Here is a 118,328-nt window from a genome sequence, read left to right as displayed (position 1 = left end):
TCATCAATTAATGTGATTTGATCAAAAAATATTCTTGCTTGCTTTTGGCATTGATCCTAAAAACAAATGTTGTACAATTTTCTTATTTCTTTCATCACAATTTTATATAATTAAAACAAAAAATCTTTCTTTATTAATCAAAATCAATGTTATCAAGCCAAGCCAAGAGTATCTTTATTTCTATATAAAAAATTAGGAATATAAAATTCACGTTGGATACGTTCTTAAGTTACCCATTATTTTTACGGAAAAGGGCCAAAATTACCCCTGAACTTTGAAAAATAGTTTATTTATGCCCTTCGTTCTACTTTAGGGCCAATTATACCTCTACCGTTATACTTTGGGCCAAATATGCCCTTGAGTATAACAGAATGCCACGTGTCAGTTTCTCAGTGGTCAACTTATTTCCCCTTTTAAATGTGTTTTTTTATTTTTTTTTAAATCTATTTTTAAAACCATTTTTTAAAAATATTTTTTTTAAAAAAAATCTATTTCGTTTTTTTATCTATTTTTAAATCTGCTTTTTAATTTATTTTTTTAAAATCTGTTTTTTATGTATTTTTTACAATATGTTTATTTTATTTTATTTTAAATTTGTTTTTAAAATAAATTTGCATTCACAGATTTAAAAAGAATATATTTAAAAAGCAGATTTTTAAAAATAGATTAAAAATGGATTTAAAAAACATATAAAAACAGATTTTAAAATAAAAATTTAAAATAAAAATTTTAAATCTGTTTTTTTATGTATTTTTTACAATATGTTTATTTTATTTTATTTTAAATTTGTTTTTAAAATAAATTTGCATTCACAGATTTTTTTTAAAAATAATTTAAAAAGCAGATTTAAAAATAGATTAAAAATGGATTTAAAAAACATATAAAAAAACAGATTTTAAAAACAAATTTAAAATAAAATAAAATAAACTGATTTTAAAAAATAGATAAAAAAACAGATTTAATCTCAAGGGCATATTTGGCCCAAAGTATAACGGTAGGGGTATAATTGGCCCTAAAGTAGAACGAAGGACATAAATAAATTATTTTTCAAAGTTCAGGGGTAATTTTGACCCTTTTCCGTTATTTTTATCACATAATTTTAAAAGAAATTTTAAAATAACACTCCTCAGTAATTGAATATCGACAATATTATATGTATTATTAGTGTAATAATTTATTATTTTTTTAACCATCAATGCAATTTGCTCAATCGAGCTTACCTGAAAGAATTATTTTTTTAATGGAAATATTAGGAAAAAATTAAGGTATTTAACGACAATTTTAAGTGATATTTCGCCCCTTCCGAATAGTTATTACTTGGCGACGTCAATTTGGTCCAGTCCCTTAGGCCGTCTCAATGGCAATGTGTCGCCGCCTTTCTCGGACTTGCCATGTCTTCCGTCGGCACTCTATCGCTGCTCTGTACCCCTCCGGCGACCTAACAAACCCTAGCCCCACTGTTCTTTATTCTCTGTTAATAAAACCCTTTCAATTTTCTTCTGATGATGATGATCACACTCCCAATTCTAAAAAATCCTTCACATTTTACTCCCCACATTCTTCACGAATTGAACTTTCAGGGTTCCGGCAAGTTCTTCACTTTTCAACCTTAGCTAATTCGGAAGAGAAGAAGAAGAATGAGCAACAAAAGCCTTCTTGGGTTGATACTTATTTGCCCCCAAAAATTAGACCTTATGCCCATCTTGCCCGACTTGATAAGCCTATTGGCACTTGGTTACTCGCTTGGCCTTGCATGTGGTAACTCCTTATTATACTCTTTATCCTTGTGTTTGTGTGTTTGTTTTTTATTATTATATTTTTTTTAAGGATTTATATGTAGGTCGATTGCTTTGGCTGCTCCACCAGGGAGCCTACCTGATGTGAAGATGATGACACTATTTGGTTGCGGGGCTTTGCTTTTGCGAGGTGCTGGATGTACAGTTAACGATCTTCTTGATCGAGATATTGATACTAAGGTGATTGGGCTTTCCCTTACACTTTTTAGTAGGATTTGTATAGTTCTTTTAGTCGAGCTACATACTTCTATATCCCCAAAGATGAAATTGTTTATTGTTCTTCTTCCATTTTCTTGTTGGATAATTTATGTGGTAAACCTCAAGTGATTGCTTTAAGTATTTGTTAATGCCACAAAAATAGGGAACCACCAACTCATTATGATTTATCGATATCTAGAATTTTTTGAGCAGGCAAGTGGTTTTCCATAGATATTGCTTAAGTAGGTAAAAGTTGGGACTTCAGAATGAGGACTTTGGTTACTGAATGAAGGTGATGCCTCATGCTACTTCATCATTGTCTTGCTCACGGTTGAGAGAAATGGAATTAATGGGAGGACAAAATGCTAGTCTTTCTTTTCATATTATGGTGTTTCATTGCAAGATGGCACTGCTTTTATTTAGTTTGACTTGCTTCTTCTGGGATCTTTACTTCTCAATTGGATAGCACTGTGATTTTTTTGATGCCATTGAAACTTAAAAGTTGATATAGCTCATGTCTGTTTTATTTTGTCATGCTTGTTATCATTCATAATCTTTTCTGAATTTATAGTTAAATAGTCCTTGACTGCTGACACTGATATAGTATATTGGTTGAATTCCTGATTCCCCTTCTCATCCACGGTATAATCCTTTCTTACCAATCTTCTGAAAGCTAGTTTACCTTTGAGATTTTGCAGAACAAGTTAGTCTTTTATTCTGTTTTCTTGGTGCATTTGAGAGCTTTCATGCAGTGCAGGTGGAAAGAACAAGGTCCAGGCCAGTTGCTAGTGGTGTCTTGACACCCTTTCAGGGGCTCACTTTTCTTGGGTTCCAATTGCTATTAGGTCTTGGGATTCTTTTACAATTGAACAATTATAGGTTTGTCTTCTTTTCTTCTTGACATAATTTTTTTCCCCTCAAATTTTCCCCTTGAGAGTGTTTTGATTGATTGGTTCATTCTAGTTGATTAGCTGATATAGAGAATGGCTATATGTTCTCATTGGAGAAATTTATATGATTTTCTTTCATCTCCTAGTTTATAGCGAGCTTAGGTAGTTTCCTTCATAAGCATGAAGTCAGAAAATTGTCATAACGGCACCATTCCAAAGACCAACCTGTAAAAGTCAGTTCCTTATTAAATTCTCTTACTTCGAACTTTGATTTTTTACTTCAACCCATAATGAGTGCGATATCATAGTTTTGTTCTGGTAAAACCCAGGTATGGGAAGTGTAGTAATTTTAAGTTACAGACATATGTCACTAAAGACATGTTACTTTTGTTGGAATCCCCATTTGGATTACATATGGGACTAAAGATAGCTCATTTATGGGATCTCCATTTGAATTACATATGATTTGTCACTTTGTCTGGTACTATGCTTAAATTTTCATGGAAAGTTTGTTTTTAACTTACCAATATTTGGAGAACTAGATATTCGTGAGTAAATTTGATTTTTTTTCTTGCATTTCAATGAAGAAAAAGTTTTTTTTATGTGACATTTTTACATTATTAGTGATTCATCTCTATTCCTGCAGCCGCATTTTGGGTGCTTCGTCCCTGTTGCTAGTCTTCTCATACCCCCTCATGAAGAGGTTTACATTTTGGGTAATATATCCGAATCTTCATGCTGCATCTTTCAAATCAGTATATCTGTACTCTCTCTTGTTCTCCATGCCCTCAACTCCAAAGGGTACAACCCTTCTCAGCTTCTGTGGATCTTTTTCCAACTGTTTGGTTAGGATGGGTGATGTCTATATCTGTTGGTGCAGCCTCAAGCCTTTCTTGGTTTAACTTTCAACTGGGGAGCTTTGTTAGGTTGGGCTGCGATTAAAGGAAGTATTGATCCTTCAGTTGTGCTTCCGCTATATGTGTCCGGTGTGTTTTGGACGCTTGTATATGACACAATATATGCACATCAGGTACATATTGATCATTTGAAATTAGCTGCCATCTCTTATACTATATTGAATTTGAGAGTTCTGGCAGAATAAATACCAACATAAATATGACATATTGGGCTAATAATATATTAAATAAGTTTTACTCTAGTATAGGAGCCTGCACCTTCAAGCATGTTTTCTGGTGACATGCACACCATTTCACCGTGTTTGAATATATCATGCACATTAACTTCCTGTAACCCTATCCAAAAAGGTGGGGCCTCCTATTGCATCATCTTTTTTTCGGAGGGAATTGGCAATCCACTTGATAAAATTTAATAGTCAAATTATGATTATTTTTTTCTGCAAGTTATTAACGGACATCTGTGTGATTAAACTGTTTCAATCATGTAATTCTTTTCAACGTAGATAAAACCATAAATGCACTTATATGTATACGATACATATATTATGTATGCATGCATGACATTTGTGTGTGTATGTATGTATGTTTAAACACATATGAGAGAATTCTGACGTTTTTTTGTGTGTGTGTATGTATGTATGTATAGCTCCCATAACTCCTATATGCTTCTCTTTCAGTATTTTCATTTTTTTGGGGGGGTTCATCTCGTTTAATATTGGATCTTATAGGAGAATTCTGACTTAGAAAAATTCTTTCCGTTTTACTTTATATAGTAGCATATAATTGGATATGGAGTTTAAGATACTACTTGACTTATGGAACCCAAGTCAATGAGCGGGAGATGAACCACGAGGTCTTATGTTCAAATTCCAGGGGAGACAAAAAAATACTAGGTGATTTCTTCTCATTTTCCTATGTCTCCGGGGGTGGATAGAGTTGCCTCTAAGGTGGTACCTATGCTAGTGGGTGGTATTAGATACCCAATAAAATAATTGAGGTTCGTTCAAGCTCGTCTGGATACCACTTGTCATTAAAAGACATACCTGACTTGTATGCTATATTAGTAATAGTTCAGGGAAGTTTATAGCAACGGTTTAAATGATGTTTTTGGAGAAATATATCTACAAAGTTTGAATTATGAATAGTTAAAAGAATACTTTTAATTAAAAAAAAAAAAGAATAGTTAAAAGAATTTGAATTCTTGAAAATTGTGAAGTGGTATAGAATAATGTTACCGTTGGATTGGATGGCTTGCATAGAATCATATTCTTGTAAAAGTTCTCTACTTTTGGGTAGATTGCTTGTATATGTGAGTCTGTCCCAAATCAATAAAATTATTACCTTATCAAAATAATAAATGTTACTAATAGAGTGGCGTCAAACATTTTCTGATATTCCAAGTGCAAAGTGTATGATAAATTGGAGTAGAGGGAGTGGTTGTTTCCTTGTTTGGATTTTCTTTAAGTACCTTAATGGTGTTATTTAGGAAAATTCCTAGTGATATCAGACTATGTTTTATATTTGTTGGGAAATCCCATGCATAATTTGGTAACAGTAACCACTAACCAATGTTGTCAAAGGCGTGCTTGAGTCCCGAAGCAAGACTCAAAACATGTTGAGCGCTTCGCCTCACTTAATGTGCGCTTCAGTGTTGTCATAAGGTTCTAGGGCATAATTTTCCTTGCCAATGAGCCTCTTCTGAAAAGGCGACACTAAACAATTAATATTTCACTTTATTGTAAAAAAAATCAGTTTCCTTGGTCATATATTTGTCATTCACGCTTATAATTATTAGTCTTGGACCAAACATATATATTTATATTTTTTCTCGCTTTGTGCCTTTTTTTCATTAAAGCCCACGCTTTATATGTGTGTAAATCCCCAACGGACCTTGGAGCTTTTTTGCGCTTTTTGCTTTTGACAACACTGATGGTAACATTAATACCTGCCTTTGCCATAAAATATAGATGTCACAAAAATGTTTAAATGAAAGAAAAGACCCACGCTGATTAGACCTTTTATACTTGGGTTCTCAGTATCATAATTTGCCTTGTTCCAGAAGCCCACAATGATTGCAGCCCTCATAGCATGTTGCACATGTGTTTGAATGTTTTCTTATATATCAGATGCACCAGTCTGGATTTATGTTCCCTATTAAACAAGTATGAGGTACTTATAATTTATGTGAAAGCAGCTCTTGTCAATATTTTAGTAACTGTTCATCCAGGATAAGGAAGATGATCTTAAAGTGGGTGTCAAATCTACTGCCTTGAGATTTGGAGATTCCACAAAAGAATGGATCAGTGGGTTTGGATTAGCATGCATCAGCAGTCTTGCTCTTTCCGGAGTTAATGCTGATATTGGTAACTATTTCCCTTTTCTAATTTATTTAGCTACAATGGTCTTGTGGCAATCATTTCTCTTTTTACTTATTTGCCATAACTTCTTAGTTTGATATCTCTTCTTTGTCTGGAGCAGGATGGCCATACTACGCCTTTTTGACAGCTGCTTCTGGCCAATTGGCTTGGCAAATTTGGACTGTTGACCTATCATCTCGTGCAGATTGCAACAGAAAGTATGTATCAAATAGTAACTAGAGACATGATTACATTTCATTTGCTGAATGAATTTACACTTAAGTGGCTTACCTACTATGAGCATGGAACACCTGACATACTGACAGTTAGTCTGATTTAGTCATCAGTGGCAATATTATAGCACCCAAAGAAGTTCATATGCACCTATGAATTGATTCATGTTACTGACACTGTTTAGTCTTCTAAACTCTTACTGTTTGAATTTATTGTGCTTTGTATGTAGATTTGTTTCCAACAAATGGTTTGGTGCATTTATCTTTGGTGGGATTCTATTTGGACGACTATTGTGACGATAGTATGCGGTAACAATGTATTTTTCTTCTTTAACCTTTTGGTCATTGTGAATCTCAATGCCATTGGTTGGCTGGTATTTGGTGTTCTTTCCCAAAGTAATATTGAGAGTTATATGCTAAGTCATTTGGTTATAATTCTACTGCAGATAAAAAACAAGTCTTTACCAATTTAACTGGCAGGAGCAGGTAAGGTATGTGTATTTTCTTCTTGGTTATACTAGAGGTTTTTGCCTTTTGGTTTGCTATTAGAATAGACAAGTGGAGATGATCACAATCTCACATCTGATTGTACTACTAGTAGCACAAAGAGGATGAAATAAAAGAAAGTTGCATGAGGATGGTTTGGTCATGTACATATATGACTTCAAGCGCTTTCGGTTTGTAATTGTGATCACACTATAATGATTGGAAGTGTTAAAAGTGGACGAGGTAAACCTAAAGTAACACTGGGAAAGTTGTCTCAAAACTACAATCTCACAAAATCTGTAGCAAAAGAACGTGACACAACTAAAAGTAAAAGATACTTTAAGTGATACTCCCTCTATTCCATATTAACTGAATTTGTCGGGCAATGCACACATATTAAGAAAAACATTCAAGGAGATAATTTGAACCATACTTTTCACTATTGCCCTTTGTAAAATCATAAATATAACTTTGCAAGTAGTGTTATTTATCTCCTAGAAAATATAAAACTTCAATAAATGAAAGGGCAAATATGGAAAAAGTTTCAAACATCCATCTTGAACTTTGAACAATTCAATTATTTTGAACAATGAAAAATTCCTCAAAAATTCAATTAATATGGAATAGAGGGAGTATTAACTAATTGAGACTAAGACTTAGTCGTGTTGCTACACTTATAAGTCCATGTTTAGAAAGGGTCTTTTTAGTTTAAATGATTTGTTGGTAAGTAGAATATGCATATGACCTCTAGTGTTGGTGACCCTTAATTTTGTCTTAAAAGACAATTTTTTTTTTAGATTGGAGTGAAACGAGTTCAGTGAAAACCTGGTGAAATAGTGAAGATCCATGTAGCTTGCCCAGCCACCCATCCCAATAATAAAAGCGAGAGAAAAAGAAAATAGAACGGTATGTATATTGAAGTTCCGTGTAGCTCTCCCTACTAGTTTGGGATTCAGACATGTTGATACGATTTCATAAGATACATGGTTTGACCTTATATCCTTTGTATAATTTAGCTCTTGTATATTTTGTTTGGTTTAGTCGCTGATGTTACTTATTGAGAACTTTGTTCCAATCTCTAAAACAATGTTTGCCTGATGAAACAACATGCATTGTAATTTTACTCCTTTCTTTTTGGGATGTGTGTCTTTATTGTTTCTTATTCTGTTACTTGGGTTTGAGGCACTTGAGCCGAAGGTCTTTCGGAAACAGCCTCTCTACCTCCTCGAGGTAGTGGTAAGGTCTGCGTACACTCTACCTCTCCAAACCCCACTTAGTGGGATCCCACTGGGTATGTTGTTGTCTTTTTGGGATGTGTAGATCCAGTAATCTTTAGCTAATGCATGTCAAACTAACTGGATTCATAGTCCTTGCTTACGGATAGGATATTATTTCTCTGTTTAAACAATGAAATGCTTGTGCTTAAGAATTGATATTATGATTACCCAGGCTCGTTCCCAACCCCTACCCTCTCACACACCCACACACAGCAGTGTTTATTTACATTTGTTAATGCTCTATTGTCTTGCTAGGAATTCTGGGGACGCTGGGTTTTCTCTTCTTTTTATTTTAACTCCTTCCAGATTAAAGAATTTTCTTGGTTGTAAAGATTGACTTGTTGTACATAAGTGTGGAGGGGTGTGAAACCATGAGTTACAAAAGGCAAGAACATCTTGATAATTGTGTTTCCTCGTGAAATTGATGTCATGGTCATGTTGTACATAGGCACTACTGTGAAGATCTGTATTTTCCCCCCCAAATGCCTATCTCTAATTCAAGTATTCTTTAACTAGTGCACGATGGGAGCTCAATGTTGGAGCTTGCAGCAAATTTCAATTGGGGTGATCAAATAATTTGTTCCTTGCAGCATCCAAAGCTGTATTTGGGTTGTACGAGAAGCATATGCAGGATTTGTGACCGATCCCATCTGTTTGGAGATATGGTAAAAGTTTTCCCCTAGGGGTGCAGATGTACAACTTCTCTATCTATTTTTCCCTCCGCGCCATTGTGATAGGTGTATGTGAAAGCTTTCTCTATAGAGGAATTCACCAGAGACTTGTCCCAGAAATTCTCAAATATCAACTCGTATTTGTTGTAGTTTCCCCATTGCCCATTATTTGGGAATTTTTTTAGCTGAAATGTTCATTGAATGCTATCCCTCCCCTCTTCCCCCCCCCCCCCCCCCCCCCCGCTTCCCCACGCCCTTTTTGAAGATGTATCATTTCCTTGTAATATATTCTCTAAATAGGTGTTGTTTACTTAATTACTAATAATATATGAAATTGGGAGCAGCTGAATTTAAGAACTGGGATATATTATGAAGGCCATTGCATTTTGTTAATATGATTGGCAAAAGCATTTAGTACGTTAGTGTGGCCAAGGGTAGTGGGCTTTTCACATGTAACTGGACTCATAATTTCCACATAATGTGATGATTAAATCAGCTCTAATGTTATTCCGTGGTAGGGTAAAATTAAGGAAGAATTACATAAATACATAACTTAAGATATCATAATCTTTAAAAATAAATTACCATTAAAAAAATTACAAAAATTCACTATCGGATAAATTTCTATCCCCTCTTGAATACATCCATTCCACTAAGTAATGTATCATTTGCAATGTATCGAACAACCAAAGAATGTATTTAAGAGCAATGAAAAATTTGGATTTTTTGTTATTGAGGAAACTTCTGAAATAGGATGTAATTGCAAGATAGTCAAAACGCGTTTTGAACGCGTAGTCAAAAAAGGAACAAAACGCGTTTTGAACGCGTAGTCAAAAAGGGAGGTTCAATACGCGGATTTTATGCGTTTCTAGTTTCCTATAAATAGAAGACCTCTTGCCCTCATTTATCCCATCCCAGAAAGAGAGAGTAAGAATACAAAGAGAGTTATACACCAAGATAAATATTTTAGTCTTGAGTGTCCTCTTTAGTAGTTGTTCCTTTTACAAGAGAGAAGTGTTAATTGTTGTTTTCTCCTTGTATTTGAGAACAGTGTACTCCATATTTTATAGTGAGATCCTTCTACCCCGTGATTTTTTTCTTCTATCAGTTAGAGGGGTTTCCACGTAAAATTCTCGTGTCCAATTTATTTTCATTATTTTCATCATATCAAACTTTAGTTGTGGTGCTTTCTCCTCCTAACAGTGGTATCAGAGCCCTCGGTTATTCTGTCTATTTAATGCGAAGGTACTATCTGTGAATAGTAACTTTTCATAAATAGTAAAATTCGGTGAATAGTACTATTTACGTGAATAGTAAATTTCGGTGACGGTACAGTTTGTCACGATTGTTCACAAAAATATTCAGAAACGATCTAGAAGGGTGTGAAGCAAATAACAATGTCGAGTACAACAAAGTTTGACGTTGAGAAATTCAATGGGACTCATTTCTCATTGTGGAAAATGAAAATAAAAGCAATACTGAGAAAAGACAATTGCTTAGCTGCAATTGAAGGCAGGCCCACAGACTTTGTTGATGACAGCAAGTGGAACGACATAGACAGCAACGCAGTTGCTGATCTACACTTGGCACTAGCTGATCAAGTGTTGTCTAGTGTGGCAGAAAAGCGGACGGCGAAGGAAATATGGGATACTCTTACAGGGTTATATGAGGCCAAGTCTTTGCATAATAAAATCTTCTTAAAAAGAAGATTGTATACTCTTCGAATGGCAGAATCCATGTCAGTTACTGAACACATCAATACTTTGAATACTCTGTTTTCGCAACTTACAACAATGGGTTGCAAAATAGAGTGGACTGAACGTGCGGAGCTTCTACTTCAAAGTCTGCCTGACTCGTATGATCAACTCATCATCAACCTGACGAACAATACTGACAGTCTAGTTTTCGATGAAATTGCAGCCGCTGTCATGGAAGAAGAAAATCGGTGCAAAAATAAGGAAGACAGACAAGCAAGTTCGCAACAAGCTGAAGCTTTGATGATGGTGAGAGGAAGACCAACTGAACGTGGCCCCAGTGGGAGTCACAATCATGGTAGATCTCAATCAAGAAGTAAGAAGAATATCAAGTGCTACAATTGTGGCAAGAAAGGGCACTTCAAGAAAGATTGTCGGTTCAAGAAGAAGAGTGAACACCCTGAGCCATCAAATGCTCAAGGGAATGTTGCATGTACCTCGGATGATGGCGATATTTTATGTAGTGAGGCAATATCAAATAATGAAGGCAGAAAACGTTTTGCTGATGTCTGGATCATGGACACAGGAGCAACATGGCACATGACTTCCAGGAGAGAATGGTTCTATCAATATAATCCTATCTCAGGAAGATCTCTGTTCATGGGAAACGATCATGCTTTGGATGTTATTGGTGTTGGGTCCATCAAAATAAAGATGTATGATGGCACGGTTCGCACCATCCAGGAGGTACGACATGTAAAAGACTTGAAGAAGAATCTATTGTCTTTAGGACAACTAGATGATAATGGATGTTCGTATAAGACTCATGGTGGAGTCATGAGAATATCCAAAGGAGCGCTTGTAGTGATGAAAGCAGAAAAACTTGCTGCAAATCTATATCTGCTTAAAGGTGAAACACACCAAGAAGGAGAAGCATCAACCGCGTCAGCAAGTTCATTTGAAGAATCAACGATGATGTGGCATCATAAACTTGGTCATATGTCGGAACGAGGTTTGAAGATTCTTGCTGAGCAAAAACTTCTTCCAGGGCTCAAAAAGGTTTCACTACCCTTTTGTGAGCATTGTGTTACCAGTAAGCAAAATAGACTGAAGTTTAGCAGTTCCTCTGCTAAAAGCAAGGAAATACTAAATCTGGTTCACTCTGATGTCTGGCAAGCACCGGTGGAGTCCCTAGGAGGAGCGAAATATTTTGTGTCATTTATTGACAATTTCTCCAGGAGAAGTTGGGTGTATCCAATCAAGAGAAAGGCAGATGTTTTTCCAGTTTTTAAAGAATTCAAAGCGCGAATGGAACTTGAATCTGAGAAAAAGATCAAGTGTTTGAGGATAGATAATGGAGGAGAATACACTGGTGATGAATTTAATAACTTCTGTAAACAAGAAGGTATTAAATGACAGTTCACGGTGGCATATACTCCACAACAAAATGGAATAGCAAAGCGGATGAACAGAACTTTGTTGGAACGGACAAGAGCTATGTTGGCAACTGCAGGTTTGGAAAAACCATTCTGGGCAGAAGCAGTCAAAACCGCATGTTATGTGATCAATCGGTCACCATCAACCACAATTGATTTAAAAACGCCAATGAAGATGTGGACAGGAAAACCAGCTGATTATTCTCGCTTACATATATTCGGAAGTCCTGCTTATGTTATGTACAACACCCAAGAAAAATCGAAGTTGGATCCAAAATCCAGAAAATGCATTTTCTTAGGGTATGCTGATGGAGTCAGGGGTATCGCTTGTGGGATCCCACAGCCCGCAAGGTGGTAATCAGCAGGGATGTTGTATTTGTTGAAAACAAGATACAAGCAAAAGAAGGTAGCACTTCAAAAGAAAAATCAGAGACTACTACAGTTGAAGTTGAAGAAATAGAAGAAGTTCCAGTTTCTTCTGAAGCAGCACCAGAGCACGAAGAACAAGAGCAAGCTGAGATCGAAACTCCAGAAGTTCGACGGTCAACTAGGGAGAGAAGAGAACCAGCTTGGCACTCAGATTATTCTATGGAGAGTAATATTGCATACTGTCTATTAACAGAAGATGGAGAGCCTTCAACCTTTCAAGAAGCTATGAAAGGCCAAGAATCATCTATGTGGGTGGCAGCAATGCAAGAAGAAATTGAAGCTCTTCATAAAAATAAAAAATGGGATCTTGTTCAATTACCACAAGGAAGGAAGGCCATTGGAAATAAATGGGTCTACAAGATCAAACGCAATGGTAATGATCAAGTGGAGAAGTATCGTGCAAGATTGGTGGTGAAAGGATTCGCTCAGAAAGAAGGTATAGACTTCAATGAGATATTTTCTCCGGTGGTTCGACTCACAACAATTCGAGTGGTCCTGGCGATGTGTGCTACATTTGACTTGTACTTGGAGCAGTTAGATGTCAAAACTGCATTTCTTCATGGAGAGCTTGAAGAAGAAATTTATATGCTCCAACCAGAAGGTTTTAAAGAACAGGAAAAAGAGAACTTGGTTTGCAGGTTGAACAAATCTCTATATGGTCTCAAACAGGCGCCGAGATGTTGGTATAAGAGATTTGATTCCTTCATTATAAGCCTTGGATACAACAGACATAGTTCAGATCCTTGTGTTTATTACAAGAGATTTAGTGATGAAGATTTTGTTATTTTGCTGTTGTATGTTGACGACATGTTGGTAGCAGGCCCCAACAAAGATCGTCTCACAAATTTAAAGGCACAGTTGGCTAGGGAGTTTGAAATGAAGGTCTTGGGACCAGCAAACAAGATTCTAGGGATGCAAATTCACCGAGACAGAAATAATAGGAAGATTTGGCTTTCTCAAAAGAACTACTTGAAGAAAATCTTGAGACGCTTCAAGATGCAAGACTGTAAGTCAATTTCTACCCCACTTCCTATTAATTTCAAGTTATCCTCAAGTATGAGTCCTAGCAATGAAGCAGAGAGGATCGAGATGTCTCGAGTACCGTATGCATCAGCAGTGGGAAGTTTAATGTTTGTCATGGTATGCACAAGACCTGACATTGCACAAGCAGTGGGAGTGGTTAGTCGATACATGGCTAATCCTGGTAGAGAGCATTGGAATACTGTTAAGAGGATCCTGAGATACATCAAGGGTACCTCAGATGTTACAATGTGTTATGGAGGATCAGACTTTACTGTTAAAGGTTATGTTGATTCAGATTATGCAGGTGATCTTGATAAAAGCAAGTCCACCACAGGTTATGTGTTTACTCTTGCTGGAGGAGCTGTAAGCTGGGTTTCAAAACTGCAATCTATCGTGGCAACATCTACGACGGAAGCAGAATATGTAGCAGCTACACAAGCTAGCAAAGAAGCAATATGGATGCAGATGTTACTAGAGGATCTCGGGCACAAACAAGAGAAGATTGCTCTGTTTTGTGACAGTCAGAGCGCATTGCATCTCGCAAAGAATCCAGCATTTCATTCAAGGACAAAGCACATATGAGTTCAGTATCACTTTGTTCATGAGAAGGTGGAAGAAGGCAGTGTGGATATTCAGAAAATTCACACTAATGACAACCTAGCAGATATGTTTACAAAGCCGATCAATAGTAACAAGTTCATATGGTGTCGATCTTCTATTGGCCTAGCAGAAACGTAATATTACAGTAATTGGGTAGAAAGGATGGTGTGAAGACTTAATTGATTCTCAATTAAATCTTCAAGTGGGAGAATGCAAGATAGTCAAAACGCGTTTTGAACGCGTTAGTCAAAAAAGGAACAAAACGCGTTTTGAACGCGTAGTCAAAAAGGGAGGTTCAATACGCGGATTTTACGCGTTTCTAGTTTCCTATAAATAGAAGACCTCTTGCCCTCATTTATCCCATCCCAGAAAGAGAGAGTAAGAATACAAAGAGAGTTATACACCAAGATAAATATTTTAGTCTTGAGTGTCCTCTTTAGTAGTTGTTCCTTTTACAAGAGAGAAGTGTTAATTGTTGTTTTCTCCTTGTATTTGAGAACAGTGTACTCCATATTTTATAGTGAGATCCTTCTACCCCGTGATTTTTCCCTTCTATCAGTTAGAGGGGTTTCCATGTAAAATTCTCGTGTCCAATTTATTTTCATTATTTTCATCATATCAAACTTTTGTTATGGTGCTTCCTCCTCCTAACAGTAATTAGTCCTCAAATGTATGAGATTTCTATATTTTATACTAAAATGAAAAATCTGAATTTTTTGTTATTGAGGAAACTTCTGGACTAGGATATAATTAGTCCTCAAATGTATGAGATTTCTATACTTTATACTAAAATTAAGGTGGTACTTCATTATTGTAAGCAAGGAGGATTAAGGGTATGTTCCGGTTTATAAATAAAAAAATTACTATCGTAAATGCATTCATATATAATTTAGGCAAATAATATGAAAAATGGGATGGAAATGGGGTAGGGGTGAAGATGAAGTGTGTTTGGAAGATGGGGAGGACAAAATCAATGTGGAATGCTGCAGACTTATTTTTCTTACTTTCACTAGGTAAGTTAATTTTTCTAATTTTTTAAGCTACTTGTCTTCCTTGAAAGAAAAAAAAAATCAAAAATTTTGACCGACTAAATATGAAAAATTAAAGTCGAAAAATATTTTCCTCTCTAGCGAACACACCCTAAATAACCAAAATTTAGGATTCATTCTTCTAGTAGTTGGCTTTAGTGGGTACTACGCATACGTACATACTTACAAGTTATTAAATTGCAATTTATTTACGTATTAACTCTAAAGTCATACACAAATCATTTCATTATTGAGAAAAAAGGGCATAATTATCAGTTTATCACTCACAGATTACCAATTTTACATTTACACTTAACGGGTAACAGTGATATTCTTATATTTGTCTATAGTCTGAATTTATTACAGATCACACTAATGCATGAACAATTAGATTTATGATACATGGTGTGATAAATTACAAATGTATTATTTGTGTATTTTTCGTAGATTTAAATTTAGACGTGTCAAAATGAATTGAATCAATAATTACTGAGTGATATTGCTCAATTCCATCCAAAAATTAATAAGTTGATTGAGATGAGATAAACTAAATATCCTAACTAACTCTTTCAACTCTTATAAAATCTAATTTAATCTCAATGTTGAGGGATGAGGTTTATAAGAAGAAATTAAGAATAACCTGAAAAGGAATACAACATAATTAAGGAACTGATATTTGTAAGAACATATATACAACAAACACACATGTGATGTCCATCGTCACCCATGTTACTTCATTTATTTGAGCTATACTTGACAACAACATTAATTATTCTAGTACCTAACAACCAAGTAAATAGTGGTAATATAATTAATTAATCATCTTTTTAGCTTACTAATTTGCCAAATGTTGTTGATATTGAACCAACTTGTTAAGCCCAAACCTATGTTAAGTCACTATTGTCTACCTAATTGAGCCAATTATTTCGACTTAATTACTTTCTCAGAATATCTCCTTAATTATGATGTGTCCTTATCCATTGAATTTTAGTAAGCAAGAATAGCTTAGTGGTTTAGAATATAATACACGTTAGATGCTAATAACAGAAAACTTTGAATAATTTAGTGGATTTGCACAACAAAGATCTGAAATTTGAGGTCTATGAAACATCAATTGGGGATAAATTAATTAATACTTGAAATATTGAGGTAAAAAATAAAGAAAACTTGAAAAGCTAGAAAAAGAAAAAATATATATACTGACCAAGAATTAGGAAAAACATTATTCAACCAAACTTCCAGTTAAGCAAAAACATATTTGGACGGTTCTACTTTTTTGGTAATTTTGCAAGTATTATTGAGTGGCTCTCATGGTTTTGTGAGTATTATTGAGTGAAGGTAAACCTTAAAGCAATAGAATTATCTCCTGACCTGTAAGTTTTGAGTTTGAATCGTGAAAATAATTATTAATGCTTATAATAAAATACGATATATATATATCAGACTTTTGTAGTCTTTTTTCAAATCATGCATAAACACAAGATGTTTTATACATTGAACTAATTTTTTTTTTAATTGAGTGGCTTTCATGGTTTTGCTTCACCTATTCAAAGAGTAGTTTGGCTGTCTTTAATTAACTCCAGTGAAGTTATATAATATTGAATTTCTAACGGTTTCTGTGCATGTGATACTGTCCGATAATGTGCACGCCTGTTGGGCTATATCAGCTCAAAGTACAGTATAGTCTATAGTGTGATGCTGTCCGATTTGAATAAAATTTGTAAATTTCTTCCCAAGGCCCCGTGTCGTTAATTGAGACTATTTTTACAGTTAAAATTCTTTCGATCAAAATAATAAGATATCATTCGCACACTCAATAATATTCCATTTGAACTAGGTTTTGTGCCCCCCATCTCCTCGATTCACGAGTCGGTCTACGAGTCCAATGGTCAATTTTTTTAAAAAAAATTTAGCCCAATTACCGGACTTAATGAAGCCCAATGCTAGCTTTTCTTGCACCCTTGCTTCTCCGAAGCTATCATTGGTATGGTAAAAATAATAAATCAAGCCTAACGTCCAAGCGAAGGCCACACTATTTTCTCCCAAAGAAGCTCAGATCGATTATCTCTACACCTTATGACTATGTATATTCTTAATTAACAATCAATATAAAAATAAATCACTTATATATATGTAAAATATTAAAATACATTTATATAACAAAATCACGCTCACTAAATTAAATCACTATATAACTTTATGTCATAAATTCATCTCGATCCGTTAAAATTTAATAAGAAAAAGATGGAACGCCATACCGAGAGCACATGGCGGCTAATGCACGTGAACATTTTATCATCAAGCCATGTTGCTGCAACATTCAAAAACTTGGAACTACGTGAATTACTCCCCCATCCGTGGCCGATTTCCAAACATCGGTTCATCCAACTCAACTCAGTATTTTCGATATGAAACATAAATTTACGTATAACATTAATTAAAATACAAAAAATATTTATATATGAATTCATAATTCTAAAAATATACTGATAAATTTAAATTCATAAATTTTAAATTATGAATTCGTCTATATCCCACCACCCTACCTCAAAAGACTACCCTATTCTATTCTAGTCCCAACCATCAATATTTCATTTCTGATTCCACTCAAATGTATAATACCTATGTAATTAAATCACTTAATTACGAGATATAATCCTAATAAATCAAGATTTGCCAAAATCTTCATTAGAAAGGACAAATAAATATTCTTAGGCCCTGTGGCTGTTGCATAACCAGACAAAACCACCAGGCCGTACCTTTACCGTATTCATCTACCCACATGGCTTGTCCCAACTGTTTTTTTCTCTGCAAATTGTGTTGTGTGGGGGTTTTTTAATTAACACTTGCTTTATATTAAACCATTAATTAATTAAGCCCACTTTTGGTTAAGTGACAATTGACTCTTATCCCCATGCCCCATTAGTTTAATATCGAGAGTTCTCTACGTCATAATCATTACCATTAGGAGGATCTGGCCGTACGATTCATCTAATAAAACAGATTTATTAGTTGATTAATTATTGATTAGGCAGATAATTAATTATACGGACATGAATTAGGAAATCGGATATGACAATTGGTCCGCTTCGCTGGACAACAGATCATTGATGAAAAACTTTATATGATGTCGAACTATATATATGTAAACAATAATACTATTTTTTAATTTACAATTTAAATTGCTATACATAGAGCTATTTATTTACTTATTAATTATTCATAATGATAACTACATAAATGGTCAATCAAATCAAAGGTATCATTATTGATCATCTTAACGTGGATGTGGTATAAACCTAGAAAAAATATATATATATATATATATATATATATAATAGTTAAAATGCCCATGTTAATGAAAAAACTTGATGGCCTGCGCGCTTCTACCAGTTAACTCTCGACCTGGTCCCTTATTGCAATAAAAATAGTAAATAATAGAAAAGTAAAGACACAAGTATTTTATGCGAAAACCTCCTTTACTCAAGGGAGAAAAAATCAGAACCTGTCTCACAGGATTTCACCTTGATTCCATGATCAAACAAGGAGCAAAGAATGATTACAACCTCTTGCAATCCTAAGGATTAAACTCTTGGTCTCTTTCCCCTTACTAATACACCTGGAATCTTTAATCTCAAAGTAGCAACTCTGCTACCTACTACACTAACTAACTCTAGTTGATATAGACTTCAACAAAACCCCATCCTAGCTAACTCTAGCTACGGATCTCTGAATGAGCGAGAAAATAGATTCAAACAAATACCAGGATCCTTTATAAATTAGGACCTAGTTCACAAGAGATGAGCAAAGAAATTTAAACTTAGAAACAAAACACAAGGACCATATTGAGTTCCATTGTTATTTCTTCGTTTCTATTTCTTGAGAGTGAAAGTGTTATTGCATGTTTTGTTGTGAGAGTTCCATTTCATGAAAATCTCTTTTGTGCCAATATAAGTGAGACATAATATAGAACATTGTACTATTTGTAGGCTGTCACTTTCATTTGTACACAACAATTCAATTTTAACATGTGATCGGGTCCCATATCAGATCTCAATTTGCCAAATCATTAAAACTACAGTCTAACAAAACTATACATGTGTAATTAAATTAAGTGAAAAAACACAATATTGTGTTAAACGTAATTAATTTCACCAATTATCAACATTAAAAAAAGTCAATACTTACAAGTTTCAGTGTGTACTGATTAATTAAGCGTGCAAAATAAAATCACAAAACTAATTAATCGCGAATTTGATCATAACATTAGGGACTAATTAATAGTAATACATCAAATTCCTTAGGTAAGTCCAAAACTATCACAACAAATCAATCATTCAGTGCTTGACAACTTCTTTAATCTTCTACTTTCTACAAAGCTAATAATCTTAATCAAGAATGTCTTAGGCATTAAATCACTTTAATTTTCTTAGTGCCTTTTTACTATAGTAGATAAGTTTCACAAGCAAATTATTCAAAGGGGAAAAAAAGAAATATTCACTCACCAATATCCATATATATGGAGATTTAAGTGGCTATTAAGAATCAAACATTTTTTAATCTTTCTTTTTGATAATGCTAACTAATGTTCAAGTGAAAATTGGTCTACTTACTAATTACAGTGCCGGTGGCGGTGGCATATTATTAAATTATGTATAGATGGTTAGTTATATACTAATATTGATTATTTTGTGTGGCGGTATGTTTTTGTGTTTGGCTTGGAATTACTTATGACGTCTTATGCACAAATTTGAAATAATTCCGCAAGTTATTGTACTCAATTAGTATTTGTTGTCATGATCAAAATGAAATTATTAGTAATGCTATAAATTCTTTCTAGTCGAATTCAAAGTTCTTTTTTAAAAAATAAATAATAAAAAGTAATAAGTTAAGCTAAAATAACTTTAAAGTTTAATATGATGAAATATTATTCGTTTTAAATTAAATTCATAAAAAAAATAAAAATTAAAGACCAGATGCACATCATTATGGTGGATACTTACCTGCATTAATCTTTAAATGACCTAATTTTGTAGATGAGGCCAAAAGATAACAATACCAGAGAATTTAAACAATTCTAAAAGAAATAATAATAACTTCACAAAATTTATGGATAATTTAGTTGGTGGTCAGAGTTATGTAGATGATTAATAAAATAAAACATGCTCAATTTATTTAAGTTTGAACAAAATATTAATCTCTTCATTTATTAGTTAAGTCCATAAAAAAAGAGGCTAATATATAATTTAAATTACACATAAACCAAATTTGAATTGAAATAAAATTTTTATGATAAATCAATGCAATTTAGAGGGAATCAATAAAAGGACATCAATTCAAATTCTGAATTTTCAAATTGAAAGAGATCGACAATTCTCACCATTTCTTAAATTTATGGATTCGATTCAATTTAGTGAGGTTCTTCATTCCCTTCTTTTCCCACTAAAAACATTTTCAGTTGAGTTGATTCGAATCTTAACTCATTTATTTACTTAAGACTCATTTTAATTCGCTCAATTACACTCTAATTTAGGGTGAGTTTCGTTTGGCGTTTATTTATGTAATCCTAAAAAGGCGTGTTTGTACTGTGAAGAGAGTTGGGCCGTATACGGAAGAAGCATACGGCACTCTCCCAACCCCATAACAGTGCTTCTGTCGGTCCCACTTCCTTTAATAGATCACCTTCCCTCCTCTTCTCTCTGCTTCAATTAATTATTTCTTCGGCCAACAATACGACTTTACACAATTCTTTTCATTTTTTTTTACTTATTAAATTTTAATTTATCACGTTCAACTGAAAAAATAATAATTGATATAATGAATTTATCATTTTATCACTATTAATTAATAGATTTTTAAATATATTTACTCATTATATTTTTTAAAAATATTAACTCAATATTAATAAATTGAGAGTATAATAAGAAGAAATATTGTCTTTTCTTGATTTGTCAAAATTGACAACGAAAAATAAAAATCAAATTAGGAAATATTTGACAAGTAAATAAGAACAGAGGGATTAATAAATACAATGTTTTGAAAAATGTAATAGAAAAATGACTACTAATTAATTATAAGGGTAAATTAAGAATTAAGTTAAAATTATCTCTTGATTTTATAAATTAAATAAGTATTGTTAGATAATATCTATTTTTAGTATAATGAACAAGTAAAGATAGTAGGAAGTACTACTCTTTTCTCCTTGTCTTTTTATTTAATTTAATTCATATTGAGCTGGTGTTAATTAGAAATTTTAAATCGGATTTTCAAATTTTATTTTTTAAATATTTTTTTGATCATAAATTTAGATTTTGAAAATACAATAACAATAATAATATTTTCAGTAAAATTTTACTAAATAAATTCTTGAGAAGATAAAGTATACACGTATCTTAAGAAATTATTTTTGAAAGACCATCGACTCAAGTACATCAAACCCTAGTAAATGAAGAAGAAATTATAGTTTAATAAGAAAATCAGTGTAAAGTCTATAAAAAAGAAATAATAATAATAACAAAATAGTGTGATAATCGAAACACAATACACAACATATGATAAATTTTAAAAATTTGATCTTTAAATATTTTCAAAATTTTAAAATTTGGGTTCCACTATTTTTTTTTTGAGAAATTTCATTTCTTTCTCACAAAATTTTATAAATTTTATAAAGTAAAACAGATATTCAAATACAACTTCAAAACTTAAATGTTGAAAGTTTCAATTTTAAACTCTCTTACTCACTGGAGTTGAAAGCGTTCTTTCATTTTAAAAGCGGGTGTTTGGATATAATTGGATGAAACTTTAAAAGAGAAGAGTTTTCGTAATTGTATTTGTAAACAATAAATCTTCGAGTCGAGAAAAATAAATAATCAAGATCAAAAAATTAAAGTAATAAAGAGTAATATTTGATTTCAAAATGTATTGTGTGTTACAATCTCTATGATAATCCTCTGATTCTTCAAATAATATAGAATATGTTGAACTTGAATTTGATTTAGAGTTAAAGGCTTAAATAACTTGATCTTGAATCTTTGTCGTCAATTTTGGATTTGAATTATTCGTCACGAACACTTGTATGGTTATGACGAATAATAAATATGAACAAGTAACTTGATCTTGAACATCTTGATATTTTTCTTCGTTCTTGATCTTGAACTCGAGCTTGAATTTGATTACTTGAACTTTGTAGTTTTATAGAAAATTTGTGGCCTTTGATCCACGAGCTCTCTTCTTGCTTCTTGTTCTTTCAAAAACCTCCCCCCAAAAAAAAATAATGAGGACCCCTATTTATAGTTGTAGATTGCCATATAACTTTAACACTTGGTGTGATTTTAGTGGCTCATTTAATTTGACTTGGATTGCCACATAACTTTGACACGTAGCGTGCTTTTAGTGGCTCATTTAATTTGACTTGAATTGCCACATCATTTAGATTATTTTCTTGAATTTATTATAGTCCAAATTAATTTACAAATTTAAATTCAATATAATTTTAATGTTTACAGTATTGTTATTGAAATTATTATTTTGATCTAGTTTACTAATAGTGTTATATATTTAAAATAGTTATTTTTTATAAAATTTACTATTCAGTGTATTTGATATATTTAATATTATTATTTTTTATAAAATAAATTTAAAATTCAATATATTTGATATGAAGTTTGTTAGTAAAAAAAAGATGTATCTGCTCACATTTAACTAAAAATTCAGAAATTTTTGTGCTAAAAAGCAATTCGATTGTTTAATTACTCTATTTTTAATTGTTTAAGAAACATCTATTTTACTTAACAATTTATAAAGATATTTATGTTCCAAAAAAGTGAGTTGAAATTATGATTATTATATCTTTAATTAATAATTTAAAACCATATATGACCTTGTAGTTACCTTCAAAATTTTCATGTCAAAAATATATAAAAGACATAATTACTTTATTTTTAATAATTTAAAAGCATTGTTTTGTTTTTTTACATCAAAAAATTACCATTTTAAAAAAAACATATTATAATGATAATATTGTCACGCAACGGAGAGGTAATAACGACAAAGAGCGTAATATAGAGTTACATACATTCAATGAGTTTATTTTGTCATTTGAGAGGGAGACTAATGGTATAAATGAGAAAAGCAAAGGGTAAAATAGTGAAGAAGAATATTAGCGGTCACAATCAGAAAAACCCGAAATGTCTCCTCAGAAGTGGATCTTCCACGTTATGAATGTTGCTACTCTTGTATTGTAATACTACCCACTGCTTTTCCTTTCTGAATAGAGAGAGATTTTAGCGAGAGAGAGAGAGAAATCGCCACCCACTTCCTCCGCCATCTCCACCGCCGCTCTCTTCATCAACCCTCAACTCTTTCTCATTACTCATTATCACTCTTTTGCAGCTCATTTTGCACGCTTCAAACTGTTGTACTTTTCGCTAATAGCTCTACTTTCAAGCTTACTGTTCCTCTCAATTTCAATCCCAATAAATGCACCGTTGATTTTTGAAAGAGAAAAAAAATAACCAGCTGGTTAATTCCTAATTCAAAAATTCTGACATATACTAAAAATGTAACTCTATTCTTTGGAATGTAGCTTAATTTATTTATAAATTTTAGGAGAATCTGTAACGGCAGTTGAGTATTTTAAGAGTTTTTTTCTGGTTTGAGGCGGAGAACTTGATGGTTTACTATGAAGTATTTCAATTGGTTTAATCAAATAGCGAATAATGGGAAATTAGAGAGGCGACTTTCATTGGGAGAGTACAAGCGAGCAGAGTCATGGTCCAAGTATATAGTATCATCAGGGGCGGCGATAAAGGGAGAAGAGGAGGAGGAATGGAGCGCCGATATGTCGCAGCTGTATATTGGGAACAAATTTGCTTCAGGAAGGCATAGTAGGATTTATAGGGGAATTTACAAGCACAGGGAAGTGGCTATTAAGCTTATTAGCCAACCTGAAGAAGATGGAGATTTGGCTACTTTTCTGGAGAAGCAGTTTACTTCTGAGGTTGCTTTGTTGCTTCGGTTAAAGCATCCAAATATCATCACTGTAAGCATGGTTTCTTATTTTCTGTTGTTTTTTCATTGATCTATGTTTTCGTGATTTGAATTTGAACAACGATGATTATGTTAAAGAGGAAACTCTGCTCCAAAGTAGTAATAGCAGATATTTTATTAGCATTTCGTACAAAGGGACTTTAGTACTGCAACTTCATATATCTATGTCGTTCCTAAGAGGGCTGTCTTCAGCTTCCTGATTTTAATGACATCTCAAGACGTTATAAAACCGTTCATTGCATAACTGCATTTGAGTAGTAGTCCCAACTCCGATGGAGTTATTCACCCTATTGCTCCCTGACGAGCCGTGGCATGAAAGGGGTCGGAGATGAAGAAGTTGGTTCCGACCATCAACCATGGCAAAATCTTACCCGAATGGCCCAGTGTTTTGGGCTTCAAACTTCCATGTTGGAGGGTTCAAGTTCGAAACGCTTTGCCAGTAAAAGTAAGGAGTTTGACTTCTGGGTCAAAGCCCATTGCGGGTTAACTCTCCTGTGTGGTTTATGAGCTATTGCTAGAAGCGGGGTTATTACCTTGTGCGCACCAAGGGTAGATGCTGCAGGTTTTCCTTGTCATCGGAAAAAAAGAAACATGGCAAAATCTTGGAGATGAATGGGGAATGGAAACTAGAACTAATATGAAAATTCAATCAAAGGTGGCATCGGAAAGGCTGTATTATGTTACTCCCTCCCTTTCAAAAAGAATAGTCTAGTTTGACTTGGAACGGAGTTCAGGAAAATAAAGAAAAAATTTCAATCTTGTGGTCTTAAATTAAAGTTACGTCAAATGTACCAAAATGCCCTTTAATCTTGTGGCCTTAAACATGCCACATGAAAAACTGAAATTAAATTGTTGCAAAAAAAAAGGTCATTCTTTTTGAAACAGACTAAAAAGTAAATAGGTCATTCTTTAGAGGGAGTATTTCATTTGCCAAGAAATGGTCGTGCTATGTTCTTTGGCAGGTCCATATGCCTACCAACATAGATATAGTCTTGTTTTATGTAGTATCGATTGCTTCTCCTCTTAATTTAGGAAATCTATTTCTAGCAGAACCATACAGGAAAATAAGAAAAGAAAAGAACAGATATTTCCTTATGGTATATCTTTTATTAGAAGGCAAGCGATTCCATGTTTGCTACTTCATACATGTTTTCTCGCAATATCATAGTTGGCAATTTGGCATAAAAAGATGCAAACATTTATCACTTTTTTTTGTTTACTAAAAGCACCAAGTACATGACTATCCAGTATCCATAGACTGATCAAATTGTTGTCATTTTGAAACATATGCTCTTAATTGAAATGCTTCCACACCTGTGTCAGATCGTCCAAAAATAATTAACTTTTGGAGGATCCGACACACAATTGACGGTTTTTTGAAGAATCCAAGTGGCATAGAACCCTACACATTTCCCTTTTGCATTTTGTCAAATTTGAAATCTACAGATCAGCTCCCTTTTGATTTATCATAACAACTCATTGGTAAATAGTTATAACCTGAAAACATTTCTTTCGGTAATGCATGAAATTGCCACTTGTTTTGACTTGTTCCCTTTCTTCTGGCTCTAAAATGCAGTTTATTGCAGCATGTAAGAAACCACCAGTGTCTTGCATTATCACAGAGTATTTCATTTGCCAAGAAATGGTTGTTTTATGTTCTTCAGCAGGTCCATATGTTTACTGACATAGATGTAGTCTTATTTTATGTCGGTGACGACTGCTTGTCGTCTTAATTTAGGAAATTTATTTCTAGCAGAACCATACAGGAAAATAAGAAAAGAAAAGAACAGATCTTTCCTTTGGTATATCTTTTATTAGTAGGCAAACGATTCCATATTTGCTACTACTTCATACATGTTTTCTTAAGTAGTCGTAATACCATAGTTGGCAATTTTGCATTAAAAGATGCAAGCATTTATCACTTTTTTTGTTTAACAAAAGCACCAAGATTGTGACTATCCATAAACTGATCAGGTTGCTATCATTTTGAAATGTACGTTCTTAATTGCCTCATATCCACAACCTAACTTATGTTGCTCGGATCCTCCAAAATGCTGCCACACCCGTGTCAGATCCTCCAAAAATTAATAACTTTTGGAGGATCCGACAAACAACTCGTTTTTTTGAAGAATCCAAGTGACATAGAACCTAACACATTTGCTTTCTGGATAATGGCAAACTTGAAATCTACAGATCAGCTCCATCATCCTTGATTTGTAAAGAGATGTGATCGTGTTGAGAGTATCATCTTTGAAATACATCTCTCAGAATTTCTTAACATACTGTTGATTGGGGATTTTGTCGACTATTTTGATTTATCATAACTACTTATTGGTAAATAGTTGTCTTCTGAAAACATGCCTTCAGTAATGTATGAACTTACCGCTTGTTTTGACTTGTTTCATTTCTTCTGGCTCTCAAATGTAGTTTATTGCAGCATGTAAGAAACCACCAGTGTTTTGCATTATCACCGAGTACTTACCCGGAGGCTCCCTAAGAAAGTACCTCCATCAGCAGGAGCCGTACTCGGTCCCTCTCAATCTAGTTCTGAAATTGGCCCTTGACATTGCACATGGGATGCAATATCTTCATGCTGAAGGGATACTTCACAGAGATCTGAAGTCAGAAAATCTACTCCTTGATGAGGATATGTGTGTGAAAGTTGCAGATTTCGGGATATCATGTTTAGAATCTCAATGTGGTAGTGCAAAGGGGTTCACAGGTACATACCGGTGGATGGCGCCAGAAATGATCAAGGAAAAGAACCACACAAAGAAAGTTGATGTCTATAGTTTCGGTATTGTCCTATGGGAACTTTTGACTGCATTGACACCATTTGATGACATGACCCCCGAGCAAGCGGCATTTGCAGTCTGCCAGAAGGTATATTCTCTGTCAATCCTGGCATATCAAGATAAAGTGCCTACCATTTCATACATCTATGGGTCTGAATTTGTTCCACTAACTCCACTGAATCTCTGTGTGTTTGATGTTCTCATTCCAAAGTTTCGCTCTATGTGTACTTTGTTTTTCCTCTCTGTTTCGGTGATTACGGTTTTCGTTAGTGGTAAATGGGATGAGGAAGCTACAGCTATAGCCGAGTTGCTTATATTCCCTTTAGATTTATGCTGAGGTTTCCATGAGACTCACATCAGTAAGTCAATGTTCTCTTCTCTGGATTGCTTAAATGAATCGAGAAAGACAGCTACGATACAAAAACAAGAGATATTGCTGAGTCGCAGTTATCATTGCATATTGAAAGATCGAGAAAATCTATGTCTATGCTATGAAATAACCCTTGAAACACTTATAAAAAATATTGCAACGTGAAATATTTGAGCATGCAAATTTGTTTCACCTTGTGATTATATTTTGAAGTTATCTCTCGTATCTGGGCAGACTGGGCTGTCTATGTCTAGTCAAAACTTGTGTCAATCTCTAAATTTGTTTCTCTTCAATAGGTAATGGGATCACCCCATCTATTTTCTTTCATTTCTTTCCTTCTTATATTAGGATCATCTTGTGTTTTTTTCCAGAAATGTTTGGCTCTAAAACTTGAATAGTGTTTCCAACAAGTGAATAGCTATTAGAATTGATGAGCCTCTTGATTCCTCTCTTCGTCAAAACTGAGCTATTTAATATGTTGGCATTGTGTTAATCTTGTTCTATTCTTCTCTTCTTCTTTTTTTCTTTTTCTTTTCACCTTCTTGATAATCGACATTTCTATCCTCTCCCTGAGGTAATGTGAGCAAATCAACATAGTCTGCTTTAACATCACACCTTTAGGAAACTTGTTGCAAAATCTACTATGTTTTACCATTGGAAACTCTTCTAACTAGCAGAAGTTTCTATTAGCTATTATAAGAACAATGAGGCCCATGATTGAGTTGTTTCCTGGAAAGAGATTTAGAGAGGCATACTTGAGGATCCGGAAGAAGTATTAATTTGTAAGACAAATGTAGAAGTAAAAGTCATTGTAGCCTACTGTGGAGCATAAGATAAAGTTTGTTCTGCCTGTATTCTGTATAGCCTGCCAATCCATCAGATTCCTGGGTATTGGGCTCCAAAGTAAACTCTGAGGTATGATGCTTCGTGTTGGAGTAGAATTGTCTTCGGAACATTAATTGCTTCTGCTGCTTAATGCACTTTACTAACCAAGCTGCAACCCCATTAAGTTACTATATCGGTCGGTTGGTCTCTGGGTATTTCTTTTATTTTTCAGCTCAAACATGTCGCGTTATTTTCAGTGTTAATTTGAAGTGCTGTGGGGCTATATCTCTCCTTTCTTTAAGATCTGCTGTGTCCCTTTTTGTAATTAATCTTTTCGTTTTAAGATATTTGTTCACTTCAATTTTGTTGCAATTTTGGTTTGATGATGTAAAAAAATTATTCAAGGATATGGACACGGAGTGAACGTGACTCCATATTTTACATGCAGTCTGTGATCTTTTGACTGTCCAATTCATAGACATCTGCTCTTCTTGTCCTTGGGGGTTTCTCATGCACGTTGGAAATTGATGATGCTGTGATTTTTGCTATGCTGGTTGATGGTGATTCAGTTTTATGCCTTTGTTTGACTTCCAGATTATTGTTATAGTTTCAACTAAGCTAAGCCCAATAATAGCTTCACTACATACATATTGTATTATTGTGTAGAAAGTTGCTTCTCTCGCATAAAATTACATTAGAACAATTATCTTTTGCGTAAATATTTTTTGCAGTATCATGAATCACTCTCTGTAAGAGAGAAACTTGGCATTTTCTCATATTAATTGGAATTTTGCAGAAAGCAAGACCACCAATACCTGCTGCATGTCCAGCAGCAATTAGGAAACTCATTAAACAGTGCTGGGCAAACAATCCTCGCAAGAGGCCACATTTCGAGGAGATTGTAACTGTTCTTGAAAGTTATGCGGAGGCGCTTGAGCAGGATCCTGATTTTTTCCAATCCTACCAGCCCCCTCGGAATTTTACCTTGTCGCAGTGCTTACCTAAGTGCAACAGATCAGCTTCTGCTGAGGCATAGGAAATTCCATAATATGTATCTTATTATGTTAGCCTGGGTGACCAAAATTATCCCCAGGACCCCAATGTGAAGTGTATTATATATTTTTTTAAGTTTTCACTTCTCAGTAGCTATGTTATTGTTGTAAACTAAGTTACTAAGCCACTGTTTGAATATTTTGTCATTTGTTTTTGCTTGAAATTTGAATCAGGATTTGACAAGGAGAATACTGTTTGTATTGTGAAAGCTGGTGTTTGCAATTCATGCTTTTGTTCTTTTTCTAATGCCGTGATGGTGATGCTACTACGACAACATGCTCAGTGTAATTTCACAAGTGAGGTATGTGGATGGTGGTGTGTAGCAACTTAACCCCTAGAGTTTGTTTCTGTTAGACTCTCGGCTTAATGAAATATAGGAGCGAATGTGGTGAAGGTGCACTCAATCATCTTTTCTCAGTCTCCAAGTTATTTCAGTTCACAGGGTATTGTTTGTTTGGATCCTCAAATATCAGATTATTTATTTATTTTCGAAATGTTTTTCTAATACTCCTTAGTTAATTGGGTATAGTAAATGGAAAATCGATGTTATAAATTAACATTCTGTTGTTCCCTTGTGCCAAATAGAATTGGGTCATTATTATTTCTCGAGAATCTTATCGAACATTTTCGTTATAACTTTAAATATAAATAATTGTGCTTATAATTTATTTCTAAGTAGCTTTTGAATGTGTATATCTTAGTTACTTTAATAAATCTGCTTCTCCAAATACTACCAATCTCTGGGACTTCTTGTTTTCCACCAATTTTGGGACTTGGGTTTGTTATAATTGTTTTTTAGTAATTGTATATTTATATTATAATAAATTGTAAAACATTTATGCACAATGACAGTTTGGTCGAGTGGTCTAAAGCGACAGATTTAATCTCTGGGCCGAAAGGGCGTGGGTTCAATTCCCACAGTTAACACAATTCTATTTTTAATTTTTTGGAGGGGTTTCTAAAAAAGGCACATTATAGGATTTGTTACTTCTTTTACGAAATTTATTTCTCAAATTTTATGGAGTAGTTAGTAAGAGATACTAACTCCTTTTGCCGTTAACCAAATCATATTAATTTATCGTATTAAGTGATAAAGTAATGTGATAATACATAGACTAATTAATTCATAGCTAGTGATATAATTTAATATTATAATACATATTACACATTTATTGATTTGGTGCGAATATAGTTAGATGTAGGATTATTTTTTTTCTTTTGCTATTATGTCCCCAAATTATCAAACTAGTAATTCTTTTAGTGTAGGTAAATATTGCCTAGTAGGACCGATCATAATACATTGTATAAATAAATCACAGTCAAATGCGTAAAGAAAACATATAGTAATAAATTTGAAGTTTAGAAAAAGAAAGATCGATCATCTATCAGAAATTTAAATAGAAATCAGAATGCACTTCTAATATTTTAATTCGTTTATGTACTTTCTTCTCATTTTATTACAAGAAGAGAAAATCCCAACGTTTAATTGGTTTCTCACAATCGAGAAAAAGAAAACAAAAGAAAAAAATAATATCTATATATATATAATTATTATTTTTAAGGTCAATAAATCATTGTCTAATAAAATACTTATTTTGATTGTTATTTAAATATAATTTATTGTACTGTATTATTAATTCATCGTTATGTAGCGATAAAAAATCTTATTTGTTGTGCTCTTGTCCTTAAATTATTTTATATTTCTCTTTTTTTCTTCTTATTATTTAATAATTCTTATCTTTTACTCTATCTTTTTGTGATAATTTCATCTTGTATTCTATTTTTCTTTAATTTTTTCTTTAGATTATTACTAATATGTGACAACATTATACAACAATGAGAAACAATACAATATATCACAAACACCTTATTCATCAAAATAATACAATAAAATATAATACATTAATATAATATAATACATTATGAAATAATACTTTAACGATTAACGACCATCCATACAAGTCGTTGATTAGAATGTAGGATATATAGCTTAATAGCGTGGTAGATGAGGGCCGGTGAGGTGTCACTCACAATGTGCAAAGTTGGATGGAGACTAGAGGGGTCCGGCCTTATTCTTACAGCCCAACTCGATTGCAGTTTACAGTGGCGGGGCCTAATAATGGATTATAATCTAACTAATCCAGCTTAATTAAACTGATTTTGTTATAAATATACTACAGATTTAGTAAAATGATTGAAAGAAAGATAGTGAGGGAAACGGAACACAAGAGAGAAAGAGAGCAGAGAGCAATATATGAATTTATGTTTTTCTGTTTTCGTTTCTATATATCTCATAATGCCAAATATGGCACATATATATATTAGATAGAATAGGTATGTAAGTGCTCCACTTTTCCAAGTGCAGCATTATGTAAGTGCACCAATTTAAAATTGTCCATGCATTTTCCATGTGGGTGGGTCCCACATAGAATTAGACATCCAATTTGTAATACTCCCCCTTGGATGTCAATGTAAAAAAAAAAAAATTACAAAACATAATATACATATTTATCATGAATATCCATAAAGCTTGTGTCTACATATCTGGTAATACGCCTTGATTGCTGCCTCATTAAAAACCTTACCAGGAAAACCCGGTGGGACAAAACCTTGGTTAAGGAAAAAAGAGTGCAGCGCGTATTTACTCCCCCTGATGAAAGCTTCATTTGATATTTTGGAGACGGCGCATTCCAACCTTATGCCTTAGCTTCTCAAAAGTTGATGTTGGTAATGCCTTTGTGAATAAATCTGCAAGATTATCACTTGAACGAACTTGTTGTACATCAATTTCACCATTCTTCTGAAGATCATGTGTGAAGAATAATTTTGGTGAAATGTGTTTCGTTCTGTCTCCTTTTATGAAGCCACCTTTCAATTGAGTTATGCACGCGGCATTGTCTTCGAATATAATTGTGGGTATTTTAACATTATTTTCTAGACCACATCTTTCTTTGATGAACTGTATCATCGATCTCAACCACACACATTCTCTACTTGCTTTATGAATTGCTATTATTTCAGCATGATTTGAAGAAGTAGCAACAATGGATTGTTTTGTAGATCGCCATGATATAGCAGTCCCTCCGTGTGTAAACAGATAACCTGTCTGAGATCGAGCTTTATGTGGGTCTGATAAATAACCTGCATCTGCATAACCAATAAGGTCTGCGCAACCTCTGTTAGTATAAAACAAACCCATATCAATAGTACCCTTCAGGTATCGCAAAATATGTTTGATACCGTTCCAATGCCTTCGCGTTGGGGATGAACTATACCTTGCTAGCAAATTAACAGAAAATGTTATGTCAGGTCTAGTTGCGTTAGCAAGATACATAAGTGCACCAATAGCACTGAGATATGGTACTTCAGGACCAAGAATTTCTTCATCCTCTTCTGGAGGTCGAAATTGATCTTTTCTACTTCAAGTGATCGAACAATCATTGGAGTACTTAATGAATGTGCTTTGTCCATGTAGAATCTTTTTAAGATCTTTTCAGTGTAGGCAGATTGATGGACAAAAACTCCGTTTGCTAAATGTTCAATTTGCAGGCCTAAACAAAGTTTTGTCTTTCCGAGATCTTTCATTTCAAATTCTTTCTTTAGATATTCAATCGCCTTTTGGACCTCTTCAGGGGTTCCAATGAGATTTATGTCATCAACATAAACGGCTAGTATCACAAACTCTGATTCCGTTTTCTTAATAAAAAGACATGGACAAATGACATCATTTATATAGCCTTCATTTATCAAGTACTCACTGAGACGATTATACCACATGCGCCCTGATTGTTTCAGATCATATAATGATCTTTGGAGTTTTATTGAGTATACTTCCCTAGACTTTTTACATGCTTCAGGCAATTTTAATCCTTCTGGGATTTTTATGTAAATTTCATTATCAAGTGAACCATAAAGGTAAGCTGTAACCACATCCATTAGGTGTATTTCAAGATTTTTATGTACAGCTAAACTGATGAGATATCGAAATGTTATTCCATCCATAACCGGTGAATATGTTTCTTCATAGTTGACTCCGGGTCTTTGAGAGAATCCTTGTGCAACAAGGCGTGCCTTATATCTTACAATTTCATTTCTCTCATTTCGTTTTCTAACAAAAACCCATTTATAGCCAACTGGTTTTACACCTTCAGGGGTTTGGACTACAGGTCCAAAAACCTCACGTTTAGCAAGTGAGTCTAATTCTGATTGAATTGCCTTTTGCCATTCTGGCCAATCACATCTACGTCGACATTCTTCGACGGCTTTAGGCTCAAGACTTTCACTATCTTGCATGAGGTTAAGTGCAACATTATATGCAAAAATATTATCAACCGTGATTTTAGATCGATCTAATTTTATCTCATCACCGAAAGAACTTATTGAAAGTTCTTCATTCACTTGAGTCTCGGGTTCACTGATTTCTTTAGGAATATCAAGATTACTCAAATCTTGACCTTCTTCAGGAGGTTCTTTTGTAGTATCATCTTTATTATTTCTCACGCTTCTCTTTCTAGGATTTTTATCCTTTGAACCCAACGGCCTACCACGCTTCTGGCGTGTTTGAGATTCAGAAGCTATGATACTTGTAGATGGTCCTTTTGGGACATCAATCCGGATAGGTACATTCACTGCAGGGATATGTGACTTAGTTATCCGTTTCAAATCAATAAATGCATCTAGCATTTGATTTGCTATTTTTTGCAAGTGGATGATCTTCTGGACCTCCTGCTCACATGTGCGAGTGCGTGGATCAAAATGAGATAGTGATGAAACTTTCCACGCAATTTCTTTTTCTTTTTCGGGTTCCTTTTTCTCTCCCCTTAATGGCGGGAAAATTGTTTTATCAAACCGACAATCTGCAAATCAAGCAGTGAATAAGTCTCCAGTCAACGGTTCAAGGTATCTAATTATGGAGGGTGAGTCAAACCCCACATATATGCCCAACCTTCGTTGATGACCCATTTTTGTACGTTGTGGTGGTGCTACAGGCACGTATACCGCACAACCAAAAATTCTTAAATGGACTATATTTGGTTCATGACCAAATACTAATTGTGACGGAGAGTATTTATTATATTGAGTCGGTCTGAGACGTACAAGTGCTGCTGCATGTAAGATAGCATGACCCCAAACAGTAATTGACAATTTTGTTTTCATTAGTAGAGGTCTTGCTATTAATTGTAGGCGCTTAATAAATGACTCTGCAAGGCCATTTTGAGTATGAACATGAGCAACATGATGTTCAATTTTTATTCCAATTGATAAGCAATAATCATTAAATGCTTGGGATGTAAATTCTCCAGCATTATCAAGGCGAATGGCCTTAATTGGATAATCTGGGAATTGCGCTCTCAATCTTATTATTTGTGCTAACAACTTCGCAAACGCCAGGTTGCGAGATGATAATAAGCACACATGAGACCATCTAGATGATGCATCTATTAGGACCATAAAATATCTAAACAATCCACTAGGTGGATGAATAGGTCCACATATATCTCCATGTATACGCTCTAAAAATCCAGGAGATTCGATGCCAACCTTCAGGGTCGATGGTCTGGCAATTAATTTGTCTTGATAACAAGCAGCACATGAAAATTCATCATTCGTAAGAATCTTCTGGTTCTTTAACGGATGTCCAGTTGAATTTTCAAGAATTCGTCTCATCATTATTGATACAGGATGACCTATTCGATCATGCCATAGCACAAAAGTATTTGGATCAGTAAACTTCTGGTTTACGATCATATTTGCTTCAATTGCACTAATTTTTGCATAATATAGGCCAGATGACAGAGTTGGTAATTTTTCTAAAATATATTTCTGGCCTGAGACACTCTTGGTTATACCAAGATATTCAGTATTTATTTCAGTTAGTGTCTCAACATGATATCCATTTCTGCGGATATCTTTAAAACTTAACAAGTTTCTTGGGGATTTAGAAGAGAATATGGCATCTTCTATAATAATTTTTGTCCCCTTAGGCAGAATTATAGTAGCTCTTCCGGAGCCTTCAATCATTTTGGAATTACCAGATATCGTAGTAACATTAGCTTTTCTTCTAAGCAAGTTGGAAAAATATTTCTCGTCTTTAAAAATAGCATGAGTTGTTCCACTATCAATTACACAAATATCTTCTTGATTGATCATTGATCCAAATAAAATTTGAGGCATTTCCATATTTTTCTTCAAAAAGAAAGAAAGTAAATATTAAAATTAATACCTGATTTATTATACAAAGTTTTATTTCATTACATAGAGCTAGAAAAATACAAACATAATATTTAATACATACAACAACAAAGAGAATTATTTAAATATTATCGGGCTTATCAACATTCATATTTACTTCTGGAAAATTAAAGAAATCAGCTACATCCAGATGCATGGGCTCAATATTGTTTTCAGAGATAAAATTTGTCTCTGGATTATTTTCTACCCTCTTTAACGATGCCTGATATAGCTGAACTAAGCGTTTTCATGACCGGCAAATCCGCGACCAGTGCCCCACACCTCCACATCTATGACATATAGTTTCTGAATTATTCTTCAGTAAAGCTTCTGGCCTTTTACCCTGCCTTTTATATTGCTGGTTATTTCTCGGTGCCAGCCGAGCATCATGATTAAAATTTCTTCTTTGACTACGATCACGACCACGACCACGACTGGGGCCATAACCTCTTTCTCGTTGGTTAGAATTTGCCTGATTCACTTCAGGGAGTGGCAAAGAACCAACTGGCCGACTATCATGATTTTTCATTAATAGTTCATTATGTCTTTCAGCAATAAGAAGGTGAGAAAGTAATTCAGAATATTTTTTATAGCCTTTTTCGCGATATTGCTGCTGCAGGAGCATATTCGCGGGTGGAAATGTGGAGTATGTTTTTTCAAGTTTATCTTGTTCCGTGATTTCATTTCCGCATAAAGTTAACTGAGCTATAATTCTAAATAAAGCAGAATTATATTCAGTTATATTTTTAAAGTCCATCAGTCTCAGATTTAACCAGTCATAATGTGCTTGTGGAAGCATGACCAACTTCAGGTGGTCATACCTTTCTGTTAAATTTTTCCACAATTTCAAGGGATCTTTTAATGTAAGATATTGTAATTTAAGACCCTCGTCAAGATGGTGGATGAGGAAAATCATAACTTTTGCACGGTCTTGACTAGATTCCGTGTTATCATCTTTGATGGTGTCTGCCAGACCCATCGATTCAAGATGAATTTCGGCATCTAGTGCCCATGAGGAGTAATCTTTTCCAGAGATATCCAAAGCAACAAATTCAATTTTTGAAATATTTGCCATTTTATGAAAAGAAAATTAAATAAAATTCTTACCGCTTTTTGTTACCTTCAAAAACAAATAGCCGGAACCTCGTGCTGATAACGTGTTATAAATATACTACAGATTTAGTAAAATGATTGAAAGAAAGATAGTGAGGGAAACGGAACACAAGAGAGAAAGAGAGCAGAGAGCAATATATGAATTTATGTTTTTCTGTTTTCGTTTCTATATATCTCATAATGCCAAATATGGCACATATATATATTAGATAGAATAGGTATGTAAGTGCTCCACTTTTCCAAGTGCAGCATTATGTAAGTGCACCAATTTAAAATTGTCCATGCATTTTTCATGTGGGTGGGTCCCACATAGAATTAGACATCCAATTTGTAATAGATTTATCATTTATTCGTTTTGTTTTTTCTTAAAATTTTTACTTAATTAATATAATTTACTTAATTAATTATGCTTATTAATATTATTTTTGTTAAGAAATATACTAGTTTAACAATTAAAAGGAGAAACAATAACAAAAAGATTAATAAATAGAGAGAGAGAGAATTTAGAGGAAGTATGTATTTTTTGTTTTCTGCTGCGTGTATATCTTCATTTCCATGCCAATAGATGGCAATATATAGGCTAGAAAAAGAGAGAAAACTAGTGGGTTGCCCACTTTCAGTGGGCCCCCACGTGAATAAAAGAATTCATTAGAGGACAACCAAATTCTACTAACTTTCTAACACTCCCCTTGGATGTCCACGTATAATGTGCCTCCATAAAAACACTTTACAATAAATAATATACATAGTTATTCTGAGCATTCATAGATATTGTGTCTCGTTAAAATTTTACTAGGAAAAAAAATCAGTGGAAAAAAAACTTAGTGAAGGAAAAAGAGTACACATATCAGATAATATGCCTTGGGTGCTGTCTCATTAAAATCCTTACCAGAAAAATCCAGTGGGACAAAACGTTGGTTAAGAAAAAAAGAGTGCAGCGCGTATTTTACTCCCCCTGATGAAAGCTTCATTTGATATTTTGGAGACGACGCATTACAACCTTATATCTTAATTTTTCAAAAGTTGATGTTGGTAATGCCTTTGTGAATAAATCTGCAAGATTATCACATGAACGAACTTGTTGTACATCAATATCACCATTCTTCTGAAGATCATGTGTGAAGAATAATTTTGGTGAAATATGTTTCGTTCCGTCTCCTTTTATGAAACCACCATTCAATTGAGTTATGCACGCGGCATTGTCTTCGAATATAATTGTGGGTACTTTAACATCATTTTTCAAACCGCATCTTTTTTTGATGAACTATATCATCGATCTTAACCACACACATTCTCTACTTGCTTTATGAATTGCTATTATTTCAGCATGATTTGAAGAAGTAGCAATAATAGACTACTTTGTAGATTGCCATAATGTAGCAGTTCCTCCGTATGTAAACAGATAGCCTGTCTGAGATCGAGCTTTATGTGAGTCTGATAAATAACCTGCATCTGCATAACCAATAAGGTCTGCACAACCTTTGTTAGTATAAAATAAACCCATATCAATAGTACTCTTGAGGTATCGTAAAATATGTTTGATACCGTTCCAATGCCTTCGCGTTGGGGATGAACTATACCTTGCCAGCAAATTAACAGAAAATATTATATCAGATCTGGTTGCGTTAGCAAGATACATAAGTGCACCAATTACACTGAGATATGGTACTTCAGGATCAAGAAGTTCTTCATCCTCTTTTGGAGGTCGAAATTGATCTTTTTCCACTTCAAGTGATCGAACAATCATTGGAGTACTTAGTGGATGTGCTTTGTCTATGTAAAATTATTTAAAGATTTTCTCAGTGTAGGCAGATTGGTGGATAAAGACCCAATCTGCTAAATGTTCAATTTGCAGACCTAGACAAAGTTTTGTCTTTCTAAGGTCTTTCATCTCAAATTTTTTCTTTAGATACGCAATTGCCTTTTGGACCTCTTTAGGGGTTTTAATGAAATTTATGTCATCAACATAAACGGCGAGTATAACAAACTCTGATTTCGTTTTCTTAATAAAAACACATGGAGAAATGACATCATTTATATAGCCTTCATTTATTAAGTACTCACTAAGGCGATTATACCACATGTGCCCTGATTGTTTCAGACCATATAATGATCTTTGCAGTTTTATTGAGTACATCTCCCGAGACGTATTACATGCTTCAGGCAATTTTAATCCTTTTGGGATTTTCATGTAAATTTCATTATCAAGTGAACTATAAAGGTAGGCTGTAACTATATCCATTAGATGTATTTCAAGATTTTTATGTACAGCTAGACTAATGAGATATCAAAATATTATTCCATCCATAACAGGTGAATATGTTTCTTCATAGTTGATCCCGGGTCTTTGAGAGAATCCTTGTGCAACAAGGCGTGCCTTGTATCTTACAATTTCATTTCTCTTATTTTGTTTTCGCACAAAAACTCATTTACAGCCAATTGGTTTCACACCTCCAGGAGTTTTGACTACAGGTCCAAAAACCTCACGTTTAGCAAGTGAGTGTAATTCTGATTGAATTGTCTTTTGCTATTCTGGCCAATCACATCTACGTCGATATTCTTCGACGGATTTAGGCTCAAAACTTTCACAATCTTGCATGAGGTTAAGTGCAACATTAAATGCAAAAGCATTATCAACCGTGATTTTAGATCGATCTAAATTTATCTCATCACCGGAAGAACTTATTGAAAGTTCTTCATTCACTTGAATCTCGGGTTCAATGATTTCTTCAGGAATATCAGGATTACTCAAATCTTGACCTTCTTCAGAAGGTTCTTGTGTATTATCATCTTTATTCTTTGTAGTATCTCTTTCGCAAATGGGCTTGTTATTTTGACATGTGACATGATCCTATTGACTTATTTGTTTGACTTAGCATGCCACGTCATTTGACAGTGACACTAAATTGAGCCTCTAGGATGAAATGACATTGGACTTTACAGATTGGGCTCATCTGTTATAGCACAAAACAATTAATTTGGACTTTAATTAAATTCATATTTTTTGAATTTAAATAATTAATCCAATTATATTAATACATAGTATTTATTTGGACTAACATATCTTGAATTTAATATAACCCAAATCATTTCATAAATTTATATTTAATAAATTTTAAATGATTACACTAACATTTACCCTTCGTTTATTTTTTGGATCAAAGATACCCTCGTCGTTATCAAAGGAGATCAATAATACCCCTCCACTTAACAGTTGGCCATTTAAGTTGAAGTGACAGTTCCATATGGAACACAATATCCACCTGGACGACCATGTCAGCCTGTCTCCCTCTTCTTCTTTAGTTCAAGGGTGTTTTTGACCTTTTTTTATAGTTTTTAATTTTGTTTCTAAATTTCCTACACCACCACATATTTCGTCCCTCCACATGGTGACTTTCGCGGTCGCCCTCACTAAACCAACTTGAATCTGTACTACTATTTGCGCTCACATCACTGGAACCTAAATTTTATTCACCTCTGCTACATCACCCGACATTGCAAGCAAATAGAAAGTCCCCCTCCCATTTGAGCCGGAAAGTATATCGGCTGTTTGAGTCGCGTGAGCTTGACTAGTACTCTAAGACGAACGCGGTTCGATCTGGCAAAGCTGGCTCAACGTATGCTCTAGCTCCGAAAATCAAAATTGGAACTAGAACTTGATAACGAACCTGCAAGCGCAAAAGAAGAGGAGCACGAAGCTACCACTTCCCTCGATCGAACAAGGCCTTTTTCGAATAAGCTAATTCATTTTGGACCCTGCAGATCCACTCTTTTTCCTATTCGAAAATCACCCCCTGTAACATTTATCCATCCCGCAATTTCAATCAATCGATTCATTACCACACCCACTTTTTTTAAATTATTAATTATTATTTTTTTGAATTTTCTACAACACCCCCACCTACCCCCCCCCCCCCCAAAAAAAAAACTGTTTTAAAAGTTTTAATTTTTTTTTTCTAGAAGTGGGTATAGAGAATCAAAAAAAATCTTTTCAACACTTTTTTTTTGGAGGAGTGTTGCAGTGTCGGTCATGGAGGAGGTGGGGTTTTGGGGTAAAAAATAAAAAATTCAAGCTACTTCATATTTAATTTATCTTTTATAAAAAAATTATAAAAATTAAAAGTTTGAGTGATTAAAAATTTAAATTTTTGGAGGGGATGGTGGGGTGTGGGAGGGCGAGGGGGGAGGTCATGGAGATGGGTGGTGTAAAAATCCCAAAAAATAACTTTTAAAACTTTTTTTAAGAATTTTTTTTTAGAGTAGGGGGTGGAGGGTTAGGTATGTAGTGGGGTAGGAAATTCAAAAAAAATTAAAAACTTTAATTTTTTGGGGAGGGGTGGGAGGTGGGGGTTGTTAGGGGTATGTGGTGTTGTAGAAAATTTCAAAAAATAATAATTAATAATTAAAAAAAAGTGGGTGGGGTTGTGGAGGGAGGGGTATGTAGTTGTGTAAGAAATTTAGAAAAAAAATTAAAAATTATAAAAAAAAGGGTAAAAAATACTCTTGAACTAAAGAGGAAAAGGAAGAGAGGCTGACATGGCTCTCCATGTGAATATTTTTTCTATGTGACACTGTCACGTCAGCTTAAATGTCAATCGAAGTTGATTTAGTAGCAACTCTACCAAAAAGGATAAACATTGCTGAAGAAGATGAATCAGGAATAGTAAAATCAAAATGGGTAAGGATAAATTATGATTACTTACCAAAATATTGCAAACACTGCAAACTCCAAGGACATGAGGAAAAGGAATGTAGAATCCTTAATCCTGAATTGGCAAAACAGTCTAGAGAAGCTGCCACAGAAACACAAAACAAAGAAGTCAATCAAGAGAAAAGGGGATGGCAAAATACTGGTAAGCAAGAATGGATGCAAAGGAGGAGCAAATACAAAAAGGATAAATCAGGGATTATAATTGGGGAAGTGAGTCCAGTACAAAAGAGCAAGTAGGTAGCAAATACCAATGCATTTGCAGTACTGGAAGATACTGCAGACAACCATGATAATACAAATAAAGAACAAATGACACAAGAAGAGACTAGAACATGGATAGAAAAGAGCTTCTATACTAATAAAAGCCCAACAAAGGACATAGAAAATAACACAAATGTCACAGAACAACCACAAGAAGACAACAGCAAATCTGGAGAAGAGATCTACAGCAGTCACACAAGAACAAGGATGGAGGATAGCTTACCTGAGGAAATACACAGTCAGTCACCAAACAAGAAAATCCACACAGCATCTACAGCTTCAAAGCTCCAACAACAGGAGGATGAACAAAAGAGTCAAAGCAGAAACCAATATAGTGCAAACAGCAGCAAGACAACAGCCACAAGCAGAGGGGAACAAATAATATCAGATGCACAAGATAACATGGTGAAATTTCAAACTCCAGATTTAAACCAAATAGAGCAAGGAAGGGAACACAATAGCCATAACAAAGAAGTGACTTCACAAGAAAATCACAGCTGGTGGGAAATGGAGAGACATATAGAAGAGCAGCAAGAAGAAAATGATAAAGCAAACAGGGAAAATGAAGAAACAACAACAAAAAAAAGAACAGAACAGGAGAGGGAAAATCAAGAGCTCAGTAAGGGGCAACATGAGCAGGGCATATTAACAATATCAAAAATGATTATGAAAAGAGGTAGCAGAGACCTAGATGAACATACCTTAGAGCACAATTTTGAAGCAGCTGTTAGAGCAGGAGATATCTCACCAAAGTATCTCCAAAAAGGAGGAGGAAAAGAAAAAAGAAAGATATCAAGAGAGACAAGTATACCACCTGGAGGTGGAGTTCATACTAGAAGGCAGATTAATAAACTTAATAAACCATGATGAATGCTCTTATATGGAATATTAGGTCAGTCAATACCAAGAAAGCTTTTACAAGGTTGATAAAAATGAATCAAAAACATCATTTTGGATTTATTGGTTTAATGGAACCTTTTCAAGAATCAGACAGGATAGAGGAATATAAAAGAAGGCTGGATATGGAGCATGCAGTGGCTAATATATCAGGTAAGATTTGGGCTTTTGTGGATAATATTTTTGACTATCATGTAATGATGGACCATCAACAACATTTAACCATCAAATTGAGAATTAGAGGAAGTCAAGAGGAGATGCTAATATCACTAGTGTATGCAAAGTGTACTCAAAATGAAAGACTGCAGCTATGGGACTCAATGGAAGATTTATCTTCCTCAGTAAATATTCCATGGATGATTGGGGGTGATTTCAATACAATAACCTCAGAAGATGAGAAACTGGGAGGTCTTCCAGTAACCATCAATGAAATTCTGGATTTCAGAGGGTGCATTCAGAGCTGTGGAATAGCAGACTTGGGGTTTAGTGGCAGCAAATGTACCTGGTGGAATGGTCAAAATGGTGAGGATTGCATCTTCAAGAGATTGGATAGATGCTTGGGTAATCAAATGTTACAAACAAAATATGCTAGTATTGATATCAACCATCTGACCAGGAGTGGGTCAGACCATGCTCCTATGTTAATTTCTTATACAGGAGACAATAGAAGAATCAAAAAACCATTTAAGTTTTTGAACTGGTGGGTAAAGCAGGAAGGTTTTATGGAAATAATTAGATAAAACTGGACAGCTGAGTTTATGGCAAACCCTTTCATTCTTTTTCACCATAAATTGAAAAAAGTGAAAGTAGCTTTGACACAATGGAGTAAAACAACTTTCGGGAACATATTTCAGGAAATTGAAACTCTTGAAGAGATTATTAAAGTAAAGGAAAATCAATTTCAAAATTGTCCAACAGCTACTAATAGACAAGAATTGCATAAAGTCCAAGCTGATTTAAACAAATATCTACACTTAGAGGAAGAATTTTGGAAACAAAAAGCTGGAATGCAGTGGTTCCATGATGGGGATAGAAATACAAAATTTTTCCATGCACATGTACAGGGAAGAAGAAAAAAAATGCAAATCAGAAGAATTCAAGGAGAAGATGGGATTTGGATAGAAGAAGAAGGAGGAATAAGTGCTGAAGCCATCAAATACTACACTGCTCAGTTCACAAAAGAAGAAGATCCGAAGGACTATGAAATTCTGAATCACTTACCCAGAATGATCTTTGAGGAGGACAATGTGATGTTTGAAGCAGAGCCAACTGATGAAGAAGTGAAGGCAGTGGTTTTCCAACTAAATAGTGACAGTGCAGGAGGACCAGATGGTTTTACTGGGGTGTTTTATCAAACCTGTTGGGATATCATTAGACAGGATGTCACCAATATGATAAAGGCTTTCTTCAGTGGTGCAGAATTACCCAGGTTTGTCACTCATACTAATTTGGTCTTAATACCAAAGAAAGATATGGTTAATACCTTCTCTGATATGAGACCAATCAGTTTGAGCAATTTTGTGAATAAAATTTTTTCGAGGCTGTTACATGAGAGATTGGCTGCCAAAGTACCTAATATTATATCTCCCAATCAAGCTGGTTTTGTCAAAAATAGAAGTATTGTGGAGAACATACTATTGACTCAAGAAATAGTATCTGATATAAGGCTAAGAACAAAAGAAGCAAATGTTATTATAAAGCTGGATATGGAAAAAGCATATGACAGGGTATCTTGGTTGTTCTTAACTAAGGTACTCAGACACATGGGTTTCTCAGAAAAGAGCATAGACTTGGTCTATAGAATTGTCAGCAATAACTGGTACTCTGTCTTGGTTAATGGGCAACAACAAGGATTCTTCCAATCTACTAGAGGAGTAAAGCAAGGGGACCCTCTATCCCCTACTTTATTCATACTAGCAGCAGAGGTCTTAACAAGGAGCTTAAATGCACTTCATCATGATATGCAGGTTAAAGGTTTTGGCATGCCTAAATGGAGTCCAAAAATAAATCATCTTGCATATGCTGATGACATGATCATCTTTACTTCAGCAGATATGGTCTCTTTGCAAAGAATAATGAGGATTTTGAGAAAATATGAGCAGACTTCTGGCCAAAAGATTAATATGAACAAAAGTGCTGTTTATATGCATAATAAAGTGGCAGGAGACATCAGTATAATAGTGGAGATTGTCACTGGCATGAATAGAAAAGAATTTCCTTTTATGTATTTGGGATGCCCTATCTATCATTGTAGGAGAAAGAAGGAATTCTTTAATACTTTGACTCTTAAGATCATGAATAGATTACAAGGATGGAAGGGTAAAATGTTATCTTTTGGAGGAAGGGCAATACTTATTAAGCATGTACTTCAAAGCATGCCAATGCACATGCTATCAGCTGTTAATCCCCCTATTGGAATCATCAGACAAATTCACAAAATGTTTGCTCAGTTCTTCTGGAGCAACACAATTGGGGGCAGAAGTAGAAACTGGGTAGCTTGGAATAAGATGTGTGTTCCTACTACAGAAGGAGGCCTAGGTGTTAGATCATTACATGATGTGGCAGTAGCACTGTTTTGTAAGCTATGGTGGAACTTTAGGACAAAACCTTCCCTGTGGAGAGACTTTATGACCAACAAATATTGTAAGAAAGAGCATGCTATAGTGGTGCAATGGAAACAAGGGTCACAGACTTGGAAAAGAATGCTAGAAGCCAGGGACCTAATAGAACACCAAATCTGGTGGCAAGTGAGGAAAGGAGATTCACTTTTCTGGCTTGACAATTGGACTGGATTGGGAGCTTTATACTATGTAAATCCAGGAAATACTTATGATGCAAGTATTCAAAATGTTAAAGAAATAATAGTGCAGGGGAGGTGGAATAGAGAAAAACTTAGGGAAGTACTTGCTAAAGATATTGTTGATCATATAATAGACAATATAACCATACCCAAGGAAGAAAGAGACTTTGATAGACCATGGTGGATTCTAGACACAAGTGGAGAATTTACAATTAAATCAACTTGGGAGTTTATTAGGCAAAGGGGACCAAAACTGGACATTTACAGGTTCATGTGGATAAAGGGTTTACCTTTTAAAATTTCCTTCTTCATGTGGAGATGCTGGAAATACAAAATTCCTACAGATGATGTTTTAAAGAAGATGAACACTAGTCTGGTTTCAAAGTGTTGGTGTTGTATAAATCCTAGAGAAGAGACTATACATCATATTTTCTTAACTTCTGAGACAGCTAAAAGGACTTGGTCCTTTTTCTGTAAGGCTGCAGGAATAAGGATGGAGGGGGTACAACTGCAACAGCTAATTGTGAAATGGTGGATGGCACCAGTTACTAACAGACTAAAACAGGTTTATGCTGCAGTGCCATCAATTATAATGTGGGAACTTTGGAAGAGAAGGAATGGTATCAAGCATGGACATAGAAAGATTAATAGTTCAGTTATATATCTAGTCACAGTTTCTATCCAAAGACTAGTGCAATATAGAAATCCCTCAATTAGAACTATCCCCCCTGGATGGAAAAATCTGATCCAAATGCTAGAGGGAGGCAAGGCAAGAGTGAAGGTAACAAAAGTTAGATGGAATCTACCTCCACATGGGTGGTATGCTTGCAACACAGATGGTGCATCCAGAGGCAACCCAGGGAGGAGTGCATATGGCTACTGTGTGAGAGATGCAGAAGGGAACTTAATATATGCTAAGAGTGAGGAAATTGGCTATGCCACCAGTATAGAAGCAGAAATTGTGGCTCTTTTGGAAGCATTGAAGTACTGTAAAGAGCAGGGACTAAATAAAATCATTTTCCAGACAGATTCCCAAGCTATTCAAAAAATTTTGAATGGAGAATGGAAACCTCCATGGAATATTGCAGGTTGGGTAGATGAAGTGGAGGAATACAAGAGAAATTTGGATGTCATTTTCAAACATACCCTAAGGGAAGCAAATAAACTGGCAGATGCTTTAGCAAATTATGCCATAGATGAGGGTCCCCTGCGGGCTTATTTGTTTGAGGAGTTGAATGCACAGATGAGAAGAATCCTAAATAGTGACAAGAGTCAAATTCCGTATCTAAGAATTAAGAAATGTTGAAGGAAAGGGAGGAAAAAGGAAATGGGAAAGTGGAGACACAGAAAAGGAGAATGAGTTGATGTCTTTACTAATCGTTTGTTCATTTTGCAGGTCTACAAACTACACGTAGTTGAATCAAAGGCAAAGAAGGCATCTCACAACTTTCAGAAAACACACAAAAGCAACAAGATCAACAGAGGAGTACAATACACACCAAAAACAAACAACAACAAATGAGAATCAGAGAAAACCACACTGAGTTTCTTCATCATCTTCAACAATAAGGGGAGAAGAGCACAAAGACGGAATAAGAAGGAAGACAAGGAAAGGTCCACCTTTAAAATAAAAATCGAGGCAACAAACACACATGCAGAGCAATCGGATGTGAATCAGAAAGAATCCATCAAATCTAATGGTCTCCTCATCATCGTCAACACTAAGAGGAGAAGAGCACAAATTATTCAAGGCAACAAACACACATACAGAGCAAACAAGCGGGTGTGAATCAGAAGGAAACCATCATAGCAAATTTTGGCCTCTTCATCATCTTCACAAGAACAGCAGAAATGGCAAGGAACGTCGAAGAAGAAGACGAAAATGGCCATCTCCTGACTATTCAAGGCAACAAACACACATACAGAGCAAACAAGATGGTGTGAATCAGAAGGAAACCATCATAGCAACATATTTTGGCCTCTTCATCATCTTCACAAGAACAGCAAGAATGGCAAAAAGGAGCGAAGAAGCAGATGAAAATGTTCATCTACTGACTATTCAAGGCAACAAACACACATACAGAGCAAACAAACGGGTGAGAATCAGAAGGAAACCAATTTTGGCCTCTTCATCATCTTCAATGGCAAAGAAGATCGAAGAAGAAGAGTAATTAGGGCTCAAAAGGGAAAGTGTGTGTAGGGTAAATGGTACCCAAAATTATCTTTTACCTCTTTTACAAATGAATAAAAGAAAACAATATTTACCAAAAAAAAAAAAAGACATGACATAATTAAAATGAACTTAAATGAAAAAGTAAAAATTCATATAATCATTTCTGACTAGTTTGGAACGGAAAGATACTTATTAATTAGTGATTTTCAAAATGAAAGTAGCTTGGTCAGACGAATTAATAAGCAGGAAATAATGATAAGAATACATGAAGAGCATTTTTTTTTAATATCTTTTTTCCATTATTTCTTACTTTTCCTCAAGAAGGAAAATAAGATGTACTAATTAATCAACTTTTGAGCACCATTAATGGAATATAGCAAAACAAAGTAACCCTTTCTTATTATTGAACTTTACAATCATATAACATCATATCATTATTAATCTATTCCCACTAGATAGGGAATCATGGTTTTTGATTAATTATAGACTATTAGAGGGAAAGTACAAATTATCATAGGATGCCTATCAGTCCAACTCGTGCACAGCTAATTAAACTCACTAACCACCATTATCATGACATTTTTAATTAACTCGGTTTTAGCAATAATTATATATTACAGCGAGGCTTAACCTTTAATATATAATGTAATTACATAAATTATACCTCACTTTAATGTAATAATTATTGGTCCCCGTGGGGTGTTAATTAATTTCACCAACTCTAGAGGAATAATATACTATATAGTAATATGCTTTTCTTTAATATATTCACGAGACATGATTCTGTACTTTACTGCACAATGTTAATTAGATGTTGGCTTTCATGTGAGATATTATATTGTACGTTTCATTAAATGCCCATGGTAATTAATTAAGAACAAAAAGTCACAAGTAGAAAGTGAAAAATAAGCCAAAGTCTAGTACTTTATATTATTAGTTGTTGTGTGGTGCTGAGATGTGGAACAAAGAATTATATTGTTTGTAACAAAGCAACATTATATCATTACATTTAATGTAAAGTTTGTAATGATCACTCTTTTTTTGTTTTAAGTCTTGTTTATGTTATCGTTAGAAATACAACTATATATCGAACATCTATTTTAAGATTTTTGTGCTTTCTTTAATCTTAATACTTTTTTTAATAGTGACAGAGTTAGAATTTTTATTAAGGACCAAAATATGAAGATATGAATACAATAAGAAGTAACATTTATTATATATATATAAAAGAATTTTAATCATGACAATTTTTCATCAAAGAAGATTCGAATGAACCCCTTGACCCTATCTGATTCCGCGCCTTTAATTCTTTTTAAGAGTTTAAAAGAAGAAGTTAAATTGGATGGGAAGCTTGGGGAAATGGAGTTGCTTCACAACTACCGAAGGTTAAGAGGTCAAGCTGGACATGCAAATGTAAGACAAACTTAGAAGCTACTTCAAACCACACACACTCTATTTTATCATGACATGTAACCTTTTAACTCAAAAATGAAAAAAAAAAAGAAAAGAAACTGACAAGTTGTTCTTCAGTCAAGGAAATTACTTTGCTACCCCTTTAAAGTGTGTCATTTTATTAGTATTAATTTTGGACACTAATTCCAACGCAAAACACTATCCATCAACTGTATAATCGTATTTGTCTTAAATTAGATCTTAAACCTAACTCACACTCTAAAAGCTTAACTGACGCCCCAAAAGCTAGCTCAAAGGGACAAGAATTGTCCAAATCTTACAAGAAGTCCACTCATCTCATTAACCACCAATGTAAGACTTTTGTCATTTTTCAACACTCAACCTCGCGCCTAGTGCTTAGCATTTGGTGTGTGTACAATTTTAATTTCGGAGACCCAACATTGAGTGAGATGGATCCTGCTTTGATACTATGTTAAATTAGATTTTAGGCCTAATTCACACCCAAAACCTAGCTCAAAAGAAGGAGATTTGCCCAAGTCTTTTAAGGAGTCCACCCATCTCATTAACCATGAGACTTTTGTCATTCTTCAACAACTTGTCGATAAACTCTTCTAGGTCTAGGCAAGTTAATTTTTTATCAAGTTAATTCTAAAGTATTTATGTAAATCTACCACCCATTTATATTGTCATTTTTTTTTAAAAAAAAGTTATTTGCAGAATACAAATAAAAATATCAATACCTTAACATAAATATATTTTTAAAATTGTTTATCTAAATTATCTTTCATTTTGTATGTTCCATTAAAATAACATAGCACTAAAAATGAATTCGAAAAAAAAAAGTTTTAAGATATTACATCTAATCAAATATATTATTAATTTGTTAAAAGTGAGAGCAACAGGAACAATTTTCGTAGTTCTTAAAAAAAATTAGGTGGTAGATCGTCCAATTTATTTTTGGATGGACACGTGGCAAAGACCCAGATAAACCAGAGACTAATAAGTTGGAAACAGAGCGGCGGTAGCAGGCCAAAATTTGGGGAGAAGTCGCCTTCTCTTTTTCCTCTGACATTCCACCTCTGCAACTTAAATTAATACATCGTTCATCTTAATTTTTGCCATATTTTTTATTGAATATAAAACATTATTATATAAATATTAAGTGGGATGCAATAAAGAATAGTGCTACTATTAAGTAGTTGTAAAATGTGACATTTTATTTATAATGATCTAGAAAAAAAAGTATGTCACTTAAATGAATTGAGACAAACACATTTTTTTCCTACTTATATTATATTAATTCCATCAATGTCCTTGCTCTTTTCCTTAATGTCCAAAATTCCGTCTTTTTCTATCCTCTTCATCAAACACTGTGATCCCAGAGTCCAGACCCAGACAGACCCACCAATAGGATTTAGATTTTTTAATATTTCCTTTTACACTTTGTATTTTATGTCTATATAACTTTCTGAGAACCATTTCATCTTTACTGCTAATGGCTTCTTTCTAAAATAAGGTATGACTCTTTCTCTTATTCTTCTACCAGTCACTTCAACTCTCCGTTGTTAATTTTTTTTTTCATTACTGTTACTAGTCAACCTGTGTTCTGTTCTATTTATATGTGATTACTATTGGGTCTTTGCTTTTAGATGGTTTGTTTTATTACATACTTGATTCTTGCTGTAGCAGTATGCTAAGATCTGTTAAAAAGATTCAATTTTTTTTTTGTCTATTTATGTCTTGTGTGTGGAAAAGGTTGAAAAAAAGGTCAACTTGTTTGTGGCATATCATAGAACATGATGTGTATTGATGGATCTGCTTTGCAATTGACCTAAAAAGAGTTTGTATTTGCAGGTAATTTTATTTAATTTATTGGTGGTTCTTGTTTACTTCTGTGTGTTTTTTCTGGAAGATGCCTGGAGTTGTTATGGATGAAATTCATGAAGTCGGAGAGGTTAAAGAATTGAAGGAAAATGGAAATTCTATACCATCTAAAGAGAATGGGGAGGGGGATTTAGCTCCTCGAAATGGGGGCGTGCAGCATGTAGGTGATGGGGTGATTGAGCCTTCCATTGAGGAACTTTATGAGAATGTGTGTGAGATGCAAAGCTCTGATCAATCTCCATCCAGGGCTAGTTATGGATCAGATGGGGATGAATCTAGGATTGACTCCGAGCTACGCCATCTTGTGGGAGGAGAAATGAGGGAAGTGGAGATAATTGAGGAGGATGATGAGGTGCAGAAGCCAGAGACTGAAGACTCTCGTAGTGATTCTGGCTCTAAGAAGGAAACTTCTGATGAGGTGAAGTTGGATAATTCTCCATCGTCTAGTACAAAGGACCCTTCTTCAGGACAACCTAAGACACCCTCTCAGTTGGAGTTGGAATCAGAAACTTCAGCAAAATCAAATACAAAGGGTAGGAGAGCTTCCCTTGATAAGAAAAATGGAAATAATACTAAGAAGGTAGTTGTGGGAGGTATCTCGAGGAGTAGGCAGAAGAGTTCGCCTGCTTCAGGATCAAAATTGAAGAATGGAACTGAGGACTCGTCTGATTCAGGTTTAGACAATCCTGACCTTGGTCCCTTCCTGCTTAAGCAAGCAAGAGATTTGATATCTTCTGGGGATAATTCCCATAAAGCTCTTGAATTGGCTCATCGAGCAGCGAAATCATTTGAGAAATGTGCCAATGGAAAGCCTAGTTTGGATGTGGTCATGTGTCTGCATGTAACTGCAGCAATATACTGTAATTTGGGACAGTATGATGATGCCATTCCGCTGATAGAGCACTCGTTAGAAATTCCGGTGCTTGAAGAAGGAAAAGAACATGCCCTTGCCAAATTTGCTGGTTATATGCAATTGGGTGATACTTATGCAATGTTGGGCCAACTTGAGAACTCGATTGTTTCTTATACCACCGGTATGGAAATCCAAAGACAAGTGTTGGGAGATAGTGATCCCAGAGTTGGTGAGACTTGTCGATATCTTGCTGAGGCTAATGTTCAGGCTTTGCAGTTTGATGAAGCGGAGAAGCTTTGTCGGATGGCTCTTGACATACATAAAGAGAATGGTTCACCACCTTCACTGGAGGAAACAGCAGACAGGAGGCTGATGGGACTAATTTGTGAGTCAAAGGGAGACCATGAGGCTGCTCTCGAGCATCTTGTTCTGGCCAGTATGGCCATGGTAGCCAATGGGCAGGAATCTGAGGTGGCATCTGTTGATTGTAGCATTGGAGACACATATTTGTCTCTGAATAGGTATGATGAAGCCATTTTCGCTTACCAAAAGGCACTCACAGCTCTCAAGTCTAGCAAAGGAGAAAACCATCCTGCAGTTGCTTCTGTTTTTGTCCGTTTGGCTGACTTGTACAACAGGACGGGAAAGCTAAGGGACTCAAAGTCATACTGTGAGAATGCCCTCAGAATATATGGGAAGCCCATACCTGGGATTGCTCCAGAGGAGATTGCTAGTGGTCTTACTGATGTTTCTGCTATTTATGAGTCGATGAATGAGCTTGATCAGGCACTCAAATTGCTACAGAAAGCAATGAAGATTTATAACAATGCCCCTGGGCAGCAGAATACCATAGCGGGTATTGAAGCTCAAATGGGGGTGATCTATTATATGTTAGGAAAGTATTCTGAATCGTATAACTCCTTTAAAAGTGCCATTTCAAAGCTCAGAGCAAGTGGAGAGAAGAAATCAGCATTCTTCGGGGTCGCCCTTAACCAAATGGGGCTTGCTTGTGTACAGCGGTATGCAATAAATGAGGCGGTCGAATTGTTTGAAGAATCAAAGGGCATTCTGGAGCAAGAATATGGACCTTATCACCCTGAGACGTTGGGAGTGTACAGCAACCTTGCTGGCACATATGATGCTGTTGGCAGGTATGCTAATCGCTACATCTACTAACTTTGCAATTCCTTTAGAGAAGCACCATATTTACTTTGTCATTTACCTGGTGTAATTTGTTATGTTCTTGAGAGCTTAAACATTTGACTTATTTTGTTTTATTATCTGAAATTCATATGATTTTTTCTTCTGTTTTACGATTTTGCATGCTAAACTCGGTAGGGGCAGTTTTCTTCTTCTACTCTCTGCTTTGTAATGAAATCCCATCTTTGAGGCGTTGATCTAGTTTGAGACTTGCTATTTGCATAGATGAAAACTGGACATTTATAAGACAGTTCCCTCCCCAAGAAAGTAATAAAATTTATCGAAGTTTTCCAATCAAGTCAAACGGGTTTAGTTTAACTAGGAGCAAGTATCTGCTAAGAAGTATTTATTGGCAGTCAACACAAAAAGTGTGTTCGTCGTTATGAATCATGATTCTGTAATGCATGTCTGTTTTTCCAACTACATGGTGATCTCGATATGCTTTGCAGGTTGGATGAGGCTATTGAAATATTGGAATACATTGTTGGAGTGAGAGAGGAAAAGCTAGGGACAGCAAATCCAGACGTTGATGACGAAAAGAAAAGGTTGGCTGAGCTGCTAAAGGAAGCTGGTAGGGTTCGAAATAGAAAAGCCAGATCACTAGAGAATCTACTCAATGCTAATCACCGTCCTAATACTATAAATAATGATTTGATTATAGTATGATTATGAACACAATGTACATGAAATTAAATATTTTGATATATTTATCAGTGTCAACAAAAAGGTATAGGTTGAAGGCTTTATTATTGAATCTTATTCTGGCATGGATTGGCATAATGCTAAATGGAGGCATCTTGATGACAAAGTTGTTGTATTGGTCAAAATTGGTTTTGTTTGTTTTCAGATTCATTGATAAATTAATTGTGCCCAGTTGTTGTAACTCTGTAATCATTTGTATATCATTATAGAATGAAAGAATAATACTTTTTATACACCATTACAGTTTTTGAGCATTTTAAAGAGCTGTCCTTGAGAGAAATACTATACAATTATTTACAGTTCAATTAGATAAGAGTATCCTTGAAACTAAAGTTGTTTTTCTGTTTCTCCCACCCCACCCCTGAACAAAAGCCAAATACAACAAAAACTGACATTAACTCCAATAAGTTGGAGTATGCTAATATGAATGCTCACTGTTCATGTCGCTCCAGCTAAGTCCATCTCAGTCTAGTAAACAGTAACAGATAAATGCCAAATATATGAGTATTATCTGGTTGGCACCATGCCAACCCCATGATTCAGCAATCACCAAAGTTTGGTTGGTGGAATTGGAATGTAGACAGTTGTAAATTACTTGTCTTTTCATTGTCACTTCAAAGTCTAAAACAAATAGCTGTACTGTCTGGATGATGATTCTTGATCTTCTCTTGAGTGAAGTTCTCTGTTACTTAGAAAAATAGAAATTCCAACTAATAGTACTTCCAGAGAATTCTTTTATGCAGATAGTAACATACAACATAGACCTTAGTCAAAAATAACATAAATAGATTCTTATCACCTACTTAAATTACAGGAATTCTGCCAGCCTGGTTATATCTAATGTTACTAAGGGTGTGTTAAGTAGACTAGGAGCCCGTTTGGATTGGCTTTAAGTTGGTCAAAACCAACTTAAAGCCCCTTTTTAGCTTTTGGACGTGTTTGACTAATGCTGACTTTAAGCCATAAAGTTCTTAAAGTCAGTCAAAAATGAAAAGTTAGGATTCCTAACTTTTTTTTCCAAAGTGCTTAAAGTCATTTTCTTTGACCATGGAAATTACTTTTATATCCTTTATATTTTAACTAAATTCTCAAACTATCTTTTTTTATTATTTTAACCCTAAAATTCACATCATAAGCACTTTTATCCAAACGCTCAACTGCTTATTTATAAAAATAACTTTCAGCACTTCAAAGTTCTAAAAGCACTTTATACATAAAAGTTATTTTTTTTAAGCCCATCCAAACGGGCTCTAGAATGTTTTTCAATTTTTTCATGTTTAGTTGGTCAAAATATTTTGAAAAACATTTTTATGGGAAAAAAATGACAAATCTTGTTTGGAAATTAAAAAAACAAATTTCATAAGTGACTTACCATGCTAATTGTCTCTTCCCACCTAGCATCCCTATCCCACCACCAACTCACCCCCACCCATTCCACCTTTGCCCTTATAGTAAGAAAAACCATTTATTTTTTCAGGAAAAACATTTTTCTTTCGTACCAAACACATCCTAAAACAATGGTTCCTAGCTGGAAAATGGAGGTATGGTCATAATTATAAGATGTTGAGGTTAGATGAAAATAAAAATAAAAATAGGAGCTAAGAAGTCCCCATCTGTTCCAGCTAGAAATGGTATATAGTGGCTCCATGTTATTTTAGATCTAATGTGTATATACTTGATGTTCATGAATTTGGTCCCCCATACCCTTTGCTTTTACTTCAACAAAAACAATATTAGATGGTGGGTCTTTTAGATTTGTTGGGACCTGGTTTTCATGGTAAAACTTTTCTATGGGAATTAACTTCTCTAGCCAAATTCACAATAATTGAACCATAGATACTTTGAACATACGCAGCAACTTTTGATCGAAAAAAAACTCGTAGATACCGTCCACCTTTTGACAGGAAAAAGAATGCGTAAAATTTTTAAGCGTTTTCTTTCTCCTATAAATAAAGGGCCTCGTGCCCTCATTTAATTCAATTCAAAAAAAGAGAGTAAGAAAAAAAAAGAGTTATACACCAAGATAAATATTGTATTTTTGAGTGTCCTCTTTAGTAGTTGTTCATTTTATAAGAGAGAAGTATTAATTATTGTTTTCTCCTTGTATTTGAGAGCAGTGTACTCCCATATTATCATAGCAAAATTTTTCTACCCCGTGTTTTTTCCCCTCTATCTGTTTGAGGGATTTCCACATAAAATTCTCGTGTCCAACTTATTTTCACTATTTATTATCATATCAAACTTTAGTTGTAGTGCTTCCTCCCCCAACAGTGGTATCAAAGCTCTCGGTTATTCTGTCTATTTTATACGAAGGTACTATATGTGAATAGTAATTTTCGTGAATAGTAAAATTCGGTAAAAAGTACTATTCACATGAATAACAAATTTCGGTGACGGTATATTTTGTCACGATTGTTCGCAAAAATATTCAGAAATGATCTAGAAGGGTGTGAAGCAAATAACAATGTCGAATACAATAAAGTTTGACGTTGAAAAATTCAATGGGACTAATTTCTCATTGTGAAAAATGAAAATAAAAGCGATATTGAGAAAGGACAATTGCTTAGCTACAATTGAAGGCAGGCCCACACACTTTACTGATGATAGCAAGTGGAACGACATAGACAACAACGCAGTTGCTGATCTACACTTGGCACTAGCTGATCAAGTGTTGTCTAGTGTGGCTGAAAAACAGACGGCGAAGGAAATATGAGATACTCTTACAGGATTGTATGAGGCCAAGTCTTTTCATATAAAAATCGTCTTAAAAAGAAGATTGTATATTCTTCGAATGGCAGAGTCCATGTCAGTTATTGAACACATTAATACTTTGAATACTCTATTTTCGCAACCTACAACAATGGGTTGTAAAATAGAGGGGACTGAATGTGCGGAGCTTCTACTTCAAAGTCTGTCTGACTCGTATGATCAACTCATCATCAACCTGACGAACAATACAGACAGTCTAGTTTTCAATGAAATTGCAGTCGCTGTCTTAGAAGAAGAAAATCGGCGCAAAAATAAGAAAGACAGACAAGCAAGTTCGCAGCAAGCTGAAGCTTTGATGATGGTTAGAGGAAGACCAATGGAACGTGGCCCCAGTGGGAGTCACAATCATGGTAGATCTCAATCAAGAAGTAAGAAGAATATCAAGTGTTACAACTGTGGCAAGAAAGGGCACTTCAAGAAAAATTATCGGTTCAAGAAGAAGAGTGATCACCCTGAGCCATCAAATGCTCAAGGAAATATTGCAAGTACCTTGGATGATGGAGATATTTTATGTAGTGAAGCAATATCAAATATTGAAGGCAGAAAACATTTCACTGGTGTCTGGATCATGGACATAGGAGCAACATGGCACGTGACTTCCTGAATAGAATGATTCCACCAATATAATCCTATCTTAGGAGGGTCTGTGTTCATGGGAGTCATGCTTTGGATGTTATTGGTATTGATTTCATCAAAATAAAGATGTATGATGGCACGATACGCACCATCCATGAGGTACGATATGTAAAAGACTTGAGAAAGAATCTATTGTCTTTGGGACAATTAGATGATAATGGATGTTCATATAAGACTCATGGTGGAGTCATGAAAATATCCAAATGAGCGCTTGTAGTGATGAAAGCAGAAAAACGTGCTGCAAATCTATATGTGTTTAAAGGTGAAACACACCAAGAAGAAGAAACGTCAACCGCATCAGCAAGTTCATTTGAAGAATCAACGATGATATGGCATCGTAAATTTGATCATATATCAGAACAAGGTTTGAGGATTCTTGCTGAGCAAAAGCTTCTTCCAGGGCTCAAAAAGATTTCACTACCCTTTTGTGAGCATTGTATTACCAGCAAGCAAAATAGACTGAAGTTTAGCAGTTCCTCTGCTAGAAGCAAGGAAATATTAGATTTGGTCCACTTTGATGTCTGGAAAGCACCAGTGGAGTCCCTAGGAGAAGCGAAATATTTCGTGTCATTTATCGACAATTACTCCAGAAGAAGTTGGGTGTATCCAATCAAGAGAAAGATAGATGTTTTTTCGGTTTTCAAAGAATTCAAAGCGCGAGTGGAACTTGAATCTGAGAAAAAGATCAAGTGTTTAAGGACAAATAATAAAGGAGAATACACTAGTGATGAATTTGATAACTTTTGTAATCAAGAAGGTATTAAACGACAGTTCACGGTGGCATATACTCCACAATAAAATGAAGTAGCAAATGGGATGAACAGAACCTTGTTGGAACGGACAAGATCTATGTTGACAATTGCAGGATTGGAAAAATCATTCTGGGCAGAAGCAGTTAAAATCGCCTGTTTTGTGATCAATCGGTCACTATCAACCGCAATTGATCTGAAAACGCTAATAAAGAAGTGGACAGGAAAACCAACTGATTATTCTCGCTTACATATATTCAGAAGTCCTGCTTATATTATGTACAACACCCAAGAAAAATTAAAGTTGGATCCAAAATCTAGGAAATGCATTTTCTTAGGGTATGCTGATGGAGTCAAGGGGTATCGCTTGTGGGATCTCATTGCCTGCAAGGTGGTAATCAGCAGGGATATTGTATTTGTTGAAAACAAGATACAAACAAAAGAAGGTAGCACTTCAAAAGAAAAATCAGAGACTACTACAGTTGAAGTTGAAGAAATAAAAGAAGTTTCAGTTTCTTCTGAAGCAGCACCAGAGCACGAAGAACAAGAGCAAACTGAGATCGAAACTCCACAAGTTCGACGGTCAACTAGGGAGAGAAGAGAACCAGCTTGACACTTAGATTATTCTATGGAGGGCAATGTGTGCTATATTTGACTTTTACTTGGAGCAGTTAGATGTCAAAACTGCATTTCTTCATGGAGAACTTGAAGAAGAAATTTACATGCTCCACCCAGAAGGTTTTGAATTACAGGGAAAAGAGAACTTGATTTGCAGATTGAACAACTCTCTATATGGTTTCAAACAGGCGTCGAGGTGTTGGTATAAGAGATTTGATTCCTTCATTATAGGCCTTGGATACAATAGACATAGTTCAGATCCTTGTGCTTATTACAAGAGATTTGGTGATGACGTTTTTGTTAATTTGCTGTTGTATGTTGATGACATGTTGGTAGCAGGCCCCAACAAAGATCGTCTTACAAATTTAAAGGCACAGTTGGCTAGAGAGTTTGAAATGAAGGACTTGGACCAACAAACAAGATTCTAGGGATGCAAATTCACCGAGACAGAAATAATAGGAATATTTGGCTTTCTCAAAAGAACTACTTGAGGAAAATTTTGAGACGCTTCAAGATACAAGACTGTAAGTCAATTTCTACCCCACTTCCTATTAATTTCAAGTTATTCTCAAGTATGAGTCCTAGCAATGAAGCAGAGAGAATGGAGATGTCTCGAGTACCGTATGCATCAGCAGTGGGAAGTTTAATATTCGTCATGGTATGTACAAGACCTGACATTGCACAAGCAGTGAGAGTGGTTAGTCGATACATTGCTAATCCTGGTAGAGAGCATTGGAATACTGTTAAGAGAATCCTGAGATATATCAAGGATACCTCAGATGTTGCAATGTGTTATGGAGGATTAGACTTTACTGTTAAAGGTTATGTTGATTCAGATTATACAGGTGATCTTGATAAAAGCAAGTCCACCACAGGTTATGTGTTTACTCTTGCTGGAGGAGCTGTAAGCTGGGTTTCAAAACTTCAATCTATCGTGGCTACATCTACGACGGAAGTAGAATATGTAGCAGCTACACAAGCTAGCAAAGAGGCAATATGGATGCAGATGTTACTGAAGGAGCTCGGGCACAAACAAGAGAAGGTTGCTCTGTTTTGTGACAGTCAGAACGCTTTGCATCTTGCAAAGAATCCGATATTTCATTCAAGGACAAAGCACATACGAGTTCAGTATCACTTTGTTCGTGAGAAGGTGGAAGAAGACAGTGTGGATATTCAGAAAATTCACACTAATGACAACCTTGCAGATATGTTTACGAAGCCAATCAACAATAATAAGTTTAAATGGTGTCAATCTTCTATTGGCCTAGCAGAAACGCAACATTGCAGTAATTGGGTAGAAAGGATGGTATGAAGACTTAATTGATTCTTAATTAAATCTTCAAGTGGGAGAATGCAACAAAAGTCAAAAAAGTAGGGAAAAGAAAAGTCAAAAAGGAAGAAACATACGCAACAACTTTTGACAGAAAAAAAAATGCGTAGAAACCGTCCAACTTTTGACAGGAAAAAGAACTCGTAAAATTTTTACGCGTTTTATTCCTCCTTTAAATAGAGGGCCTCATGCTCTCATTTAATTCAATTCAAAAAAAGGAGAGTAAGAATACACAAGAAGTTATACACCAAGATAAATATTGTATTCTTGAGTGTCCTCTTTAGTAGTTGTTCCTTTTACAAGAGAGAAATATTATTTGTTGTTTTCTCCTTGTATTTGAGAGCAGTGTACTCCATATTATCGTAGTAAAATCCTTCTACCCCGTGGTTTTTCTCCTCTATCTGTTTGAAGGGTTTCCGCGTAAAATTCTCGCGTCTAATTTATTTTTACTATTTATTATAATATCAAACTTTAGTTGTTGTGATTTCTCCCCTATATCCTTTTCCTTTCTTCTATGTAGATCCAAATGTGATACTGTATTAAAAGTGACAAAATGACAAAAATTGTCCCTTATTCTTGGGATATGATATTTCAACACAATCCCTTAAATATATTCTGAGCAGTTTTGGTCCTTAAATTTTGTCCGAAGTGAGTATTTTTTTTTTATCTTTGTCAAATATTAACAAACTTTAATTTAATTATGGGAAACTAACATTTGAAAGTGATATTTTGTTCAATTTTCTGATATTTGGTTTATTTCTAGTGTCCGGTATAGTTTTTTTGAAATAGAGTAAGAGTTATTGCATCTAAACTTAAAGATAATTTTAATATTAAATTACTATTCGCCAAATACATAGCCTAGAGACGAAAAGGGATAGAAGAAAAGAAGTTTTGAATTCGAGCATTAAAAATAAAAAAATTCTTATTAGGATCACTCTCAAAATAACATTTCAATACGCATTCGAATTTAATCAGTTAGTCAAACTTTAATACAAATATTAAATATCGAATGAAAAAATGATGTATTTTACATAAATCAGAATTAAGAAGCTTCACAAAGTGAAAAGTTGGCTCACTTGGTGAACTCGTTGCTTCCCCTCGCGAGCAAGAGAGACCAAGCCCTCTAACGGGGGCCAAACCTTAATAATCTAATATTGAAAAATTCTAAATAGCCTTGATAGTTCAATCGGGGATTCGATTCTCTTTGTAATTCCCTCTATCTCCCCCTTCTCCTACTTCGTACAATAATAATAATAAAATCATTATTTTAATATAATTCTCCCAAAATAAAATGCAGGCTTGCAATCGGGGGGAAAACAAGTAAAAGATTTTGATCTTTATTCTTATGGATGATTAAAATTCAAACAGGAGAGATTAGTATTAGGAGTTTTGGTCCGGAGATGAGCGAAATCGCGGGAGAATTCTGACATCATCCTCGACGTCTTAGGTAATCTCATTACCAGTGTGTTGTGTATAAACTTATTCCATGTCTATGCCGTTTCTTTCAATTTTGACAAAAACTGCGAATTGATAATTTGTCTCCTTGAAAATTCAGTTCAGTTCACTGGAGTTGACGAGCATGGCCACTCCATCCGATAATCCTCCCAACGTTAATACCCAAAATCCGGGTATGTTGCCTTTTTGATTCAATGTTTGGGTGAACTTGAGCCATCTATCTGATTGCTGCCTTTTCATTTATTTGTCCTATGAATCTGTTCTTCTTCAATTTTTGTATCATTTAGGCTTTTGCTGCACTTTTTCATTTGGGTAATTGGGGCACAGGTTGATCCACGATTTGAATTTGATGGGTTCAAGCTTTTAAGACTTTTTTTTTTTGCACTAAACACAGTTTACTCTTGAAATTATGGGTTCATAACTAAATGGGATATGTTCCATGTTGAAAATATTGGAATCGGCGTGGCTTAGTGGTCAATAAAGTGGTCTATAATCATGAGACTCAGGTTCAAAAATCTACACAAGGTGATTTCTTCCCATTTCTTCTACCTTGGTGGATAGAGTTACCTGGTACCTACTGCTGGTGTGAGATGACAGGTATTTCGTGGAAATAGTCGAGATGCGCGCAAGCTAACCCGGACACCACGATTATCAAAATAAAATAAAATATTGGGTTCTGTTGAACAGTAGAATATTAGCTACATCCACCTCTGATTAGGGACTTCTGTTAAACTCTTTATTTCATTAAGTTGAGCTTTAGTGGATTATATTTTCTGCACACACATTTATCGATATATGGAGTTTCTTTGGCAGAATTATTTTTCCCCTTTCGTTATGCAAAGAGGGTGAGACTATCTTTTTTCGGGAAAGGAAGAATGACAAAAGTTGCAGCACGTGTAAACTCCTAATATGCCCTTAAAGCTCTTGCAAGAAAAAAATGAGTTTTTTCATCTGTGGAAGGAGATCTAATCATTGTGCTCCACCTCAGCCAATGCATTAAAAATTCACCTTCTAAGAATGCACTCATTTGCTCTTTGATGTGTATAATTGAATTGTATTCGGCGTTTGTGTTCTTTAGATTTTTTGAGTTGAATGGATTACTCAGTTAACAAATCTCAATCTACGACAACAACAACAACCCAGTGAAATCCCACAACATGGGGTCTGGGGAGGGTAGAATGTACGCAGACCTTACTGAGTAGGACGGCTGGCTTTTTCCTGGAGACCCTCGGCTCAGTAAAAGCATAAACGCATAAAAAATGTTAGATAAGAATAGAAAATTAAAAGCTTTATGAGAAAAACAACAAACAAATAACGAATAGATAACAAATAAATACAAATAAATAAATACAAATAACAAATAACAAATAACAAATAAATAAATAAATAATGAAAGCGTCACAGATAAAATAGAGTAGTCAAAGCATAGAAAGTAATAAATAATAACATAAATAACAGAAATCAGAAATCAGAAGTCAAAGCGCAAGAGATCGTAATTCACTACTACGCCTATGAATAGAGAAGAATAACGAGACTATGAACTAGCCTTCTACCCTAATGTGGGTCCTCCACACCCTCCTATCTAAGGTCATGTCCTCCGTAAGCCGTAACTGCGCCATGTCCTGTCTAATCACCTCTCCCCAATACTTCTTCGGCCTACCCCTACCTCTTCTATAACCATCCATGGCCAGCCTCTCACACCTCCGCACTGGGGCATCTGCGTCTCTCCTCTTCACATGTCCAAACCATCTCAGTCGCATTTCCCGCATCTTGTCTTCCACCGAGGCCACTCCTACCTTGTCCCGAATAGCCTCATTTCTAATCCTGTCGCTCCTGGTGTGCCCACACATCCATCTCAGCATTCTCATCTCGGCAACTTTCATCTTTTGAATGTGAGAAAGCTTAACTGGCCAACACTCCGCCCCATACAACATAGTCGGTCTAACCACCACTTTGTAGAACTTGCCCTTAAGTTTTGGTGGCACATTCTTGTCACATAGCACTCCGGAAGCGAGCCTCCATTTCATCCACCCTTCCCCAATACGATGTGTGACATCATCGTCAATCTCTCCGCTGCCTTGCATGATAGACCCAAGATACTTGCAACTACTTCTCTTTTGGATGTCCTGAGCACCAAGCCTAACTTCCACGCCAACCTCCTAAGGTGTCTCACTGAACTTGCACTCTAAGTACTCTGTCTTGGTCCTACTCAACTTAAACCCTTTAGACTCCAAGGTATGTCTCCAATCCTCCAGCTTAGCGTTAACTCCGCTGCGAGTCTCATCGATCAGGACTATGTCATCTGCGAAAAGCATACACCATGGCACCTCACCTTGAATTTGTCGCATCAATCCATCTATCACCAAGGCAAATAAAAAAGGACTAAGAGTTGATCCTTAATGCAACCCCATCACCACTGGGAAGTGATCTGAGTCCCCTCCTACTGTCCTTACCCTGGTTTTGGCTCCCTCGTACATGTCCTTGATCACCCTAATGTATGCCACAGGTACACCTTTAGCCTCCAAACATGTCCATAGTATTTCTCTTGGGACTTTATCATAAGCCTTTTCTAAGTCGATGAATATCATATGCAAGTCCCTCTTCCTCTCCCTATGTTGCTCCACCAGTCTCCTCATAAGATCGATGGCTTCTGTAGTTGAGCGTCCCGGCATAAATCCAAACTGGTTCTCTGAAATAGACACGTCTCTCCTCACCCTCATCTCCACCACTCTTTCCCACAGTTTCATAGTATGGCTTAGTAGCTTGATACCTCTATAGTTGTCGCAACTCTGGATATCCCCTTTGTTTTTGTATAGAGGGATCATTACGCTCGACCTCCATTCTTCGGGCATCGTTGCTATTTTAAAGATGACATTAAATAACCTAGTCAACCACTCCAAACCTACCGAGCTCGTGCTTTTCCAAAATTCCCCAGGAATCTCGTCAGGTCCGGTTGCTCTTCCCCAGCGCATCCTACGAACGACACTCTTAACCTCCTCGACCTTAATACTCCTGCAATACCCAAAATCGCGACGCCTCCCTGTAAGTTCTAAATCTCCCAACACAAAGTGTTTGTCCCCTTCCTCATTCAAGAGTTTATGGAAGTAGGACTGCCATCTCTGTTTAATGAGGGTCTCGTCTACCAATACTTTTCCATGCTCGTCCTTAATGCACTTCACTTGGTCCACATCGCGTGCCCTTCTCTCCCGCGCCCTGGCTAGCCTGAATAATTTCCTATCCCCACCTTTCTCTTCTAGTTCAGCATAAAGACGTTCAAAAGCTGTTGTTTTTGCTGTCGAAACCGCCAACTTCGCCTCCTTCCTTGCTATCTTATAAAGTTCCCTATTCGTCCATTTCTCCACCTCATCCGTGCTTTCTATCAACTTCGCGTAACAAATCTCAATCTATCTTTAAAAAATCAACTCTCCATCTATGTTTGTGATTTTGCAGCTACCACTCACAACCAGCTGCTAAAGATAATCATGATCCCAATCCTGAGGCTACAAGAGAGAACTCTCCAACTTCTGTATTTGTAAACTCAGAACCAGTTCGGGAGGAGCAAGTCGAAATGCTGTAAAGTTTCTTTCACATCCAAGAGTTAGGGGATCTCCGGTCATGTATATGCGGTCTTTTCTTGAGAGGAAGGGGCTCACAAAGGAGGAGATAGATGAAACCTTTCGTCGAGTTCCGGTTTGCATCTTTCTGATGTTTAGACTATCGATCTTGGCTTAATTTTAAGCATGTAGTGATAAAATTAAGATAACATCAAAAACATTAACATGTCTAAATGACAGGATCCCACTCGAACTGTTTCTACCACACAGCCAGTAGCTGCAAACGAAGGTGATTTTAATGTTTTCTAGAAAGAACCTTTTTTGTTGTGTTTTGATATTTCTTTTTCTCACTTGAGAACATGATAATGTCTCTGGTCATTAGACTTATGACGTTGCTGCTTTGATTTCTTGATGATAGATGAGAAAGTGAAATCTTTATCAACTACTCAAGCACTGTTTGCATCGCAAAATCTGCAGTCTGCATCAGCTCTACAGAGTAATACCATGAGAAAAAAGGGATATTTTTCTCATTTCCATTGGACTCATGCGGTAATGGCTGTAGGCATAATGGCTGCTTCAGGAGTTGGTACAGCTTTACTTCTCAAGGTATACTTTGTAAGAAGCTTGAAGTCTATCATGCCACTTGATACCACATCTGCTGAATTGAGCATGTATCCTGTCATTGGCTATTGAGAATTTGATGTGATGGATCTTCAAACTGTTGAGATTTTCAAAGTACTTCTAATTGAATATTGTAGGCAAAAAGTACCTTTTCTTTGCATACGTTTCTACTTTTTCAGGGACCCTTAATGATTTTTTAAACTTTCTTTCAAATAAATATAACACATCCATCAAAACTAAAGCTTCATGCTAATCTCAAAGTTCTTCCTTTTGGACATGAACGCAGCTTCTAATTTATTTCTTTTAATTTTTAAACTAGTTTTTCTTGTCAATATTTGCCCTAGGGCTTTTGTCTAGCCATAAGACCACAATGTGTGAGGTGTAGGTTAGGCGCACATCAGGTTTGAATCCTGCTCCAGGTATTCAAGTGGAAAAGGGTAGAGGGACTAACCCATTATCCACCAAGTTTCGGACCGTGCACTGCTGACTCTCCAGGGTTTTTCGATTTTCAAAAAGATAAATTTAAACTATTATCAGATTTCAGACCTTTTCTTTGTGCAAAACCAGTGCTTTTAAAAGAGAAACTTTATTCTTTGATTGTCCTCTGCTTTTGGCTTCTCTAAAGTGCAAATTCATGAATTATTTAATTGGAATAATTTGGTAGAGACATTAAATGCTTTTCTATCTAATCCAATTTGACATCTAGATTTCTCCATTTTACCTTATCCTCCTATAGTTTTGGAAGCTATTATCAGATTTTCAAAAAGATAAATTTTCAAAAAGATAATTCTTTGTTTTCGTTCAAAATTAGTTAAAAGTTGTAGTAGCTTGATAGCTAGTGTTTTCTCATATAAAAGAAATCAAAAACAAGCCTAGCAATTCATACAAAGCTGATATTCTACTGTTCAAGAGTATCTCATGAATGTGGTTTTGCTCTGAGATATGACACTTTTTGCACGGAACTTGAACGGTGACCATGAGTATTTGTTGAGTGTACTTTCTCTCTGATATATGAAACATTTCGTATGGTGGATGGAGCAGTGACAATGCATGAATCCACGATGGTATATTTAACTATTTATCAGTGGAGAATAGTTCATACAATAATATGAAGGACAATTTTGAGACTATTATCTAACAACCTACTCAGTAACGAAAATCTTCTGACTCTTCCATTCCGTGATTCTATTAGATTTTAAAGTTTTTGAACGATGATTTTAATTCTTGGTTTGAGTCGATCTTTGAAAATTATGTTTCTAGCCTATGTATTATTTTGCTTGTATCACTATCACCCCCCTTAAAATGATAATGTGCTTTTGCCAGTATACTATTATACCCCTGCTTAAGTCCTGGATTTGCAAGGTTGTAATGGAAGAAGAAGATGAAAAAGGCGCTGTAAAGGGAAGACCAAGTTTAGCGGAAGAAGCTGGTGTTGCTGCAAAAGCAGCAGCAGCTGCAGCTGCTGATGTGGCCCGTGCAAGCCAGGAGATGCTGGCATCAAAAACTGGAGGTTTGTTGATAAAGTTCTCTGCATTAATACTGAAACAGTTTCTCTTGCTTGCTTTTTAGTGCATACATGCTAATCTTATCATTTCATCAATATTTTTCAATGAATAATCTTCGTAGCAATTTGACCTGTTGTCCTCCACAGAGAAAAGGTACTTTGAGGAGCTAACAAACCTGTTAAACTACCAAGTACGAGAGATGAAATCAATGAGTAGTGCCTTGCAAAAGCTCGAAGGTGAGTATACATTTGCTTCCAGAACATGCTTCTGCTACCACTTTGTCTCATATTTCTCCCTTTAACCTCCAGTTACTATTTGGATTTTTTTTTGGGGGGGTTATGGTATAAAGTATGTGCCTTTTGAGAATTTATTACTGTTAGAAGTAACATTCACGTGCGTTAAAGGGGATGCATTTTGGAAGGGATATAATGTGTAGGCTTCTAGCTGCACTTACTGAGGTTAAAGAGTAATACGAGTGCCTTTAATTGAGCGATAAAGGGAGGGAGAGAAAGAGAAAGAGATGGGATATTTTTCTGGTTCCACCTTCCTTTGAGGCTTGGCTACTTTACTTTAGATCTCATTGACTTTATTCTATGGTGTTTATATGTGATTAAACACTTGAGTTCCTGCTTGCACATCAGTGCATATTTTAAAGTGTCTCAAATGTGTCTCCTTCCTCATTCTGCATACTGTGGTACCTATCGGAGCTTCTATCCAACTTATGTTGTGGTAATGGTTTGTATCACTTTAGTGGTTTCCGTAAGAGTTGTGATCCTCAAGCGTAAAAGTCTAGACGTTTGAATTTGGAAACTTCTGCATTTGCTTGATCACAGTGACCATGGTCCACTAGGTCCCAATAAACTGGAAACAAAAGGAAAGGTTTCTGCCTGCATTTATTCATGAGTATTCTATTTTCATTTTGTACTGATTTAAAATTCGTATCGATATAACAGTTCTTAGTGTTGTGGCTTTCTAATGCTATTATACACCTATTTTTTTTTCTTTTCAATTTTTATTTCATTTATGGAAAATCTATTTACTTTGTATTCTTCTCTTTGAAATAATATTATTGCAATAAGAAAGTTGAGACATATTTATACTTGAATCTTTTGTTTCTAATTAAATACAATGTACAATGAAATATAAGGAGGCAAGGATGTGGATATTGGCTAGTGGATCAAGGCATTCAAGTCCGGAAAAGTTTCAGTTCAGATTTTGTGCTCTTCACTTTGTTGTCGCTCACATTTATGATTTATCTTTGTTGGATTTGATCCAAACTATGATGTTGTCATTTGTCTTGGAGTTAAAGCTATATCATAAAATAAATGTCAGGTTCTTTAGAGGAGATAATCTCATGGCTAGTTTTCAAATTCATATTCAGGGAAAAGTAGTACTTCTGGAAGAATACCTGCCATGGAACAAGATGATAGAAGAGTCTTGATTTCCCATTCTACAATAAGCTATGTAGTTACATATGGGCCTCCATCTTATTTTTGATTAATCTCATTGACTTTTAAAGTTCTGTTTTCTGATATTCTTTGATGGTACAGCAATCCAATTCAAATGGAGAACTGCATGTTGATTTACATCTTTTTTTGCAGGATATAAACGACCAACCACCAAATCCTTACCAGCCTGTACCAAATCCTCGTGTTGGTCCAAAGCCTAATGTCTTTCTCCTCCAATTTTTTGTTCTACCTACAGTATTCGGATTGATACAATTTATTTTTTCCGCAGATAATACGTAGAAATTCATTGTCTGAACCTATATCCTTTAATTCTAAAATTAATGCTGTGCGTATTATTTGTTTTGGGTCTGTTGGTTCCATTTTCTGAAGTCAGTGTGCAGCCTGCATTTGGACAACATGACAAACTTTAGACACCATCCTTCCACTCGAAAACTTCCTTCTTGTAGCTCAAGCCTAAAGCGTTAGAAGTAATAATCCTTAACTGATGTTTTTGCTAATTATTGACTGCATTTGATGTTTATGGAGTATGCGCATCACTGTATGGATTCTTATACAACTGTTACTTTGATTTAGATAACAAAGTTATGGTTTCATCTCTTCTTGATAAGACCTTTCTATTTGATGTATTTTCCTTTGCCTTCTCTGTTGATGTGAGAGAACTTAGGTGGGGTGGAGTCAATCTGAGTCATTTGTTTGAATTTAAATGATTTTACTATGTTGATCGTGAACAACCTTGGGAAATTGGCCAAAGTCAAAACAGTTCAAGGAATTTCCTTCAATCCCAAGGGAGTGGTGGTGATGGCTTGAATTATGAGTATCAAGACAATCTGACTAATGGAGACAGTTCAACGCCTTGGTGGCAACGCAAGAATGTCAGAGTAACAGTAATCGAAGCTGAGAACGAAGAGAAGTTTGGATATACTGCTGCACCAACTGAAGTACGGTCAGTTCAGCGATCGTGGGTTCCTCCCCAACCACCTGCAGTTGCAATGGCAGAAGCAGTTGCTGCCATCCGACAACCTAAGAAGCCTTCGTTTCAGAAAGAAAAGCTGACCGATGATGAGCTGATGGCTCATTCCTCAGAAATATCAGATGACTTGCAGAGGATTACAAAAATCTCCGAATCAGGTGGTCTCACGAAAACTAATGGTTCAAGTTTTGGGCAACAGTTGAGTGAGGCACTTATTACAAATGGTGACAATGTCTTGATCAGCTGAAGTATCTCTTGTTGTACCTGTCCTAAGTTTGATTTTTGGGTCTTGAGGTGGTTTATCACAATCTTGTTAGTACATTTTATCGATGAACTCGAGTTTCTAATGTTTCCTTTGTGCTTCTAGGTTGAAATTTAGAATTACACTAGTTAAAACTTGCTCTTATGTGAAAAGATAATTGTTTATACCAAAAGCTTATTTGCAACAACAACCACTCCTCACTCCCAAAGAAAAAGAGGAACTTTATTGATTTTCATTAATTGTTTGAAAGCACAGATTTTTTGGTTTTCTATTTTGATGTATCCGATAAGCGCCATTATGCACCCAAAAGTGAATACTTTTGAAATCTGTTAACTATATTTCTGGAAGATAATGGTTATGTTGGTCATCGTTAGTGATTTAATGGATGTTATTAAGTGGTCACTTTCTTACACTGACCACCTGTGCGACGAATGAGAGGAACACACGTGTATTGTCTCTATGCTAAATAAACGTATAAGATAATTTAGAGTAAGCCTTACCTAATAAGATAATTACTAGTAGTGTGTCTAAGTGAGTTGTCCATAAGTCATTGCATTAAGTAGGACCTTTGCCTAATTGCATAAATTTCCAATAAACACGAAAAAAGGTGCTTCTCAATTTCTTGTACCCAATTCGTGTCCCACCCCACTCACACTCTCTCCATTCTAAATATTGTCATATTTATTTATTTTTATAGTTAAAATTTAGATATTCAGACATGATAAGTATTACGAATGAAAATTTTCTTTTTATATTGATCGAAATTCAAATAATCTAACTCTTGACAAGGGAAATATGACAACCAATTTGAAACAGAAGACTAATGAATATGATAATACGATCTGTAGTTGTTTAATGTAATCTTAAATAAAGGTTGAATCATAAAATAGGAACATAAAGGCTAAAGCTCATATTTTCCCCAGTGCTGTATAATCAAGATTTTCTTCTTATAGTATAAGTCAATTGCAGATTATAACTTTGGAGCACCTTTCCCAACAAATTAGCAACTCGAAAGGGTACAAGGGATTTCCAATATTTCATAGGAAAAAAAGTATGTAATATAGAATTTGAAGAAGAGTATATATAAGACAGAAATTTTTCAGAATTTCACTTTTTTTTAAGCTTAAATAATATGAATGTGTTAAATGATTACAAGTATATATTAAAACCCAGCAGAAAGAAGGTTTGAATTCAACAAATTTACTGATTATTTTGGTATGCTTTGAATAATCCGATATATTTCCCTTTTGTCTTTTCTCTCAGTAAATGCTGTAGAATTATTCTTTCTTTTTATTAGGCAATTAGGTTACATAACTTTAGACGGATGTTACTGACGCCAATTAATTAGAATAGGGATTTAGCAGCCAACAATTCTAACTATGAAACAAAAAATGGAACTTTGATGTTGCCATCTGAGGCCTGCGTCACACCAGTCTTTATCCTTCGGCCATCTCGTTTATCAATATAATCGAAATATATATTATCTAAAACTTTTTAATTATATATATTGTATATAAATATGTATATTATATATAGACTATATATATATATATGTCTTGTATAAAGTAAACATTATATATACACTGTTTACATATTTTATACTAAATAAAACTATCTAAAGACATTGGGAGAAGTGCTTTTCCTAGCCCTTTACAATATTTCTCGTTTCTTGATCTTTTTACAATTTCTTTTTTTTTACACATAATTTTTTTAATTTTTTTTAATCATTTTCTTATGTTCAAATGGTAAGAGGACAAAGAAATCTCATTTCCTGGCGTAATTTTCCCTTGGGCGTTCAACACCGAACGTGTAAAAAGAGCAAAAAGAAAAAGGAGCAAAAAATCTAAATGTTTATATGCTCACACAATATTAATTAAACAAAAGAAATCTTCAAAAAGAGCTCTCTTTATCAAGAGAAAATCTTCACTTAGTGAACAATTAAGAACGATATAGGCCTCTTATCAAGAGAAAATCTTCACTTTTAGGAAAGATGCTTTTACACATTGGTACTCATATTTAATTATTACATTCAATAATTAGATAACATTTAAAATAAATATAAAGCTGATCGCACACTCGAGATGAAATAAATATAATGCATTTGACTATCTAGGTGGGGAATCTTCTAAGAAGGAATAAGAGCGACAAATTAATTCTCAATTAGTACCTTAAATAAACATAATTACACATAGTGATTGAGGCAAAACCAAAGAAACAAATCTAAATTAATAAAGTGCGAGAATATAATATATTTGCTTCAACAAATATAGCATATGCAGTCCATTAAATGTGAATGATTCTCAATTCGTCGTCATGCTTCCTTGTGCCCCTTTTAATCCTCCACCGCCGGCATCTTATGGATTTTATTCTATATAATATCTTATTATTTATGCCATTTTCATAGTGGAGCCAGAATTTTTATTAATATAATTTAAAATATAAAAAATAAATATATCAAGAAAGATAAGGATTCAACATCTTTTACTATATATTATAGGTCGTAATTCTTTGATAGGCGTTCTTTAACTTTGCCCATGTCTTCATATTATATACTATTGTATGATTGTGTAAGAGATACTGATTAATTTTCTCTATCAATGAGTACTCTAGCACTGAACATCTTGACATCAAATCTACAGCATGAATAATGAGCACGTCTAGCATTGAACATCTTGACATCAAATTTAGAGCAACAACAACAACAACGAACCCAGTGTGATCCCACCATGTGGGGTATGGGGAGGGTAGAGTGTACGCAGACCTAACCCCCACCTTAAAAGGTAGGGCGGCTGTTTCCGAAAGACCCTCGGCTTAAGAAAGAAGAACAAGGGAGGAGAAACAAGGAAAAACAAGACATAGGTCAGTAAAGCCAGGCATATAACAGACAATATAAAGATATAAATAATGAGAGCGATAAAGCGATAAAGTCAGGGTAGGAAAGATCGGGGATAAAAGGGCATTAACTACTATAGATAAAATAGGATACCCAAAGTAGACTGGGCCAACTAATATAAGCAGTAATCCCATGCAAAATCCTATGTTAAGACAAATGAGCGCGACTACGACTACTATGGAGAACCGATCGGCCACCTAGCCCACTATCTTAGTCTGAGTCCTCCATAGCCTCCTATCTAAGGTCATGTCCTCGGAGAGCTGCAACTGTGCCATATCATGTCTAATGACCTCTTCCCAATATTTCTTCGGCCTCCCTTTGCCCCTCCTGAAACCGTCCATAGCCAACCTCTCGCACCTCCGCACTGGAGCATCTGTGTCTCTCCTCTTGACATGCCCAAACCATCTCAGTCTCGCTTCCCGCATCTTGTCCTCCACCGATGCCACTCCTACCTTGTCTCGGATATCTTCATTCCTAATTCTATCCATCCTAGTGTGCCCACACATCCACCGCAGCATTCGCATTTCCGCGACTCTCATCTTCTGGACATGAAGTTTCTTGATTGGCCAACACTCCACCCCGTACAATAGGGTCGGTCTAACCACCACTTTGTAGAACTTGCCTTTGAGTTTTGGTGGCACTTTCTTGTCACACAGCACTCCGGAGGCGAGCCTCCATTTCATCCACCCTGCACTGATGCGGTGTGAAACATCGTCGTCGATATCCCCATCTTCCTGTATAATAGACCCAAGGTATTTGAAGCTTCTTTTCTTTTGAATGGCCTGGGTACCAAGCCTCACTTCCTCGTCAGCCTCACGCGGCAGGCCACTGAAACTGCACTCCAAGTATTCTGTCTTGGTCCTACTCAATTTAAATCCTTTAGACTCCAACGTCTGTCTCCAGCCCTCCAGCTTGTCGTTAACTCCGTTGTGAGTCTCGTCAATCAGGACTATGTCATCTGCGAACAACATACACCAAGGCACCTCACCTTGTATTTGTCTAGTCAATTGATCCATCACCAGGGCGAATAGAAACGGGCTAAGAGTCGATCCCTGGTGCAACCCCATCGTAACAGGAAAGTGCTCCGAGTCCTCCCTACCGTCCTTACCCTGGTCTTAGATCCATCATACATGTCTTTAATCGCTCTAATGTATGCCACAGGTAAACATTTCGCCTCCAAGCATCTCCATAGGACCTCCCTTGGAACTTTGTCATAGGCCTTTTCTAGGTCAATAAATATCATGTGACATCAAATTTAGAGCGTGAATAATATAATACGAAGGATTAAAAAAAAATTGGGCAATAAAAAGATAATTTTCATTACCAAATAGCTATTGGTGTACAATGTCAAAATATACTAATATATGACATGACAGCCAAGCAGTGTGCAAACCCATCCTCTACTACATCAAAACGACATAACAAAACCTAGACCTAGGAGTGCAAGGATAGAAGTTTATCCCATCCAATCTGCTCTGTTTTTTTTTGTTTTTTTTTTTTTTGCAATTTTTGGGTATTGGAGCCCTTTGACAGACAATGCCCAAACTTAATTGTTCAATGAAATCAAAATACAAATTTTTACAGGTATGTTCATAATAAGAGTGTCATCACGTGATTATGATAAACCTAATGAGTATATTTGTTTTAGTTAAATGGCATTGTAGGATATTATAAAGGGAAAAAATATTTGCATTATTCCATGTTATTGTAATTTATGGATATTTAATTTTATCAAATTTGATCAGTTGTGATCAGTGTTTTAAAAAGTGGGTATGTGAGACGAGACGTTTTATATAATACAAGGCAAGGTGTTAGCCCCGAGACATAGGACGTAAGTCCTATGGATCTACGGGGCGTACATCTCATGCATATTCAATTTTATAATTTTATTACTAAGAAAATAAGCAAAAGTAAAAATTTCAATGATTTTACAAATAATTTTTAGTAATAAATAACCAATAATATAGAAAATATATTATAATTATTATTTGAGAAATGTATTAATAACAAATAATATAGAAAAAAGTATTATAATTACTATTTGAGAAAGGCAATAACTAACAACACAAAAATGATAATGGCCAAAATAAACTTTAAAATGAATTCATCATCCATCTTCACATTTACTAGTCCTCCACGCCCTCAATTAATATTTTCACTGATTATTGTTTATATATTTTAAAAAAACAAGAAGGATAAAAAGTGTATGAGTAATGACAAGAAATAAATAAAATTGTCTCATAAACACAATGCTATGAAAGTTCTATCCTATCAATTTTAAACATATTATCTAAAAAAATATTTATAAGAGTTTGTTTATATATTTTAGAAAAAATCACTACAATTTAAAGAAACATAATATCATAAAATACAAATATCATTATACTAATAATTAAAGCAAAAACTTATTTAAAAAAATTAACGCCCAAAACTTACGGTTTTAGTACTCTTTGTGAAAACAGAAGTGGTGAAAACAGGACTTTCGAGATGGTCATTTTGCCAATGATCATGCAGGCGGTAATCGGGAGCTAAAGTTTCAATAACCTTTCCATATTTCCATGAAAAGGCAATGAACAGTTATGAATTTCATGACTTTGGGTAACATTTTGTCTTTTGAGAGAATATTTCTCACATGAAACTTAGGGAAGACACTAATAGCCTGTTTGGATTGACTTATTTTTAAGCAGCTTATAAGTTAAAAAAAGAAAAAATAGGTGCAGATCAACTTTTTTTTTTGACTTATAAACTGTTTTCAACTTATAAACTGTTTAAAATAAGTTCATCCAAATAAACCCAACTATTTATTGAGGCTTATTTTAAGGACAAAATGACTTTAAGTTGGTCAGTCAAACACTCAAAAAAAACTAAAAACAGCTTATAAGCCAATTCAAATGGCCTCTAAAACGGCACCTACATTTCTAATTTCGCGGGACTACTAACGCATTATATGAAATAAAAAAGATGATTTTAAATTTAAAGTAAAAAAAAGATGATTTTTAACTTTTTCTTCAATTTAATTATAATATTATTATCACATAGTACAACTTTTAAGAATTTAAATGTATTTGAGTAACACATTAAATTAGATTGTGAATATGATACTTTCCTTTCATCGAACTAACACTTTACAAATTTTAAGAATTTGGATTTCACATATTTAAATTGAATTGTCATATGATACTTTTTTACCGAAAGTTAGGGGAAGTATTTCCATTATTTCATTTTAAACATTTATAATTAAGAGATTTCCTTATTTTTCTTTGACCAACTTTTTTTGGACTGTAAGAGAGGTACTTGTGCATCCTTCGTGCCAGCCACATATTAATCCCAAATAACGCACGTTAGCCAGAACAAGACACCCAGGCCCCCCCCCCCCCCCATCTCTTTCTGAATTGCCAAAGATTGCACTTGGGATTGTTGTAAATTACTACCTTTTTATTTCTTTTAAAAGCTGAATTTCTTTTCCTCACTCCAGTAGTTGGAGTAATCAATAGGAATTGAAATGGCACTCAATTTGCTTTCCCCTCCTGAAATTAAGACAATCTCTTTCTTGGATACCTGCAAGTCCAGCTACAATCTTAACCATCTCAAGTTCTCAGGTTCTCTCTTTCTTTCTACACCCATATAAAAGATTCTTGGATTTGGATAACTTTGCTGAAAGTTGTTCCTTTGAGTATCTCTTATTTTATTTTCTTCAATTTTGAGTTGTGGGGGTGGTAAAAGATTATCTTTTTCCCCCTTTTTTGCTGCAATAATCATTTTCTCATTTCTATTATGCTTGTCTGATTTGGGGTTGAAGGGTTTTGTGTTTTTTTTTTTGTGGGATGCTTTAGGTGGACTGTCTATCAGAAGAAAGGAGTGCAGTGGGACATTTGCTAAGAAGGTTCAGTGTTCAGCACAGCCGCCACCACGTCCTGCCTGGTCTGGAAGGGCTGTTGCTGAGCCAGGACGGCAGAGTTGGGATGGTCCAAAGCCTATTTCAATTGTTGGATCGACTGGCTCTATAGGAACTCAGGTTGGTGAATCTTGAAATAGGCTAAAAGACAATAAACTAACTAAAATTGCCTTCGAGTCTTGGTTGATTCTAGCTTTTGTAGGTGTTAGTTACTTGCAGTTACACTGTCAACCAAAATTTCAACTGTTTTCTCTAAAAGAGGATGAAGAGATTCAAATTTACCTAGATTCCATTCTGCATCTTTTCTATCTGTTCTTTATTATTAGTGGTGTGCTGCTTTTGCTACTGTGTCAATTATGCCAGTTGTCTTTTGCTTCTTTTTTTTATTCTTTCTTTTTCTTTGTGTATTTTTTGTTTGGGTGAATGAAATTCCAGTTAGTATAGGTTGTTTGCTAGTTGAGAGAATCAAAATTTTGTTTTGATTCTCTACTTTTTGTATACTAGTATACAGGAAGCCCTTCCAATAAATCAACGCAAATTATTACTTTTTTTACAACATAAAAATGCCAGTTGTCTTTTGTTTAAGTTTTTGGTTGCTTCAATTCTAAGTTTGTGTCTGCAGACGTTGGATATAGTCTCTGAGAATCCGGACAAGTTTAGAGTCGTTGCACTTGCTGCTGGTTCAAATGTGACCCTTCTTGCTGATCAGGTTAGTACTCGTTTAGTGCATTTAAGTGGAAAAGACCATGAAATGTCAAGTCTGAATAGTATAAAGACATCCAAGCTCTCGGCTTTATTAGTTGTATCACTGTATTAACATTTTGAGGCATTATGTGGCTTTTGCTGTTTATAACACGTCTGGTGTTGTTTAAAGATATGATGACTATTCAATTATAAAATGGTTCCACCTCATTCCACCCACTGATTTCCTGCCCTTCCAATGCTACTAGCCTAGACGTGTCATGTTTGCAGTAACATTGATTGACATATCCCATTAACCATGTTGAAACACAAATATCAGGGCTATGCGTTCTAATTATTACCATGGTTTTTCCATATTTGATTTTGGATGATCCACTTAAGAGAATGGTGAAAATCATTCAAGCTCGTTTTATATGATATGCTATTTATATTTTGGGTCGCAGTTTGCACAAGTATGAAGGAAATATTTGTTCTTCAACACGGATACCCAACACATCAAGCTTCTGTTGTCAGACTCTTTTATCTGTCAGGTATAGTTCGGTCTATGGCTCTGATGATAAAAATTGTTATCCCTGAGTAGGTCAAAACATTCAGACCAAAACTAGTTGCTGTTAGAAATGAATCATTGGTTGAGGAACTCAAAGATGCTCTTGCTGATATGGAAGGCAAGCCTGAGATTATACCTGGGGAGCAGGGTGTCATCGAGGTTTGTCCAACCGTCCCTAACTTTTTCTTTAGCGAGTAGAAGTCCATTTCACCTGTTGGTAATCACTTTTTGACTTTTGAAAGAAATATATTGATTATTGTTGTATGTGATGTGTTTCAGGTTGCCCGCCATCCTGATGCTGTCACTGTAGTTACAGGAATAGTTGGCTGCGCAGGTTTAAAGGTGAGGTTGAGGTTTTAGTCTATCTGAATCTTTTCAAATTATGGCGACACTCCTGCCAAGATATCCTTATACGTATCCATTTTCTAAAAAAGCTAAGTGAGAGTGAGGAGCGCTGAGAGGGTGAAAAGTGATTTATTTCCTGTTTCTATTTTCCTTTTTGTGGGCGGGTGGGCGGGAAGGAGGACGGTAAGGTTGTCGTTTGGAGGGGATCTGTAGACAAGACATACCTGCTTAAGTAATAATCAGAAATCAACTAGAAGGTTTCTCCAAGTCGCTTTCTGGCTTATAGTGGCAGTTCTGGAAAGACTTCAAATTTTAGCCCTTCAATGAAGCCAAAATGCCTTCTATCTATCCATGTTAGGAGATAATAATACATTCAGCTAACTCTTGATTCCTTTGGAGACATAAACGTGCATAACTCCAGTCACCTAGAAACAAAAGACTATATCTTCAACAGAGCTAGCTCTCGTCTTCTATACAATAATCATGTTTAAAACAATTATAGCTAAAAGTAGCATAGTATGGTAGTTTAAGTTGTTACTGAAACAACATTTTTGGTCATTGCTCTTCTTGCTGTACTCTTTGATAAAGCATCTTTATTTGTCTTTTTCGGCTAATATAAAACTAATGAATCATTCAAGAAAATATGTGAATCATTCAGAAGATGTTCTCATCTTTGCTAGTCTTTGATTGCTTCACTAGCCTACAGTGGCTGCCATAGAAGCAGGAAAGGACATTGCTTTGGCCAATAAAGAGACTTTAATTGCTGGTGGTCCATTTGTCCTTCCTCTTGCACACAAGCATAAAGTGAAGATTCTTCCTGCAGATTCAGAACATTCAGCTATATTCCAGGTACACTTCTTTGAGGCTGAGATTGTCTTTAGAACTTTCTGCAAAACTTACCGAGTATGATCATTTGTGAATGTACATCATGCACCTCTTATCAACCTTCTGTTTTGCATTGATTAGTTTCCAAAATAAATTTCCGCCCTTCGGTTCTTCAAGGCCAAGGGAGACATATTTAATTGTTTTTCTCGGTTTCAGTGCATACAAGGCTTGCCAGAGGATGCCCTTAGGCGCATTATACTAACTGCATCTGGTGGGGCTTTCAGGTGTAAAATCTTGAACTTTGATTGAATACAATTTGTTCAATATCTTAGTTTTAATCCTCGTATTGCAGCATTCATATCAATCTGCAACCCCAAAGAATTCAAAATTATTCTGTTGTCCTCTTTTTTATTGAAACATTTACTCGAAATGTATTTTGCCTACTTCATTTTCAAATCTTAAGTGACAATGGTCAGAAAAGTTGATGTTTTTATATCCCTTATTTTGTATTTCTACACCAAATGATCCCCACATGTACCCTAAAAAATTCAAAAGTTTTATAAATAACCAACTTATTCATCTTTCTTTTAATGATATGTACATCTTGTTAACCTTAAAACTGATATTACTGTCGCTGATAGGGACTGGCCAGTTGAGAAGTTGAAAGAAGTTAAAGTAGCCGATGCTTTGAAGCATCCCAATTGGAACATGGGAAAGAAGATCACTGTTGATTCTGCCACTTTATTCAACAAGGTATCTCAACTGTTATTGTTAGATCATTGCTTCATACATTTCCAGTTTTTATTCCATATGTGAACCATCAGAGTATGTTATGAATTATTTGCATTAGCCTAGGTTTAAAGGTTTGCTTGTTCTCAGGGTCTTGAAGTTATTGAAGCTCACTACCTTTTTGGAGCTGAGTATGACAACATTGAAATTGTCATCCATCCCCAATCCATCATACATTCGATGGTGGAAACACAGGTAAAAATCTTGTATTTGTCCTCCCTTCAGCTCTGAGATTCTATCAATTATGTTATCATAGATGAATATGTTGATAACTCCATGCACATAAATTGACGGCTTTGAATTTTTTTTTCCTTCTGTAATTTATAGGATTCGTCAGTATTGGCACAACTAGGGTGGCCTGATATGCGTTTGCCCATCCTTTATACTTTATCCTGGCCCGACAGAGTTTACTGTTCGGAGACTACTTGGCCTCGCCTTGATCTTTGCAAGTAAATAACATTCTATCTTTGTGGATACATTTTATTTTGCTTATTTCTCTAAGCTCATTAGAGATCTATGTTTGCTTATAGCTTTGTTTATTTACTTTTCAAATATGAAACAAGCTTTAGCATTTCCTGTCCATCTAGTATAAATAATTATGATTGCAATGATATAGGCTCAAATCATTGACATTTATAGCCCCTGATAATGTAAAATACCCATCCATGGATCTGGCTTACTCTGCTGGGCGCGCTGGAGGGACCATGACTGGAGTTCTGAGTGCAGCAAATGAGAAAGCAGTGGAATTATTTATTAGTGAGAGGTATGTAGTATGTATTTTTACATTCAAGATCTGTACTGGGTCAGTATGTGTTTCAATTATTTAGTTTGCTAATAATTTAAGATTCAATATAGCACCTGGAGGATATGGGTGCTCAAGGGATGTGAGGTCATTGTATTCGAAACCCCACAGTATAGGTAATGTCAGGTCTAGTAATAGTAAGATATCTAAGTTTTCCTTCTGGGAAAAAGCAAGCGTCTGACTAGGATCAATCAAGTAGTTAATCTATATGTACTAAATTCTTGATATTTTTCAGTGGGCCTTTCAAATAGATGATGTCTTCTTTTTTAAATCTATCAATAGCTTAGGATGCCTTTGGTATCCATAAGATGACATTAGTGTTGAAGCTAAGTATTCGTGTTTGGCCAATAGAATGTTAAACATGTAGGTTTCCGCTGTAGTTGCTACATAGATCTATTTTTTCTCCTTGGATGTGTATTTTTTAGCCACACCAATGAGTATACTTAATTAAACTAGGTGGTTTTGCTCAGCTACAGTTAGATGTCAGTTTTACATCATGATTTTCTTAAGAGATATTCTAGTACTGTAGCTGATGAATTGTCCTTGTTTCAGAATTAGCTACTTGGACATTTTCAAGATTGTGGAGCTAACATGCGCGAAGCATCGGGAAGAGCTGGTGTCTTCTCCGTCGCTGGAGGAAATTATACATTACGATTTGTGGGCTCGAGACTATGCATCCAATTTGGAAACATCATCTGGTTTGAGTCCAGCTCTTGTATAATTTGTTTTTTCGGTCAGCACGAACATTTTTACCCAGTAAAAGAAAATTGTTCAAGGGTGGGGCAATATGCAAATGTGTATGGTAGTGAATATAATATGATTAGGTTACATTTACCTCATCATCGAACTCATCCTTTTGAGTGAATTCCTTTTTATACGTGCAATTTAATCTGCTTTGTTCTTTTGAGATGTTTTAACAAATTAGACAAGTCTTCCATTACAAGTTCAATATATATATATATGGAAAAGAGAGGAAGAGAAGTTGCAAATTGGACTGCAAAGACTCTTTTTACATAAATTGTATTTATATGATTTAAATTCGTAGACGTAATGTAGATGGATTTAACTTATATTCAAAGTGGGGTGTCGATGGGTTTTTAAAAACCGCCTAAATCAATCTAACCGTATTGAACTTATTTATTGCTTCTTTTAAATAAAATTTGTGTGTTTGTACAAGTCTATAACTGTACTGAATAATTAGGGTAGATTCTTAATTGGCTAAAAAATTATGCAAAATATCAGCATAAGATTTGCTTATCATTTTTTAGCCCTATTTATTTAGACTATCTAAAATGGCCATTCGGCCCTCTTTTCGTCTCCTCCTCCTCCTTTGGCCCTATTTTTTTCCCCAAAAGAATGGGCGGCCTATGTCTTCTTCTTTTGCCGCCTCCTCCTTCTCTTTCGTCGTTGACATCATGTTTAGAGATGATTTTGAGTTGGTTGAGATTGAATAGTTAATGTATACTTTATTATAGTTAAGTTATATTCAAGTTTTTGAGTGTATCATAATATATAGTCAGTGTATAGTTCATTTATATGTAAACTATATTGTATAGTTAGTGTATTATTTTTATGACTTTTAACTATTTTTGTATGTAAATAAAAATATAATTATATTTATTATAAGCTAATTATATATGTAAAACTATCTGAGACTTCGAAAAATATGCACCTGCGCACCTCTTTCGGACGGGCCTTCTTAATTCGGCCACCCTACTTACACTTGCTATCTTGACTTTAACACGAGATTCTTCTAAAATTATGCAATAAAGTTTGGGCCTTCCTAATTTCTGTTTGGCCATAATGTTGCTCGAGATTACGAGTCTGTTTGGATGGACTTATTTTAAGTGTTTTTAATTAAAATATTAGCTGTTAAGAATTTAATTTTAAAATTAAAATAATAAAATTAAGTTAAAAAGCCATAAGTTATAGAAATACAAGTCAAAAACTAAAAATCAATCCAAATAGACTCTAAACCTAGTGTCTTCTATAATGTTCGGCTTTGAATTTTTATCTTTGCTTAATAAAAATAATTTTTAAAAGATAATTTTAACTTATAAAAATTGGCAAGTCTATCTTAGGGTCATTTCTGAACTTAGACCTATAAAGTTGCTAAGATGGATGGATCTGTTAGGTGCCAGTCCTAGTGTTGGGCCGTTAGCAGTAAGATATCATTCTGGACCATTTAAATATGGGAATACTAAGTCCTAAGATTTTGCATATTCTTTTGGAATTTTTACTTTAACTAATATAATTTACTTAGTTAATTACACTTATTAATATTACTTTAAAATTATTATCATTTATGACACAACTTAACTTTAATAGCTTTAATAGTGTGTATATTTGGTACTTTCTCTCTACCCGAAACAGTAAAAGAAAAAGAAAAATACTTTTTCTCTTTCTTTTCTTTTTTCTTTATTCCTCTTTTAAAAATAATAATTAATTATTTTAATTTAAAACATAATTTTTTATTAGATATTATAAAAATGATGATTTTAATATTCTTAAAATTAAATGATTTTTTTTATATAAATACATATATAATGTATTTTTAATCCAATAAAAGAAATAAATATAAACGATAATTGTAAAATATTTTGAATTTAATATATTATATATATTATATGCATGTTTCAATACACGTGGTGAATACATAACTAAAATATTTTTAATACAATAATATTTTGACCACGTGCATTGAAATATGCCTATAATATGTATAATATATTAAATTCAAAATGTATTACAATTCAAATTCAATATTATATATATGAATTCGATTGTTATTATTTCAATAAATATAATACATTTCTAACAATGTAAATTATTTTGAATAGTACTGAAATGTTTGAAACCACACATAAAACTAATAATTCATTTGTATTAAAAATATTTTAATTAAACATACACCATGTACATTGAAACATGCCTATAATATGTACAATATATTGAATTAAAAAATATTATAATTATTTTTAATTTTTTCTCTTATTAACGGTGCTAAAATATATTATTGTATTAAAAATATTTTAGTTATATATTCACCATATGTATTGAAACATGCCTATAATATATATTATATATTGAATTCAAAATCTATTATAATTAGTTTTTATCTTTTCTCTTAGTAAAGATAAAATATATTAGTTATATATTCACAATGTATATTGAAAAATGCTTAAAATATATATAGTGTATTGAATTCAAAATGTATTTCAATTATTGTTTATATTTATTTTCTTATTATGTTAGAAATGCATTATATATGTACTTACAAAGAAAAAATTCTCTATTTTAAAAAGTAGTAAAATTATCATTTCCATAATATTCAATTCAAAATTAAATTTAAATTAGGATAATCAATTATTATTTTTAAAAGAGAGAAAGAGAAAGATAAAAGAGAGATAGGGGAAAAAGAGAAGAAGGAGAGAGAGAGGGAGGGGACGGGGGGGGGGGGGGTTTTGAAAGTGAGAGAAAGTGAAAATCGGAAAAAGGAAAAAAAAAAAAAGGAGAGAGAGAGGGCGAAGAAAAAGAAAAATAATATTTTTAAAAAATTATACAACATAACGAAAATATATAATTTTATAACATATATACATTTATATATGTATTTGTGTGTTTAAAAATTCTAGATGCCACTATCCACAGATAAGAGTTTGATGATCGTCGTATTGAACCTTTAATTTAAAGACAAGTAACTCGTTACATATCATTCAGTCAATTTGCCTTTTCTCCATATTCCTATTAACACTCACTTTGTTTATTTATTCGCCGAAAGAGAAACTTGTTATTCCATCCATTGTTTCTTTCTGTGTGTATGTCTAGTTTAACGTCCTTGGAACAAAAAGCTTAGCAAAACATCTCTTTCTATTTTTGTGTTATCCTTTTGGTTGAGGAAGAATTTGGAAAGTGGAAACTATCCTAATCAATCAAATGGAAATGCTGCAAAATGTATGGTGTCCACCAAGTGCTATGAATAAGGTCCACTGATTAGGAAAAACGTCTTAATTACTTGGTTTCATTATTTTCCAAAGTTAAATTCTTACGGTTGGTTTGGCTTGAATACAAGTTATGATGAAATTAGTTATAACGGAATAAGTTATGATTAGATTATTTTTTATTAATTATTTGGTTTGTTGCATTCAAAATAATATGCATTATATAAACTTTAAGAATAAATTATTTATTTACAAAAATACCTTTTTATAAATGTGAAAAGTGATGTATAAGAAGGGTTTAAAGGAATATTTTTATCGTTTATCTACTTTATCTCGGGATAAGTTATTCCACGATTACTATACCACTCAAAGAGAATGATAACCTATCCCAGTCATAATTATTAATCCTGGGATAAGTTATTCCATATTTTGTAATTAAACATACAATTGAAGGTTACTAAAAATTAATCCCAAAATTATTTTGCCTTATCCACCGCGCTGAACTTACCCTTAGTACTCAAATTTAGGTTGACTATTAGCAATAAGTAGGAGAATAAAACAGTTGAGTGGCTCTTCCACAATATTTCTGATAACCCCATCATTCCACCAACTAAAAGAGTTTTATTCACAGAGTGACGTACACCATTTTCTAGTGACAACTAGGGAATCAGAAATTTAGTGAAGGGTATGCAATTTTTCCCTAAGTTATGTAAAATCATGTAAAATAAACTATACATCCATAATAACTAATATTTAAATTTATATATCATAATAACGAATGTTTGAATTTTGTATATATAATTTTTCAATAAAGAATATGCACCGAACCGCCTTTTGCCTACTTTGGCTCCGTCCATGGACTGACAACAGCTTCACAACTTCTTTTCTTGCGTGTAAATATATTTTTGTAAAATTAGATTTTGGATCTAATTCACACTCCAAAAAAATAGCTCAAAGGCAAAGCAAGATTGTCCAGGCCTTGTGAAAGAGTCAATTCATCTCATTAACCACTAATATGAGACTTTTGTCATTCTTTAATAATTTTTTAAAAAAACACTCTTTTAATATAGAGAGTAACCAAACACCACATGAAAATATTACAAAGTAAATTTCAATTCAAGCCCGGAGGTAAAAGTCTTTGGCAACTGGCAGTAGGAGTAGGCATGGTACACTAGGACCCGTTTGGATGGACTTAAAAAAATTAACTTTTATGTATGAAGTGTTTTTAAAACTTTAAAGTGCTGAAAGTTATTTTTATAAATAAGCAGTTGAGTGTTTGGATAAAAGTGCTTATGCCAAATAAATGAGGAAAATAATGTGAATTTTAGGGTTAAAAGAATAAAAATGGTAGTTTGAAAATTTAGTTAAAATATAAGGGATATAAAAGTAATTTACATGGTCAAAAAAAATGGCTTTAAGTACTTAGGGGAAAAAAAGTTAGGAATCCTAACTTTTCATTTTTTGATGACTTTATTTTAGCATTATAGTAATTGATATGCTATTTGATATGTATTTTTTTTATATTGAATACAATATTTGGTATTTACAAAAAGATTTATCAAAATATTGAATATTATATCAAAATATATAATTACATATATAATTCATATTAAAATATTAACAAATATATAAATTGATATAGTACAAAATTGATTATTCAGACGTTGATACTTAGATTATTTTATTATAATTGAAATATCACTTAAAATTGTAACCAATTAACAAAAGAAAATTGCTTGTGCTATATGCAAAGTTGTCTGTTTGATGGGAAAATTCATGGAGGCTCACTTCCCATACAGATTTGATTTGCTACCCAAGAAATCTTGGTGTCTGTAGAAACTCAAGGAAAAGAGGACTATGGCTTTCGTATACTGATGACTGCAAATGAAACTACAAGGAAAGTCAGTGAAAATAGTCCTCAACTAATAACATTCCACATGCTCTTGTTACCTTTAGGAAGATTTCGTTAGGTAGTCTTTTACAAATTTATTTTAAATTTTCTCTATATATATATAAATAAAAGAAATCTTCATCTTTATATTATGCGGTCATAGAAATCCATTTTCTCACACTACTCCATTATTGACAATCAGAATATGACATCTTTATATTGGCAATTTATACTTTTTTCAATAAAAAAGGAGACTACTTTTCAACTTACCCCATTACGTGGAAGATTTGAGAATGTAAAGCCCTTCATGTTTTGGGATTGTTTTCCTCCGATCACTAGTAAACAAAGCTATAATAATACTTTATATATGAAATATTTAATTATTGAAAAACTTGAAAAATTATTGAAAATTAATATTTGTTCATATAATTTATTATTACTTGGCAAATATATTTCGAAAAAATCCCAAGTTCTAGAAAAAATTAGAACTTGGGAACTTGAAAAGTTTTAAAAATTTAAAAATTATCCTAAATTTTATATTTTATAAAAGACCCATTATTTATTAATTTCAACTAAATATTTGTCTATCACCTTACCGTCTTTGGTTTCATTGCTTGTTGTTTTGTCTGGTTCAATAATACCGCTTATCCTAGTGAATTTTACGGGCCTACTAGACCAGAAGTTTCTCAAACTCAAACATTTACTTTTCTAGTTAGAGACCAATGTCTTGAGCCTAATGTAGGATCCGCTCAAGGACCTACTAGTTTAGGTAAATATCTAATGCGTTTCCTAATTGGAGAAGTCATTTTTGGAGGAGAAACTATGCATTTTTGGGATCTGTGTGCTCCATGGTTAGAGTCTCTAAGGGGTCCAAATGGGTTAGACTTGAGTAGGTTGAAAAAAGACATACAACATTGGCAGAAACGATGTTCCGCGGAATATATGACTCATGCTCCTTTAGATTCTTTAAATTTTGTGGGTGGTGTAGCTACCGGGATTAATGCAGTCAATTATGTCTCTCTTAGAAGTTGGTTAGCTACCTCTCACTTTGTTCTAGGATTCTTCTTCTTCGTAGGTCTCAGTCATCTGATCTAGAAATGAAAGCTTGTCGGGAATAGATTGTTCGTACAATATGGAAAGATTTTATAAAAATAGAGTTTGTTATTACCCTCTAGAAACGAATAGTTTGAGTGAAAAGATTGAAAAAAAGAATATTTTATTTTTAATTCTATTAATGTATTACTCTTGCTCATATTGTTATTTTGTTGTTGTTGATTGTTATCAATTATGTTATAATTTTTTTTAACGGAACATGTTCATTATAAAATGATAACACATATTTATGGGTATTTTTAATAATATTTAGAACTTACATGTACAAAGTAATATTTTTTAAAACTTGAAAAAAATTGTGGCCAAACGCATGATGAAACTTTACCAAAACTTCACCCAAAAATAATTTGCCAAGAATATTTGAGAATTTGGGGCCAAGCGGCACCGAAGTGTACCACTTATGCTTAATTTAATTTAAGTTCAAATTAAATTTTGTTTAACCCCTTTTGCTTTTTAAGTTTTTGAAAACAGTACTCCCTTTATCGTAATGGTCAAAATTGAGTTGGATTGCATATAATTTTAAAATAAAGTAACCTTGGGTTGCAATAATGATTTCTTAATTTGTAATTTTTTTATAAACATGAAAATATCATAAATTTTGAAAATTATAAAAAAAATATATACTATTATACGATATTACAAAATGAGAAAATTATAATTTACAAAAAGGGTATAAGAATATTCTAAGGCGCACAATAAATTGCATATCTTCGTGTTCTTATAAAATAAGTAAATGTTTGTGATTACATATTATTACAAGCTTTCAATACACATAATTAAAATATAAACTTATGAGTCAAGTTTTACATTTAAACAAATTAAAATCACAATTTTGGAATTTGCAATTCTACTTCTTAAAGAATTTCAAATTAAGAATTAATTTTTTTGTATTAAACGCGTAAAAAATTATATTTATTAAAAATAATAAATATAACATATGATTATTTTTATTTCCTCTAATTAATTAATTATATCTTGATTTGGGACAGCTATTTTTAGTAATGTAGACAATTGATATGACATCTATACCAGGTAAAGAGAAGGTTTGCATACACTATACTCTACTTAGTGAAATTATATTGAATATGTTGTTGTTGACGACTACTATGGCACGAAGAGAGCAAGGGCGGATCCACATTGTGGTTGGGGTTCATCCGAATCCTCTTTGGCGAAATATTATATTATTTATACATGATTAAAGTATTTTTTTTTATATATAAATAATAGAGATCGAACCCCCTACGGCTAGTTCATGTGTCTATTTTCAAATTTTGAACTCCTTATTAAAAATGCTGGCTCCGCCACCGAAAGAGTGTATTATACTGTTATTTTCAGTGTATTAAATTTAATTAATGGATATTGATATGCAGTCTCCATATACTGCGTGGAAGGCAAAATGGTAAGCAAGGTGATGAGCTTGGGATACGTTCACATGGACAGTTATATGTCGTAAGGTACGGACAGATACACCTGTCACATTCAACTTGAGTTGTATAAACATTTACACCTACTTCGAATTTACTATATTTGTATTGTCTCACATTAGTTATACCGAATAACTTAATTAATAAAGTTTCATCTATCAAGGTTCTTTCTGTTTAAAGAAGACACTTTTCTTCCACTTAAATACGTAAAGAGAGAAGACGGATTTGCCTAATCTCCTATTAAACGTGTAACTTTAAATCAAAGATGGATTTAGGAATTGTCCTTTATGAATTCTGCATTTGAATAGCGACAATTTATTTTTGAATTCAATCTAGTATAGTTTTAATGATTTTACTTAATACTAAATCTGAATTTTACGTTAAATAACGAATCACTCTACCTCTCTTATACTCAAAGAATAATCAATGGAGTAAAACTTTTGGTGAGTAGAACCGTAGAGGTTACAGTTGAACGTTTGATTTAAGATTGGATGAAAGTTTTTTCACGTGCTAGAATTATTTAAACACAAATGATTACCACATAAATTAATCTCTAACCTCCATACATTATTTTAAGGTCCACAACAACTTCCATAGATAACCCCTTGTTTTTTCTTGCTCTCACGATCATGCATTGTGCCCTACACTGATTATTTATTGATGTTTTGCTTGGCAATTCGGGTACACTATGAAAGTTTGACAATTCAATCCCTTCGAGAAACTACATTAATTTTCTTCTTCCCTGAGAAGAAAGGAAATACTGATACATTTAAACGAGTATAAAATGCATGAAAGCTGCTTTTGACCTCCCCGCTTCTCATAATTTTTATTTTATTTTTTAAAAAAAAAAACTGATCGATCACCCAAGAAATATATGCAAGGTTTGCGGAATTGAAATAATCAAACAGATATTAGTTCACACCTAAAGATTATTAAATGAAATAAAGAAAATAATACTAATACGAAAACTGAATTCATAATTCATTAACTGAGATAAGGACAAAACTTATAAAGATATTTACAGACGCTCGATCTAATCATCATTTACTCCCTAATTTAATCACTCTAAATACTAACATGATCATCACTCCAAAACCAGCAAATCAACTACGTAATCATAATTAATAAGGACCTTAATTAATCATGTATTCACCTCACAATGGCTGTACATTCCGACTCGTCCCTTTCATGTTAGCAAGAAATCCAACTAGATCCTGCCTGTACGGTAAGTAGGTTTTCCTTTTCTCGCCACCTCCGTTCTTCACGTAATGCATCGCCGGGTTACCTTCAGCCATCGGAACTCCCTTTGATTTTAAGGTAACCTTTGATGCATTATCAATCTTCGTCGTCGTCTTCTCAGCTTTGTTTTCCTCCTTCTTTTTGAAGGAATGAGTCAAAAAAACGAAAGTGTCCTTACCGTCGCTATTGCTCCGGTATAGGAGGTCACGAAACTTCCAGCGCTTTGAGGAGCCTGTGGAGCTGCTCTTTTTACAACCTCCGGCAGATTTTTCCTCCGGTTTAGGCATCCACACGCAGTATGTGTCCTCGGCAATCCCTTCCAGATCGTCGATTTCCGATGACGAGCACGAGGAGTTAGCTTCTCGCTCTTCTTCCAGGAAAAGCTTCCGTAACGGAAGCCGAATTGATTTCGGTCGAGCAGAAACCTCCTCCGACGTGGAATTCGAATTAGAGCTATCATTCATGAAATCCAACAACAAATCTCTATTGAAAAGCGGGTAAATTGGACGGATCTGACCATTGTAGAAGATCTCATCAGCCGCAACCGGTGAAATTTCAGACTCTTTCACAAACGAAAACTCAAATTCATCATCATCTTCATTTCCTTGTTCCTCCTCCTTGTCATTCAATCTTCCTCCACTCTCAAAGCAACTGAAACCTCCATTATCATCAACAACAAATTCCTCCTCTGTTCCATTTTCAGCCCTGAACTCTTGAACAACTCTATCAGCAATTGCAGCCAGATTCTTATTGGAATAGCTATTGAAACTCGGGGACTGTGATGACTCCCTCCTCGCCTGCATTTCTCCAACACAAAACACAAGAATTAATTTTGAGAGAGAGAGAGAGAGCGTTTATTTTTTTTGGTATAGAAGGTGGAAAGTGTGGGCGTCGGTTTGAGATTATAAAGGCTACAAATTCGAAACGGAAGATACAAAGGAGAAAGGGATATAATTAGGTGAGGGAAGGTGTACAATAAGTTGTTGAGCTTTACGTCGAATACAAAATAATCGGTGGAAAATTATAATAATTGACTTTTGACCTTACATGTGTCAACGTATAATGTATGTACTTCCTCCTCCGTTTCATATTACTCTTAGGTGCCGTTTGGCCCGTAGACTTCGGGAAAAACATGAAAAAAAAATAAGAATTATTATTTGACCATATAAATATACTTGCAAATATGCCAAGTTTCCAGATTCTAGAAAAAACTAAAACTTGAAAAGTTGAAAAAAATTAAAAAATTATCCCAAATTTTTATATTTTATAAAAACACTCATCATTTATTATCGGAAGAGGTTGTTCGTAGAATGTAGAAAGATTTTATAAAATAATGGTTTGTAATTACCTTCTCCGGAAAAAAATGATTTGAGTGATAAGATTAGTTAAAAAGAACAATTTATTTTTAATTCGACTAATGTATTGTTTTTGCCCATATTGTTATTTTGTTATAGTTGATTTTTATCACTTATGTTATAATATTTTTTTTAACGGAATAGATTCATTATAAAATGGTAACACAAACTTATGGATATTTATAATAATTTTTAGAACTTACGGATACAAAATAATATTTTTAAAACAGTCAAATATTTTTTAAAAAATTTATGATCAAACACATAATAAAAAAAATTCAAAACTTTTCCCAAAAATTACTTGCCGAGAATATTTGGGAACTTGGAGCCAAACACCAGCTTATTATTAAATTATTATATAAGTAATGATAATAATTAAATTTAAAATATTATTAATAAATATATTTTTTAAAAATGAAGGCAAAGTAATATGAATCGAGGATATAAATTTAGGGCTACGTATCGGACGGATTGGGCGGATAATTTCACTTAACGGTTTGGCCTATTGAATATCGATTTTTAAATTTACTAATCCGCTAGCAAACCTATTAGATATCGGTTGGTTCGGTAACAGATTATCAATTATTGAACAGTTATTGAGCAGTGTATCGGATAATCTATAAGAAGTTCGTAAACTATTAGACAACGAGAAAGAACTTAAGTTGACATTGAAAGGGTAGAGCTAATTGAAGACAAGATATACCAAACAAAAGTCAAGGATACATTGACTTCAATTTGGTGACTCATATTTTTATAGAATTGCATACAATCAGAGTAAAAGACCCGTGTCAATTGGCTAAAGACTAAAAAAGAAGAGTATGTATATGATAATTCTTAACTAATTAACGGTTTATTCGATAAGAAAATTTAATAATCTGCCCCCACGCCAATAAATTATTAATTATAAAATTTTAATTCATTTTTAAATTATTTATTTGATAATTCATTATCAATAAATCAATTTTATAATAGACTTATCAGTTACAGTTTGATTTTCATCACCCTAAGATATAATAATATAGTTGAGTGTACACTATGAATAATTCTTTGCTTGGTTGATACGTAATATAAAATAAGGTTTATACGTGTAGGTGGTTACTAGTCCACACGTAAGAGGGAATACTTTTGTTTGTGCGGTGTTTGTAGAAATTGGCTGCGCGGTTGTTTGTGGTTTCTTTTAATTTCTATGTGATTTAAATAAATGCGAGTTGGCTGTGTTTGTTTGTTTTATTAATCAAAAAAGAAGGTTGTTGTTTTAATGATTATCCTATAGTTGGTATATTGTTGGGCTTTTTTCATTTTCAGAATTCTAGATTTCTTCTATTTGATGAGTTCTTTAGGCAATTGGGTTATTGGCGGACCACGACAAGGCACAAGGTTAAAATAGGGAAACTCACCTGCTATATATATATATTTTTTATTATTATTAATAGCATCAATATTTTTCACTATGGATATTAATAATATATTTATAATACACTTTTAATATATATTAGCGATAATAATTTATAAAACACATATAAAACAAATTTTATTCATGAATAATATATTTATCACACAATTTAATACGCTTATAATATATTGTGTAGATTTTTTTTACTAAGCAAACATAATATATTTTTAAAACACTTATAATACATGTATAATTCACTTTTAATAAATAGTACAGATTTATCATAATATTACTATGCATTGCTATAAATGATAATAAATAAAAAATATCACAAAAATAATATTTTTTTATTAAAAAGTACTCTGTGTAATGTTTTATCATAAACCTCATCAGGTTACAATCACCTGTGGGCCGTGGTGTTCATCGATATGCAACTTTTTTATTACGAAGAAATGGCGCCATGAGAATCGATCAAGCTTTGCATGTATAGCCACACAGATGCATAATAACCAAAAAGGTGGTAAAATTTGGTTTCTAGAGAACAATATTTTTCTTAGGTATTATGCGCATACGGATACCCTCTCACTCTCTCGATCTTCACGTGAAGAATTATTCCAAGATGAAAATCGCAATTACTTAAGAGGGTAAATAAAAGTTACTGCTCTTTTGTTTTTTCTCCAGCTATGAATAGTTTTACTCTTTTATGAAACAAGAAGAATGATTTAAAGGACATGTGGTTCACATTTCATTTTATGTTTAAAAGTGAATTGAAAGTTAAGCAAGTAAAGTTTTAAACATTTTTCACAGAAAAATAAACAATATAGGCCTACATTTATTCATAATATGTTTAAGAAGCCGATCAACAGTAACAAGTTTATATGGTGTCAATTTTCTATTGGCTTAGCAGAAACGTAACATTACAGTAATTGGTTAGAAAGGATGGTGTGAAGACTTAATTGATTCTCAATTAAATCTTCAAGTGAAAGAATGCAAGAAAGTCAAAAAGGGAGCTGCACATGCACCATCCAAGAAGAAGACGCGTATTTTACGCGTTTCAAAAGTTTTTGCCTCCTTTAACAACTTTTGATAAGAAAACGAGTATTTTACGCTTTTTCAGTTTCCTATAAATAAAGGGCCTTTTACCCTCATTTAGATTATCCCACAAAAATACAATTCAAAAGAGTAAGAACACAAAGAGAGTTAAACACCAAGATAAATATTGTAGTTTTGAATGTCTTCTTTAGTGAGTTATTCCTTTTACAAGAGAGAAGTGCTTATTGTTGTTTTCTCCTTGTATTTGAAAGCAGTGTACTCCCATATTATCATAGTAAAATCCTTCTACCCCGTATTTTTCCCCTCTATCTGTTTGAAGGGTTTTCACATAAAATTCCCGTGTCCAATTTATTTTTATTTTTTATTATCATATTAAACTTTAATTATGATACTTCCTCTTCAAAGAAAAAATATATGCGAAACCTTAGGATGGTCTATTCCCATAATTAAATGGTCCGGAATGATGTCTTACGATTCTATTCCCATAAGACTAGGACCGGCACCCAACAGATCCATGTTAGCAACTTCTATGGGTCAAGTTCAGAAATGGTCCAAGAAAAATCCATCAAAATGGCTTTATGAGTGGCAGTCTTGATTTTTTGGCTTTGTTTGATTAATTTTTTTAAAATAGTCTCTACTATAGGAAATTTAAATTTTTGTGTATAAGGAGACGTTCAGAATATTTTAAGACAATGAATCTGTTCAACTAAATAGAAGTAAAGTTAGAACTTAAATATGCAATCCATCATGCATAAGTTCTAACTTTTGCCCCAAAGGCAGATACTTAGGACATTTTAAGACAATAACATGTTCCATTGATCATAAGTTCTACCTTATAGTTTAATCCACCACTTTCTCTCACCATATCCCCTCGCCCAATCCCAACCCCAATTTTTTTTTATTATTTATTAAAATTCTTTTATAAAAGTTTCTAAAAAATTCTTACTTCATCTCAACCCCCCCCCCCCCCTCAAATAATAATTTAGATATTTTTATTATTTTACGAAAAAAAATTCACCCCGCCCCACCTAACCCTCTGCTTTCAATTTTTTTTCTCGTTTTGTGTTAGAAAAGTATTTTTACTTTCTACAAGACTTTTCTTAAAATAAAATTTTTATTTCTGTTATATTCAGTACACAAGTACGAAAAAATATTTTCCAAAAAATATATGCACATATCTAACACAAAACAAGAAATATATATAAAAAGAGCGGAGGGTTAGATGGGGTGGTATAATTTTATTTTTTAAAAAATAAAAATTATAACATTTTTAGAAAGGAGTGGGGGAAGGGTGAAGTATGAATTTTTTTAAAATATTTTATAAGAGAAATTTAAAAAAATTTAAGAAATAAAAGGACGGAATTGTGGGGGAGGAGGGAGGAGGAGGAGTGCGGTAACAAAATATTTTAAATTTTATTTTTCTTTTTTTAAAGTAATTTCTTTTGGGGGGATAGAAATACTTTAGTCTTTAACTTTTAATTAATATTAATTAATAGTTTATTTAATTTTTTCTAAGGTGGAATATTTTATTCATGGCAAGGTTTTTTCAAAAAATAGAAAGAGTAGAGAGAGTTTATTGCACACACCACTGAGGTGAGATGTGTTTCTAAAACTAATAAGTGATAGTTTTGGTATGAAACTTATATTTCCAATAGTTTAGGTATAAAACTCAAAAAAAATGAATAATTTAGATGTGTTTTTGATACTTATCTCATTAATTTTTAATATGTTTCTTAAAACATCATTGGTTCAATTCGTTGGGTCAACTCAATAAACGGGTCATGACCTAACCCGTACAAATATCGAACAAGTTGAGTGGATTGGACGAACTTGGGTTGATTTTACCACTTCTGACTTCTCTATGTAAGCTCGCTTAAGCACATTTGTGAATAATTTCCTGGAGTCAGTAGCAATAGTTGAAAACAACTGATTTCTCTGGTATAAGAAACAATAGTTCTTCAAATTTTAATTGTCAAACTTGTGTATTTAGACCTTTTTCTTAAAAAAATAATTCTAGACGCTGAAAAATGTACTCCCTCTGCTCCACATTTATTTCATCTTTAACTATGTGTCGTGCCTTCTTGTAAAATATTGCATTGTATTCATCCACACCAGAAACTCTACCAACTCCTCTAGAGCACAATTCCTATATGTCTTATCCCATTTTTATCAGGATACTATCTACAGCTCTGAGGTGAAGTCAGAATTCCAACGTTACCTTATACGTTCTTGATGTTAGAACGATGATTGTGAATAATAATCGGATTTTAGGAAGACTAGAAAAGGCAAGCTTAATCAGCCCTTTAGTATATGCTTGAATTCCAAACATAACAATTGCACCCTCCCACATAATTAAAATAGCTTCTTAATTAGCAGTCAATGATTATAATCTTGCCATAATTTATGAGGATTTCGATTAAACAAGGGTAAACTTTTCTTTCTTATAGCTAATGAGACAAGTGTTGGTACTACTCACTCCATCAAAGTATAGGAGAGCATCAGCAAAACTAATTAATGGGAGTGATCCTCAATTTGGCACATCTTTGATGAAATTTATACCCTATTTACTTTAGCAAGTTTTTCATTAAGATTCAAACTTAGATATTCAATTGCAATAGCAAATGAGAATGGAGACAATGATCTCTATGGCTAAGCACTCTAATAGCAACAAATGGCTCAGTTGGTTCGTCATTTATTATTATAGAGTAGTTCATTGTCCTAACACACATTAGATATTATCCATTAAATGAACTTATCGATCAGGAAATCTCAACCCCTTCATGACTTGTTTAATGAAGTAAAACAGTTCCAGACCACCTATACTCAATTATTTTGCTAGGTCCCTGTATAGCTGCTGATAAGTGGCCTTTTTTTGTTTTGTTTTGTAAATCCTGCAGTACATTTTACTTGGTGCTGATATTGTCAAAAAGATTTAAATTCACCTCGTCTTTGAATGCAATCCTTGAGCACTAAATCTTTTTGACATGTCTTCTTGCTTCGTTTGCATCTTGAATTACGGTTCTCAAATATATTTTTGCAAATCACTGCTTCATGGCCAAGCTGAATACTTCGCGTCTAGCCTTTTTCAACATCTATATGGTGGATGACCTATTTTTTCAAAGTGCTCACAAGGTGGATAACTTTTTAACTTTTTATCCCTGTTTTGAGTTTTATGGCTAGTTGCTAAGGCTCCTTCAACCATACCATCTTGCCTCACAAGTCTTCTTTGCTCATGTGCTTGAAAAGAATTTAACAACTCTGCCAAGGTAATCTTGAACAGATCTTGTGTATTTTTTAAGATAGTTATACATGCTTTATATTTTTCCGGAACTCTAAAATTTTTTCTACAATTCTTAAATCTTTAAATTTTGTGCCCAGTAATCTTACCTTGTTAACTATGCCAAGCAATATGTTCGAATATTCATTAACTGTCTCGAAATCTTTCATTCTTTGCAACTCGAACTCCCTTATTAAATTCAATACTTGCATTCCTTGAAATCTTTGATCTCCAACATACTCTATCTTCAGATAATCCCAAATTTCTTTTGGTGATGTGAGAGACATAATTCTTATGAAAATAGTTGTTGAAATAGAAGCAAACAAAGTTGTTTTTGCCTTAGAATTCGTGGTTTTCCTTTCCTTGTGACTCTTGATTTGAGCTATGGTGAGATTATTGGGCAGCGGATTAATTTCATAGTCCTCTTCCACAACTTCCCAAAGATTAAGAGCCTCCAAGTAAGTTCCATCTTACAGCTCATAATTGATAATTTTCACCATAAAAAACAGACATGTCATTCGTAAAATACTGTTTTTAGAATCCATTTCTTCATTCACAGGTTCCTCAAGAAAAATAGTTCTAGATACCAATTGTTGATTTTAAAAAGAAGAATTTACAGGAAAAGAATAAAAATATTAAAGGAATTAAAAACAAGAAAAAAAAGGTATAAACGTAAGTTGAAATCGATCGAGATATTTTCACTGCAGTCTAAGAATACAAATTATAATAAATATCTAAAGATTTTAATCGACAAAGTTAAAGGTGCCGAAGTGACATGAACTTTGCGATATTACTTAGGTGTTTTTTTCAGTACATTTTACTTAGGATGTTTTTTTTTCTCACTCAGTCGAACTTAGTTGTTTGTGATTTTGGCCACAACTTTTAAGCATCAACTACTGAGAAATCGAGGCTTGTATTAGTCGACTTGACATGGCTTTTGGACAATAGTGAGAGTTTGACATAGTCGTGTGTAATCGTCCTAGTACTCAATGTCAGATCTTTGATGGTCTGATGAAAGCAAGTCAGAGGAGCCATGTTGGTAGGTTTGAATAAGTCTCAAAGGCTAATCCCTCCCCTATGGTGCTGCCAAAAATACCAAACCACCGCCCACTTTCGATGAACAATATTTTTGGCAATATAAACTTTAGTGGGTCAGATATTGAATCCTCACCAGTACACGGAAAAAATCATAAATACTAACTGGAATAAAAAAAGGTCAGCTTAAATAAAATCCTAGGAAGTATTTGAATACTAAAGCATAAGCTGCTCATGTTTTCTTCCGGGACAAGTATAACATAATATGAGCTCACATCATGGCAGCTAAAGGGTAATAAGGGTATTAACAAAATGGATATTCTAACATAATTGGATAGCAATTTGTTGTTTAAATCCATCAACAAGGATTGATCAGGGGAACTATTACAACTGTCTATTACATTGGGATACACTCTTTACTCTTAAGACAACTTTGGCGTTACAAAGCAAAAAAACAGCGTGTGAAAAGATACACAGGTTCGAGGGGAATTGAGCTTAACTTCAAAGACTAATTTGTTAGAAGATACTATCATTTTCATCCCATGAATCAACAGCAGCAGGCTAGTCCCTCCTTGTGTCACATTTGGCTTGGTTAGTGGATGTCAATCTTCTTGTAACGTTTCATTCTCTCTGCTTATGTCCATATATTCGTCAACAAAATTATTCAACAACTCTTCTGGCAAGCACAGCATCTTCCATCTCGTTGTTTAGAGTTAATTGAGCTTGTGCTGGATGAGTTTCCAGTTGATCCTTTGCTTTGCTGCCAAAACCCAAGGACAAACAAGTCAGTTAACCATCATAAGGATTTGTGAAATAATAAGGGTTCTGTTTCACACACTTGATAATGGAACGAAAAATTAAGGCATGAATCAACTAAAATTGGAGTTCTTTTTAACTTGCTTCTCTATGAATTTAAAGAGAGATAGGCAGAACCAATTTTTTCGCTAAGGAGATTCAAAATAGGAAGAAGCTGGATTTCAATATCAACTATTTATATGTAAAAATAATTTACCCCTTGTGATATCCACATTTTTTTCGAACAAAAAAATTCTTGGAAGTAGCAGGTTCATACCTTATTCTTGCAGGACTTGATGATTGCAGTTAACAACTCGTCTCCTGCTAATTTCCTCACTTGTTGAATCAAGTCTCGCCTTGTGATTTTCCTCCCCTGTAAACAGAACTAGATATGAACAGTTGTACTTTCAAAAAAAAAATTAGATACAGTGAAATAGTTGTGTTCAAAGAACTTCAAGCGCATACCTTATGATCACTATGATATTTCGTAATCAAATTGACAGTCTGAGGCGGCAAGAATTTCGATAGAGCAGAAATCAGTGCAGGAAATGTAATCCAAGGTGATTTTGGATTCTGAACATGAACTGCATTCCTTTGAGTCTCTGCAAAAATTAAGAGCAAGAATTAACAATCTGCCACAATCCTCTTAAACATCCCAATTCTCTGCACTGCGCAAGTGCTCACCTTTGGCATGTGAGGTGACTCTGAAACTGACCATAAATTCTGGGAAAACGTAACTGTTCATGTGAGTACTCCACACAATATACTTTCTAGGAGAAGATAAATTATCAACCCCTGTATCATATTCCTCAGAACTCGGATGGCACTGTCCTGATCCAGGATGAACTACTTCACTTTTCCCCAGTATCACACGACAAAGCAATAGATGCATTAACCCATTTTTATCAGGAACAGCAGTTTGCAGACTGCAAAAAATTCATGAATCAGTTAGAATGGAAAATATTCATAATTCAACACCAACAACAAACCCAGTGTACTCCCAAAAGCTAGGTGTGGGGAGGGTATGTAGACCTTTCCCTTAGCTCGAGGAGTTAGAAAGGTTGTTTATGAAAGACCCTATGCTCAGAGCAGCTAGAAGAAAATACAGAAGAATTCAACATCATAGAGAACAAAATAATTAAAGATTAGAGTAAATTAAGTACCAATCGAGTGGATTATCATCCGGAGTAAGGCATATGGCTTGAGAATAAGCTCCATTGTTTGAAGGATAAGAAAAACCATGTGAGAATATGTTGTTAATCTCATCTTTCGAAGCTCCAAACCAAGCATACTTCACATTAGCATTTCCTCCGCACTTTTTCTCCACAGCTTTAGAGAAAATAAGGAACGATTGAAGCTTCGCTTGCTTGGTGAAACTAGAGCAAGTTTCCTTGTGAATTGCCGTAATTTGCGTTGATGATCCAAAACAACCCAATCCCGATAAAAACTTGCTGGTGACAATTCCATGTATCTTATCGCCTTCATCAATTTTCATCAAACCAGAACTTTTCTCCTCATGTACAGAGCCAACAACCGAACTCTCCGAATCGGAAACTTCTGGATCTTGCACGTCATCGGTGCTTGAGCTTGTATATTCCGCAAATCGGTTTTCAAATCTGGAATGAGCCATAATGTTGTGATGCGTAGGGTATTGTTGAACTGCTGCTTCCTCACGCATAAAGGAGAAGAACTGAGGCTTCACAAAGTTCTCCATTGCAGAATAATTCGAACGAGTAATTAAATCTATTCGAATCTTTCTATCAATTTCCGTAGAGAATTTGATTCTTATTGATTACGAATTGAAGGTAGCTAAGAAAAGAACAGAATGTAAAGTAGAGAAGAAGAAGAGAATATTCACAATGAAAAAAAAAATATCAGAAAAGAATCAATACTTGCTTAGAAGAACAAAAAGCACATTGTGGAATCTCAATAATTGTGAATTCTATCTATCCCAAAAGAACTGGAGAATTATATATAACCAAATCAATGAAGAAGTGGGATTTGTAAGTTTGGTAACTTTGGTGAAAAGAATGAAATAAACGGAGAATTAATAGCCAACGGAAAAACACCGCCACAAGTTTATTACTTGCTTTCAAGGGGGCGGTGAAGTTGGTTTCTTTCTTTTTATGTATATAGCACTCAGTTTTCATGAGCCGGCGGATTTCTTCTTTCTTTTGTTTACTTGCGTGGGAAGGCGTGTGAGTTGGCGGTTTAAGGGGTTTTTTGGGATATTTTGGTTAATTTCCTATTTTGACCTTCTTACTTAAATGGGTTTCGTGTAGGATTTGGTTAAGTAACGTTTCTTAATAACGTGTGCAACTACGTGAACGTGTCCTATTCTATGTGGTCAAAATTTATATATTTCTTGCAATTATATTTATTCTTACTATATATACTCTATTTAGATTTTTTTGCTTTGGGAGGACGGTTTTATATTAATTAAAAGGGTATTATAGTTTTTATTATTATTTATGTAGGTCGGCTTAAGCTTTTTTTTTCTTTTTTTTTTTCCAAAATCCAATGATGGAATGCTGTATTGTATTTCACATGGGGCAGATTAATTATTGGTCTTTTATGATTTTTTGGAAGGGTATTGCAGTCTATAGAAATAACACTGACAAAATCAACATGCACACACTGTTTTGTTTTGAGGATAAGTACTTGCAAGTTTTATGAGTTCATTTAGGAGCAGGACCATTGAATCAAGAGGACGTATTGAATCAATAGGGTTGAATAATGAAAAAGAAGATACGACACAAAACATAGAGAAGGTAGTTATAGAACGGAATTTATCCCCTAAACAAATAAGTAGGTTAAAAGGATTACACATCAAATCAAAAAAGCAAGGGGGAGGAGAACTCAATGCGGCACAAGCTTCTTCAAGGTCTAAGAGAACGATTATAAAAAATACTAAATATTAATGAGAACTCAAAAAGCGTTTACTAGGCTTATTAATCTTTATAAAAAAAATCAATTTTACTTTGTGGGCCTTTCAGAACAGTTTGAGGAGAAGAAAGAACTAGATGTTTTCAGAAAGAAGCTAGGGATGAAACATGCAGCGAAAAATGTGAATAGCAAAATTTGAGCATTCATTGATGAAGCACTGAAATACTCTATAGAAGGAGATGAAGAGCAGATGCTAACACTCAAACTTCAGAATCAAGGGTTGGGCACAGAAGTAATGGTATCAATTGTATATGCTAAATGTACGCAAGGTGAAAGACAAAGGCTATGAAAATCCATGGAGGAGTTGGCAGATAGTATCAATGCTCCTTGGCTGATAGGGGGAGATTTCAATGTAATAAGTAATGAAGAGGAGAAGTTAGGGGGTCTACCAGTATTCAAAAGGAAAGTCAGGGACTTCAATCATTGTATTAATGTGTGTAATCCGGAGGATAAAGGATTTAAAGGAGGTAAATATACTTGGTGGAATGGTATAAACGATGCAGAGTGCATTTTTAAAAGGCTAGATAGGATCATGGGCAATGACAAATTACAAGATCTCTTCCCAGTACTGGAGATGGAGCACTTAGTGAGAAACGGATCAGATCATACACCTCTTCTAATTACTTTCAAAATCACTGAGGAGATAATAGTGAGACCGTTTAATTTTTTTTATTTCTGGTTAAGAGAAATTTCTTTTAATGAGGTGGTAAAGCAACACTGGAAAGCAGATTTTGAAAGGGATCATTTTATCTTATTCCATCATAAGCTAAAAAGATTAAAGAAAGCTTTGGCTAAATGGAGTAAAGATACTTTTGGGAATATATTTCAAGAAATAATCACTTTGGAGGAAGTCATTAAAGTTTAGGAAACTCGATTTGAAATATACCCATCAGAAGCCAACATAAAAAAGCTTCACAAAACTCAAGCGGAGCTTAAAAAACAACTTTCTAAGGAGGAGAAATTCTGAAAACAGAAAATAGGGATGGACTGGTTCAAAGACGGGGAGAGAAACACAAAGTTCTTCCATACAATAGTCAAGGGGAGAAGGAACAGACTTAGAGTGAACAAAATCCAGATTGATGATGGGCAATGGTTAGAGGATCAAAAAGACATTGCAAAGGCATTTGAAGAGTCCTACATAAAGCAGTTTACAAAACAAGTAGATAGGGATGAATTTGAAATGCTGAATGAACTACCAATCGTGATTAGTGAGAAAGAAAAAGAGTAATTTCAAAAAATGCCTTCAGTAAACAAAGTCAAAGAGGCAGTCATGGGAATAGATAAGAATAGTGCAGAAGAGCCGAATGGAATGACGGAAGCTTTCTATCAGCAAACATGGGACATCACTAGAGAGGACATTTATATTATGGTCAGGGCTTTCTTTGGAGGGGCAGAGCTGTCGAGGTTTATAACTCATACGAATTTAGTGCTCATTCCTAAGAAAGTTAATGTGAATACTTTCTCAGATTTTAGACCTATCTCTTTAAGTAATTTTGTGAATAAAATCTTTTCAAGAATTATTCATGAACTTAAGGCTGTGTTACCTAAGATTATTTCTCCAGAATAAGCAGGATTTGTGCTAGGAAGATGTATAGCAGAGAATGTGCTATTAGTGCAAAAAATCATTGATGAAATCAGAAAGAGAGGAAAGCCACCAAATCTAGTTATAAAACTGAATATGATGAAAGCTTATGACAGGGTAGAATGGATATTCATGACTAAGGTATTAAGAATAATAGGTTTGGGGAAAGGGTTATTGATATAATGTTCAGACTAATTAGTAACAACTGGTACTTAATTTTACTAAATGGACAAGCAAAGGAATTCTTTAAATCATCTAGAGGACTTAAACAGGGTGATCCTTTCTCAACTACCCTGTTTATATTGGCAGTTGAAGTTATGTCTAGATCCCTAAATGCTTTTATGGAGAAGAAGAATTTTAAGAGGTTTAGAATGCCAAGAGGTAGACTCAAAGTGAACCATTTAGCGTTTGCAGATGATATGATTATAATGTGCAAGGCAGAAGTGAGAACAATGTAGATGATTACAGATACTTTGAAGAGATATGAAGATAATTCTGGGCAAAAAAAAATAAGGAGAAAAGTGATATTTATATGCATCATTCTGTAGCAAGAGGAGAAACAGTGATAGCTGAGGTAGCAACAGGAATCCAAAGAAAGGAATTCCCTTTCACTTACTTGGGATGCCCTATGTTCTATAAAATGAAGCTGAAAACATATTATCAGCAAATTTTACAAAGAAATGGTTCAAAAATTCAGGCATGGAAAGAAAAATTATTATCCTATGAAGGAAGAGCTATTCTAATAAAAAAAATGTGTTCCAAAGCACTCTCATTCATTGCCTTTCAGTCATGAATCCTCCCATGAATGTACTGAATCAAGCTCAAAAAATGATGGCACAATTTTTTTGGAGCAGTTGTGTTAGAGGGAGAGGAAGACATTGGACAAAGTGGAGCAATTTATGATTGCCAGAGAAAGAAGGGGGGACTAGAATTCAGACTAATGGAAGATGTATCAATATGCCCTATTTTGTAAATTATGGTGGAATTTTCGAACAAAGCCATCACTATGGAGATAGTATATTAGGAATAAGTATTGTCGAAAGGAGCATTAAAATGAAGTGGTGTGGAGAATAGAAAATGGAGGATCACAAGTGTGAAAGAAAATGCTACAGGCTAGAAATCTTATTGAGCATCAAATCTTTTAGCTACTAAGAAAAGGATCAGCATCAGTGTGGCATGATAACTAGACAAAAATGGGGAACCTGTACACCATTATAAGAGAAGACTATAAATGTGAAGACAATTACAAAAGAGTTGATGAATTAGTAAAGAGGGAGAAATGGAAAATAGAATTTTTAAATGATATACTGCCACAAGAGCTAGTAGAGTATATCGGTAATAATATTCAACTTCCTGAACAAATAATTGAGTCAGATAAGTCAGTCTGGATGATGGACAATAAAAAAATCTTTTCTGTGAAATCAGTTTGGCAGTATATAAGGCATAAAGAAAGAGAAAATAAAATTTACAGATAGATCTGGACAAAAGACATCTCTTTTAAAGAGGCATTTACAATATGGAGGTTGTGAAAATTCAAACTACCTGTAGATAATAGAGTAAGAAGATGGGGACCGAAAGATCCATCTAGGTGTTGGTGTATTGAAAAACTTACTAAAGAGACACTTGCTCATGTGTTTCTGGGATCGTTTTTAGCTAACAGGACATGGTCCTATTTTTGTTCTTTTGCGGGCTTTAACATTGAATGACTGCACTTGAGGAAAGTGATAATGCTATGGTGGGAGACAAATGTTAAAAAGGGAATGAGACCATACTATAGAGCTATTCCTAGATTTATAATATGGGAACTTTGGAGAAGGAGAAATAGAATGAAGCATGAGAGAAAGAAGACATCAATTCACAGAGTTATTCATAATATTACCAGGAACATTTTCATGATGATACAAATGAGGAAGCCTAATATGAAATGTCCTAGTAATAGGCCAGATATGATTAAAGAATTGGAAGGTTACAGTCCCAAGATGAAGGTAACAAGAGTATTGTGGGATTTTCCACCAGTAGGCTGGCTAAAATACAATACAGATGGGGTTGCGAGGGGGAATCCACGTATAAGCTCCTATGCCTTTTGTTTGAGGAATGAAAGAGGGAATTTACTGTATGCAGAGAGAGCTAGTATTGAAAACACCACTAACACTGTAGCAGAGGCGAAGACGATTCTAGCAGCAAGTAAACATAGCAGGCAGAAACAACACAATAATATAATCATTCAAACAGACTCTATGCTATTATACAAGATTCTAGAAGAAAAATGGTCATGTCCCTGGAGAATCACAGAGATGGTGACAGAAATCAAAACATCCTTACAGGAAAAATAACATACATTCCAACACATTCTCAGGGAAGGAAATCAACTAGCAGACTACTTGACAAATCCTACAATTGATAAAGGAGGGTGCAATTACCAAAATTTCAGCAGTTTGAAAATAGTAGGAAGAAAGATCATTAACAGTGATAAACTAAAATGTCCCTATTTGAGAGTAACTCCAGCAAAGGGATAGATGAAACAGGGAGATTCAAAGTGTTAGGTGTTCTGTTTTTTGTTTGTTTATTTCTTTCCTATTCGATTGGGCCATGTAGGAAATGGGCTTTGCCCGAGGTGGTGTTTATACTCATTACTTCATCAATAAAATATCAAAATTTAACCCAAAAAAAAACATAAATAAACTTTTCTTGGGCATTAATGTATTTACTTGACCACCTGTTTTCTGAGTTTTTATCCCTATTGGTTCTTTATCTTTGACCATTAAATAAAACAGCAGTAATTTAGCTATTGTTCAAAGTCGAATAAATGGTTATCTTTTCTTTTATTCTATAATGAAAATTAAAAAGCTTATGTAGCATAGAAACAGCAGTCCCTTAATCTTCATCACGAAGGTAAGAGACATTATGTCACTTTCTCTTCACTGCAAAGCTGTGACTAATGTTACGATAAACCTTTTATCAAAAGAAAATTGTTCATATCATAAGTTAAAAAATAAACAATACATGAGTCTCTACTTTCTTTGGCAAAGCCAATACAAAATTGTGGGGGAGACCAAATCCAGAAAATTCGAAGTGTGCTAGCCAGAAGGCGAAATGCTTCAAACTATGATGAACTCTTCTTCCACGTAATAAGTCTACATTAGAGAAAAATTATACATTTTGAGACATGCATCTGGGTACAGAAACCTCTGCTGCTGCTGCAGAAAACCTTCCTTCCTTAATATCTTACAAACTGCCTTGTATCGTCACCTCCTTTCTTTCCATAGGGATTTCCCTCACTAAACCCATTTCGGCTTCCTTCAACTTTACGCTTTTTCTGCCTGAACTTGGACACGTTGCTATCTATGTTGAGGTGGACTTTTGGAGGATTAGAGAAACAGAACGAAGAAGCTACAGCCTGCAGAACACACGATTTATCCGTTAAGTACTTTCTGGATCCAAGTAATACTTAGCTCCACTTAATTAGTATTTCAAGTACTTATGCAATTCCAGCATTAGGAACTTATTGCACATATTATGACATCCTAAATTGCAGATTGCAAATGAATCAGTCTTTATGACATCCATTTTCTTATTTCATAAACATTACACATCTAAGAGAATGTATCTGCCATAACATTCAAAAAGGAAGCAAGATAACATACCTGCAGATCAAGTCGGTGAACATTGAAAATTTCCTTCATGGAATGAGAATTATATGACAGTAAATAGGACCTATATGCCTCTTTAGCCGACTGGTTCAAGTAATAGTTGTTTGCGACCAATTTTTCCTGCAACAAATTTTTGCATTCTTTTGTTTTAGCACAAAGGTCCTAGTCATAAGGTATAAAAGAACACATTGGTCGGCTAAATAAAAATAACTGCAGATTTACCAGGAGTGACTGCACATTGGCCAGCTTCTTCTGATCAAATTCATATTCTTTTACAGGCACTTTTGCCGCCTGTCATAAAAGCACGGTTTATTAGACTATCAATGCAAAGCCACAATTTAACAAAATTATGTAAGAAACATTGGAAAACTCAATTGCTCTTCTCAGTTACCACTGGAAATCGTCAGGAAACAGTTTGAAAGAAAATGCCAGCAAAGTTGAAGAATAACTATCAAAAGAGGAAAATCAGTTTGAAGAGGTCCCCCTTTAAGCCCGAGCTTTTACCAGATTAATCAAGTATATTTCACTTATACATGGTAAATATTTTCAACTACCACAACTCCTAGCCCCAACATCAAGGGATCAATGAGATGACACACTTAGAATTATAACACATGTTTCATCGTTCTGTAAATTTAACAGTGTGATTGTGAAGAGACCTTCAGGTACTTAAGAAACTGCAACTCCTCTGGAATCAAGAAGAGCAATGCATTTCCTTTAGCACCTTCACCACGTGCTGTTCGACCGACTCTGTGTATGTACTCCTGTAAACATTTACACAACAAATCATTAGAAGGAACAACAATTTCTCCCTTCATAACCAACTCCGAATCCTATAAAGTAAAGTGTCTATTACCTTGGGTTCATCAGGGGGATCAAACTGCACAATCCAGTCCTGGAAACAGAGACATAACAAGAATCAATACTTACTACCTTTCAAAATGAGCGAGCTTTCAGATGTCTATTTCAACTAGTTCTGAGGAAGCAGGTCACTGATTTTCTCACTTCATAAGTAGTACAGTAAAAAATGTTTTTACTACTAATAAAAATGGATAAACAACTTCGTTCCAAATCAAATAGAACAATAGAAGTAGAAATAGAGATATACAATTGATAGCATGACAAGATAATTGAATCAGAAGAGAATTGAGCACCAACTACATTTTCTATATCTTCAATTAAAGATTTGCTTCACTTCCCCCACCCTCATGCCCTAAAATCCCAGAAAAAGAGAAGAAAAGGTGATACAGGTTCCAGACAAGAATAGACCACAGACTGCTTTGATAAGAGGTGGAGCAACATACCACAGCAGGAATATCCAGACCACGTGCGGCGACATCCGTGCATAACAGGATGCCCTTCTTTGCATCACAGAAATCAAAGAAGGTAGATGTTCGTTTTTGCTGCTTTTGCTTCCCGTGAATATCATAGCATTCAATCTTGATATAGCGAAGAAGTTCAGAATGGAACTTGACAGAGTTGCAAGATGAGAAGAAAACCATTATTTTCTTTGACAGGTTCCTCTTTAAGAATGAATAAAGGAGAATAAATCTCCTGGCACTTGGGACAACACAGTATCCTTGTTGTAGCCCTTCGTTCGTGACCTGAATTGACCATATACTCAAACAGACTCAAAACATGATCTTAATTCTTAAATTAAAAATATGGTAGGAGGAAATAAATGAGTTTTGTATATACCCTCCTCCTCCCATCATCCACATCAATATAGATAGGAGCTGTCAAAGATAAGCGCGCAAGGTCCTCAACCTAAAAACAAAGAACAGATCTCAGTGAAAGCATGAATTTACTACTTGCTTTTCAGCTAGGAGGACTATGACAAACTAGAGGCTTTATAATACCTTTTTTGTCTGTGTGGCTGAAAAGAGAGCAGTCTGCCTCCCCTGTAGAGCAGCAACTAGCATATTAGTTTAACTCAGAATAACAAATACACCAATGGTTGAACGTACAAAGAATAACTGAGAAACCAGACATGAAATGATCTACCATATAGAGTGACTGCATACACAAATTTCAGAGTAACAACATCTAGAAATTACATTATTGAACAAAGATACCGAGAACTTGAAAAGGGTAAAGCAAAATGCATATTTGTACTCTACTTAGTTGTAATTAAAATCACTAAGAAGTCTTAACACAGGAAATCGTACTTATTTTAATGTTAAAATTGACTATCACTGTGGATAACAATGTCACAAACCTATAGTTTTCATAAGATTAATAGCATGTTTAGCCGAGCTTTTTGAGAGGCCAAAAGTGCTTATTTTAAAAATTAAAAAAAAAGTGAGGTATTTGACCAAGCTTTTGGGAGAAAATAAGTGTTTTGGGGAGTAGCAGATGTTTGTTTTTCAGAAGCTAAAAAGGCAGTTTTCCCCAAAAGTATTTATTTGGATAACACTTTTGAGAAAATACACACAAAAGCACTTTTTAAAAGCCTAATTGTTGCTCAAAAGTGTTTTTTATATTCATTAGTCAAACAACACTGCTTCTCACCATAAATTCTTTTCTGATAAAAAGCAATTTCTCAAAATAAGCTGTTTTTTTAGAAGCTTGGTCAAACATGTTATAAGTAGGTAACAGTACTACTTTGGTGACTACCTCCTTTGGTAGAAGTTTGAGGATTTGCTGCATATCTTCCTCGAAGTTTGCTTCCAAAATCCTATCAGCTTCATCAATCACGAGACACTGCAAGTTTAGGCACTAATTTCAGAAACCACATTGATACTTGGACAGAGGCTCAAGTAAAGCTATGAATAACTTGTAAGGTAAATTCTAATAAATATCATGGGCGGGATTAGAGAATCATTGATATCAATAGATCATACTAAGAAATGACATCTTAAATAGAAACAACGAGCTACTTGAAAGGCGCAAGTACCTTAAGGTTCTTATAAATGAAACCCTTGGTATTTCTAAGATGATCAAGAAGTCGACCAGGGGTCCCTACTAAGAGATTAGCCCCTTTAGCAATACGCTCTGCCTCTGCTCTTCTAGCTGAACCACCAATAACCAACCCAAGAGTCTGCGAGTGATACTTGAGAAGGTCCTTTGCCACAGAATGCGTCTAAGTCATAAAAACTGTAGGTTAGCTTCGAAAAACACACTCTAAAATGGGCAACCATTGTCCCACAATGTAGTGCTTTCATAGTTTAATTAACAAATTCAATATAATTTAACCACTCATCTTCAAGAATTGGGGCTTTTTTTGCAACAGCTCTTTAATGTAGTAAATTTTCGTTGTGTACCTAGATGCTATCAACAAGCTAATACTGGACAAAAGTGAAGTGCGACAAAATGATGTTGTCACAAGTGACTTACTAATTTACACATTTCGCACTAATAGTATTAGTCCCACAGGAAGTCAGCAAGAGAGATTTATAACTGTTATAGGATCGATAAGGCTAAAAAATAACTCATCTATGCTAAGAATTTAAGACTATCCCAGTTTCTCTATGTATTTAGTTGTACACAACTCAAACATGAATCTTTATTCCCAGATTTTTAATGAAAGTGAAAAACAAATACCTTAATTATCTTTAACGGATAAGGATAGAACAAGCTACTCCATTCTTCCCATATTAGACCTAATTTGACCTCAACGGATGAAGAGTAAAACATCTGGATAGATTATTATGATATTAGCTTAGATTTTGGTTTTAAAAAATATTTAATTTAACGTTTGCTCCTTGAAAATGTTAATTGCTACTCATCCGTCCCATTTTATGTGTCCCTTCCTTTTAAGTCCGTCTCAAAAAGAATATCACCTTACTATAATTAGAAACAATTTAACTTGAAAATTCCCCATATGAAGATGATTTACATCCATACAAATATCTAAGGATTGTTTTAGATCACAAGTTTCAAAAGTCTTTCTTTCTTCTTGCACACTTTATCAAGTCAAACGGTGTCGCATAAAATGGGACGTAGGGACTATTATTTACATTTTTGGGAACATGTTCCTAGCTATTTTTGGTTTCAACTGGTCGATGCCTCTCACTGTCAGCGAAGCTTATGTCAGTTGAACCTCTAGAAAGTTGGAAATCCCATCAGAAAGATCTGATCATGGTCTCCAGCTTGTAGTTTTTAGTGTATTGGGTATGAACGGAATAGCTCAACTCAAATATGTTCTCTTAAGGCTAGTTGTTTAGTTAGTCTATTTAGTTGGGGTAACCATTCCCTTGTAAATAACATCGTCACCTTCCTGGATTTTGCCAGTTCTTTCTATAAGATTTTCTGTATTCTGGACTGACAAATTCTCTGTTGTTGTAACCTTATACTGACATTGAATTGCTTCAGAAAAAAATAACATTTTAAGAAAAGTCAAATTTGTTTAAGGACAGATCAAACATGAGAAGGTCAGTTTTGTTAGGACAGAAGAAGTATGCAGGCAAGAAAATCAGCCATATCAACTAAAAGCTGGAAGACTGAAAAGAAAAAACAAGCAAAAAGGATGTACAAGGAAGACTAGGTATTTACCTGTATAGCCAGTTCTCTTGTTGGGCAAATAACAACCACCCCAGTTCCATTACGTGGTGTAAAGTGAACATGAAATAATAACTCCACAGCAGGAATCAAAAATGCTAGTGTTTTACCGGAACCAGTTCTTGCAGCTCCGAGGACATCCTTGCCTTCCAAAAGAGGAGGAATTGCTCTGGCTTGGATCTTCAACACCAAAGATAAACAAGTAAGGTAGGGAAGTTTTAGGAGAACAATGAGTGTTGGCAATTCAGTGTGCCAAAATAGAGACATAAATCAAGCAGTTAGGGCCCTCATGGACAATTTATTATCAACTTATCTATTCAAGTTTTGGAAAAACAATTAAAAACTTTAACTACAAGCAGCTCGAGACAAAGTACAGAAATAGAATAAGAAAATTGTTGACACCATAGCTGAAACATCATTCAATTTATTAATAATTTCTACATTTCGCTAATGAATATCTCACTAGAGAGCCAAGTATTATAAATCACCACTATCTACTTAATACAAAATACTAGAAAATGCAAATTGAAATCTAATAAACAACTGGCATTGCCATCAAGGATCCCACTTATCATATTTTTGAGGTAGAGTATAAGCAAGGCAATTAAAGTAGGAAAAACTTGTAATTTACCTGAGTCATGTACTCAAATCCCATATCCTTAATTGCCTTCATGGTGGGGTCAGAAATTTCAATAGAGGAAAACAACTCTGCACTCATAATACCTGACCCACTCCTCATCTCTTTCTTAATCTCCTCCTTAAGTTCGTCATCCAATTCCTGCTGTTCTTCATCATCCTCTTCCCCCTCCTCATTCACTTTATCCTTCTTAATCTCTTTTTCTGTAACCATTTTGTTCTTCTTATCTCTCTTCCGCTTTCTATTCTTCTTAATTGGCTCTTCTTCTGCAACAACAATATTAGGGTTCTCTTCAACCTCCGCCATGGCTGCGAATTTATAAGTCGGCGGCTGATGGACTGCATAAGACATATAGGTTTTTCTAATTAGTCAATTTGATAAGGAAATAGAAGTTATTACTCGTTAAGCAAAAAATTAGCATAACACCACAACTTTGAGCTATTTATTAACTTGTAAAAAGCAAAATACTGTATTTTACCACTAGAAAACAATTGCGCAAAAAAAAATGAGCTAAGGATTTGATATATTGATACAGCGTAAGCGAATATATACAGTTGAAAACAAAAATAGGAACATCGAGTTGATAGTTGATACCGTCGGAGAAATAGAAACTGGATAGTTTGCTGCACAAAGAGATGCAGAAGAAGAAAGCGGAAAGAGAGGAGGGTTTTGGCGAGAATCTAAGCAGAAAGCTGTTATTATTTGGGCTTCGTTTTGTTGTTTTCCATCTAGCCCATTACATAAAATTTGCGTTTTGGGCTATCAATAAACCTACATGGGCCGTCCAGAAAAAAACTTATATGGGCCTAAACTCATCCAATTCAATTTGAGCATGTTTTGGGGGTATTGGTATTTGTTTGCGAAATTTTCATTAAAGAATTTTTACTTAACTAATATAATTTATTTAGTTAATTACGCTTATTAATGCTACTTTAAAATTATTACTGTTTATGACATAACTTTAGTTTTAGTAACTTTAATAGGCTTTTACATTAATAATGCATGTACTTGTTCAAGTACATTTGGTACACTCTCTCTATCGATCTATCTTATGCGTCCCTTTCTCTTTTTTTTTGTCCTTTTCATCTCTTTTCTTTTACTCTTTCCCTTTCTATTTCTCTCTCTCTCTTTCTACGTCCCTTCCTCTTCTTTTTTTTTTTTTTTTTTGGGGGGGGGGGGGGGTTCCTTTATTTCTCATTCTCTTTTTAAAAAAAAAAAATTTAATTAACCTAATTTAAATATAATTTAATAAGTATCGAAATATTTGAAATTCGCATATAATAATTGTAATACATTCTATTAAAAATATTTTAATTATATATTCACCACATTTTAATTATAATATATTAATTCAAAATTTATTATATAAAAATATTTTAGTTATATATTTACCACGTACATTGAAATATGTCTATAATATGTATAATATATTGTGTTATATCAGAAAAATACGGTTTTAAATTAATTTAAACTTTTAGATAAAAAATTAATTTTAGAAAAGAGAGTCGCCACTTAATTTTCAAGAAAAATCAAGAAATATTAATTTTAAAAACTCTAATAGATTTAAGTCTTAAAATTAAAGAAAATGTGTAAGGATTCAAAATTTCACTTTGAGAAGATGTTAGCACTTAAAGTGGCAGCTATCGCGCGGTTATCGGACGATTTGAAAATTATTTGACTAACTTTTAAAAATATTAATTTAAAAGAAAATAAAAACTTTAAATAATCAAGCTTATGCATTGAAAATAATATAAAAAGAAAGTAAAGTTTATTAAAGTGGCTAAGTAAAGGTTGAAAGTCATTTAAAGAGTAAATTAACATGAAATGGTTTATCTTTAAGGGAATATAATTAAGTTAAACTAAATTAAAATTAATATCTAAACAATTATAAATAACATAAGTGAATAAATTATTACAACCCGAATAAATATAAATAAATAATAAATAACATATGAAATTATCGACCGACACTTGGTTTCTGTATGCCTCGACTAAGTTGTTGGGCCATCTGCGTTTTGGGCTTTAGGCCTAAATTTACTGTATATCACAGTTGTATATATATTGTATATTAGTGTATACAACACTACTTTACTACATTATCATACTGTATATACATTGTATATCAGTCTATACAACATTATTTTCCTGCATATCGGGCTGTATATACACTGTATATTAGTTTATACAACATTGTTTTCCTGCATATCATACTGTATATACACTACATATCAGTGTATACAACAATATTTTCCACTTGTATTCCATATATATAGATGTATACAGTCAAATATCAATCTTCAAACTATGTATATTAGCTTTTTTTCATGTATCAGCTTTTCAGCAATTCGAGCATGATGATGGTTGACTCAAAACTCAGGATATGCAAGGATGGAGTCCAAAGATGTACTAGAATTGATATCACATGCACCAAAATAAAATCACATAAGCATCTACTCATTTTAAGTTAAACCAATGAGTATATCATGATATTTTAAAGCATCAAATTGATGGTATCCTAGAGGTGACTAACAACATGTATATGTGTAAACAAAGAAAATGAAAGAAGAAATATATTCAAGTAACTAAAGAACACGGAATTAATATATACGCTATACTAACTCAAATTTTATAGAAAGAACTAAATCAATTAGGCCATGAAAGTTCTATCTAAATAATAATTTAAGTATATTTTTGTTATCTAAATCATGATAAAAAAAATTTAAAAACATGAAAATTTATATTGTCAAAGAAAACTACTTGAGAAAAATAATGAACAAATTGAGAGGTTTTCATATTTTATAAAAATGTCACTACACTTCAAGCAAGATGAGGAAATTTCTATCATTAATCTAATTAATCCTAACATATGCTAACTAAAAAAAACGGGATTATAAATTAACTAAATAGAAACATGAAATAATTAAATAAAATAAAGCTAAGAAAAGATTTACCTCTTTTCAAGTAGCGACTGTGACGACGAATTTGAAAGCGATGAACTTATCAAATCCACCAAAAAATGAGTAAAAGAACTATAAATAAATTAAAAAGATCTGAGACTAAATTTCTTTTGTGATTTTTCTCTCTATATTTTCTTTCCAGTATTTTTTCTTCTTGCCTTTTGATATTGTTCTTGAATGTTGATAATTTTTTTTTTTTGAATGTTGATGAATTCTTCCTTGGTGGATAGTTGTGCTCTTTCTTATTGACGATTGTTGATTATGAAGAAGATTAAGAAGATTTAAAAAAAAAGAACGGGGTTGGTGGGAGTAATGATGAAGTTTTTGAATAATGATGGGTTTAGCGGGGTGAAAAAGAGGAAAAGAAAAAGGATGGGGTTGGAGAATGATAATATTTGGGAATAAAAAAAGAAGAAGAGGAGTTTAGGTGAAATTGGGAGGTGGAAAAGAAAAATGGACGAGGTAGTAACGTATAAGTATAATATATATGCATTGTAGTGAGTTGATATTGTTATGTGTATGTTGAAAATTGGAATTGGAATGTTGTTGGTGTATACGTATTACTGTATAGATGTAGGAATGTGATGAGTATTATATAGTGGAATTGGGTTATGTTGTGAATACGATGAATTATAACAAATTAATTAACAAGAATCTTAATTCTAACAAGATAAAGTAAATAACTTAGTGAAATAATTCAAAAACAAGCTATCAATTTACGAAATATTTTTTTATATATAAAAGCTAATAATTATACATAATTAAATATCATTCAAAAAAATATAAAAAACGACGAAATTAGTTTAAAATGACTGAAGAATATTATTATTATTATTATTATTATTATTATTATTATTATTATTATTATTATTATTATTATTATTATTATTATTTTGAAAATAATTACTTCAAATTATTTGAAATTAAAGAAGCTCGATAATTAATTTACGTCGTAGATGATCAAAATTAGGTGTCAACATATTGAATTTAAAATGTATTACAATTCGAATTCAATATTATACATTGTTATAAATTTGATTGTTGTTATTTCAACAAATATAATACATTTCTAACAACATAAATTAATTTGAATAATACTGAAATATTTGCAATTCACATATATACTTATAATATATTTGTATTAAATTTTTTTAGTTATATACTCACCACAAGCATTGAAGCATGTCGATAATATACATAATATATTGAATTAAAAAAATATTATAATTATTTTTAATTTTTTCTCTTATTATCGGTGCTAAAATATATTATTGTATTAAAAATATTTTAGTTATATCTTTACCACGTGCAGTGAAACATGTCTATAATATAATATATTGAATTCAAAATCTATTATAATTATTTTTATTTTTTTCTCTTATTAACGGAAGATATTATTGTATTAAAAATATTTTAGTTATATATTCACCATGTGAATTGAAACATGTCTATAATAAGTATAATATATTGAATTCAAAATATATTACTATTATCGTTTATATTTTTTTAGTGTGTTAGAAATGCATTATATATGTATTTATATTTAAAAAATAGTAAAATCATCATTTATATAATATCTAATTTAAAATTAAATTTTAAATTAAAATAAATAATTATTATTTTAAAAGAGGGAGAACGAGAAAGAGAAGGTGAAAGAAAAAGAGAAAAAAACTGATCCAAAAAAACGAGAAGAAGGAGAGAGAGGGTAAGGAAGAAAGAGAAAGGAGAGAGAGGAAAAAAGACGGAAGAAGGAGAGAGAGAAAAAGACAGAAGAAAGAGAATAATGAGAGAGAAAATGACTGGGAAAAAAAGGAAAGAAAAATAAAAGAGAAAAGGTTTATTTATTATCTTTTATTATTTTGGATAATAAAACTAACACTATTTTTGGTAAGAGCATATCTTATTTCATAATTCGTAATTAATGTAATATAATATATTATTTATGTAATTGAGTCTTTTATAAATAGCTTAGATGTGAAATATAATAGGATTTTCTTAACTAGAGTTTGTCTAATTACAACTTATAAGTACATTTTTAATAGCGTAATATTTTTCTATTGCATATTACGGTTTTAATTTAGTTGCCATATACAAATCATTTTAAAAATAAAATAAAATTAACTGAATAGATTTTTCTATTTTTTAAAAGGAAAGGATCCCTTAATTTATGATAATTAAGAGTGATTAGAATTCTTAAACAAAACCAACTTCTTATTCAAGAAAACCTTATTGTTCATTGATTTTAATAAGAAAATTCCAGATTAATAAGAAGAATCATTTGATTTATGCCGTTTCTTAAAAATTTGAAGGTTCTGCATTGGAGTAATTTTTTGGTGAGACATTTCTTCGAGAATAATTTCGTTTTTGTTGTTTGTACTTGAAGTGATTTTTCTGTAATTCATGTTTTATTTTACAATTTCTTCGTGTCTTTTTTACTAAATAGTTCTAGATTTTATACTATTTCTGAGAAATAGTAATACGTAATGTTAAGAATTGATTAGCGACTGATGAATATGATTATAAAGATGTTTTTACGGAAATATAAAGTTATTTAATTTAAGAATTATATATAATGTATATGTATAAAGATTATAACTATGCAACAAATGCAACGTATACACTCGAATAAAATTGTATAAGTTAAGAATAACGTATATCTACACAAGTATTAATTGTATATCTATCAAATATACAATTTTATTCTACTATTGAGTTTGAAATATTTAGGAGTTTGTATAAGATGATTTTTTTGTATATAACCATTACTTATTGTACATGTATAAGTAATATTTATATATTATTATATTTATATAATTTAATTGTATGCAATGTTTGTATATATTTAAATTAATTTCTTTTTGATATTTTACAATTCAATATGTTTGATTATATTTTGTATAATTATTATTGAGAATAACTATATAAACAAATAGTCGTCATCTATGTAGCGTTACTGAATATTTTTTCTTCACTTTAATTTTTATATTTAATTGTTTATACAAATGATTATTCTCAACTTTTCTATTTTCTTCAAGCTTCTAAGTCATACTATGAAAGTGTGGGAAATAGTGGTGGAGATGAGGGTGAGGAGAGGCGTGTCTATTTCAGAGAACCAGTTTGGATTTATACCGAGACGCTCAACTACAGAAGTCATCCATCTTATGAGGAGACTGGTGGAGCAGTATAGGAGAGGAAGAGGGACTTGCATATGATATTCATCGACCTAGAAAAGGCTTATGATAAAGTTTCATGAGATTTACTATGAAGATGTTTGGAGGCTAAAGGTGTACATGTGGCGTACATTAGTGTAATGACCTTGAGAGTTATTTTTTTTAAAATTTGTATGAAATTACCATTTTACCCTTATCATTAGTGTCCTCGAGTATTATTTGATCGGTTTGTGTAGTTGAAAGTGTAAAAATCTTAATAGTTTGTAAATT

At 33.9% G+C, this 118,328-nt stretch overlaps 8 protein-coding genes across 10 annotated transcripts; 5 read left to right on the top strand and 3 right to left on the bottom strand.

Moving 5' to 3' along the window:
* Nucleotides 1–1,286: 1,286 nt before the first annotated feature.
* LOC129893864 (4-hydroxybenzoate polyprenyltransferase, mitochondrial) lies at nucleotides 1,287–9,182 on the top strand. Of its 3 annotated transcripts, none has more exons than XR_008767596.1 (10): nucleotides 1,287–1,758; nucleotides 1,841–1,976; nucleotides 2,752–2,873; nucleotides 3,531–3,600; nucleotides 3,765–3,914; nucleotides 6,029–6,164; nucleotides 6,280–6,376; nucleotides 6,622–6,708; nucleotides 6,838–6,882; nucleotides 8,745–9,182. XR_008767596.1 is itself a non-coding variant. In XM_055969285.1 (8 exons), exons 1-8 carry the CDS (start codon nucleotides 1,358–1,360, stop codon nucleotides 6,686–6,688), a joined length of 1,179 nt encoding a protein of 392 aa, XP_055825260.1. In that variant the 5' UTR covers nucleotides 1,287–1,357; the 3' UTR covers nucleotides 6,689–6,711. The 3 variants fall into 3 exon arrangements, 1 of the variants encoding a protein (XP_055825260.1); XR_008767595.1 differs by having other exon boundaries at nucleotides 8,671–9,181; XM_055969285.1 differs by lacking the exons at nucleotides 6,838–6,882; nucleotides 8,745–9,182 and having other exon boundaries at nucleotides 6,622–6,711.
* A 14,077-nt stretch (nucleotides 9,183–23,259) lies between these two features.
* LOC129896092 (serine/threonine/tyrosine-protein kinase HT1-like) lies at nucleotides 23,260–29,309 on the top strand. Its single transcript, XM_055971915.1, has 3 exons — nucleotides 23,260–24,075; nucleotides 26,511–26,966; nucleotides 28,870–29,309. Exons 1-3 carry the CDS (start codon nucleotides 23,716–23,718, stop codon nucleotides 29,107–29,109), a joined length of 1,056 nt encoding a protein of 351 aa, XP_055827890.1. The 5' UTR covers nucleotides 23,260–23,715; the 3' UTR covers nucleotides 29,110–29,309.
* A 20,824-nt stretch (nucleotides 29,310–50,133) lies between these two features.
* On the top strand, nucleotides 50,134–53,605 carry LOC129894432 (protein KINESIN LIGHT CHAIN-RELATED 3-like). Its single transcript, XM_055970131.1, has 3 exons — nucleotides 50,134–50,241; nucleotides 50,580–52,613; nucleotides 53,112–53,605. The coding sequence occupies exons 2-3, from the start codon at nucleotides 50,638–50,640 to the stop codon at nucleotides 53,326–53,328; spliced, it is 2,193 nt and encodes a 730-aa protein (XP_055826106.1). The 5' UTR covers nucleotides 50,134–50,241; nucleotides 50,580–50,637; the 3' UTR covers nucleotides 53,329–53,605.
* A 7,039-nt stretch (nucleotides 53,606–60,644) lies between these two features.
* Nucleotides 60,645–69,474, top strand: LOC129895038 (peroxisomal membrane protein PEX14). The gene is given in 11 exon segments (XM_055970666.1): nucleotides 60,645–60,913; nucleotides 61,022–61,098; nucleotides 64,372–64,484; nucleotides 64,487–64,611; nucleotides 64,716–64,764; nucleotides 64,894–65,081; nucleotides 66,420–66,606; nucleotides 66,748–66,837; nucleotides 67,983–68,065; nucleotides 68,203–68,269; nucleotides 68,800–69,474. Coding segments are annotated over 10 exon segments (1,443 nt in total). The 5' UTR covers nucleotides 60,645–60,913; nucleotides 61,022–61,045; the 3' UTR covers nucleotides 69,288–69,474.
* Nucleotides 69,475–75,507: 6,033 nt separating this feature from the next.
* On the top strand, nucleotides 75,508–81,007 carry LOC129894547 (1-deoxy-D-xylulose 5-phosphate reductoisomerase, chloroplastic). The gene is made up of 12 exons (XM_055970247.1): nucleotides 75,508–75,794; nucleotides 76,029–76,210; nucleotides 76,713–76,799; nucleotides 77,373–77,498; nucleotides 77,619–77,681; nucleotides 78,384–78,533; nucleotides 78,726–78,793; nucleotides 79,151–79,262; nucleotides 79,389–79,493; nucleotides 79,626–79,747; nucleotides 79,915–80,061; nucleotides 80,653–81,007. The coding sequence occupies exons 1-12, from the start codon at nucleotides 75,698–75,700 to the stop codon at nucleotides 80,819–80,821; spliced, it is 1,428 nt and encodes a 475-aa protein (XP_055826222.1). The 5' UTR covers nucleotides 75,508–75,697; the 3' UTR covers nucleotides 80,822–81,007.
* Nucleotides 81,008–89,401: 8,394 nt separating this feature from the next.
* On the bottom strand, nucleotides 89,402–90,609 carry LOC129895015 (uncharacterized). The gene has a single exon (XM_055970639.1). It carries the CDS (start codon nucleotides 90,509–90,511, stop codon nucleotides 89,624–89,626), a length of 888 nt encoding a protein of 295 aa, XP_055826614.1. The 5' UTR covers nucleotides 90,512–90,609; the 3' UTR covers nucleotides 89,402–89,623.
* A 7,498-nt stretch (nucleotides 90,610–98,107) lies between these two features.
* LOC129896520 (probable inactive poly [ADP-ribose] polymerase SRO5) lies at nucleotides 98,108–100,823 on the bottom strand. The gene is made up of 5 exons (XM_055972445.1): nucleotides 99,780–100,823; nucleotides 99,301–99,542; nucleotides 99,082–99,218; nucleotides 98,894–98,989; nucleotides 98,108–98,581 (listed from the first exon to the last, which is right to left on the bottom strand). Exons 1-5 carry the CDS (start codon nucleotides 100,328–100,330, stop codon nucleotides 98,486–98,488), a joined length of 1,122 nt encoding a protein of 373 aa, XP_055828420.1. The 5' UTR covers nucleotides 100,331–100,823; the 3' UTR covers nucleotides 98,108–98,485.
* Nucleotides 100,824–106,024: 5,201 nt separating this feature from the next.
* Nucleotides 106,025–112,602, bottom strand: LOC129895149 (DEAD-box ATP-dependent RNA helicase 51-like). Its single transcript, XM_055970811.1, has 13 exons — nucleotides 112,526–112,602; nucleotides 111,926–112,269; nucleotides 111,289–111,474; nucleotides 109,691–109,876; nucleotides 109,411–109,497; nucleotides 108,654–108,695; nucleotides 108,493–108,561; nucleotides 108,099–108,398; nucleotides 107,651–107,689; nucleotides 107,454–107,558; nucleotides 107,017–107,085; nucleotides 106,789–106,914; nucleotides 106,025–106,541 (listed from the first exon to the last, which is right to left on the bottom strand). Exons 2-13 carry the CDS (start codon nucleotides 112,235–112,237, stop codon nucleotides 106,362–106,364), a joined length of 1,701 nt encoding a protein of 566 aa, XP_055826786.1. The 5' UTR covers nucleotides 112,238–112,269; nucleotides 112,526–112,602; the 3' UTR covers nucleotides 106,025–106,361.
* Between the last annotated feature and the right edge of the window lie 5,726 nt (nucleotides 112,603–118,328).

This window comes from Solanum dulcamara, chromosome 7 (assembly GCF_947179165.1).
Source record: "Solanum dulcamara chromosome 7, daSolDulc1.2, whole genome shotgun sequence".
In the NCBI taxonomy this organism is placed as follows: domain Eukaryota; kingdom Viridiplantae; phylum Streptophyta; class Magnoliopsida; order Solanales; family Solanaceae; genus Solanum; species Solanum dulcamara.
Note: the sequence above shows the minus strand (reverse complement) of the source record. Positions and strands in the feature narration are given on the sequence as shown.

Excerpts from the sequence above, each read along its gene's own strand:
- LOC129893864 (XM_055969285.1), top strand. The coding sequence starts at position 1,358 with ATGGCAATGTGTCGCCGCCTTTCTCGGACTTGCCATGTCTTCCGTCGG. Across the intron at positions 3,915-6,028 it reads ACACAATATATGCACATCAG|GATAAGGAAGATGATCTTAA; the intron begins GTACATATTGAT and ends CTGTTCATCCAG. Across the intron at positions 6,377-6,621 it reads CGTGCAGATTGCAACAGAAA|ATTTGTTTCCAACAAATGGT; the intron begins GTATGTATCAAA and ends CTTTGTATGTAG.
- LOC129896520 (XM_055972445.1), bottom strand. The coding sequence starts at position 100,330 with ATGGAGAACTTTGTGAAGCCTCAGTTCTTCTCCTTTATGCGTGAGGAA. Across the intron at positions 99,219-99,300 it reads AGTCACCTCACATGCCAAAG|AGACTCAAAGGAATGCAGTT; the intron begins GTGAGCACTTGC and ends TAATTTTTGCAG. Across the intron at positions 98,582-98,893 it reads TCAAGTCCTGCAAGAATAAG|CAAAGCAAAGGATCAACTGG; the intron begins GTATGAACCTGC and ends GGGTTTTGGCAG.
- LOC129895149 (XM_055970811.1), bottom strand. The coding sequence starts at position 112,237 with ATGGCGGAGGTTGAAGAGAACCCTAATATTGTTGTTGCAGAAGAAGAG. Across the intron at positions 108,696-109,410 it reads TCAAACTTCTACCAAAGGAG|GGGAGGCAGACTGCTCTCTT; the intron begins GTAGTCACCAAA and ends GCTGCTCTACAG. Across the intron at positions 108,399-108,492 it reads TGGATGATGGGAGGAGGAGG|GTCACGAACGAAGGGCTACA; the intron begins GTATATACAAAA and ends TGGTCAATTCAG.
- LOC129894432 (XM_055970131.1), top strand. The coding sequence starts at position 50,638 with ATGCCTGGAGTTGTTATGGATGAAATTCATGAAGTCGGAGAGGTTAAA. Across the intron at positions 52,614-53,111 it reads ACATATGATGCTGTTGGCAG|GTTGGATGAGGCTATTGAAA; the intron begins GTATGCTAATCG and ends TATGCTTTGCAG.
- LOC129895015 (XM_055970639.1), bottom strand. The coding sequence starts at position 90,511 with ATGCAGGCGAGGAGGGAGTCATCACAGTCCCCGAGTTTCAATAGCTAT.
- LOC129896092 (XM_055971915.1), top strand. The coding sequence starts at position 23,716 with ATGAAGTATTTCAATTGGTTTAATCAAATAGCGAATAATGGGAAATTA. Across the intron at positions 24,076-26,510 it reads AGCATCCAAATATCATCACT|TTTATTGCAGCATGTAAGAA; the intron begins GTAAGCATGGTT and ends TCTCAAATGTAG. Across the intron at positions 26,967-28,869 it reads CATTTGCAGTCTGCCAGAAG|AAAGCAAGACCACCAATACC; the intron begins GTATATTCTCTG and ends GGAATTTTGCAG.
- LOC129894547 (XM_055970247.1), top strand. The coding sequence starts at position 75,698 with ATGGCACTCAATTTGCTTTCCCCTCCTGAAATTAAGACAATCTCTTTC. Across the intron at positions 77,499-77,618 it reads GGGAGCAGGGTGTCATCGAG|GTTGCCCGCCATCCTGATGC; the intron begins GTTTGTCCAACC and ends GATGTGTTTCAG. Across the intron at positions 80,062-80,652 it reads GAATTATTTATTAGTGAGAG|AATTAGCTACTTGGACATTT; the intron begins GTATGTAGTATG and ends TCCTTGTTTCAG.